Source organism: Anopheles ziemanni, chromosome X (genome assembly GCF_943734765.1).
Source record: "Anopheles ziemanni chromosome X, idAnoZiCoDA_A2_x.2, whole genome shotgun sequence".
NCBI classification, from domain to species: domain Eukaryota; kingdom Metazoa; phylum Arthropoda; class Insecta; order Diptera; family Culicidae; genus Anopheles; species Anopheles ziemanni.
In genome coordinates this window covers 8,464,936-8,602,910 of record NC_080707.1, presented here as the reverse complement: position 1 = coordinate 8,602,910, position 137,975 = coordinate 8,464,936, and the positions used below count along the sequence as shown (strand labels likewise).

The 137,975-nt window shown below is 46.8% G+C and overlaps 15 protein-coding genes and 1 pseudogene across 16 annotated transcripts; 7 read left to right on the top strand and 9 right to left on the bottom strand.

The window, feature by feature from the left end:
- Positions 1-36,885: 36,885 nt before the first annotated feature.
- LOC131291429 (uncharacterized) lies at positions 36,886-48,888 on the top strand. The gene is made up of 8 exons (XM_058320639.1): positions 36,886-37,248; positions 39,392-40,635; positions 41,388-42,216; positions 42,314-43,035; positions 43,733-44,425; positions 44,608-45,239; positions 45,359-46,061; positions 47,600-48,888. Exons 1-8 carry the CDS (start codon positions 36,886-36,888, stop codon positions 48,186-48,188), a joined length of 5,775 nt encoding a protein of 1,924 aa, XP_058176622.1. The 3' UTR covers positions 48,189-48,888.
- Positions 48,889-49,942: 1,054 nt separating this feature from the next.
- Positions 49,943-52,447, top strand: LOC131290978 (large ribosomal subunit protein uL30-like; annotated as a pseudogene).
- A 318-nt stretch (positions 52,448-52,765) lies between these two features.
- On the bottom strand, positions 52,766-54,248 carry LOC131290743 (RNA-binding protein NOB1-like). Its single transcript, XM_058319913.1, has 2 exons — positions 54,107-54,248; positions 52,766-54,036 (listed from the first exon to the last, which is right to left on the bottom strand). Exons 1-2 carry the CDS (start codon positions 54,194-54,196, stop codon positions 52,840-52,842), a joined length of 1,287 nt encoding a protein of 428 aa, XP_058175896.1. The 5' UTR covers positions 54,197-54,248; the 3' UTR covers positions 52,766-52,839.
- A 175-nt stretch (positions 54,249-54,423) lies between these two features.
- LOC131290897 (MICOS complex subunit Mic10-like) lies at positions 54,424-55,010 on the top strand. The gene is made up of 2 exons (XM_058320083.1): positions 54,424-54,631; positions 54,779-55,010. The coding sequence occupies exons 1-2, from the start codon at positions 54,556-54,558 to the stop codon at positions 54,913-54,915; spliced, it is 213 nt and encodes a 70-aa protein (XP_058176066.1). The 5' UTR covers positions 54,424-54,555; the 3' UTR covers positions 54,916-55,010.
- A 251-nt stretch (positions 55,011-55,261) lies between these two features.
- On the bottom strand, positions 55,262-59,857 carry LOC131291449 (dnaJ homolog subfamily C member 16). The gene is made up of 6 exons (XM_058320662.1): positions 59,472-59,857; positions 57,949-59,314; positions 57,634-57,865; positions 57,372-57,546; positions 57,042-57,246; positions 55,262-56,960 (listed from the first exon to the last, which is right to left on the bottom strand). Exons 1-6 carry the CDS (start codon positions 59,717-59,719, stop codon positions 56,727-56,729), a joined length of 2,460 nt encoding a protein of 819 aa, XP_058176645.1. The 5' UTR covers positions 59,720-59,857; the 3' UTR covers positions 55,262-56,726.
- A 501-nt stretch (positions 59,858-60,358) lies between these two features.
- On the top strand, positions 60,359-61,408 carry LOC131290899 (dehydrodolichyl diphosphate synthase complex subunit nus1). The gene is made up of 2 exons (XM_058320085.1): positions 60,359-60,840; positions 60,912-61,408. The coding sequence occupies exons 1-2, from the start codon at positions 60,486-60,488 to the stop codon at positions 61,394-61,396; spliced, it is 840 nt and encodes a 279-aa protein (XP_058176068.1). The 5' UTR covers positions 60,359-60,485; the 3' UTR covers positions 61,397-61,408.
- A 441-nt stretch (positions 61,409-61,849) lies between these two features.
- On the top strand, positions 61,850-62,705 carry LOC131290977 (carbonic anhydrase 6-like). The gene is made up of 2 exons (XM_058320169.1): positions 61,850-61,999; positions 62,067-62,705. Exons 1-2 carry the CDS (start codon positions 61,850-61,852, stop codon positions 62,703-62,705), a joined length of 789 nt encoding a protein of 262 aa, XP_058176152.1.
- Positions 62,706-63,205: 500 nt separating this feature from the next.
- LOC131290975 (protein IWS1 homolog) lies at positions 63,206-64,573 on the bottom strand. The gene is made up of 4 exons (XM_058320168.1): positions 63,893-64,573; positions 63,616-63,827; positions 63,430-63,523; positions 63,206-63,349 (listed from the first exon to the last, which is right to left on the bottom strand). Exons 1-4 carry the CDS (start codon positions 64,571-64,573, stop codon positions 63,206-63,208), a joined length of 1,131 nt encoding a protein of 376 aa, XP_058176151.1.
- A 1,554-nt stretch (positions 64,574-66,127) lies between these two features.
- Positions 66,128-68,956, bottom strand: LOC131290974 (IWS1-like protein). Its single transcript, XM_058320167.1, has 6 exons — positions 68,891-68,956; positions 67,633-68,795; positions 67,015-67,375; positions 66,667-66,956; positions 66,452-66,566; positions 66,128-66,373 (listed from the first exon to the last, which is right to left on the bottom strand). The coding sequence occupies exons 1-6, from the start codon at positions 68,954-68,956 to the stop codon at positions 66,251-66,253; spliced, it is 2,118 nt and encodes a 705-aa protein (XP_058176150.1). The 3' UTR covers positions 66,128-66,250.
- A 1,635-nt stretch (positions 68,957-70,591) lies between these two features.
- Positions 70,592-82,942, top strand: LOC131290722 (RNA-binding protein squid). 2 transcript variants are annotated; one of them, XM_058319888.1, is made up of 7 exons: positions 70,592-70,999; positions 74,550-74,590; positions 75,065-75,339; positions 75,599-75,872; positions 76,071-76,145; positions 81,561-81,638; positions 82,295-82,942. In XM_058319888.1, exons 1-7 carry the CDS (start codon positions 70,830-70,832, stop codon positions 82,372-82,374), a joined length of 993 nt encoding a protein of 330 aa, XP_058175871.1. In that variant the 5' UTR covers positions 70,592-70,829; the 3' UTR covers positions 82,375-82,942. The 2 variants fall into 2 exon arrangements, with proteins under 2 accessions (XP_058175871.1, XP_058175872.1); XM_058319889.1 differs by lacking the exon at positions 81,561-81,638.
- A 2,687-nt stretch (positions 82,943-85,629) lies between these two features.
- On the top strand, positions 85,630-88,486 carry LOC131290721 (ubiquitin carboxyl-terminal hydrolase MINDY-3 homolog). The gene is made up of 5 exons (XM_058319887.1): positions 85,630-85,925; positions 86,143-86,276; positions 86,376-87,039; positions 87,641-87,938; positions 88,017-88,486. Exons 1-5 carry the CDS (start codon positions 85,691-85,693, stop codon positions 88,321-88,323), a joined length of 1,638 nt encoding a protein of 545 aa, XP_058175870.1. The 5' UTR covers positions 85,630-85,690; the 3' UTR covers positions 88,324-88,486.
- A 2,511-nt stretch (positions 88,487-90,997) lies between these two features.
- On the bottom strand, positions 90,998-95,606 carry LOC131290720 (uncharacterized). Its single transcript, XM_058319886.1, has 6 exons — positions 95,310-95,606; positions 95,098-95,249; positions 93,466-94,513; positions 93,239-93,390; positions 92,953-93,169; positions 90,998-92,872 (listed from the first exon to the last, which is right to left on the bottom strand). Exons 1-6 carry the CDS (start codon positions 95,604-95,606, stop codon positions 90,998-91,000), a joined length of 3,741 nt encoding a protein of 1,246 aa, XP_058175869.1.
- Positions 95,607-98,688: 3,082 nt separating this feature from the next.
- LOC131290973 (nuclear transcription factor Y subunit gamma-like) lies at positions 98,689-102,195 on the bottom strand. The gene is made up of 3 exons (XM_058320166.1): positions 100,833-102,195; positions 100,626-100,763; positions 98,689-99,089 (listed from the first exon to the last, which is right to left on the bottom strand). The coding sequence occupies exons 1-3, from the start codon at positions 101,700-101,702 to the stop codon at positions 98,826-98,828; spliced, it is 1,272 nt and encodes a 423-aa protein (XP_058176149.1). The 5' UTR covers positions 101,703-102,195; the 3' UTR covers positions 98,689-98,825.
- A 4,864-nt stretch (positions 102,196-107,059) lies between these two features.
- On the bottom strand, positions 107,060-127,762 carry LOC131290972 (uncharacterized). The gene is made up of 28 exons (XM_058320165.1): positions 127,006-127,762; positions 126,052-126,694; positions 125,917-125,984; positions 125,056-125,845; positions 124,696-125,010; positions 124,294-124,394; positions 124,004-124,225; positions 123,713-123,914; positions 123,157-123,626; positions 121,068-121,221; positions 120,870-120,993; positions 119,575-120,790; positions 119,294-119,496; positions 118,692-119,216; positions 118,285-118,634; positions 118,222-118,226; positions 117,582-117,809; positions 115,845-115,960; positions 115,397-115,630; positions 113,668-114,465; positions 111,962-112,326; positions 111,438-111,781; positions 110,890-111,349; positions 110,259-110,671; positions 110,026-110,102; positions 108,575-108,675; positions 108,259-108,493; positions 107,060-107,251 (listed from the first exon to the last, which is right to left on the bottom strand). The coding sequence occupies exons 1-28, from the start codon at positions 127,760-127,762 to the stop codon at positions 107,060-107,062; spliced, it is 9,708 nt and encodes a 3,235-aa protein (XP_058176148.1).
- Positions 127,763-130,989: 3,227 nt separating this feature from the next.
- On the bottom strand, positions 130,990-132,148 carry LOC131290878 (probable cytosolic iron-sulfur protein assembly protein Ciao1). Its single transcript, XM_058320063.1, has 2 exons — positions 131,831-132,148; positions 130,990-131,753 (listed from the first exon to the last, which is right to left on the bottom strand). The coding sequence occupies exons 1-2, from the start codon at positions 132,102-132,104 to the stop codon at positions 131,002-131,004; spliced, it is 1,026 nt and encodes a 341-aa protein (XP_058176046.1). The 5' UTR covers positions 132,105-132,148; the 3' UTR covers positions 130,990-131,001.
- A 969-nt stretch (positions 132,149-133,117) lies between these two features.
- LOC131290971 (adenosine receptor A2b) lies at positions 133,118-134,457 on the bottom strand. The gene is made up of 3 exons (XM_058320163.1): positions 134,013-134,457; positions 133,729-133,937; positions 133,118-133,651 (listed from the first exon to the last, which is right to left on the bottom strand). Exons 1-3 carry the CDS (start codon positions 134,455-134,457, stop codon positions 133,118-133,120), a joined length of 1,188 nt encoding a protein of 395 aa, XP_058176146.1.
- Positions 134,458-137,975: the final 3,518 nt, after the last annotated feature.

Below are 137,975 nucleotides of genomic sequence, written 5' to 3'. Positions count from 1 at the left end.
ACCTTCCCAACATAGCGCAGGATATATGTTCAGGGGCGATCCTTTGCTCGATCGCTTTCCACACTCACCGTGTGCACCTTCGTTCCCCGCTCCATAACATTAACGTCCTTTTTCGAAGCGCCCGGTAGACGCCTTCCCCTCATGCACCGACTTGAACGGTTTTATTGTGGACCCTTGAGCAGTTCAACCATTTCTTCCCAACATCGACAACAAGAAAAACACCTTCCCTCTACCTGTCCTGGCAGCACAAGCGAATGAAGGATGAAAATCGAAGCATGGACAACTGAGAAATGCAGGTGCTCTGTTGTGTTTTACCTTTTATTCCCTGTTTGTCTGTACACCGATTCTACTCGATTCGATTTCCCCGAAGGTGGGGGAAGGAAAGGAACAGATCCTTCGGAAAGTAACGGAACACTGTGGCACTAACTCTATTCCCCTTAGATCAGTTTTGGTAATGGATTGTTTTTCTAGAAACGGTATGCAATGAATGACGTAAAAAGTTGTTGCGATTTATAGCTGTTTAATGTAACTGCTACTTCCGGTGGTGAAAGGCATACTTGCAAACCATATCCAACCAACCCACGGACGATGGGTGGCACGTTTGATACTCCCCCGGATAAGAAACAAGGCATGTTCTCAATCAACCCTGCAGCTGTGTGCGCGTTAGTGTCACATCTTCACGATCAACCGAGCCTACAACCAGCCATCACCAACAATCAATCCGACCCAAAACAGCTCGGGCCTGGTGGTGCTTTAGAACTTTTCCCCACCGAATCGTGTCCATGTGTGTGTTTGGTATGTAAGCGAAAAAGGAAAAACAGTCTCGGAAGCGCTCGTCCTATGCCGTATTGCGTCGTCGTCATGGTGATGGGAAACCTGTTAGGCATCCAAAACAAACACAGCCACCCACACACAAACACACACCACACACACTCGGTGGAAAAATCGAGGTTCGACGTCGGATCTGGTCCGATTTTTCCTGAGCAGTTTTTCGCTATGTTTTCGTTGCCTTTGTTTTTCGTTCGAAAAGCTTAATTCACCTTTTAACCCCCCATCCCAGCAGAGAGAGAGGCGTCGCACGTTTTCGATTGTGTTTTCCCTTTTTGTTTTGGTGTGTGCCGCGTGTTGACGGAGGAAGAAGTCCCCCAAAATTGTGTCCCTTTTACGGGGAGTGTGTGTGTATCGTGATTAAAGGAAAATAAAATCAGATTCCCGCCCGAAAGTGTGAAAAATTAGGTGCCATTTAGCGGAGTGTTTCGTTTATATCGTACACACACTCACATCTATCGAGAGGGGTGAGGAACGGGGCAGAAACGCCTGCCGTCCGCCGGAATCGAACGAATGGTCGGTACATCCGGGCAGGTGGCGACGGTGGCGGTGGTGGTGTTCGTTGTTGGCGATGTCCTGTCACAAGTATGACAGGTGGATGCACTTCCGGTTGGTCAATTTTTTCACGGCGTGAAAAGTACAGGGTCCAGCACAGTAGGAAGGAAGAAGGGGAACGGCACTAGTGCCTCCCCCATACACCCCTCCATCCCCGTTCCCTTTTTGCAAGGAGTAGAAACACAGATTCGGTGCATTTTCCCCTCGACATTGGGAAAAATAAGCAAGAACAATTCGCCACACATCGCTTACCTCGAAAGAGTGTGTCTTTGTAACTGGTAACGGTCGGAACTTAGGTCGGCGTAAAACGGGCGGGAAAAGCTCTGCTCGGTGAGAGAGCCACGCCAAGAACTGTGGAACGATAGAGACAGCGAGCGAAGCGGAAAACAATTAGAACACCCTCGATCAACAACAACTTCCGCTTCCGTGTTCCCGATCGGTCATCAGTCATGAAAGTGACAGTGTGCTTCGGAGAGGCACGGTTCGTCGTGCCGTGCCCACCGGGCACCACCGTGCTGAAGCTGGAACAGGAGGCCGTCCTTCGCTACAAACGCAAGGTAAGTGTAGCTTCACCCACTCGTTTTATTCAAAAGCTATGTTTCTCACTTTTCCATGCCACTGAAAGAGGGAACAAGGTGTTCCCTCCATCGGCCAGGGTGCGGGTTTTGATTATTACTCCCCAAAATAGACCGGATTTTGTTGCATTCCCCTTTCCTCCACGTACGCAGACCTGGTTACAAATAGATTCGTTAAATGTAAGGAAAGATGAGAAATTGTGCAGCACTGAAGCGGAAAATATAATATTTTGATGCAACATTGCACCGAAGGATCTGCATATAACGTAATATGGAGTGTTGGGTACCCTAAAGAAGCTAAATTAATTAAGAGTAACGTTCGTGGTGTTGCAGAAGATGGTGCATCGACGCACAGCATATCAATCAGCTTCGAGATATGAGGAGCAAACATTGAGGCATATTCTAATAGTAGGATCAAGCATCACTTAACTCGATAGACCCACTTTCTTCTTCCAAGACTAAGGCGGTTGTGATAAACTCTGTCGAGTATGGTTGTCTTGCGATGCCAAGATAAGATGATTGAAATAACAAATTAACAATTGTTTCTCATTTGTCGCAGCCTACAATGTGACAATGAAACTGCCAAACAATACTTTTCAGCAATCCCTTAGCAAAAAGTATACGGATAGTTGATAACAAGCTACTAATTACAGTTCTCCACTAGAGAAAGTTCTTGCAAGAACTGGAAAGTGTAAAGAAACAAAGCGCAAAAGGTAGAAGCGATTATCTAAGACTTTATTTTTATCAACAGTCAACATGCTTTTCGTTCGTCGAGTCAAAATAGCTTCTGCAAATCAATTCGTTAACCTGGTTTTGTTTGTGTTTAGTGTTTATTTGTTGTGTTTGTGAGTTTCATGGCAGATAACACTGTTTAGCTTGTATTTCATGCGGCTAAATAAAGCGGTTTAGTGAGCCAATTTTTCAGTCGGTGGAGTTGGTTTTTGCATCGAATAGCTTACTTTCCGATCAAAATAATGCAATAAGGGCATGCACAACATTGCCCCACGCCTTTCCTACGCAAGGACGAATGGCGTTCCATCGAAATAGCGTTCGCGGTGGAAAACGCGTTTGAGAGACGTTCGAGAAGAGAAAATGAAAAAAAAACACACACCACCATGGTGCGTGAAAGTCCTGGATGTTGGTTGAGGCTTGCTTTCGCTAAAGGAGGGGTGGAAAAAAGGAAATTGAAAAATATAAATTTTCAACGAACCAGCGTCAACGATTGTTGAGCGATTTGTGTTCGCTTTTTCTTCATCCCCGCTTTTGTTTTTTACCCCATTTTGCTTCGATTTCTGCGTGGGAGCATGGGAAAATTGTGTACGGACTTCAACGCACGCTTAAGCTACGAACCGCTCGGGTAATTTTTGTTTTATTGTTTTTTTTTTTACTTTTTATTTTAAAATATTTTCCCTCTCCCTTGCGCTCGGGCCGCTTGGTGTTGGTGTTGTTCCGGTGCAACAACGTTGTTGCAGTTCTTTTTTGTCTGAATCGAAAGCGAATCGAAAGAAAAACCGCGTAAGATTGCGCGAGAGACGGATGAGATTGGAATTGTGAGTTGTGGAAAAGAAGAACGAAACACAACCGGCATGGCGCAGGTTCTCCGCCTCCGAAGGCTGTTTGTTTTCTTCTTCTTCTCTTCTTTAGTTTTCTGTGGCTGTGTTCGTTGGTGCGTTCTTTTCGCGTGCAGCGCATTACAAAATTGCGTTCTGTGTGTGTTTTTTTTAATACACTCTTCTGTTTGCTGCAACCGCCTCGCAACACCGATCGAATAATGATCGGCTTCCGGTCAAGCGTGTGCGTCATCATGATCATCAACATCATCATCATCATCCGGCGACAATATTACGCCGACGGTGGAACAACGCGTCCGTCGCAGGATGACCTGTTGCTATTTTTATTACATCGGTGTGTGTTCGTCGTTCAGGAAAAGGGGGAGAGTTTGTCGAAAACACCTCAGATCGCTTCATCAGCAAACTCAACGACTGGAGGGAGCGGCTTTCCTTCCCAATCCGGTGAAAAGGGACACAATGTTGTCACTCTGAAGCGCCGGGGGAAGCACTGGAACGGGGGTTTGGGGGGAAACCATGCGAGCGGAAATCCTGTCTGAAGATGGTTATTGTGTTGTGCGTTTGGAAACAGGACACGATCTCTCCTCCATTCTATCGCACGCAATTATATCGTTTCGAGGTTTCACTTCCCCCTTTTTTTTGTGTTGTAAACTTTATTTCGATTGCCCTTTTTTCCGTCGTGTTTGTCCCGACGCGAGGAGTTGTTTGCATTTCCGGCATAAGGAAGAAACGCTTCATCCGCGACTGTTGGAATAAACAACACCAATAAAAGATAACAGAATATGAACACAGATTGAGGATTGTTTATAGATGCTCTTCCCTTCGGAAAGCGAGAAAACGCTTCGTTCCCGTTCGTGCCGAAACTGCCTTCCAAGACACTTCCACCTCGATTTTTCCTATCCGTCACCGCATATGTTTGCTCTCCTCCCCAACAACATCACGTTTTGCGATCCATCCGAACAACGGACTGTTTTGACTCATTGCTGGAAAACGTGGTACTTTTTTGGACACCTCGTTTGGGTGGAGGGAGACTGCGATAAGCAGGAAGCTAGGTTATGGAGGAAGCGATGAATATCTTCTTGTTGCGTGAAAGAAGCTCCAAACAGATGCGATGCTAAACGAAAATCTGCATCCGTTTGTTTTTTTCTCCCTTCTTGGGGGGTATTTTCCTTTTCCTAGTTTGCTCTCCAACATGTCTGTGTGAGTGTGTGTGTGGGCACCGGACACCAGGGCATACAAAACGGTCGCACTTGGTCTTTCTATAATTGAAACCGTAGCTGCTGCAGAGGATCCAGGCCAGGAAAAACGGGTTGCTAATGTGCTGGGAAAAAAATGCAAGAATGCACTGGAAATTCGATCGGAGATTCCGCGTTTCGAGCATATTAACGAAAGGCATCAATTTCTTGCGCCTGTTGCACAAAACATACACCACCAGCTACTTTGTTTTAAACCATTTGAAACCATCTCTGGAAGTGTCTCTTGGGTTTGTTTTCCTCTTTCCTCACACTTTGGGAGGGGGAGGGTTGTGAAGAGGGTTAAAAGAATTCTGCAGCAACCGCAGAACTCGGGTTACTGGAGCCCAAACAACAGAGCTCCAAGCAAACGAACGCAAAACTCCTTCTTCCGCTCAAACTAGACGGAGTTTTTAAACTGCACGATGACGTTATTTCTTCTTTTGCGAGATATGATGCGGACTTCATTCCGCATATAGTCAGGTATACAACTCCAAAGAAGATTATTTCCTGCTTAAAAGCATTCTTAAGAACAAGGGGAAGGATCGTTTGGGAGACAACACTGACACATATTGCGCACAATGTCGACGCGCGACTTTGTCTCTTACTTCCCGATATTAGTTCGACACAGGTGGGATCAGTCCAGAGAGGTTTTTCTTTCAATGTTTAACCCTCGCCATGAGCTTACTTACTTACTTACGTGGCGCTCATCATGAACAACTTAATACACAAAACTGAGGCTCTTATATCTTATAACTCTGACTGGATGCGAGCTATTTCCCAATCGTCGGTGCGAATACGGAGGCCAGATGCTCGATAGGAATAGGTTTCTCATAGTCAAGGACTCCCTAGGAGGAAGATTCCAGACATTGATACATTTCGAATTCAAAAGAGACCGAAAATTGGCATCAGACTTTGCTCAGACAGTTCTGTGACGTAAGGTGACACAGTGAAAGCGATGGTATGTTGATGAGACCAAACTTTCTTCCTCTCATCCTTAGTATAACCCAGACATGGCCCTCTGCCGATATGGTATGAATTTCCAATTGCAAAATGTGGTAGATCAGAATGCAATATACTCTGACAAATCACATTTCATCGACTTGAATGAGGTTGTGAACTTTATTCGCAGTACTAGAGGTTCAAAGCTAATTCCAACCCTGTCTATAGTAGCGTCCCACATGTCCAGACCAGCCGGATGTCACAGCATTCTTGCAGACTATGAACTCGAGCTGAACGAGCTCATTTTAGGGTTGAGAGCAAAGGACAGAGTTCTTAAAAGAGTGGTGTTAACCTAATATCTCATCAAGTGACACTTCATTCTATTCTGCAAGGGATTGACGATGGCTGAAGACTTTAATACTGTAGTAGGAAAAAGGCAAAGAGCTTCAGAAGGACAGAATACAACATCTTACGATAGTGTTACGTACGATGTTGAGTAATTTTAACCTAATATAAGTCAGTGCTGTTGTTAGTCAAATTTTAACTTTCTTTTTCGAATTGAAATTTAGAAATTGGTACAAACAGATAACATAAAGTGGTGTTATGTGAAGGTTTTATGTTCGATTGTCACTTTTTTTCAGATGTTCTTTAATTTGTTTTAGCTTCTTTTCGGCATTTACGATCAGATATGCCACTTAGTTTATACCTTTTTTGTTTTGTACCGATTACCAACATTTTGTAACTCAGAAAAATGAAGTGAAAAGGCGGTAAAAAAATACCAACAAATCGTTTATTTCCCTTTTTAGTTGATTGCTAACGCGAAGAAGATGAAGTGTGACGATGAGTTTAACAACTTATGCCTCTTCAACACTTCAACACCTCTTGTATCAAGTTTCGTCAAAATCGACCAAAGAATGTGCCTCTTCAGTAGGTTCTTCAAATTGACCCGAAGGTGCATCCGAAGGGTGCGTGCGTGTGTGTGTGTGTGTCAACTGGTGCATTTCCGAACCAATTTGTAAAGTTCAGCACTTTCGTTTCGGGCTGGTGGGAAAATGGGATGGGATGGCTTCGAAAGGAAAGTGCCCAGGGAAAAGGGGTTTTCCACTTTGGCAGATGGTTTTGCGTGAGCGCCCCACCTCCCCTCTCATCCTCTTCAGCTTGAAGGACCTAATAGTGGAGAAATATTCCCCGCCGTCAATCACTTTGCTCTTTCTTTGCGACTGCAACTCCCAGAATTCGCCCATTATTGGCGCTAATTTTCATTCCACCGGCAGCTTTTCCTCCCGTGCGTGCGTGCGTGCGTGTTGGAGGGAAAAACGTCAACAATTAGCGCCCGCGGCGGCGGCGTTTTTATTTTCCCCGTAAGCCCGCGCGTTCGTGCATCGTTCACGAGAAAACGTTCGCGCAACAAAACACCCAAGTGTGTGTATGTGTGTGCAAAATTTGCAAATCTTCCTTCGGTATGCAGAAATGTGAGAGGCAGCTGAAAAAGGGAACAACAAGACCAAACAGAAAGGAAATGAAGATGCTTTTTACCTCTGCAGTTTTGCAGTTTTCCGTTCTTTCCACCGTAGACTCCAAAGTCAAGGTTTCTGTTAATCCTCTCTCCTCCTCGCTCTCTCTCTTCCAAATCACGCTTGCATGATGCGGTAAAAGGTTACCTTACGTGCCGCTCACTTTCTTCTTCGGGCAACCGATTTTCCGGCGGCAGAGAAAATTGGCACAAAGAATTCATCTTCCAAAGAGGAGGAGGAGGAGGAGGAGGAGGAGGAGAAGGTAGGGGTGTGCAAAAGGGATGGGGGAAAAACTCGTGGGAATTTGCACGCGCGCGCGCGTCAGAGAGATGCGCGCTTTTTCCGCGAAAGGAAGGAAAATCGCTTCACCGCGCGCGCGATCCTCCTCTCGTGGTTGCGCTTTTGCGACCCGTTCGAATTTTCACCCCCTTATATGTGTGTGTGTGTGTGTGTGAGAATGTGCATGTTTTTCTGCGCGCTTGATTGGTGAAGGTGAAGATGCACGCCTTCGTTCGAGTGCCCAGCGAGGAGAAGAAAGGTCAAAGAAAGGCCACCCGCGCGCACGCCCGGGATGCTCATTCGGAAAAACGTAAGAAAACGGGACAGCCCAACGTGCAGGGGTCGACAAACACGCTTTTTACGAGTCGCAACTGTTCATTAATGGTGATATTTAAATCAGCTAGATAGAGTAAACTTATTTACGGAAGCCAAAGAGAGAAAAACAGACATGTTCATCAGTGTCTTAACAGATCAAACGACATAAAAATGAGTTTTTATCTATTGAATGTCTTATTTTATATACACATTTCCGATACGATACGTTGTATTCTACTCAAAATGTATTTTAGGTTATTTTTACTTGTTACTATTTGTTTTATTATTTTACCGAATATAAAACAAATAATGAATGAGTGAGTAGAATTATTATTGCATTTGTTGATTTTAATCTTCAATCTAATCTTCTTTTGTGACTCTTAGTGATTTAAATCTCAATCAAGAATCCGAATCTTAAACAGGAATTTCGAACTAAAACAGGGTTTCGAATTCAATCAGAATCATTGAAAGAGTAAATAAAGAAGAGAGACAATGTGTTAGTATTTTTTTTTTCACAAAGAAAAAGTATAGTAATGAACATCAATTTATAACGCATGAATTTTCCGTCGATGCTCATTTTTTTAGGAATACCTGATAAAGTTTCCAATTTAGGATTGCAATCCTTATTTGGGTTTGATACTTTGTTACAGTTTCAATTATCCGCGGTGACTAATAACTTATTTTTCTCGTATTAAAAAACAAAAGAGAAATTAAAAATTTCGAATCATCGTGATGATTATTCAATCTGGTTCAAATCGCTAAAAGGATTGTTATTCTCATCACTTATTTTGATGTTTTCACTTTGTACAGTAAAGACGTAATCAACGGCTGAAATACCGCTATTTTATAAAAACATAAAAATTGGTTAACAGTTTTCGTTGCAGCTTATGTAAACGTAAAGTTTTAGCAATACAAATTGTTTGAAAATGGATAGGGAAATCAAACTGATGGAAGATTCAAAGTAGGACGCATTGGATATCTTTTGTACCAACCCCTGGAATTGGAATTGCCAACCCCTGGCGAACCCTAGCATCGTTTGCTCTTTCTTTCTTTTCTGTGACCTTTCCAAAGTATTTCATTCGTTCGTTGGACGGGACAGATGGCTAATTGGTGGTCCGTTCGCTCGTTTTCTCAACGACCGAGCGCTCCATCTGTCGTGTGTGTGTGTTTATGTTGTTCTGCTTCTTGTTGTGGTGCTGTTTGCTCTTCCGGTGCCGTTTAAAAACGGGACGCCCGGTGGCGAAGGATTCCGAGGATCGATCCGTTGTAAAAGAGATGCACTTGGGTTGTACAATCCTCCGGATCCGGCAGCAAGCGAAGGCGGCGCCCTCTTCGGCCCGATCACATATTTATGGCCGACGCTTGCCTTCTTCTTCCTGTGGCTCTCTGGAGAAGCTGCGCAGACGAAGGAATAGAATCGTTGGGATGTCCACATCCTTCCACTTTGAATTGTTCCTTTTTGCTCCTCCGAACCTTCTCTGGTTGATTTTTACATGAATCTTGTCCGGTAAGGGTGTGTGTGTCGTCTGCCTGTTTTCGGATGAGGTCAAGAGTCACTTATGCTTAAGAAAATATGTGTGATGTGGTTGTTTTTAGAAGGTACAAATCGTAAATTAAACGATTACGCAGGAAGATAAGTACCATATAAACGAATTTTGTTATTGAAAATTGCCCGTTTAATTTTTAAAACCAACAAGGGAACCAGTTTCCACTAAGGCAACAGTTTTAACGGTAAGGACATGAAGAAATAACGTCGATTGAGCAAAACAATTCCCAAAAAGATCGTATTTGCTGCATGTTGTCATCTTCTTTACAGTCAACTTATTTTGTACACTTTTTGTGATGCGCGTTATAAAAGATCTCAAAGAAAACTTTACAAATAATATGCAATAAAGTGGCCTAACACGAGAATTGATTTCCAAAAGCAGATCCTCTGTCGATGGAGATTTTAATTTATTATATTTTTTTTCGCTCTCTCTTCACTTGCAAAACGCTTTTTTCAATTCTCTCAACGGAATAATGTTCAAATATTCATTTGATACATTTGCGTGATTGATTAAATACTTTTAAAACCTGTAACCCAAACTGTTTAGCATATCAGTATAAATGTGCAACACTGTGTTACTTTATTTTTCAATTCTGAATAATGTAGAGAAAGCTGCATGTTTTAGTTATAGTTTGAAAAAACTCGTTGTTTAAAAATATTTGTAACAAAATTAAATCATATGATATGTCGAGATTGTATTTAAAAAAACATGATCATGTGTATTCGATAGAAAAAAAACAATGCGCTTTTTATTCGATCATTAAGCTATCTACAGTTACTAATTAAATTTGTTGTATCCTTTGTATTGTTAAAGAGAACAGGTCATTCATTAAGACGAAGGTAATTGTTTATTTGTATTTTTTAACTATCTTCCTTGTTGCTGACATGACATTCAACAATTGATCGTAAACATTTAGAGAAACCATAGGAGAAAATGGCGCTATTCAGCTGTCGCGTGCGTGCTTCTGCTACATTCAAACTAAGACTAAACTGTAAGCCAAAGAAGCAAATAGACTAACTATTTTCCAGTGGCTCACAAAGAAAACTAAACAAAAAACCCAAGACATCGTGTAGAAAAATCTCAAATTTCCACCATAGACGAAGGGATCAGCCACCTTTCCTCGGTACTGGTGGAAAACTTCCCCGATCTTGCTGGGGCTCGGTTGGTCACGCACGGGCGGAACGCACACTCCTCCTTCGCTTTGCTCCGGTGTGTCTCAGCAACTTAACGTATTCGTGTGCTGTATCCTTGGCTTGGAACCGCTGGAACACGAGATGAACGAGGGCGCATTTTCATCATACCCGGCGCGCTCGGCAAACGGTCGGTGGTAACGGTCTGATAGCTGCCGCCACCCAGAAACACAGTTGTTCGTTGCGCTTATCAGGCGCTGGCGTGTCCGGATGGAACGCAGGGTTTTTTAAATGTAGGTAACCTCAGTCTAGCCGACAGTCCGGCAACCTCATCGCAATGGATATAGAGATGTCGAACTCAGTGCACATGATAATTTAACTTTTCACTATCGGAAAGAGCATATTCTGCACATTATTCCTTGGTCAGTGGTTCTCAAACCTCATGGACGACACATTTCATAACCAAAGAAATGGGTTCTGACATTATAAATATACTGGTCAAATCGTTATAGCTCCAACAATCCCTTTCCTTTAAAATACACCAAAGTGTCATTAGAATTTGTCATTTATTAGGAAAACGTAATTTTCATACATTTTATTTAAAATGAAACCCAATAGTGTCAAATAAAACGTTTATTTCACAAACCAATTTCCAATGTGCTGCATAAAACATAGACTAAGCGTTAAGTTCAGATTCTTTCCTTCTCCTTCCATTATTCTAAATCTTTTTTTTGCAGAAAAAAGCCATAATTTAATAATAAATATTCAGAAATCTATTAGTTTGCTCCACGAATTTAACAGATTTAGTCTTTCAAAGCAGAGCCAAATGAATAAAGCGTTATTTTTTGTTTCACTTTTATTGTGTTTTTGTAACATTTACACACATTTTTACAAGCTAGTTTTATAAAAAAAATTTTAAGAAAATAAATCAATAACAACAACAAAATGTTTTCTGTGCAAAGTTGTTGCATAGTCTGGTACTTATTTTAAAAATGGAATGGAAGTACTGGAAAAGTTGGGCTGAGAAAGTGGCTTGACATAAGCTTGCGATCTTCGGAGTGTCGAAAGTTTTATTACAAATTTAATAAGTTTGGTTATGTGTTAACCTTTTGCACCAGAGTGACCACTCGAGTAAATAAATAAATGAATCGAAAACTGAACGACAATTTTCACTACAGAACAGAAGCGCTTTTCCCGTTCAGTGAAAGAGTCCTCTTCTTGATCTTTGTTTTGCTTTTACACTCAAGTTTTTTTTCCCAACGATTCAAAGGTGTTTTTTGGGGTGTGAGATGTTTTTTTTTGTTCTTTTCGTGACATTGGGCGTATTTAACGACGAGCTTGAGAATCCCTGGAAACTCTTTTGACACTAGTTCGACAAAGGTCTTTTCAAGCTGAAGGGCGAAGGTGTTCAATTTCTCTAATTGCTAGCCATTTGTTTGTTTGTATGGTGATGGATTCGATTTTGTAGAGATGGTATATATTACTTACTGTAGTGTGCTTGACACGATTTACTTGTTTTCCTACCCCATCATGGATATGTTTGTTGTGTATATCTCTGCGGCGGTGCGAGCATATGCTTCGGAAGTTCAACCGTTTACTCCGAAGCCCACGAGCTCCCACGAGTCGCGTTAACGATTCATTTCCCTTTCTTATCCTCCGTGCTTGCTTCCAAGCACCTGCCTTTCCCCTCGGAGGATCACACATACCGCAACACATCTGGTTCGGGGTGTCTCTCGTATCGCCACGGTCACGACGAGAAGGGGCATTGTTTTTCTATTCCCATTTTATAGCTTTTCCTTTCGTTATGGAAAACTAAACTCGCGGTACGTTTGGTGGTAAGACAAGGAGCTGGGTAGGGTAGGGTGGAAGATTAACGATCTCATCCTGGTCACGCCCGGCTTTGGGTGGGCCGAAACAAAGAAAAAAAAATCGAGCGTGTGTGTGAGGTGAAGGAATTGTCGATCATATTTACAACTCAATCGTGGAACCTGCCTCTGGAGAAGGAAAATTTCGGGTTGGAAAACCCCGTTACAATCGTGCCACCACCAAGGCGGAAGGTAACGAGCACGCACCGAGATCCCGTTTCCGGTGTGATTTTGCTTCGTGTGTTGTGTGTGTGTGTCTCTTTCATTATTCTTCAATTCTGTCGACTTGGAATTGAATCGAACCGCGTCTTCGTCGTCTGGTCCTGGTGCGTGCGCAATGTGTTTTGTTTCCCCCCACCCGGTTGGAAAATTACGTTTCGGCGCCCGTTTTTCACGCCTCTGCCCCCCCCCCCCCCCTTCCCCTCGCTCTTTGGGCTTTTCTTAAACGCTCGATTATCCGTCCCGCGCACGATCATTATCACGCTTTCCTCGCCCCCCACGGTTGACAAGTGGGAGGAAAAAGGGTGGGACCGCTGTTGAACAGTGCTGTCATTTAGTGTGAGTTTTCCTCCCGCCCATCGGCATTTACCCACCCTCCCGGGCGATCGTCTAATTTTTCATTCACCTTTTTTTTTGCTCCTTCTTTGATCTTCCCGCAGGTTTTTCCACATGATAAAGGTGATGAATGTACACACCGCCTCTCCCTCCCCCTTGCCCGTCGCTCGTGAATACTTACTTCATTTTCCCGCCCGTGAAAGGCTCGAAGAAGAAGGGTATTTGTCGCACAGTGTGGTTACAGTGTTTTCTCCCATCCGATCTTCTTTCCGTCGTAAATCGATCCAAACTGCATTCCACCACCCAACGATGTGTGTGTGTGTCCGTATCGGCTTTCGGATTTGCTAGTTGCGTACCATGCCTCGGAGTTTTCCACGTGGGGGTTTCCATTCTACCGAATAAAATCGCGAACCGTATCGTATCGAAGCATTTGGTGCGAAAGAAAGCAGCAATCCGGCGTGGTCTATTAGGTGAGGTTGTGTGTTGTGGCTGTGTGTGGGGGGGACTAACAAAGGATTAACACACACACATGCACACACACTTTGCATCCTGGGCGCAGAATCAGAGGAACATTAAAAGTCGCACTTCGCACATATTTGGCTTCCCTTTCGGTGGAGATTTGTCAGACGCGGGGTGGGAAAAGGTGCTCGGGAGGATCACGGTGGGATAACGCTGAACAAACCGGTGGACGTTTGAATTCACTGCAAATTCGAACAAAATGAGTACAAATCCAGAAGGATTTCTCTCGTATTCCATTAAAAACTACTTTGAAGTTAAGCCAAACTTTTCAATCAAGCCAGCACAATTTACTACAAAAGAGTTCAATATTGCAATTGTGTTCTCTGCCACTTGAAGTATAAATATTTATTCGAATTCGAATCGAAATTAAACATAAAATATAAATCTGACTGTAACAGTTTTATTTTGTTTTATTTCCGAATTGCTTTCTTTTTGTATATTTGCGGGTATTACTATTTAAAAGATTCTTTTTGGGGGAACGAAGGGAAAAAAGTTGACTTGGATTTATAAAAAAAACTCTCCTTGAAGAATTGATATTAATATTCTACTAACCTTACCCTATCTGACTAAAAACAAGCGATAATATGTTCCAAAAACTAAGCCTAACTAAGTATAATAATTAAAATTAAATTCTCAATGGGCAAATGTTTGAATCACTCTTTTCGTTTAAGAAGAAATATAGAGGTTTGACCATTTTTCGTGTTTGATACAAAGCTTATAGATGTGGTTTCCGGAGAACAATATCTTTATTAAAACTAGTTTGCGAGAATTAGTATATCTGGAGGTAAGAATATCGCCGGTTCCGGTCTGGATCCTTGTTTGTAAGCTGACAGTAATTTTTACATTATCGCACATATTTGTTGATATTTGTTATAACTCCTGTATGGGTTTTAGCTAGGAAAACATCTAACTAAGTATGTGCTTAACTTGCTTCAATATTAGGCTGATGTTCTCCGTGTTTTGGAATGCCCTTTAATATTATTTAGTTTTGTTAGAGTGATGCATCAGTTCGGTGGAAAATAATTAAATTAAAATTCGTCAGTTTAGATAATCCTTTACAGTCGGATCGTCAAATAAAACACTACTGTGAATAGCTTTGCTTTACTTTGTTTCTAAACGTCCACCCGGCATTCTTCCACCGTCGAGAAGGTGGAGGAGGAGGAGGTTTTCAACACACACACACACCCACTTTCGGTCCGCGTCTCCTTCGGTTGTGTTCCTTGTGCAAATCGAAGTAAAACTCCTCGGCTAAGGAGGGTGACTAATGAATTTAGCTTCCTCCAAACACCGAGAGAAGGTAAGGAATGCTTAGGGAGGAAGGGCGCACAGTAAAGTTCTCAAGATCATTTGTTTTCGTGCGTGAGTGGGTTTGTTAAATATTCTCGGCGCGGAATCAGAAGGAAGTACAGGCATAAAAAAAGACCTATGGCGCTTTGGAATGTGGTGTGCTTTGTGTGCGCGCGCGCAAGCTTTGCTCTTCGTTTACATACCAGTTCCCTTACCTTTTTTTATTTACCGAAGGCCATTGGATGAGGAGCGGGGGGAGGGGATAGAGTAAACGGGCACTCAGACGTCTTACTTACGTACGAGGAGGTGAGCTCTAAATGTTGGATAAAAAATCCGCGATCCCCATCCAATATATCTCTGTCTTAATGGTCGCTCCTTTCGCTCTCCGTTAGAGTACTCAGATGTTAGCAATCATGTCAGTGTGTGTTTGGTATTTAATTCCACGCTTTCCCGCGAGTTCAGGACCTCGGAAAATCTCACAAAGGTCAAAGCGTTCGCTTTCCTCCGAAATTCTTGCTATTTCTAAAGCTGACGTTTGTGTGGAACATTATATTCCCGGTCCCGAATTGTGGAGAGAGACTATGTCATCGGCAGAAAGCCTGGAATTCAGTCAAGTTTCCGCTTACAACAAAGTTTGAGACGAAGATTGAGAACCAAATCCAATTCTTGGTCTTGCCGATTCAACGCGGGCTGTTACGCTCTACTAAGTCCCTTCCGAAGCGCTGGCTCTGGTTGTGTGTTGACCATGCTCACGGGTTGTAGAGCCCACCTCCTGCTGCTTGGCTCCTAGCACACAGTATACCGGGAGCTGTAAAGTCACCCGACCAAGAAGGTAAGCAGGAACCGGACTCCAGACATAGGCGGGTATGAGAGAAACAGTACGAACAGAGAGGGCTGGTCCAGTGGTCCACAATTGGAACTGGGTTGGAATGTGCGCTTGCTGCTCGCCCACCCACACCCAGAAGTCATCAATTGTTGCTTTGCCAAAGTCTGTCCCAAGTGTGGCTGTGCAGATACCGGTTGGATGAATCGATTCCACTGTACTGTTGCAAACGCCACCGCTTCTACTTCCAAAGTCTGGACGAGGCGCTAGGGCGACACACGGAATGTGCAAAAGTTCAGTGTGAGGCAGAGTAGTCACTGCAAGCGAGGAGTAAATGAAATCACGTAATTTCGTCCCACCCTTTCCCGCCTCGCCCCCTCTCCGGTGCTCAGGCGCGCATGCAAAATCCGCCAAAAGAGCTGATGAAATACAGAGGAGATTTTAGCGTTCGACCAGGCCGACGACGCCTTTGGTCCGGCAGATCGGGAATTGCCTCAGTGGTGGCGGGGTCCACTCGGGTGAAATTTAAAGCCCCGAGACAGTGCCGCTTCCTTACCTCTTTCTCGCTCCCCCACACTCCTGCCGTAGTGGAGGAATGCCGACGCCTGAACTCCCCCTTCCCCAAAGTCTAGGGACCAACGTTTTTTTACTGTTGTTGCCGGCTCCAACCTAGAGCTCGCGCGCGCTTTTTCGTCGTCATCTCGTCATCGTCGACGTTATGCAATGAGTCACGAATATCTTCGCGCAACGATCAGAGCAAAAGGGAACGCAGGAAATGAGAGATCGAGAGAGAGAGAGTATAAGTCCCAGCGTTTTAAATAAAACGCCTTGCGGGCATTTCATGCGGACAGAGCAAGTCTTCTGCCAGCAGACATCAATATCCAACTCAAGGCGAAAAAACATCACAACATGCGCATCGCAACGTGTACCTGGACGTGCTCTGCCTCTCAGGTTAGGTTCTCCAATTTTGGGAAAATCCCTGAAAATCATTCCTGGACGCCTAACGTGTCCAAAAAAGCGGGACTGCCCGGAATTACCATGAGTCACCTTGGTCTGGCGGCTTTAAACCGCCAGGAATAAAAGTCCTAGCCTCTCCGCCCGTCCGCTCCCTACCAAGTTCTCCGCGTGGGAACTTCCCAACTACAGAAAAAGCCCTCTGTTTCAGGTCTTCCAAAAAAAACAAAAAAAAGCGGGACTGAGTTTCGCAACGAACGGTGCCGTTAATCGGCAGCTAAGATCATTTCCTCCCAAAGACATACTGGAAAGCGAGCGTTTCCATAAAAGGGAATATGGGGCAATATACAATGAAAATAAAATACTAAAAATTTTAATAGTTTATTTCTTTTGAGATCTCATACAAACAAAATTAAACATAATCAATACATGAAACAAAAACAAAACGTGAACGTAAAACTAAGTGTTTATGCCCCCTCTAAATCAATTTGGTTACAGTCTAATGAATTTGGGATGAATTGAAGCTTTTTTGGAAGAATTTGGGATAGATGAAGCTTATAAATCCTTGAATGGATCAGATTGAATCTGTTGAAGCACGTAAAAATTCTAATTCAGGGCGCGCTGGTGATGTGTTTTGCCCCAAGCTCCCCTATTGGGAACGGTGCTTGCATGCTGCAGTCATTCGGTTGATGTGGCGGCGGAATGTTGTTGCAAAAAAAACCGAAAAAAGGTCAAAGAGTCAGCGCGCTCAGCGCAACCCCTTTTCGGTTCGCTGTTCGGCATGAGCGTTGCAAAACACCCAGTTCGATCTTATAGACGGTGGCGCGGCGCACGTGACTTTTGAGCAAATTTCTTCCTCCCTGGGGGGGAAGGGAGCTGGTACTTTGCGCTCGAACTGGAGAGCCTCAATCCCCCGCTGTCCTGGGTGTTAGTTTGTTGTTAGCCATATTTTGTTTCTTATTGCATGATATTTTACTCTGGTCAAGTAACGCACAATGCACCAACTCTACGCACCGAGGAGGGAGAGAGAGGGAGAAAAGCCCACTGCTGGTGGATGTTACTGAAGGCAATATTGAAATGCCCTCCCAGTTCCCCCTCTCCCCTTCCACTCGACGGAGTCTAAAGGAAAAACTGGAACCGCCCTTAGGGCAACACAACAGCACTTACCTTCAGCGAGCGCTTTGAACTCCGACGCGACGTCTTGACGTCGGGTTTGCTTCCCTATTCGGGCCTAAGCGACACCAGCACCTTCCCTCCTTCGTGCGGTTAGCGGGGGATTACCGCCTCTTGGTGGTAGCTTTGGAGGCTTTCGTGGAATTGACATTACATTACATTGCTGCCTCTGACTAACTGACCGACCTCTGTGTGCATATTTGAGGTGGTGTTCGTGCTCTGGTTGTGGGTGTATGGATGATCATCTCCCCCCCCTTTCCGGAGACCGTTATGGTGGCTATCATGAGTCACACCCCGAACGGCACCAGACACACGTTGTTTTGGAACGAGTTCTCGAATAACCGTGTCGCCTTCGACTTCGGGGGGAGTTATTATTTGCCCGCAAACGAGATAAGTCCCCCCCGGTCATGTGTGCGTGGGGGGCTGGGGGGTGGGAGATATGACACAGGAGGCAGAAAAGGGAGCTATTGGATCGCGGGACTCTATTACTGCCCAGCTGGCGAGAAAGCTTATCACACAGCGGGGCAATCCGAGTGGTGTCATCGTCGGGTGATAAGCGGCCAACACACATTATACATAGCCCAGTGAGAGTACAACGAGGTAGAGAGTAGGAAAGGGTTTGGCTGAAGGTTGACTAGTGAGGATAAACAATCCACAACAAAGCTCTCTTGCACTGCGCGAGCTCCTTCCATCCTGCATGCGCGGCCAAAATAAACTAACGCCAGGTGACAGTTCGCGCCATTTTACTGTCGCTTGTCACCATTGTTTACCTCCAACCCACCCCATGGTTGGAATAGCAGGTAAAAAACAAGTCCCTAGCGCATCTGTGTTTGCCTCTAACTCATCAGTTATCTGGTTTTGTCTCCCGGTTTCAATGTTCTCGCTACCTAAAGCTTGTGTTACTTAGTATGAATGTCACAAAGAAGATTATTGCTTACATAAGGAAGAATATGATAAAGTGGTCCAAAAAACGAAAATTGATGCTGAATTATTAACAAAGAAAAGTTTGTTTCTAACGGAAATTTGACAAATATACGGTAGCGATTGTAAACCAAACAAAACAATTGACGTTTGACAGGTATGAAAAAAAGTTTATATCCCTGATTTCACCGCTTCTTTGCGGATTGCGGAATGCGCAAACAAAAATGTAAAAATGGGTGGTAAAAATAGCATATGGTATTAGGCACAAGATTGTTTTAAAGCAGAAATGTATGTGTGTTAGTTATTGTAAAAGAGTTATTAGCTAGTGTTACCACAATAATCCTTTTCGCTCTCTTGTTTTCGGCTAGAAACAAAGATGTGTTAGAGACAAAAGCTGATGAGCAATTTAAAACAATGTACTGAAGAGTAATCTATCACATATTTTTGGTGTTTTAAATGTATGGAGTTTTGTGTGCACTGAAAACTCGACCAATACTGAACCGTCGCTTGTGAAACTTTCCACACATTAAGTTTAAGCACTGCTCATGTTGTTAAAGATTAGTTTGATCACTATGTTTTAACAAAATCATCTAAATTTTACAATTTAAACTCGGTTTTATTGGCACAAACAAAAAAAGCATGTAAACAAATGGTAAGGTGTATCCATAGTTTCAACAAGGTTTATACATCACTATTAAAGCTATTAAATTAAAATATATCTCTCAAGTATTAGTTAAAACCATAACTTTTTTCTCAATCCCTTCTTCATCGAGCATCTGCAGGGCGTCAATCTAGTATCACCTACATTCGGGACAAAGTTTAGTGGCATCGATGTGTGATTCGTTCGGATTTTGACGGCTCAATACGCCTCGAAAGATAGCTGCCCCGAGGGGTCTGCTTTCCGGAAGTTGTTCGAGCGTGCGAAAGATCAACGTGAGCACAACACACATACACGGGGAAGATTCTGGCGCCGCTACTGCGTCATTCGCTTATCGTAATCCATCGTCAGCAACGGGAAGACAAACCTCCGAGCCCTCTCTCTCTCTCTCTCTCTGTAGATGGGTTTATGATCGGCTGTAAATTCTACGAGGTACATTTAACAATCCAGCATCAGCAGCAGCCCGGTGCTTCCGTGTTGCAGCATCAACGCCACGGGCTTGTGTAGGCTTTCAGCCAGCGTAAAAATCCCCCCACGAGAAGCTTTTTGCGTGCGTCACAAGTCCGCGTTTTCGTTGTTAACTAGATATAGAATGAGTTACGCAATTTTAGTGAGTGCGATGCAACTTAGGCTCTGACGGAAAGGGCTTCAATTATCACACTGATTTCAAAATTAAATGCGCAGTAACCTTCTTCATAGTATTAAAATCGATTTGTTCTACTTAAAAGTATGTTCTACTCAAAGTAATTTAGAGGCGATAGTGAGTTCCAGAGTGGTTTGATCTCTCGCGCTGAGTTGCTTCTAGAGATCAATTTCATTTCATTCTAGAAACATCCCATCCAGAGTTTGGAAATTCAATTTCCGGTTCATGGATCTGACTGAGTCTTTCCATTGAGTTATTACATTTGATTTTTTCACGATTCGTGATGGATCCTCCTTTTTGTCGCCACGTCTGGAGATTTGTGACTCATCCGCGAATCATATGGATTCATAAAATTTTAGAGATTTATGTTTCGAGATCGACTTAAATGAAACTCGAATTAGTTATGTTTTTAACTCTCTTACTTAAGAGTCATGTTTTTACACTTCTTCTAAAGTTATACCTTGACCTCTTTCGACAAAACTTAATTTGAAACACTTGGAGGAAGTACTTCATGATATTTAATTGTTTTGAGAGGTCTAATTCAATAGTTACAATTATGGCATATTTTGCATGGTTGATATTTCATCATTCCTGTACTGTGTAAACCCTGCTATATAACTTTGGATGCATACTCCTTGAAACTTTTCGCCATAATTGGATTACAGTAGTGGCCAGGCTGCAACATACGGGTTTAGGGTTATTTTTATTGAATCTGATCCTTTTGGATTAGGAACTACGGCTTTTCATAGGAGTTAATTCCTTCAACCTACAAGTAGCTCCCCACTCGATCTGGGCTTTTAACATCCGATTGCCCCAAGGGTTAAAGTTTCTTCTAACGGAAGCAAAGGCCAACGACGCGGTACTCTTCCGCCTCTCACTTACCTTTGCGAGTTATCATTGCCGCCATTTGCCAACTCCATTTTCACTTTCTTTTCCAACGACCGGAAGGGGTTCGTTTGGCGCGCGCCGTTTAGCAGCAACCCACGTTTTTTTTTTTTCGTGGCCGAAGAAAGGTGAACGCCGCACGAGGCTTGTTAGAGGGGTGCGTGCGTCGAATTTTGCGTTGTGTTTGTTAATGGGCCGCCGACGCGTGCAGCTTCATCGCCTCCGTAGGTGTGTGCTGTTGAGGTTGAGGTTAGGTAGACGAGCGCGCGAGCGCGTGGATGGCATTGACATTGAAAAGAAGCCCGCCGTCGAGAGTAGAGCGTTTACACTCTGTTGTATGCTGCACTTGATGGAGCAACCACCACCAACCTCGCAAACCCCTTCTGCGCCGTCTGCGGGTGGAGGGTGCATTTTTGCATTTAATGACCCGGATTGTGTTGTTTTGAGGAGGGTTTTATCGGGTGGACCTACCTGTTGCCGGCTCTATCGCTCCCCCCGCTCGTCAGCTCTCAGGTGTGATTTTCATTCACAATGTTGCCTTCCTCCCCCTCCCCTTACGCCATGTCGTCAGGTCTTTGCTATTTTTCCCACGAAACGGTGTGCCTGTCTTTGTGGACGATGATCACTTTCGTTCGATACGGACGTCGCGTGAAACGGATGATGTCGTCACGCGGTGCGTCGTTGTTGTGACCTCAAATACTGTCGAGGACGACCACCCCGCGATCACCCGAGTGCGCCTGCCGTGTCGTTCTCGGTCGTCGAAGCAACTTGTCGCGACATAAAGTGAGTCAGTTAGGCAAAGCAAAAGCACGAATACTTTGACTTGCAGAGAACGTTGAAACGTGTGTGACGTTCGGTGTGCTCCTCCACATCTTCTTCGAAGATCTAAAGTTTCAGATTTCTGTCTACGTGCTCTCGAAACGGGTGGAATTTGTCACAAATTAGCAAGGGATGCCTCCACGATGACACAAAAGTAATTCATCACAGCTCCCGAAACAGCAAGAACTTCCAAGTGTCAAGTAATAATGAACTCAGATCTTCGATAAGATCTAAAAGAGTAGCTTAAGAACTATTGTATATTTCGCTGGCAAGAAGATTAATTGTCTCATTTCTATTTTGACCCTGTCCGGAATAGAAAGCTTTAGAGCTAGGTGGCGGTAGGTCAGTTATGGACAGACATCTCCAGTATCCTACAGTATTCTGGTATTAGAACCTTACATCTCATGAAAATAGTCCTAGCCCACGCCCCGAATATTCCAGAATACTGAGAATAGACTTTACAAAGTATTCTGGTATTATAACCTTACTGAATCCATTTGTGTTTCCTAGAAAAACAGTGTTAGCTTAGTTTGGATATGAATCGGGCACTCCTCTAATTGTCCAAAATACTGAGAATAGACTTTAAAAATCTAGAACCTCACACGTTGATGTGTCGTTGGAGGTTGTAGGTCGTCCTCTATGGGCGATCTTATCGACAGCTGCAACAGCACTTCACTTACTTTAGTTTACTTCTTAGCTAACTACTTTGAACCGTTGCTTTGCGCGGGTTTCACGGCGAAGATGAGTAAGCCAACCTGCAATAAATGCGTGGCCGTTGTTCTGTGGCAGTGGTCCGTGCACTACACGCAGTTTCTTTAGCAGGCCAAGGTTTTTGCGTGGTGTGTGTGTGTCTATGTGTGCGGTGCGTCTCGCCACTTTGGCGCGCGCAAACACATTCATTTGAGCCTTAGAAAGAAAGAGTGTTGAGGTTTGCAATCGATCATGGGCATACCCAGAATCGGACCACTCTCTAGTTCACGTTGTATGGGAGGACCGGTAAGGTGGGTGACGGTCCATGAGCCGTTCGGAGGACAACAAGTTCCTGATGGCGGTTTTTTAACGACATTTATACGATCAATTTAAATACTGCGGCAAACGGCCGGGGGAAAAGCTGCTCCCAGAGCGGGAAAGACGCTTTAATTTATTTATTTTTATTAGCAAGAGGAGGTGGATTAATAATCCTGCATATGTGTGCGGCCGCTTACGGTCGTTAATATCCGCTGCCGATAGGGTAGATTAAGCAAATGAAGCAATCCTTCAGCGGGGAGAACTAAATAAAAGAAAATAATCACATTACAGCTAGTATCGTAAACAATTTCCTCGTTCGCTTGATCGGGAAACGTCGGTGTGTGTCCTTATTTTACGTACCTCAATTCTCGCGTAAAATTTTTATTGCAATTGAGATTGAGATGTACCTCCATTCCGTGCGGATTAAAAATATCATTTCCGCGACGAGCCCCTTTTTTTTGCCTTCTGCAGCAATGGCTTTGCATGGAATGCGATAAATACGAGCCTTGGAAATAAAAGTTCGATTGGAAGCGGATTATATGGGCTTTGAGTAGCGGTCCGTGCATGTACCCTCTTTTAATTGTCATCCTCAATGGGTCATTTCCCTCCACATTTCCCAAGCGCTTTTGCTGATGTCAGTTCGATAATCTTATAAAATTAATTTATGCCTCATAGGCTCAACATGCACTTATAATAATATGACATAAATTAAACATTCACAAGGTTAGACGACTTCGAATTAAAACCACACCCTTAACCATAGGTAGATGGTGATTTCTTCTTCGAAAAGAAGGTTCATTTGCATCAAACGATCAAACGAAATTTCATCTCGCTTAGAAATGTACGCTCTAACTGCAAAATTGAAAGGTTAACAACAATTACGAACTAACAACAAGCAGTTTCCAAAATAAATAATTTCTCTGCAAAGAAAATACAAGCAAAGCAACATCATTTAAACACATAAAACATCATACAAACACACTTGAATTTCAAGCCTTCGTTCGTAAATCTTAGAATAGATCTTACATTTCATTTTATTTTCTAATTTCCAATTTTCGTGAACAAAAATGAAGAAATGTAGAAGCTTTTGCAGCTTTCTGATTTCCGTAAGCTTTTTGTTGGGAAAAAATCGCACGCAATGTATTTTTGCATGGTGCCAGTATTCACTTTCCCTTTAGCGAATACCGGGCAAAGCATAGACAATAGATTGAAAGCGAGAACCGTTTGAATGAGGATAAAGTAAGATAGGGTAAAGTGGGGCCATATGGATCTGGTGGAATAAAATGCATTACAGCTTGATTTGTCAAGTGAACATGTACGTTAATACACACGACTTTTGTTTACTAATTGGGATGTAAAAGTATAGGTAACGAGAATACAATGTTTGGTCTCTGACACCTTACAAGATTCTTTTGCAAGTGATCTTTTAAGGCATTTATTGTGAAATGTAGCTTTTTGTGAGACGTATTGCACCTGTCATTGTGGAGCAAACCATTTTAAAGTGAAAACAAATACACCATTAATCCGAAATAATTTTACTTATCATTGCAGAGAAATTGATATTCATTTTGTTCTATAAAGAAGGAGAAGATAAATTCGATAATCAAACATTTCCCTCCTCGCCTTGCTCACTCCACACGAGTTGTTGATATTAAAGTTGGGTAATGCAGATCCATGAATATTTCCAAAGGTTCATCAATATTTTTGGATTCGAATCCTCAACAAATCCCCCAAAACAAGTTCGTATAAGTTTTGCCCCAGAAGATGGTTGTAATAGCTGGCTGTTTTCCGTAAACGCAGCTTTAGAAATGCAATTAAATTCACTCTTAACTTGCAAGCCGTTTTCGCAGAACGCCCAAAGTATCGTCAGGAAAGCTTACATAGTTTCTAGCATAATACGAATAAAGTGTTTTATCTGGTAAATGTTATTGTAAAGCTGTAAAATTCACATCGAATGTATTCGACATACTCTATTACTCAATTTTGTTTTAAAGGGCTTAATTCAGGCTAAAAACTTACCGGTACATCTTGCCACATTTTCCCGTAGTTTGTTTAGTTTTTGTTTTTCATTTCAGAATGATCGGGCAGGTGTTTTTTTCTGTTCAGTACCGAACTTTCGGTTTCACAAGTTTTTTCGCGTAGGTTTCTTCTGCTTTTAATTTGTGTTAGGATTTTCAAAAAACTATACACATGAATAATTGAAGTGTTGCATTCGGTGCCTATATAGCCAAGGGGCTATTTAGCCCCAATATTAACTACTCAACCCTACTAAGGTGATCATGAAAACGTAGGCTCCATATCGCCCCACTTTCCCCTAAATAAAAAAATGTGATATTTTGTGTTGCGCAGTGCTTTACGACTCATTGCAAAAAGAGGGACTACACGGTCTCACACTCTAGAAGCAAGCTGAAGTCCTTTCGTCCTTAAATGCAGTCAATATGAGATCTTTAGCATGGTATGGTGCTTTAGGACAGAGGGTACAAGAAAAGGGCCCCCGGTGGAACCATCGTATAGAACACACACACACCACACATATAATACGAAGGCCGGGATGAGGAGAACGATTGGTTGTGGGGGGGATGTTTGCTGCGCGGGACTTGGGCGAGGGGGAAGAAGGGGCAAGCAAGACTCGATCGAGTCAGGAAAAGAAACACGGCGGTCGTGTCTTGGTGCTTTCTCGGTGCTGCTAAGACCTCTTGGATCGCGTCGACGGCCGATCTCCTGAGGTGGTGGGGGAGGGGAGAGGAGGGGGGGAAGGGGGAGGAAGGACGCGGAGGAAAAGAACAAAAAACTGGTTTTACAAGTTTTCGCTCTCGTGTCGCTGCCGCCGCAACCACTACCCCCCCCTTCCCCGCCTACCCCCCATTCCCACCACGACTTCCTGCGATCCTTCCTCCGTCAGTTCTGTACCGGTTCCTCCTCTCCACTTCTACCCACCCCCCCTTCCCCCCTTCCCGCTCATGGGGTGTGTTTTGTTCTCTGTTCACCTGTCGCTTCTTTCTGTGTGTATCTCTGTGTGCGTGGTGTTTGTGTATGTATGTGTTTTCATGCAAGCGGGCGCATCCAAGTGTGCTCCTTCCTCCCCCCCCCCCCCCCTCCTCTCTTTGTCGTCACCGTTACTATTGTGCCTCCCATTTTCCCCTTGAGAGGATCGCCGCAACCGTAAGAAAGCAAAGAAGACGATCGATTCGTTTTCATACACAATGGAAGATGGGATGCATTGCGCCAAAGCCTAGAACAACTCGTTTTGTTTTTTTTTTTTAATTTTTATTTTCCCTTTTCACTATTTTGTCGTTTCTCGTTGTGGTTGTTCGTTGGTTGGTTGGTTGGTGTTGGTAGTGGCGGGGACAAATGCTGAAAGCTCTCTTGTTGGAGTTGTGCTTTGCCGAGGATCCGGCAATTTGATCCTTGATTTTCGTAAATACATCGAAGCCTCGATGATGAAATTCCTTCCCAAAACCTGATCATGTTAGCGCATTTTCCCGTTCCCTCCCCACCATTCCCTCGATGCAAATACACGAACCTTTCTGTAACCAGTGTGTGTGTGTGTGTGTGTCGTGTGTGCTTTTTTTACAATTTTAGACTGCTTGTGTTTTTTTTTCTCCTCGCTGCTGTTGCGTGTTAGTTTTTTGCTCATCCAACATACCCGCGGTTTATGTTGCGTTGTTGTGTACGTACGGGGGAAGGGAGAGGTGCTTGAAAGCACAAACAATCTCCCTCCCCCACCCCCTGTTCCCGCCTCCCCTCAACCCTGTGTGTCGAAGAAACGCGTGTTCCGTTCGGTTGCGTTCGGCATTTTCCCCCTCCACCCTTCCTCCTCTCATCACACCGTTGAGTGTTGGTGTGTGTGTGTGTATGGCAAGGAACATTCGCGCCATCTAGCGGCGGTTTAGATTTAGATCACATTGTACAGTTTATCCGGGCGCCACCTGGTGGCGAGCATGAAAACTGCTTTAGTTCGCATTGGGGAAAAGCTTTCAAAACCGATCGGATTCTTTCTAATTTAAAATAACGGTTTTCAGTTGGAAGGTAGTGGTTTGCAATAATCGTATGGTCGTTTTACGGTAACTTTTTATATTTCTTGCAACGGATTATTGGAATCGATAGCAATAAACTAAAATTCATAAAATAGAAACAACTTTAACGGCTATCCCATAAATAAACGGAAGCGCATAAACCGATTCATTTATTAATCAGGTTTTTCCCGCCAACCGTTCGCAATATCGTATTAAATGCATCCGGGTGGGGAGATGCATTAAAAAATAAAACATAACTAAAATAACACCAAATCCTTCCACCCCATTTTAACGATGATGATGGTAATAAAATACGACAACCTTTGCGACAACTGCATTGCGCTGTAAGGCTGCATTATTTGCATCTGGCCAAAGGCGCCCCCCGCTTTTACGAGCCCAAAGTTGCGTTAGAGAGATGTAGGAGCCGTTTTCTTTACGATTCCACCAAGATCCCCGGTTTTTAATCGGTGGAATAAAGCGAACCGATCGGATTAAATCGGACTCTATAAATCGAGGAAAAATACGTAACCTCCCCAACCCCCATGTTGGGGTTTTTTTACGCTCCGAGAAAACTCAATGGCGAGTAGTTATAGTTCGGTACGGCGTTCTTAATAAATAAACCCGTACACCGTAAATTTGCAATCACGCATGGCGCACTTAAAATAAAATCTAGCGGAGGCATTAAAACATATCACAACCGAACTCTCCCATTTCCAGTCTCTCGGTACGCCGTAAAAAATAAAAACAAGTCTTTAAAAGTACAATCCATTAGTACAGGTATTGGCAATAAATGTAAAGCCAATGACCGACAGTGTTGTGTAGTATTTCATTTATCGCAATTTTATGCGTCCACTCGTTGGATTTTTTTTAATTTTTAATGTGGGCTATCACATCACGAGAAGGTTAGCTGGTACATTATTCGTTTTTTTAATTAAATTGCAAGCTTATTTCTCCATTACACATGTATGGAAGATGGTGTATTATGCAACTTCACCCTCGGGGTGCGTTTCACTGCTTTCCGATAACGGGGTTATAAAAAAAAAGGCCGCCAATAGAATGTGAAAGCATTCGTGCAAATGTTATGACAAAACCCACAAAAAATAACTATCAATATTTTTTTTGTTTTGACGTTACATAAAAAAACTATTTCGTTTTCCATTTTTTGTTTTGTCTTTTCGACCGGTTGCGAACAATCAATCCACCGGAGAAAGCACCACACACTCAGACGCAACAGTGGTGGACGATATATAGATCGCTTCCAAACACCCGAAGATAAATAAAGAATTACGGTGGAACTGCTGCTGCTGCTGCTGCTGCTCGAGTGGAAAAGGAAAAACCGTGACACTCTAGCACGGAGGAAGCCCTATTTGGGCTTTGAGGGTGTGTCCATCAGCCTTCTGCCCATTAATAATGCGCCTCTGCCTCTCAAGATCACCCTGCGAAGCGCAAAGCGTCTAGCTAATCGTCCGTAGCGAATCGATCACTATTTGTTTAGCTGCTCGCGAAGGGAAAATTGCACTTGCCTCTTTCGCCGCTCGAATGCACAGAACCCCCCCCCCCCCCCCCCCCCTCCCCTCTAAAGGGAAACTTTTCTCCTGCCTTCGCTTTGCTTTCTTCCAGCTTGTGTTAACCACGTAAACCTGTGTGTGTGTGTGAAGGAGCAAGAGGCAAGAAAATGAGGGAAAAACTCAATCACCATCACGCGGGGTTGTGTTTCCATCGTAAGGAGAGGGGCGGGAAGGTGGTGGGCGGGCTCGCCCTAATGGTGAAAATTAACGGTCAGTTTATAATAACATCAGCACAGTTCGACCGAATGCTCTCTCGATTAGTTGGAGGAGGAGGTGGGGGGGGGGGGGAGGGGAGTGCACTGTCCACGCCTGGCAAAATGGGAGGGGGAGGGTGGTGGAGGGGAAGGCCAAAATCTGCCGCTGCCTGGTGTATATGGAACCTGATGGATGAACATGCGGGCTGCAATTTGGAACAGGAAAATCTGCGTTCCAAATTGCTATATTTATATATTGCTAGCTCTGGGTGGGGTTTTGGGAGGTGCGGGAGGGACATCGCAGATCGCGTGTGAAACCGTTGATGGTGTGGTCAATCCATCAAAGCAACGAACAAAAAAACAAAAAATTGCCCGAGGAGAGGTGAGCGTGTAAAACACTTCTGGAAAACTTAAACGCTAAAACTAAATGAGTTTCAGTAAAATGTCTAAAACACTCAACCATCACTGCTTGTGGGAGCCTATTTTCCTTTTAAGCAGAAATGTACGCTCGCCCCGCCTCTTTGCACGTGCACGTGCATACCGATAAGCTGGTCGTCCAACAGCGAAAAAATAATCAAATGCCGTTCGTACGTGTGTGCGCAAGAATTTCACCTTCGTGTTTTGCCCCCCGAGGAGGAAAAATGCGCTTTTTTCCACCGCATAGTGTTGTGTTGGTACCCTGTTTCCGGCCCAGCCATATCTTCTCGGTTTCCTCCTGCGGAAGGATGTATGTTTTTCCTTCCTTATGGCGACCTCTCGCGTAAGTGAATCACTTCCAGGGTGGTGATAAGAATGCTTGAAATTTCTATTGCTTTTACCTGCCTGCATTGGAATGTGGAAGGCACATGTTTGCGGAAACCAACGTGCCGACGGGGTTAGTTTTTTCGTTACGTACGCCCGTGTTTTATTTTAAACATGTTTTATTAATTTCTTCAAAATTAAAGTTAATCGTAAAAATTGAGAAAATGTTAGATACAATTTTGATGAACCTTTTTTTTTGGTGGAAAAAATAACGACAAGTTCAAATAGACCGCTCAAACGTTGAAAAATTCGACTTTTTAAACAAAAGACTTACGCGAGTTTGGCAGGCGACGAACCCTTCCTTTTTCGAGCATCGGTTTTCGTTGTGCACTTCCGGGCTCCGAACTCCGAGAGTAGTCTTGTTTTGGAACCTTTTTGCGATTTCCATCGTCTACCCGCTACCCCTGCTCCCCCAACCCGCGAAGAAAGGGTCGGCTTTTGTGTCGACGTGGTTAAACATTTGTCTGGCGACACCATTATGTGTGTGGGTGTGTGTATGTTTTTGTATTTCGGTTGACTTAGGCACACCTATGCTAACTTGTTGGAAGATGCGGGAAGATACGTTCTTTTTCCCGAAACATATTTTTATCACACTTTCTCTTCTCCTGACTTGATTAGAACGTTTCTTATTGTGATCTCAAACTGTCGCTCTCTCCCTCCCTCTCTCTCTCTCTCTGTCTCTCGCTCCCTTTATTACGAAATATTTTCTTTTAAGATTTTGGAAAAAAGGGTAAGATTCTCCTTGCTTTATGTTGCTCTCCGCATTCTTCGGTTTCTCTCCTCTCTTTCGTCTGGTGTGTTTTCATTAACCCATTATCTCTTTTATTTGGAAAGGGTTGTAGGACAAGACGGGGTAGTATGAACCACTCGCTTGAGAAAAATGTTTTTACTTTTTTTAACCACAAATTTCTCAGAGTGTTTTCGATCATACTATTTTATTACAATGATGTATTGCTAAGCCCTTCCCCAAACATGCATCTGTAACCATTAAGGACAAAAACATGCCTCAGTAATGGAACAGGCCATTGGTGTTTCGAACTATCAATTAAAGTTGGTTGATCAAGAGCAATTTAATTTATATTAAAATATCTCCTTTGAGAGTTTGTTGTAGAATTGTGTGTCTTGTTAGTTGGACAACCTCCCTTTTTTAGAAATTTCCCTAAAAAAAACATGCAACTGTTTGGCGAATCTTTTTATTGAACATTGTAAAAATACATTAATCTTAATTCTTTGTTTACATTGCTTTTAAATTTTGCTTATCTTCCAAACTCAGCTTCACCCGTTTCCGAACAAAATTCTGCTATGCCCTATTCAAGCAAGTCATCTTTTATGTTTTGATATAATGACACAAAACTGTACAGGGGATTTTGCTGTACAGGGGATGATATAACATTCAGTTATTGATTCTAAAGGCCATCATGCTTTCAAACAAAGTGTTTCGTCGCATGTTTTTTTTAAATATTCGTTTAGAAGAAACATTGAAGCAATCCCCTCCCCCCCCTTCCTAAAGCAAAAGTAAAAAGATTGTCCATATTTTAAGCAGATGACTTTGATTGCCTGTCATCGTGTATGGAAACAAAATACAAATGATATAACTTCAAACTGGCCAACTAGGTGGAGTTTAAAATATAGAGCGCTCGTAGGGCATTTTGCCCTGTTTCGCCCTACATTACTGTATCACTCTCCCCCTCCCTCTACTATAAACGATTCTCTCAAAGTGACAGAGGGACAACGTGCGAGAGGTTCCGATCTTCTTACTCCGTTCGCGAAACTGCGAGAAGATTTCCGCGCAAAATAAAGAGAGCAACACGTCGTTGTTCGAGGGAGGAGGAGGAGGATGAAGGTCCAAAAAACACAAATTTCGATCCGTATACTGTTTGCTATGTTCACTGACAACTTGTAGTGCTATAAACTATTAAGTAGCTTTATTTTGTTTGGTTGGAAAAAGTTACTTAAAGTCGATTTGTCATGGAAGTTTTCATGGATCATCTTACATGTCATGAATGGAAAGTGCGGTCCGAGAGCGCCACAGGTATTTGAGTCACATTTGAGTTAGCCACTACCATCACCAACCCTCTGTCCTGTCCTTCCTCCTCCTCTTCGCCTTCCTTGAGTAAGGTATTCTCTCCGTCATCAGACGCGATATATGTAATTGTGGGTGATGTCAGGGAGAGCTGGTTTCTCTCACTCTCTCTATCGACTCGACTCCCCCCCCCCCCCCCCCCCCCTCCAGAAGCCCCTCCATTTCTCACCTTCCTCTGTGCGAGCAGCTTAAGCCTCTGCCATGTTGGGAGTTGGTTCCGCTCAGCGGCCACCAGTTGCTCATCAGCCGTCGTGGCAATGGGACGTTGATCGGGATTTTCCTCCATCGGGCCTCAAACTAACGCGAGTGAACGTGTGCGCGCGCGCGTGTATGTGTTGTTGGTCGGGTGGGAAAATCACACCACCCCCCAATTTCCGTCCGGAGTTCAAGGGTTGGCCTTTTTCGATTTTGATTTTCATGGCCACCGGAAAGAAAAAGCCTTACGAGAGCCCCCAAAGACATTCGTTTGCATCGTGTTTTGTCTGTGTGTGTGTGTGTGTGTGTGCTGACAGTAGTTTGTAGGAAACATTTTCGGAAGTCGCGCACGAGGGTGTGGAACATACAAAGTCGGAAAAATCGTTCCAAAACGACGGCTGGAAAGCGTCACGTAGTTGCACAGAGAGTCAACCAACCTCCCCCCAGATGCACCCACTCAACCTCCCAACCACCACCACCCATCGCAACCGGGTGGGCAGCGCAGAAACTTTCCAAAGTCAAAGCACTTGTGGCAAAAGTGCATCAACACCAACGCCAACCTCGGGTTATCAACACCTACCTCGCGGATTGAAAGGGAGGGGGAGGGAAATATACCACAGGGAGGAGGCTCATCATTAAACTTTAAGAAATGAACGATTGCCTCCAGATTCAAGGGTGTTTTTTTTTTTGGCGAACCACGAACATTTATGATTGTTTAGAGATTCATCATTAATGTTTTGAAGTTTAGCGGATTCATGAAGCAATGAACAAAGGGTTCATGAGATTCCTTATGATCAAATCAAATCAAACGCCCTTCGGAGTTTTGACCCCTTTGGTTAGTGTGAGAAATCGGCTTGGGAGGAGGAACCGGAGGAGGCTGGATGGCTTTTCACTCGCCTTTTTTCCAAAATGCTGCTGCCAGCACGGCACACGACCTCGCCTCTCGGGAATTTGGTGCACAGCTTTCGCAACCAACACAACACAACCCAAACCCTCCGGTGACTCCCCTCTTCACCTGTGTGTTTTCCCGATTTTCACCCTTTCACCACCCTCTCCAAAAACAGCCAACTATTAGCTGTTGTTTGTGTGGCTCTTTTCTATTGTTTACACAACTTCGAGAAGACGGGGGAGAGTTTTCCGATACGGTTTTCTTTGCCCTTTTCGCGGACCCACTGGCCCCTGGCTACGGTGTGTAATGTGTGTGTGTGCGTGTGTCCCAGGCCAGAGGTCGACACGTTTCAGGTCGATCTCCTTCGAACCTGGGCCCCCGAAAATTGTATCATCTCATGGTTAAATCGTGAGCCAACTAAGGAAAGAAAACCATCCCCTCCATTCTCCTTTCGTGGGGGAGGTGAGGGAAAACTTTGGAAAACTTCTCCTCCTGTTTTTTTCGTTTGTTTTTGACTAACCTTCGCATCAATATAAACGGTTTATAAGAATTTCCAGCGATATATGAAAGTTTCCGCAAAGGATTTTTTAGTGTTTGCGAACGCGAAAAGCAGACTTTCCACGTTTATGCAGGTGGAAAAAGAGGAAGTGTTCCGCTCGAGGCCTAGGAGAGGGGACCGCGAAATTGTGTGCGATTGCCACGAACACCACCACCACCACCACCATCGCTGTGCGAACAACAATCAAAAAGCCACCAACAGCAACCACACCAGCAACAACAACAACAACAACAGACACACACACACACGCACGTACACGAACACAGGTCCGTTCGTCCATCAACCTCTCCGTGGGTCAGTGCAACGTCATGTGATTCCGTGAAGCAAAACAATAAATAAATGAGCCTAAACACACACACACATCCTTCAGATTTCTACTCACACTTCACGACATTGTGTAGGGTCTCAAAAGCACCCTCCTCCACCCTCCAACCCAGCATCGGAGCTTCGTGGGAAAAGGTGTGTTATCCCCATCGTGATTACCCTCTTTCTGCAGATGCCGAACCGAAGAGCTGCATTTTACCTTTTCCTGCGCTTTCGAGATGCGATTAATCGCGGGGAGGGAGAGGGGGGGGGGGATAGGTGGTATGCAAGCAAGATTCCCCCCCCCACCCCCCCCCCCCCCCCCCTTTCTGCTGCAGCTCTCTGTTTCTGTCGTTCCACGTGAGGTTTTAAAACACCACCATCGCCGCCATCAGGCAGATGAATGCAAATCATTCATGTGTCAATCACATCTGTGCGGAACGATAGATACACTCCCCCTTCAAGTACCACCCCTCCACCCCTTTAGTTTCGCGAAGTTTTCCACCCCATGGTTTGCCCCACTCAAAGAGAGAGAGAGAGAGAAGGAGAAAAAGAGCCCTCTTCGATGGATGGAATGCTGTGTCTGGGCGAAGAATGATGATGGAGCAATTCTATCGGAGCTGCGCAATAATGGCCCCTCCTGTGTGTCTTGCTGTACGGTTTGTTTACGCAGAAAAGCGAAAAAGAAAAAAGGTCTTCCAACCCAACACACAACACCGCGTTGGAGGGCGCAGCAGTGGTGTGCCCTTATTTTAAAATTCACCGTTCACCAGACGCGACGGACCGCAAAGTCCAGCAAAAACAGCCTCTTATCTGGTCGGGAGGATCTTGATCTAGAGGCTTCAGCTCGCCGGTCGATCGCTTCACCTAAATTCGAAGAACCTCTCAGAGACATTCTTGCGCTCATATCCAATTTGTTTTCGTTTCGTGGAAGCGACGATATCTCCATTCTGCTAATCAATGTTTTACTGTCGATACTGACTATTGATGTAAGGTTTAGACAACAGAATTCAATGCACAGTCCTCTAGTATAAGAGATTAGATTCCGCGGCCTTATGATTCAAAAATGTTCCAAAATCTTTGGGCAAGGCCCATGCCTCCATAGCATCAAGTGTGAGTTCACAAAGTTCCAAAATCTTTGGGCAAGGTCCATGCCTCCATAGCATCAAGTGTGAGTTCACAAAGTTCCAAAATCTTTGGGCAAGGTCCATGCCTCCATAGCATCAAGCGTGAGTTCACAACCCACAATGTGCAGATTAGTTTCTAGAAGACTTGGCGAAGCTGAATACGAATTCTTGAGATCAGTCCATGCCTGAGAATGGGAGTTCTGGTACTACTTACAAAGTCCATTTCGAACCTCTCCTATCTAGTCCAGTTTCAAAAATTCCAAAGTTGGTTAACAGCTTCTAAGCAATCTATTTATGTCGATACTGACTGTTGATACTAGTGTTGGGCAGTTTCAATCCCATGAATAATGGATCTTTGCTCGAAAACATGGTCGCCAAGTGGAGTACGAATTCTTCGGAAAAGTCCCCTGTCTAGGAGGGGGTTAAGTTCTGTTCTGGTTTAAGTTCTGTTACTACTTGCGTATGCGTAGTCCATTGTTTTTAGTCTAATTATTTCGACCTGGGGTAGGCGTCGATACTGAAGTTCCGATTTCATCTGCCTCAAATGCTTGCCGACCTTACGTGTGCGTCTAACATCTTTTTGGTATTTGGATCATACATTTTCGAGCTTTTGGATCACTTGGGTAAACCTGGGTACTGACGGATGAGTCTGTATGCCTCAGGTACGCCTTCAAATGTTCAAACAACGTAATGGCTAGGAAGTTAGGTCGCACATATTCTGTTTGCCAAAATCCTGGTTATTTAAGATCTCGCGGTCTTAAATTGAGATAGACTAGATTTCTAACTAGTTGACTGTTTTCAAAACTTATACCCCTTGCTTGGCTCCATACACCGACCCTAGTCCTAGTGAAGGCTCAGCAAACAGCTTGCCATGGAAAAACCTTCGCTCGCTGAGTCAATTACCGCCGGCAAGCCGATTCGTTGCTGTTCTTTCCCCCTTTTCCGAAAGGGGAGGTGTACTGCACTTGTTTTATTTTTGCTGCGTCTGGTGCGACACACTCCATTCTATGTATATTCAGAGGGTTGGGCAGGTTTTGTGTGTATAATGAGCTCAACGAATCAATACCGATATGAGCTGCAGTCTCCCGCTCGTAGTTCTCGTACAGCCTATTTGCGTGTATAGCTATGCAATGTAGAACTAACACGTACACTGTTGGAAAAAAGGGGTGATAGAACACTACACCCCACTGCAGACCAACCACACACCTTGACTTCCACAGTGGATGCTCCATTCTAGGGTGTGTACTCTCCTCGACACACCTGATCGATCCAGTTCCGGTGCACGTGCGGTATCTATTGGTCGACTGAAGGCAACAGTCCGCGACCCCACTGGGGGCAATTGGTGGGAGTGTGAGCTTCTCTGTGGACAAGCACCAGGCTGAATGGCTGGGAAAAGTAGAAAAGAGATTGTGTGGCTTTCCGCCATTGGTTGCCGAATTCTCAGCCACAAATTCCTGCTTGGCCACAGGAAAGAGAATGTAATGTGATCGTCAACACACACCCCAGACGGGTCGACACTGGCCTGGACCGAGTGTTTTCACCTTAAACCGATTCCACTCTGCAACAACGGCGATAGAGCGCAATTCGCAACAGTGGTCCGCGTTCCGTTTGAAAATTCGTTTCATAACGGAGTGAAGAAAACCCCTCGCTGTCGAGAGTCGAGAGTCCACCGCCGCATGATAATTAGCAATTTTTTCCCTACCTCACCCACCCCCTCTTATGGTTCGCGTTTTTCATATGCCCTTCGGGTTTTCCTTCAGCCCCATCGAACCGGGGGATATCCGATCCGGTTGCAAACTCCTCGTTTGAAGGTAAAACAAGCCAAAACAAAAACCCCCGATCGCAGGCGAGCTCTTGCGAGATATCTTCCCGTTTAGCAGAAGAGAAGACCCTCTGCCGCGAATGTATGTCGCGCGGGGTGCGGAATGATGATTCTGCATGATATCCGGCTCCATCCGGCAGAAAATAGAGGGCAGCAGGAGGGATATTCCGTTCTGTTTCACACACTTTCCGCGGTTGGTGGTTGGTGCCCTCGTTTTTTTTTTTTTCGCGTCGAGGAAAGCGAACCTCGAAGTAGGTGCGAGCAAACGGGGAAGGAGGTGTATGTATAGACTCACTCGTCAGCAATAATATGTAAGTGAAGCGAAAGACTTTTGGGGCCTCGTCGACAAAGCCAAAGAAGAGAACCGTGTGTTGCCTTTACAGCGTGCTTTATGTCTTATGTTTGCTTAATGTTGCCACAGGGGAAAGGCCCTTGTAAAGTAGTGTACGATCGATAGTATATCCCAGTGTCGTGTGTGTTTGTGTGTGTGTGCGCTTTTAGTCTTCGTTTAACACACGGGGTTGTGGCTAGTGAACAACGAAAAGCGAAAAGAAATTGCTCCTCTACCGTGTGTTCGAGTTCAGTACAGTGAAATGGCCAGCGTGCGATGACTCGCCAGCCAAACACCCAGCCGGTGCGCGAATATGTGCGATAGAAAGCGGATAGATCTGCAAACGCGTGCTGGTTTCCGTGGGCGCTCGCTAAGCACACCCGGTGGCGTCTCACCGTCGTCATGAAGAAGAAGGGCACGAACATGTTCGAGCTGCCACCGAAGTGCCCGGCGCTGGCGGACAAGATCACCGGCATATTCGGCTGGCGGCACACCTATCAGGTGCACCAGCGGCAGAAGGGCATCGCGCACGGCAACCAATACCTGTACAAGAGCTACTCGCTCAACCTGCCACGGAGGGGGGCCGGTGGCGGCGCCTCGATGGCTTCGTCCACCGGCAGTCTGACGGCCGGCGGAAGCGCATCGTCGTCGTCGTCGACGTCCGCCCGCGAGCGGCTGTACCACCATCATCACCCTCACCATCTGCACCAGGTTGCAGGAAGCAGTTGCTGCGCCACCGAACCCGGCACGCCGAACTGTGAAGTAGTAAGCGCCTCGCCGTTGTTTACCCTTAGATACTCGTTAGGTATTAGCGTTTGAACTTCGACCTGAAGCGGTGGTGAAGCGAGCAGAAGCGTACCGTAGTGTCGAAATGGTCATGGGTACGAATCCACCCGCAGCATTTTCAGATTAAGAGCGAAGTGAATAGTTGACTCTTTAGCGGTGAGAGTAGAGCTACTAAGAGAGATATAAAAGATGAGAATCTATCAACTCTCTGGTACTTATGACGTAGATCCGGTAGAGTCAGCTGACTCCGAATGGCGAGAGAAAGGAGGCAATGAATATTATTCCCTCTCTACAACTTCCGCTATCCTGAGGTTTGTTTTCAATAACATCAAATCTCGGCTTGTGCAACACACCACAATTGGAAAGCCGACAAACAATCTCCGCAGTAGAACAATTTTGCTTTACGGCTCTTAAGCGCTGGCAATAAAACGAGAAGAGATACTTGTTGGAGTAGTTGTTTGCTCATGTCCGTCGCCGTACCCTCTCTCACAATGTCGTGACTCATATCTTATCAGTCGGTATCGTGTGTCCGCGATTGTCTCCGCTATTTGCCTCACACCAACAACTTCCTCTGTTGTTCTTTTTTCAACAAAACAACAACAAAAAGAGAGTGGTAATCAGCCAAACACAGAGAAGGTAACCAAAACTTCCCCCCCTTCCCTCTGCTCGTGCGTACCAAGGAAGCCGGTAGAGTGTTAAGCTGATTACGTACTCCCTTACCCTCCGTCCTGAATCTCATCGCTCGATCAGAGGAAGGAGTAATTCACGACGCTGCAATCACGGTCTCGATTGCGCTTCCGATAAGCGGCTCTGCGTATATCCGACACCCCTAAGGTGGGGACTTTCGTTTGACGTCTCGTGTGAAGTGGAGTGTTCTTCTTTGTGTTAGCCCTGGCCGTTGTTAGCACCCAAGTGGTGCTGTGTGGCGATAATTGCTCGTGTCGCAAACTTCTGGACCTTGGCGTTGAGCGTATCGTCGGATAGGCACGCCAGTTTCGTAGCACCCCGACCTGAGGCCCGGAGGTTTGTTGTTGTTCTGTTTTTACTGTGGGACTTCGCTGAGTTCAGGGCACGTTTGGCACTTTTTGTACGCTCAAACCCCCCGTTTCACACCCGGTGTCCTCTTCAGGCAACCGAAACGAATCCTGCATGCGGTGATAATGCACGCACGCACCAGCTAACGCTGTACGCAACCTTGAGCTATAACTTGTACTTGAGTAGCTTAAGCTGGAGGAAAAAAAGGCTTTGCACACTCAATTGCAACAATTTCGATTCGCCTCACTTTGGTTCAGGTGCACCGAAACGTGACGTTTGCGTTACAGGAATCAGAGGATTGTTATTATTTATTTTTTATGAAATAAAAGAAGTATATACGCGAGGATCGAGAGCTCGATTGCGGACTGTCTAAGGCTGTGAGGCTTTCTAACAGACATTAACTATCGATCCGGGATTTCTATCCCAAATCCAAAGCAAACACTTGGGTGTTTACATTTTGTTAGGTTTATTGGAGTTATTAAATTCATCTCATGAATATTTCTTGACACTTGTTGTCTATTTTGTATCGAGCAAACTTTCATTCGAATTCATCAGTTTTAGCACCATTCCAAAGAGAACTTCGAATAACTAATATGAAGAGTAATCAGCGACTCTCCCCTTCGGTTCGAGGCTTAAAAATTCGATATGATATAATACTAATAAAGTTTTAAGTTGTGTAGTCCTCAATGGTACTAAAATACTCCGTTGGGATGTCCACTGAATTGTGCAATCCGGTGAAGGAGTCTTATCTCTCCTCGTAACGACGAAATCTTTAAAAGATTTCCTTTAATTTGGCATAACTACATTTCCTTCAACAGTTTCGGGCTTTAGTTAACCTAATTTATCCTTCTCCTCTGTAAGAACTTACGTGCTTATGTTATTTACGAGTTAGGAAGTTACAGGAGTTAGTTATAGTTGCATCTGTGACGTCCACTATAATCTCGTGTCGCATATATTATATTAGTACTTCAGAACGTCGGATCATGGTCTCTTCTGCCTTACGCATCGGGACCCTTCAACCTTCATCCACAAATTGGAAGAGATCTTTGTTTATTTATCGCTTGCATCCCTTTTTGTACCGTTCCAGAATCCCGACTCGTGGGTCGTGGTGCACCATTTGCAGTCACAGTCGGGCATCCTTGACCCGGAGGATCACATCAGCGACGTGGCGGACGACCGGGAGGAGATCATTGCCAGCTACGAGGACGCGGGTGTCGGACCGGATCCGGGCGTGCAGCAGGGCGGCGGCGACGGTGCGAGCGGCAGCTCGGTCGGCACCGGCAGCCCGGACATCTTTCAGGTCGGCGGCCCAAAGGGCGCGCCGGGCGTGGTCGGTGTAGGAGGAGGCGCAGGGGGTGGCAGCGCTGGAGAGCCTCCGCCGGACGACGATGTCGGGGTGGCGATGGCAGCCGCGGATGGAGGTGACCCGTCGGCGACGGTGGTGGCGGCGGCGGCGGCCGCAGGAGGGACGGTAATGGTGACCACTAGTGGCGGGGGAAGTGCCAACGGCGGAGAAGGTTCGTCCTGCATCGAGGTGTCGGCGAACGAGCCGGGCCCGCTCGGGCTGGGGCTGCAGGTGCGCCGTGGCAGCGAGCCGTCGCTGCATCAGATCGGCGTGACGGACCAGCGCAGCCCGCTGTACAACGTCAACCCGAACGGGCACCACCAGGAGACGAGCAAGCGCTGGTCAGCGGCTCCCGTGTGCCGCAGCGACAGCGATCCACCGCCCGACAAGCAAAACGGCGGAGCAGGAGGAGCCATTGGCGGTGGTTCGTCGGCGGCTGGCTATCACAACCACCTGCACCATCACCACCATCACCTGCTCTCGCCGGAGTGGAACGTCCCCGAGGAGGACTCGCAACTGCAGCTGCAGCAACAACAGCAGCCACAGCATGGCCAGCAACCGCAACAACAACAGCAGCAGCAGCAGCAGCAGCAGCACGACAGCCTATTGCCGCAAGCCTTCAACCGATCCGGCCGGCTGTCGATGCAGTTTCTCGGTGCCGAGGCCACCTCCGGCTACCGGTGGATGGACGCGGCAGAGAAGGCGGCCGCCGCCGCCTTGCACAACCAGTCGTCGCCGGCCGTCTACCAGCCCTACATGCAGTACGTGCAGCAGCAGCAGCAGAACCAGCAGCTCAACCACTCGTTCCACCATTCCGGTGTGCGAGGGGTCGATGGCGGTGGCCGTGGGAGCGGCCGGGGCATCGCGGGCCTCAACCACACTGGCAGCAGCTTCAGCTCCAAGTCGCTGCCACGTGAATCGACGCGCAAGGAACCCCTCGGCCAGGCCAAAGCGTCCGTGTACGACTCACTGCGGGAGAAAGATAGGTACGGCATAGGTGTCAGTGTCAACAACATGTACAGAATTTTCTACGAAGATGATAAATCGTCGGCTCAATCGAACATTTTGCACTGACTTGTAAGAATAGAAAGGAAAGTTGTTCCATCTTACACGAGCGAAAACAGCTCTAGCAATTCATTTCAACTTTCTTTGAGCGTTTTTGAGGTGTTATTCTTTAAGAAGTAAACACTTCATTTAAGACTTGCTTACCTCGGTGAAGAATTGATTTAGCGAAATCATTCCGATCCGCACGTTGAAGGTAAACACGTCTACTCTATCCTAGGGACGTTCTACGTTTGAACGAAAAACTACAAATTGGACATGACGAGGAATTACACGATTAATTAAACTTCCACAAGAGCCCGAAGCGTGTTTTTGACGTTCTCTGTCTTGCAATTATTTATTTGTTAAAATACATACACCTCCATGGGCATTATATTAAAATTAAACACAAGTTCCGCAACCCTCACGTCGTTAGCGGATACAATATGAGTCACTGTGGAAGTTCGTCTTAGACAAAACATACATGTTGAAAAAAAATAGACATAATGTAACGCGATCCGTGGCTGTTTAGACTGAACTCTTTCGATTGACTGTATTTATCCACAATCAATACCATCGACCGTTGAAGATTAAAATAACAACGGTATAACAAACCGAGCCGAAATGCACTAGGCTCAGTTACGTACTTCTTAATTCGTTGCATGCTAATTTGTTTTGTTCATCTTTTTCGCTTCAGTGAAATGCTGCTGGTAGTGAACGAAACCGGTGGCCCGCTGGGACTCACGGCCATTCCGGACAAGGACCGGGGTGGGCTGCTGGTGCAGAGCGTCGAACCGGGCAGCCGGGCGGAGCGGGGCCGGCTGCGCCGGGGCGATCGCATACTCGAGATCAACAACATCAAGCTCGTCGGACTCTCGGAAAGTTCCGTGCAGGAACATCTTAAGAAGAGCCTCGCATCGACCGAGCTAAGACTGAGGGTGGTACGCGGTGGCAGCGGCCCCAAGGGAAGCACCAAGGCTGGCGGAGGACCGGAGCAGCAGCAGCAGCAACAGCAGCAGTTTGCCGCCGCTGGTCGGCTAGTGACGGGTGGCAGCGGATCGCGCTACCGGCGGGACAACCGCGTCGGCCAGATGATGATCGAGGCGGAGGAGAAGCCGACGTCGGCGGCAAAGGTTGCGACGGTGTCGCCGACACGCAAGATGCCGGGCGGACCGTCGACCGCCAGCAGCCTGCAGGTGGCGAACACGCGCAAGCTCGGCAAGCGCATCGAAATCACACTCACCAAGGGCGACCACGGGCTCGGCTTCTCGGTGACGACGCGCGACAATCCGGCCGGCGGCCACTGTCCAATCTACATCAAGAACATCCTGCCGAAGGGCGCGGCCGTGGAGGACGGCCGACTGAAGCCGGGCGACCGGCTGCTGGAGGTCGAAGGCATCCCGATGACGGGCAAGTCGCAGACGGAGGTCGTCTCGATACTGCGCGGTACGCCGCACGGTGCCACGCTGAAGATCGTCGTCTCCCGCCAGCAGGAGCTGGCCGAAAACGTGAAGGAGCGCGAAATCGTGAGTCGGAGCAACAAGCATAACTTTACTCGAAAAGAGGAAATCAACCTAGAGCAGCATGTCTTATCACTCATTTCATTTCTCCTCTTCCCCGTAGGGCTTTGGCGTCGAAAGTGAACCAAAGAACACAACAGTGCCGAAACCGCCGCCTCCGGTAATGCCCAAATCATCGCTCAAGCAATCGAACAGCAGCAACAGCCTCGCCGGTGGCCATCACCATATGCAAGCGGACGATGAAAATGGCACCCGTGGTGGCGTCAGCGGTAGTCGCTCGATGGGAAAGCTGTCCTCCATTTCCTCGCCGAAAACGCCGACGGTGCAGAAGAAGCCACTGGCGTCGATCCTGAAGTCGGCCTCCACCAATCAGGTCGCGGACCTGCTGCTGCTGCAGGACCCACCCGTCAACGGAACGGACGGAGGTAGTGGTGTTGGTGGTGGTAGCATGACGTACACCAACGGAACCGGAGGAGGAGGAGGCGCTGGTTCACTGTCAGGTGCGGCCTGGAAGAACCGCGAGATACTGACGCTGCACATTCCGGTGCACGACACGGAAAAGGCAGGGCTGGGCGTCAGCGTCAAGGGCAAGACGGGCTCGGGCAACAGCAGCAGCAGCGGGGGCAGTAGCAGCAACGCCAGCCGCACCGACGGGGATCTCGGGATTTTCGTGAAGAGCGTGCTGCATGGGGGAGCCGCTAGTCGTGACGGCCGGCTCAAGATGAACGATCAGCTGCTGAGCGTCAATGGCGTGTCGTTGCTCGGCCAGTCAAACGCGGAAGCGATGGAAACGCTCCGCCGAGCGATGCTGCAGCAATCCGGTAGGTTTTGTTCCGTTAGCCAAGAAAATCCATAGTCATTAGTTTGCTTTAGCTTGTGCAAGTTCCTGTCAATGGCTTTGGGTTTTGACCGATTGTCTCGGCATTCAGCGTGCCGAAATTATGTGTAATTCTTTATAAAGTAACAAACTTTTCGATCTGAGTTCTTCCGAAATCATTCGTTTAATAATGATGTCAAGTCAATTTGAGATATTTGACTTATAAACAATCTTGTTTCAACTAGTTTCTGCGACAGATTTGGAATGAGCGTTTAATGAAGCAAAATTTACAGAAACTCGTAAACTCTCTTTTAAATCTAATGTCAATCAAAATGGTTTGTTATCATATTCATGGATTATGTAACTATTTGATTATTATCTAACTATTTGAAGTTTAAATTGCTTGATTGAAAAATTCTATTACTTCATACATTAGATTGAACATAGAATCATTGTGCCAATCAGAATATATCTGTTTTTACCGTAAATCTCTCACCTGTTTCACCAATCTTGAACATACCTTCGGCTTAAGTGTGTTTTGAAGAAACATTATAATGTTTTGCCATTGAATTTTACTGAATTACAAAAAAGGGCAAAACGGTGTGTGCACACCACAATCAATGCTAGCGATGGTAGTAGACCGAGTCTTCAATCGTTTACCGAGTCGTTTAATCAAAACTTATGTCTACTTATTTTAGGCGGAAGCTATCCCGGTAAAATCATTCTCACTGTGGCGCGGCGCATCGGACGACCGGTAAGCACCGGTGAGCTGCTTGAAACCATGGATCCACGGCCGACGGCTTCCTCCTCCACCGCTGCCACGACAACAAACCCGGAAAACGACGGTGGTAGTGGTGGTGGTAACCCTGTTAGCTCTGGCACGACTGTCATCTACCTCAGTGCCGACAAGCAGCAGCAACAGCAACCACACCGTCCGCAAGATAACGGCGAGCCGAAGCTGCAGCAAAGCAAACGCTACAGCAACCCGGTACTCGATCGGTTGACCGGAGGCAATGGCACGGGAGGCAACAACTCTGCGGGCGGCATGATGATGTCCGGCAGCAACGAGGCACTCTCGTCCGGCGGTGGTCATTACGCGCAGATCGGTAACAGCAATAGCAGCAGCACCAACAGCATCGCGAACACTCATCATCTCCAGCAGCAACAGCATCATCATGGACACAACCAAAGAGCGTCGGCACTGCGGACGACCGGCGGCGGTGGTGGCGGTTCCCGCGGGCCATCGTCAGCGGTCCAGCAGACGCCGCCAACGCATGGACTGCGCAACGAGAGCTACTACATGGCCACCGGCGAGCACTGGAATACGACCTCTTCGGCCACCAGCCTGAACGGTAGCAATGCGGTGCTGATCGAGGAGGATCCCGAACCGACCTCACCGTAAGTATGGGTGATAAACTTACGTGCACTTCGTTGATTGAGGATCTTTTTTTAACGTTTAATTTCAAACATGATGACACATTAGAAAACACATAAACTATTAAACTGTTGGGAAAGCATAACTTGAAAAATGTTCATTTAAATTCCATTCCGTTCTTCTCTTGTTCATTTCATTCATTTAGTACCTTCCACCTGGCACGTCCGGCGGACGTCGGGGGTGTGGCGATGGGCAATGGTGCCACCTCGACTCCGAACGGGGCGGACACGACGTACGCCAGCCAGCTGTCACTCGAGACCAACCCACCGCCGTCGGATGCGTTCAGCCGGGATGCGATCGGGCGCCGCTCGATGTCGGAAAAGCACCACGCAGCGATGGACGCGCGCGAAACCGGCACCTACCAGCGCAACAAAAAGCTGCGCGAAGAGCGCGAACGAGACAGCAAGCTCCTGCTGCTCGGCGGCAACGGCACCAGTATGACCGCGTCCGGCGGCTCGATGGAGTCGATCAGCCACCAGATGGCGCGAATCGACAGCTTGCGCCATGGTGGACGTGGGGGTGGTGGTGCCGGCAGACAGCAGCCAACGGCCGCCCTCGCCGCTCATCTGCTGCGCGACGAGGCGCAGGACCAGCTGGGCGACCTCGGGCCATCGCTGGGCATGAAGAAATCGTCCAGCCTCGAGTCGCTGCAGACGATGGTGCAGGAGATCCAGATGGCGGACGAGCCGCGCGGGCCGAATGCGCTGCGCACGCCGCGCGGTCGTGGGCGGGACGAGATACTGCGGGCTCTAGTCGAGCAGCCACCCGAAGCAACACGTAAGCAATTCATTTTCCCTCTTAACTGCTGTAGCTTTTCGTGTAAAACATTCTTTAGAAGAAAGCTATCTATCTAGATGTAAAGTTTACAAATTTAAATTTGTTTCTCTTAATTTCAGAAGCCAAAAAACACTGGCTGCTAGAAGATGCGCCCCCTTCTGCGGCGGGTGGACGAGGGGCAGAAACGGCCGGTGGCGCGTCCGGTACCGAGCTGCCGGACGGTGGTTTCGTGTCCCGCAACAGTCCCTTCCAGTCGTCGTTGAACGATGGCAAAGGAGCGAAGCTGCGCGTGAAGAAGAGCGGTGGCCTGCTGCGCGGCATCGGCCACATGTTCCGCTTCGGTAAGCACCGCAAGGACGGAATAGCGTCGATGGAGACTGCCATTACTTCGCGCAGCATGATGCCATGTCCGCCGGAGCCGGTCGGTGGCGGCGGGCCATCACCACACAGCAGCAACGCGTGGGCCTGGGTTGCTGAAACGAGTGGCAACAGCAGCAATGGAGGAGGAGGAGGAGTTGGCGGTGGTAGTCAGAAGTACGGTGGCACATCGGCGTCCACCAAGACCGCAGCCTCGAGCGGCAACAGCAACAACAACAACTCGACATCCGCTGCGTCGCGATACATCGTGTTCGAGCAAAACTCCGTCGAACGGTCCGCATCGTCCGGGGTCGTGTACGGTCACCAGCAGCCGCCTCACTACCAACCACCTCCTCCGCCACCCGGCGCAGGTTCCAGCGGACCCACGTCCATTCACCACACGGACGTGTTCAACCATCGCTACTCACACTACGTCAACTACGAGGAGCTGCAGCAGCAAATCAGGTAGGACGGACAGGACAGGAGGGTGGGAGCAGGCGTAGAAAACACGGTGTGCTAGCTTTCCCGAAGCTACCGGCTCATCGGAAGCATTTAACAAAGCCTCCAACTTCTGGTGATGTACATACAAAGAATAAGGCACATTGACAAACATGGTCGTATGGCAGAATCGACTGCCGGGTTTTGTGGTTATCGGGTTTTCCTTTGATTTTGTTTTATCCATCATCATTTTATTACGTTTTTACTTCCACGCTTTCCACCGCCAAAAACGACACGCTACGATTCTCTCACACAGCTTTCACATAAACAAAATATTAGCTTCTCTCAACTTCTAAATCCAGCGTACGAAGGTTAGGATCGAGGGGGTAACTTTTCCTACGTAGTGTGGTGTGTTGCCTTTTTTCCCATGCTGGTCCGGGTTTTGTATTTATCGTACTCGATAGTGGAGAGATAGTGTCGCATGATGTCCCATTGTGTGAGTATGGCTTCAGCGTTACGTTATAGTTCATGGTATGATTTTGCTTGCAAGAAGCCGTCGTCTCTTAGCCAATAACAAAACGTCCCTGCTTTTTTCCCTCAAATATTTAAATAATCATAAATAGTTTACGCTGCAGATTGTCAAATATAACAACACTTAACACATTCACACATTTTTCCTACAAGCTGGAAGCAAACGAAAGTGTAATTAAATGCTTGTTTTTTTTAGCGTAATCGTTGTCCTATTGATGTTGTGTTGCCCTTTAACGCTTTAAAGGAAAATAAGTATACTGTTTTAACGTACCTGAAATGCTTATGGATTGGATTAGTGATATGTACCGTATATTTTACGCGCATAATCGGACACCACCTTTGGATAAGAATATGGTTTTCGGTTTTACTAAACCATTTTAATATTTACTGTTCAGATGCTTTTACACTATTTATTAGCTTTATAAATATGTGTTGAATCTCGTATTCTTAACTAGTTGCACAATAGATATGTTCGCTATTGTTGAACCCATCAGTACTCCATTCTTCAATTAATGATAACATTAAATAAATGTATTATACACAACCAGTTTCAGAATATGTCAAATCTAACTCTGCTATTTTTGGCAATTTTGTCGTGCCTCATTTGTTGCTGAATATAAATAAAATTTAATGTTTGTTCATTAATCATACTCACTTAAACACACACACAATCCCCTTACGAACAAACAACTACTGATGGGAAAATAGAATTCGGTACAAAAAACTTCTTTTAATTCATATGTCCGTGTACGAACGCTATTCTTTCACTTTGAAGCAATAATTATTGATTAAAAATGTATTTTTATACACCCGAAAATACAGTCTATTTTTATATTTTAACAGATAATTAACTTATTTAATGTAATAAATTTAAGCAACTGAATTGTTAATGAAACCAAGTAGGAAAACTAATAGTGTAATGTTACTCTAGAGCTACCCTAGGCCCCGATGTCGTATTACTACATTATGAAAGGATTGCTATGTTTGTGCTATAAATTCTAATGCGCTGTTCTTTTTCTTCCCTGTGACTGCAGTCGACGACATCATCACTACCATTCGCAACGTTCGGCCCGCAACACGCCGCCGGTTGGAGACATCGGTCTGCTGGGCAGCGGGTCCGTGAGCCAGCAACACCAGCCACCATCGCACCACCATCACAGCATCGCACTGCACAACCCGAGCCACTCGCAGCAACAGCAGCAGCAGCAGCAGAAGTATAAGAGCGCCCGGCCAACCTCATGCTACTACGATAATGCTGGCGGTGGCTACGAAACGATCTCCTCCATCGGTCCACCGCTCTCCGGCGGGGGCAGCATTTCTTCCACGCACCGCAAAACATCGGGCAGCGGCGGTGGCGCCGCTAGCAACAACAACAACAACAACTCGAGCGCCACCAGCCAGCACACGCTGCTGACCGTCTCGTCGTCGTCCGCCAACAGCAACGGCAACAGCGTGCTGCCGGAGGACATCAATGGGAGTGTCTCGAACAACAACTGGCATCAGCCGCATCATCATCTCGGTGCGAACGGTGGTGCCAGCATCTCGACCGGCTCCGGATCGATGCGCAATACCCGCGGTCCGTTCGTGACGCAGGTGAAAATCCAGAATCAAATGTACCAGTAGGGAAGCAACCAGAATTGGATTGGATCCAGAAGAGGGCCAAGATGAGGCATATACATTGCCTACCTATAACACAGCCGACCACGTTGTTGGGATGAAAAAGAGATGTCCTCGTACCATCTCGCTCATGTAGCTTTTTAACTCATTCCACTCATATAACGATATATAATGCCTATATAAAACGATCTGCTACTGATCTACTTATTTGGAACAGGAAGGACCAACCCTATCCACTTTGGCCAAGCCAATTTGAAAGGCGAACTACGGAGAAGGGGAGTGTTTGCGGAGTAGCAAAAGTCATAAGTATCATGTTATCACGCCAGAGACAGCTTCGCACAGGAACACCATTATCTACCATTAGCTACTCCATTGCCTGATCTCGCGCTTTTCTCATGGGCATCGAGAGTTCTTTTGGTGTAGAAATTAAATTGATCAACCCTCTTCATGCAAACCATGTGTGTGTGTTCCACATGGATTAGTGCATCTGTCACCTACCCATTGCCCCTTCCTTTGCCCCTGTATAATTTCCTCTGATGTTACCTTTTGAACTACGATGAGACATATGTTTTAATTTAACGATAGCGCACGGCGGGGTGTAAAAACATTTATATCAAACACACACACGGGCGGTGCTGCGTTTTGCACAAACAATAACGTTCGTATGGTCGCCTGTATGCTGCTACCATGCGTTATTCCGTGCTGTGCTATTTACATTTTACTCCTTACTTATTGGAAATATTGTGAATTCACTCATTGCCCCTTCAATGTGCCCCCGGTGCTGGTTTTTTTTTTCTGGCGCCGATTATTTATGGCAAGGTCGAAACTGTTACGATACGGAATGGAAACGATTACTAACTAAACGATACTATGTCAACCAACGTTCGTTATGTTTTCTGTACTCTTTGCCACGGATTGTGGTATGTGATGCTGTCTCGCACGAGCCAAACGCCCCCCCACAGTCGGACAGTATGAGCCACCGGAAAATAATCTCTCGTACGAATATGCTGCTAGTAAATAGGAATCCACGCGCTGAAATGTATTATATTATTAATTACACGTGTAATAAAACATGCATCGTCATCTGTTCGATATTTAAAGGAAGTGCATAATGCGAAGCAGCCAAACAAGCATGCTGCGAAAAAAAGGTAGCTACTAATTAGTGTCACGGTTGAAGCATAATTGCGCCAATCGATCGAATTATTCCATATGAACTGTATAAGCCCCCACATGCGACCCAGAGAGATAGAGAGTAAACATGGAACCACGTAATAAAACATAGATAGAAATCGTTTGATTGTGGCGTAAACATGTAAATATATTGAAAATTAGCGAAACCTTGTTACAGTACACTATGATTTTGTGTTGTTGTTTTTTTTTGTAAAAAGTCCCGGAAAAAAGAGTTTAAAACAGCTAATTACACGAGCTGGTGACTATGGTGATTCGGTCAGAAACGGAAAATTGCTCGATTCATTTCAAATAGAGTAGAGCGACAATAGAGTTGTTGGGTATTGCAATATCTGAATTACATCAACCCGGGGTATCACAGAAAAATTAAAAAAAGACCCTTTTCTCGGTGGCTTGATTCATGTCCATCAAAGAGTTATGTTTTAAAATAAAATCTCTTTCAGGTCATGTGGGTCGTATGTAAACCGCAGTCACAGAACTCACAAAGCGGGGGTGACAGCATGTCAACAGTACATGTGTCCTGTGCAGGCCAGTACAGTTTTCGCCGGCTCAAATTCTACATACGGGGAAACATGGAACAGTATCGCATTCCGAACAAGCTTCCCTCCGAGGACGTTAACATTCTCGCACAGCGCAAGGGTCGGCTGAAGCTGGCAGCGCAGCATACGCGGCCAGTACCACGGACCCCGGTGTACAAAAACTTGTATGCAATCACTGAACGCCATACATTAGAATTACTGAACGCCATATGCTTGAATTACTGAACGCCAAGCAATAGGAGTCTTTTTGATATATGGCGTTCAGTAATTCGAAAAATGAGAGGAAAGAACTCACTCTCCTTCTTTTATGGGTTACCCCTCCTCGTTTCTCCCTTCCCACATTTTTCCCCATACCCTCCGGGTCTACCAATGCCCACGAGGGAAATGTCATCCGAAAATGTAAACAACAACTATTTTATTTACCTTTAGGTTATGTTACCGTTTTATTAATTTAATTTCTCTTTTTACACTTCACTGGCACTACTCCTAGGTCTACTTCTGGCAAAACCTGCAAAAGAAGAAAGACTATATCACTTATTATGTACAATTATGCACAATATAAAGATGGAATACTTATCTTCTTTCCATTGCCAGCATCAAGTGGAAGAGCGTTGACAATACTGAAGCACGATCGATTTTCATCTGCTTTACATGTTTAAATGAAAGCAAACACTTTATTAACCAATCTTATCTATTAACGAGCTTGGTTAGATTGAAAACACAACTATTTTTCACACTTATATTTTTACTGCACACGACGCACTCCAAGTGCTGCTGGCAGCTATCAACACTGAACTAGAGTTGGAACGTTGGAGCTGGATCGTATGTATTCATTTGCTCCATATAAGAAATTTTTCATTCCAACCGTAAATTAAGTTTTATTGGCTCCTCATATTGCATTATGAAGATTCATTGTGCTTAAAGATTGACCCACTCGTTGGTAAGTGGCAAATGACTGGCATGCAGACAATTTGACGAAAGCTGTTCGCTCCGGAGCAATCATTTACCGGTAACAAATTGTTTGAAAGCTTGTAATTACATAAGCTGTGAAATCATATAGCCACCTGAATACCAGCTCCTTGCTCACACGGGACAGGTAGACTAGCATTAACCACTTGCCAATTTCAGGCTTTACTGCGTACTTGCCTGAGCAATCAAGTTATCTTTTCGACGCACGAGTCAACTATAAAAAGCAGTATTTGATCGAGCAGCGAATATAATTCTAATATTCGTTTTGTCCGTGACTTAATCAGTAGCATAAAATAATGAATAAATGAATAAAGATTATGGTGTTATAATACCATTTTTTTTTATCTACGAAAGGACTCGCTCCTTTGCTGGATCGGATGCGAAGATGTCGTTCTTTTCTGGAGCTATCCCATCACTACACTGATTTGTCTTTAGACAGCAGGAATGCTGACGGCTACTATGGAAAAATACGATGGTCAAAAATAAATCTAATTGGTGAGCAAAAAACGTGTTTGCGAAGAAATAAACCATAAAAAAATATGTTTGATTGGATACTATTTATTTGTAAGTGCGTCCGGTTGTATATATTAATCAATCGCACTAAAAATCGGCTGTAACATTGTAGAAAAATATCCGGAATAAAACTTTGACCAGATGTAAATCAAACCTTCCTACTGTGGCAAATGTAGTTAGGTTTCGAGGAGAGTGAGAGATATTTGAACCATGGACCCCATAGGGGGTGAAGCAGGAAGGCGGTGGGTGAAGTGTAGCTAGCGGTTGTGTGCAATCAGCAGTTTTTAGGGTAGGGTGGGTAAAACAGTCAGTGAAACGGGTGGAAATTGTGTGCAAGCACTCATTTTGTACCGCGGGGGAAGCAAAGACATCACAGCTTCGCGAAAATCGACAGTGGTCGTGGAAACTTTCTTCTTTCACTTTCACTATGCGAGTCGGGGTATATCCTCCTACGTTAAGTCGAACGTTTGTTCCCTTACTCGTATTCAGAGGCATACCGACTCTGTCACGAGCTCCTATGCAGAGGCTCGTGCTGTAGGACCGACTGTGACAGCCATATGTCCAGGTCGTGGAAACGCATCAAACGTAACTTCCTCAAAACGGGCTTGCGGCTGAACAATACCATAGGAGGGTCGGCTGATCTTAATCTTCCGGCACCGTGGTTCCCGCATCTGCAACAATCCCGTAGACAGAGCGCTGCATCGGCTCAATGTAGGGTTTTTAAAGAGCGCTTCGTTGCAGTGCCTTACGCCGGAAGTGCACACTCTGCTGAAACTGGTCGAACCGTACGTGATCTGGGACTACCCGATTGGTGGTCCGGGAACTGATCTACAAGTACAAACCGGTGCCGGAGCTGGGGGCAAGAAAGTGGTTCCACTGGCGACGAACAAGATAGTGGAGCAAATCTTCGGCTACTGCGGCATCATCTGCGTGGACAATCTGTTACACGAGATCATGACGATAGGGGAGGGCTTCCACTTCGTGCATCGGCACTTCCGGAGCTTCAAGCTGCGCAATCCGAAGGACATCGTCCCCACTTCACCTTCCCGGGGTTAGTTGTTCATCCACCGTCAATTGTCGCGTTTCGTTTTTGGGGTTGTAATAATAAATTATCAATACAAAACATTCTATTAAATGTGTTAGCCGTCGGCTTTTCTGTTGTGTTTATTTGTAGAAGATCAATGTAGCAAAGAAGTGGGTAGTTTTGTACGAAAACATACTTTAAATGCTATAAAATATACACAATCATTATGATCCCCTCTTCCGCAATCGAAGGAAACACCGAGAGCACTGTAGAAAACCAATCAACATCCGCTGCCCCTCTCCCTTCTCGGCTTTGTGGAGGGCTTTGAACTTAATAATGCACAATTCAAAGGAAATACACAATCAAGGAATCACACTAAGAGTGTGTGTTTTTAAATTGCAAAGTAAACACCACGCAGAAGCGATCACTTTTTGTAGCCGCGCCGTTTGTTGTCGTATTCGAAATTTCTCATCCGCTGCTTGAGGTTGGTGGAACCGCGCAGCACCGCCGAGCGTGAGTCTACGTCGCGCATCACGAACGGTGAATACCCGGCGGTATAGTCTTCTGCCAGCGCGTTCGTCTTGCTGCGTGCTTTGGCCGAGATACGCTGCTGCGGCAGCGGCTGGTCCTCATACAGCAGCGGATTGGTGGCGTACTTGCCGCCATCGAACTTGGCCACCGGCCGATTCTTGTACTTTGCCGTCAGCGGACGGCGGCTGTTGATGTGTATGACCTGCTGGCCGTTCGCGTCCAGGCTGACGGCGACCTTCTTCAACGTCTGGTTGCCGCAACGCGGGCAGAACACCTTCGTGGCGTCCGGTGTCGTCTTGAAGCACGCGTAGCAGCGCAGAATGTAGGTGCGCGTCTGGGTGATGACACGGCCGTCCATCGTTGCCAGCTGTAACCCGAGCTGTTTCAGCACGTTCTGTATGGCGTAGTCGGTCGTTATACAGGCAACAGACGACGGCACCTCCTCCAGGTAGTTCATACCGTAGCCACGCTTTACCTGCGCGATGTTGGCTGGCGTTACCCAGCCTTCGTCGTCATCGTCGACGTTGTCATCGCCATCATAGTCCTCTTCATCAGATGAATCCCCTCCGAGTTCCTCTCCGTGTTCCTCCTCTTCATGCTCATCTCCATGCTCCTCTCCATTTTCCTCGTGGTGACCATCGCTTTTGGGAACCTTTACAGCAGAAACATAATCGGCAGCGCTATCATCGTGTCGCGGTTCCTCAACTTGTGACTCTTCGTTGTCGGGTTGGTCCGGGTCCGCCGCCTGCTTCGGTTTGTAGAATCCCGCAATGTCTGCGGTGCCCAGCTCGTCAGGCGATTCGTTCGGGTTGGTCAACGTGACAGCCGGCTTTGGTTCCGTTCGCAGATGTCCCTCCCCGACGTATCTCGCCTCGAGCTCGTACGTCAGCGCGATCACTTCCAGATCGACGAGCGAAAGCGACGCAAAGTCTCCGGTTTTCTTCGCGAACGCGATAACTTTCGCCAGCGCGTCCGGATCGGGCAGCAGCACCTTTAGGTTGTAGGGTAGCACCGCCAGTGCCTTCATCTGCCTGTCATGCTTGATTTCTCGTATCACGCCTCGTACGGTGTAGCAGTTTTCGGCGATGTTCTGCAACAACAGGATGAACGACATGCGCTTTCGTAAAGGAATCGTGCCGACATGGTGGACATTTACGTACCTGCAGCTGGACATTCTTGATGAAAACCGATGTGTCCACAACCAAATGCTCAAACTTTGTTCTCTTCCCGGATTCGGTTATTTCGCCCATCTTGGATCTTTTTACGCTTTGCGCTCCCCACTGTTTATCATCGAAACCATGTGCGCTGCTGGCAAGCGAATTAAACGTACTTTGACAGCCCTGCTACGAAGTGACAGTAGCTGGTAATACAAAGCTCCTGCCTACCGTATACCCAAGGTGTATATATCTATATTTATACACCTTGCCATATACCCTGTTTTGTGACGGGAGGCCATTGTCAAACCCGGTGTATGACTGCAGAGCCGTTCGCCAGTTGTTGACATTTCCATCGATCTGTTTTGTTATGTGAATAGGCGATTTGTGTCGCCTCTTTTTCCGAAACCAACTCCACAAGGCACACGAGCAGCTAGGCTGTGCGTACACTAAAAATGGCTCAAACATTCGCTGAGGATCAGTACGGCCGCAAAATCGACCGATGCCTGACCGACACCCTGCTCAAGTTTGGTAAGTTTCCGCGACCGGGAGACGCTGGTGCCGATGACACCCAGCATGGATGGTTTTTTCAATCTCATTTTTGCAGCAAAATTATATAAGTTCCAGCATTGCAGCAAGTGGTTGATTTCAGCTAACATTTGTACGGTTTGTTTGCAGGTGGCGGTCTGGCCCTAGGAGGTGTTTTCTCACTGCTGTTCTTCAAACGTCGCGCTTGGCCTATCATCATGGGTTCCGGATTCGGCATCGGGGTTGCCTACAATAATTGCGAACGCTCGTTAAACGCGTCCAAGTAGACAGACAGGCAACCAAGTCACTGCCTCGAAACTGAGTTTGTGCGAAATATGGCTTAGAAGGCGAACAATAAACATCTTTATCCGTCATAAAACTTAAAAAAATCTCCTAGGAGTACTATAATATAATAGTGTCCGAATCGGAAAAAATGATTCTATCACCAGGAGCGCACGGCAAAACTTCAATTATTGATTTATTTGTAAGCCTGGTTCATATAAATGCAATCCTTTAACGACTTACGGTACTTGCTAACGAAAATTTCGCAATACACTTTCAGTGATCGTTTTGCGTTAGGGCAAGAAAAGAAACATTGTTTGTTAAGTATTGAAATACGTTTCATTCGCTAAGTTTAATTCTTTTATTTTGCGTTTCTTTGTGTTCTGTGTATTTGGTTTCGTGGTATTTATGCTAGTGATCTGAATAATTTACTAGATTTTTCCCCGCTCATCCCCCTCCGGTCTTCTACTTTTGCCATGTATGTTTGGCTAGCTTTTTGGGGGATTTTATGTCGCAAATTTGTTTTAATCGTTTTAAAGACATTCAAATCGTCCCGCAACAGCTTTTTGCAGGAGTTTACGCGCCTCCCAGCTTAGTTGGAAAATTAAATTTAAATTAACTATACAAAATGAGGAAGATGGGTAAAGGTTTTTTTCTTGTTTGTAGTTGTTTGGTTTATGAAATAGGATTACTTCTAAATCTATATATTTACGAAGCGTATTGGTTTTAAAAATGCGTGAAACAACTAATAGGACAAAGGTATTGCACTTATGTCGCGTTGCTCGTATCAAGTTGTGTTCAATTTCCGGCCGGAGAGTGGTTTTGGTTCTAAAGCAGAAGAGAAAAGATTAGATCATGTTACCAACAAGCCTTCTCAATATCGTCCTCTGTTTCGATCTCATCTTCGATCAAGCTGATTTCGTTTCCGCCTACAAACTGTACGTGTGGTGTAAAAAACTCCCAAGCTTACGGCTGCAAACTAGCGTTTCTTACTGGTTAATGGATTGAATTATCTTCTAAGGTATAATCCACAAGCGTAGAGAGAAAGCCCCGAACATGCAAGTGGGTTCACAAAGTTGCCTTCTGTAAGTCGTTAACTTTCAGCGTTAAATGCGTCTTTCGTTTGGTCTTTTTCTGCATGGCATAGCACACCCTCCACTAGCTGCTATCGGTGAAACATTTGTTTTACCCTACCCAGTCGTCTAATCATGATCCCTCCCGGCAGAGTAGGTGTTGTTCCACCTGTTGCCATACTGTTTCCTTAATTGTTTGGTGTGGGCATGTAGGCATCGATTTCAATCTAGATCGTAGTCTTAAACGTTGTGTGATTCACCTACTTTGGTTGTGTTTGCTCCGTTGTTTTTAGAATACCAGCCGGCCGACAGTAATGCTGCTGATAATGCTGTTGTTTTTGCCGAACCGAACCTGTGACCGACCACAGTGACGCTTTCTGGCTGTACGATTGCATGTTTTGTTTTTAGCACTCAGGGTCCGTTTTGCGTTTTGCGAACCGCTCTTTCCGAGACCCTTCGAGGCTTCATCGTTCTGTTTCTGTTCTGTATTCACCAAACGAAGTCGATTGTTATTACTAAACATGACTAGAAATGTTTGACGAAATTGACGAGCGCCTTTTCATCATTTAACGTAACTAAATCTGCACTGGCAGTGGACACCAATCGCCACCCTTCCCCGCTCTGATCTAAGAAAAGGAGCGCTCATACCGATAATGGGTAAAAGGTAGCAGGATGAAGGTGATATACATAATTCTATAGAATTTAACGGGCATTGGAGAGCATTGGCATTAGCATCGACCCACTCATTTGGAGGTGAAGTCTGGCCAGTAGTTGATGTAATACCGGTGTGTAGTTCCCTCAAACAGACGGTCGAGCCAGTTCGGCAGTCCGTCGAGCAGGTTCTCCTCCAACAGGATCTTTGGCTCGGAGATGTCCGACATCGACGTCTCGGAGTCGGAGCTGTCCATGCCGAGGAATGCGCCCGCCTCTGGATCGGAAGGCATCGAGCTGAGATGGCGCGTCATTTTGATCATGCGCTGGGAAAGGAAAAACAAACCAAATTTACAATCACGTTAGTCACCGTATTAACAGTCGCACGAGCACACTCCTTCTTCTACCTTAGCTCCCCGATTGGACTCTGGATGCTTCGCGTGGTACATGCAGAAGTACTTCCGATGCCCGTTCAGTGCAATTACCGTGCCGATGCAGTTGCGCGGATTGATTTTCATCTCGCGCGACTCGGACAGGGACAGGCGCAACAACTCCGCGTACCAGCCGATGCCTTTCTCGATCAGCATGTGTGCAAACATGAGTGTTTTGTTTCTACATGGGATGTACAAGATTTGATATCATTAATAACTAATGTAAAAAGCGGACGGCATAAAAACGGTGTACGACCACTTAATCATGAAAATATTTGGATTTGAATATCTGATTTGGAAACATACTTTCTGTACGGCCACACAGCCTTATGGAAGGCGGGTATCAGCTTTTGCCGTGATTGCATATCGGTGAGCAGCACGATCGTGCGACAGCCGGGCTTCAGCAACCGCACCAGACCGTTATACTTTTCGGCCCGCAGTTCGTGCAATCGCAGCTCCGGCACGTAGTTGGTGGATTTACCTAGAATTGCCCGTGGCATGAAAGAGCAATGAAACAAACAAATTACAGGTTGGTGCTTATCGTGAAACAACTTGCCGTTTAACCTACCGTTTGCACTGTCAACGTTTTTACTTTGCTTCAGCTGTATATCTTCCTCCTCGAGGCGTAACAGATAGGACATCAGGTAGCCAACGATCAAGATGAACGCTATCGTGCCGATCACAGAGATGGCCGGCAGAATGTGCTCCTGTCCGAGATTGTCCGTCATGTATTCCACGGCCAGCAGGACGCGGTTCAGGATACGCACCATCAAACTTTGGGCGTGCTCATCCAGCAGATCCTGTAGCAGGAAAGGAAATGTAAAGCGCCAGCGTTACGATAAGTAGCATATTAATAAAAAAAGAATAGGAAAAAAGATGTTACCTTCACTTCCGTTTCGTAGCTAAGCGCTTCGGATGAGCGCAACAGCCGCTGGATAGTGCCGTCAATCTTCTGCTTTGTGTTGTTAAAGTACTGATCCTGTGTTTCGTTTTCGGCCGCCTTGTCCATCTGCAGCACAACCTCGCGAACCCACTCGTAGCGGATATGCTTGGTATCACGCCGCCAGAAGATGACCAGCTGCAGCAGCGTTTCGGGCGCCTGCTCGTGCTTGGACAGGGCACCGATGAAGTCATTCTGCTTCTCCTTGTAGATGTAGGCGAAACGTACCCGCTCCCGACTGAACAGCGATTCCAGCGCGATCTTCCGCATCAGCTGGCGCGGTCCATCGTGCATGCTCGTGTTCTCCGTCACCAGCACCACGCACAGACGCTTGCGGGGTCGGTTCCATTCGGCGGGGCACACGCTCTCGAGCATCTCCTGGGACGACAGTCGCGGCAGCACGAGATACTGGTTCAACGAGATGATGTTGTTGAGCGTGGTAGTCGGAATATCCGACATGGTGATCGTGGCGATCGGATGGGCGGGAAACTCGTTGAAGATCAGCAGCGTGTCGAGGGTGGCGTGCGCCTTGTAGGTCGTCTGGATGTGCTTGGTATTCTTGGCGTTCAGCTGCACGAAACCGAACGCCACGCGGTCGCGGAAGTAGAACGCCGTGATCAGATACCGCAGTCTCGGCTGGGCCCGCGGCTCCAGGATTAGCGCACGTACGCGATTGTCCGCCCAGCCACCGAGGAACGCGTCGAGCGTATCGTCCGTGACCGGTGCGAGCAGCTTATAGGGGAGCTTTTGGCGGATGAAGTCGACCACGTGCTGCGCATTGAACACACTCTCCTTGTATACGTAGCTGTGGCCGTCCAGCACCATGATGACGCACGGCAGCGAGTGAACGCCAACCTTGCGCACCAGCTGCTCCTCGTGCCCGGCGTTGACGGTGGCAAACACGACGCCGTACGGTTCCAGCGTGTCGATCAGCTTCTTGAAGGAGTTGGCCGCCTTCATGCAGGCGAAGCACCAGTCGGCGTAGAACATCAGTATCTGCGGCGTCTGACGGCTCTTGGGCACGATGTTCGTCTCGTAATACTTGGACGTGATGGACAGCCGGTGGTACAGGCTGATATCCTGATCGTGAAAGTTGAAGTTATGCGCGCCGTAGAAATGCTCGAACGGATCCTGAAAGCGTCCGTAGTTGCTGTAGTCCGGTCGGTCGCGGTTCAACACGGCGTCCTCGTTCGTTATGCCGAACTGGTCGTATGCCAGCCGGCGGTCCGAGTCCGACAGCAGCTCGTACGCCTGCTTGATTTCCACAAACCGCGTTTCCGCCTCCGGATGCTTCGATTTGTCCGGGTGCCTGTGGAGAATCAATCAATGAAAGACCATTCGAAATCTTCACCAGTGCAGTGTTTCGGCCGTCTTCTCCTGGTTTCCGATGCACCGCTACGCAGGGAAACACAGGCGCATCGCTCCCGATGGACCCGATCGATCGATCGGCAGCGGGCTTTCCTTACCATTCCTTCGCTAACTGCTTGTACGCGCGGCGAATCTCCTGCAGTGTGGCCCGCTTCTGCACGCCCAAGATACTGTACGGATCCTTCGAGGCACTTTGTACGGAGCAAATTACCGTCAGCAGTATTGCAAAACAAACCCAGTACGCGAGTAGCGCAGGTTGCTCCTGGTGGCTCCTCCTCGTCATTGTTTTTCTACCCGAGCTTTTCTCGAACGAGCTGCTGCTGGTACGCCCGGAAACCGACCCCATCCCGTCGCTATGACTGCAAACTGGCCGACCTTTGTCGTTCTACACCAGGTCACATTTAACCTTTCGCTAAAAAATACGTTACTTTGTACGGTCGAACTTCTTCGGGGCAAAAAACAAAAGCTACACAGCGCGCTTTGAAATTTTTCCTTCACTCCTTGCTGCGCTCGCACCAACCTGACAGAAATAAACCTTTTCTCGGTTGCATGTGAATGACAGCTCCGAGCTTGAAAACAGGAAAAAGCAATAGAAAAAAATACGCACACACACAAATATTAGACATTCCCATACCCGTTATAGCATTTTCTGTAGCACTTGTGATATAAAAACCTTACAAATGTAAAATAACATTGTACAATACATATTAATATTTGCGCATAAAGAGTTTGTTAAAATAAGCCTTATCCAAAATGTAAACACGGTTGCTCCGCTTTTAGTATTCTTTTATAAAACACCGCACTTTCCAATGAAATTGTTGGGAGTTATTGAAGAACAGTTATTGAAAACACAACACATTACCAAAAATTGGAGTAAGGTTGTTTGCATCATTGGAAAAGCGTACGGACCTTACTGTAACAGCAGTTTTTGTGTGTTTATTAAATTTGACATCCATTGCAGAGTAGTGACGTCGGTTTCCAACATTTGTTCGTTGACACGTGCAGAAAAACAAGTCCGAGGCCCGCTTTCGTCCCAGCTGTGTCATGTGTGTTTTTGTAAAAAGGTGTAGCTACCAGTGGCAAGTTCAGGGAGCTTTTCGTATGTTTTTAGGATGAACCCGCTCGAGTGGGACGAACCGGTCCCAGCAAACGTACTGGTCAGTGCATTGTGGTCCCTGCTCCATACACTCTACTCATGGATCGAGTATTTGTCGCTCATGGTGCGATGGTGTCACAAAGTAATGCTGCAGTGGTCGCTGGGCGGGTGGTTGGTGACGGCGAGGGAAAAGCATCGCCTGAAACAATCGCAGTTGGCCATTAAATTGCAGCTGCAGAACGTGGATAAGGTTCCAAAGCACCTGGTGGTTGTGTTAGGGCCGGAGGAGCCAAATTATACGATGCTGTCGAATTATATTCTCTGGGCTTACGCAGCCAACATCGAGTACGTTAGTTTTTACGATCATAACGGTAAGCAGAGCCGGTTCGTGCCCTAGCCACTATCGTGTATCGCATTGCATCGTATCTTTCTATCATTCCAGGACTAGTCAAACGTAACCACGAGCAGATTATGCGCTACGTGTGGGACGTCCGGCTGGACGATACCAGCGACAAGCTGGAATGGTCACGACAACAAGCGGTACCCTCGAGTGTGGAATGTTTCGAGGCATGGCCACGCAGCGGCCGGAGGACGGTGGTTGCATTCTTCTCTCCGGAAGACGGCAAGCCGGGACTGGTGAACCTCAGCCGATCGATTGGCGTGTCTGTGCGTAAGCGAGACCTTGCGCTGTCGGAGGTGAACATTGACTATCTCGACCGACAACTGCAGGCGGCCCACAACCACATTCCCGACCCGGACCTGGCCATCTACTTCGGCAACATTTGCTCCACGTACGGGCTGCTGCCGTGGCAAATTCGTTTGACCGAGTTTCTACCGCTCGAAAGGCGGTTAAGGGATAGCAACGAGCAGCATTTCGTGAACTGCCTGCTGAAGTACGGAAAATGTGAACAGCGTATCGGGACGTAGTGCAGCACTGAATCGAATAAAATTTGACTATTTTTTCTAGATGTAACGGCGGTATGCCCGAATTCGTTTATTCAAAGGAACGGAAGCAAGATCAAGCCGAAAAACTTGCGAATACGTTTCGTATCTTTATAATACCGTTTTTTTTTTAAATAGTTTTAAAAGAAATTCTAACAACTGCACCTTCAGCGAAGCTAATTGCGATTTGAAATAGTTTGTTACTACTATTTAATCAAGAATCTAGCAGCTGTCTCATCGATCTCATACATTTGCAAATTAATTATTATTGCAGCGATGCATCTATTTTGCATGCATGAGTCTCCCCATGCGTTTATCAACGGTTCCAATCGATACATGTTATTGATTTACCATACTTTCGCTTCGGACAGTCGGATAGTTTAGGTCCTTGTCTTAGTTTACCGTTGATGGCCAAACAGTTTGGTTGAAAAGTAAGCCATGGTGCCCAACGCCGTCCAGAGTCCCGTTTGCCTGTCGAAAAGTTTGGCACGGATGGTGGATGATGCCGTTCCATTGCGGTTCGCTGGTTATTTCCACGACCTTCGCGGTGGCAAAGCAAAACTGACCAATGATGGCCAGACGGTGGTGGTAGGACTTTCCGACACACCACTGACGAGTCGGGTAATTGTTTCATAATTATTTTATATCCATCCAGCTCACGCTCGACCGGCAACCCGCGCTGCAGCCATGCATCGCCGGGGGTCCACTGAAGGGCGTGTACTTGTTTGAACAGCTACATTTCCACTGGGGGCCCAACGATAGCCATGGCAGCGAGCACCTGATCGAGGGGGTTGCACACGCCATGGAAATACATCTCGTGCACTACAACGCCAAGTACGGCTCGTTCCGCAAAGCGATGGACCGAAGCGATGGGCTCGCGGTGGTGGCATTTCTTGTGCACGCGCGGGGCATCGTGGACTGTGAGGACTTTCGGCGAATCACCCGCGAGCTGCCGCACATTGTGATCCCCGGCAGTACCAGACACGCCGCGGGCGATTGTATGCGCTGGCTGACGGCTCAGGACTTGGACAGACACTACTTTTCGTACCGGGGCACCATGACAACCGCACCGTTCTTTGCTAGCGTCACCTGGATCGTATACGCTGCACCGGTTTACGTTTCGCACAATCAAACGGCTGCTTTCAGAAAGCTCCGTACCTTCGCCGGCCACTGTGCGACCGAACCGACATCGGCTACCAAGCGGATCGAGAGTAACTTTCGACCGGTGCAACTGTCGAAACCCGCTGTAACGTTTGCTAGAAACACACGCCGGCGAATGCGAGCTAAGCTTTGAACGTAAAATCGAGCAGCATAGTCACAAGGAAACGGAAAAACTACAAAATTAGACGGCCAGCATTGGGCCAAAATTATGTTTTATTAATCGGGATTCAATGGCACATAGAAATTAAGGAGTTCAAGGAAAACAAATTCATAGTCGGCTTTTAGCTGAAGATAGAGCTGCAGTAGCTAGAGAAAAATAAAAGCCACTTGGAACGAGATCTGATTCATCCACCGGAGACATATGCAATGAAAAAAATTAATACATTGATAAAACTAAAGGCATCTGACCCAACACTAGCGTTAAATAATTGTTGATTTGTAATTCGAATTAATATAGATGAAGGAACTAAAACCCTATGTTTGTTTAACAAAAAACTATGACGAAGGAACATAATTCATATTTGTAATTCACAACCGTTTCAAATGCGCTTTGTCCATAGGACGGTAAAATATATGGCACACGCGATGGAATTCACGTGAAGAAATCGTCATACGATAAAATGGAGAGTGCATTTAGAGCATTTTGGTGTTTCCGCGGATGGAAAGATTTCCTGGGGAAAGGGGTTTGTTCTGCTGTTTGATATTCACTAAATTTTTATAGATCCGCTCACGGCTGCTCAACGGTCGCCTTTTCTTTATCTTAGAGAACTTAAGTACCTGCGAAAACGTTTACCAAGGGAAAATACCGTCGTGATAGAAAACCATTTCTAATTAGAAAGTGGCACATGCTAACTTACGATACTGTTATCCGCATCAATGTTTGGTGCTGGTTGCACGATGTATTCTTTGTAGAAAGGCTTGCGAACCTTTTTAGCGGGACCACTTGCACCCCTTAAAGAAAATGTGAAAAATTAATTTGAATGTGTCAATTCAAACCCGATTGTTTTTAAAATGGTATCTTGAGCTAGAACAGCTTCACTTACCGGTTGCCCTCGACAAACGGAAAGTTTTCTTCATGCGCCGACGTGCTTGACTTGGGCGTACTTTCCTTCAAGCTGGTGCTTAGATTCCAAGCGGCGATGAGCCGGTCAGCCCGGGCACGATTCGCATTCGATTCCTTCGGATGCTGATGCAAGCACATTACAGCTTGCCCGATCCCGGACTTTTCTACTAATTCTTTATCCATCGCCGGAAACTGGGGAATCAGAAAAAAAAATTAGTTAACGACATGTACGAAAAGACACAATTCAAAAAACGAACATCATTCAACAAGTTCAAGATATTTTCCCGAATCTGCAGGCACGGAAGTAGCATTTTGCGCAGCGGAGTCAACCAATCGGTCAGCACGTTTAGGACACTGTGCTCTAGGAACGCCAGCTGCAAATCCTTCTTGGTTAACAGCGACATCGAGTGTCGAAGGATGGCAAGCTTCTTTGTGGCTGGTTTGCATTCCACATCCAACTGCCGGTCCTCCTCCGCAGCGTCCTGCATCTTTTGCAGCAATTCCACAACCACATTTTCTTTGTCGTTGACTAAATCCATGTCGGTGCACTGCGCCGTTATGCTACTTTCTTGCGCACTCATTTGATGTCGAACTTGAAGGATGGCAAGCTCCTTTGATGCTGGTTTGCATTCCGTATTTAACTGCCGGTCCTCCTCCGCAGCATCCTGCATCTTTTGCTGCAATTCCACAACCACATTTTCTTTGTCGTTGACTAAATCCATGTCGGTGCACTGCGCCGTTATGCTAGTTTCTTGCGCACTCATTTGATGTCGAACTTGAAGGATGGCAAGCTCCTTTGCGGCTGGTTTGCATTCCGTATTTAACTGCCGGTTCTCCTCCGCAGCATCCAGCATGATTTGCTGCATTGTTTTTTCTTTGTCGTTAATCAAATCCATGTCCATGCACTGCGCCGTTTTGCTACCTTCCTGCGCGCTCATTTGAAGTCGTTTCGGAGATGCACTACTCCGCTGAAACACGTATAAAAGACTGCTCACAATAGCGGCAGCCTCAACGCCTGCTCGTAAACGCCTACTATGATTTACGAAAACTGTAAATTTGAATCGTTGCAAATGAAATGTCAGATTCGAAGCACAGTTGCGCAAATAGTACATGGGACACAGACACAAAAAATTATTAAGCTTTGCCCGAATTTGAAAGAATAGTTTAGAATTGATAACATTGATTTGTGTTATTTAAATCTTTGTTGTGTTTTGTTTGTATTTTGTTCTTAAAAGTATTTGTAAAATCAAAACCTATATAACGGTCACCAAGCGGCGAAGTGATCATTGATGATTGAAAGCCATTCACGCCGAATGATGTGATGACTGGCCAAGTGTATCCATTTTAAATTTCTAGCTGCCTAGCGGGTTGGTGGCCCGATGTAGCATGGTAGTCCTTTTTCTAAAGGGATAATGTACCACACACTTGCGTATGATTCCGTTTTCATTTCCCTTTTGTTCTTTATAGCCAGGACATGTTTGAACGTGCACTGCTCACTCAACGTCGATGATTTACGGATACATATTCCAAAATCTTTCATGTTTCTTTTTTTTTTGGATTTGGTTTGACCAGAAGGGTTTATTCATGATGAGATAAATTTAAAATTAAAGAAAATCGAAGGAAAAACATTCACTTGAGATATCCGATCCAACATTATGGATTGACTTTCTGGTTGCTATGCGAATGGAGATGCTAAATTACAACTTGCGAACGTCGATGGCTACTGTGTTTTTTACATTGATTTTCTGCAATACTACAGCGAATGAGGAAACTATATTTGTTACATGGGTTGTTATAAAGTTATGACATTTAACAAAACAAGAACAAATTTCGAAAACACATTGTGTCGGCATTGTAACCGAAAATAAAACATTTGAATTGTAGCACAAAATAATTAGTTCTCTGTGCCGCTTCGCACGTACCTTCTCTTTATTGCATTAAATATACTTTATAAATTAAAATGATACATTTCACTCAATAGCTGAAGACGAAATTCATTAATGCCTCTATTTTTGCTTAGGATAAGCACAACTAGCATTAAATTTTTAACAAGAAATCAAACGACGTGCCCGGAGGAAAACGAAAAAATACAAGTCTAGGAGTTTGTTCGGGAAAGTATCTTGCCCAATATTATGTATTCATCATCGGTGTAAAGATGAACTTAGAATTAAACTAGCTAGAAGAAAAAAAAAATGAGTGACAGCATTTGGCCAAATTTTATGCATTCAGTCGGTACGTGAATATGCATGTAGAATTGAAGTAAATAAAAAAATCTCATCTGAAGCATGTGGCGTAACATTTTGTATTGAAAATTATTGAGTCATCTGATCGAGTATTATGTGTAAATAATAAATTTCCAGTTGAAATAAAAATCAAAGAATCCGAAGGAAAAAAAACATTGTGACAATAGGTTAAAATTGAAGTAAGAATTAACGTAGGTGAAGGAAAGAAGTGGTGAACCGACATGACTAAACATATCGTACAGAGTGTGTTTTTTTTTTTTTTGTAATTATCGACTGTTGCAAATGCGATTATATAATATGTACGAAGAATATTTGCAACACGCGATGCAACTCAAGCGATGAAAAGTTATAGAATAAAAAGGAGGATTGCGCTTAGAGTGCCATTTTGCGCCCTTCGATAGAAATTTCCACAGCGCGACGGCTTGAGTTCAGTCTCTTCTTGTCGATAAATTTCTTCAGGTGCTTTTCGTAACGGTTCAACTTCTTCTTCGTTACCTGTGAAATGTTTAACAAGAGAAAAATACGTCATGATAGAAAATAATTTCCAATTAGAAGGTGGCACATGCTACTTACAATACTCATATCCGTATCAATGTTTGATTTCGGTCGTACGATGTACTCTTTGTCGGAAGGCATGGGCACACGGGCCCGCTGCACCCAGCCCTTTTCACCTGGACGAATTGCACCCCTGAAAGAAAACATTGAAAATTGAATTCGAATGTGTAAATTCAACAACGAAACTTTTTCCGCTGTCAAATGAGATCTTGAACTTGAACAGTTTCATTTACTTTTCGTCCTCGGCGAAGGGTAACCCTTTGTGGTTGTTGTGCGAAGAAGTGGTTGGCTCGGGGGAGTGCTTGCGCTTCCGAGGCATCTGCAGCAAGTCGCGCTGTTGCCGCTCTTCGCGCGTCATCGCCTTGAAGTCGGTGCTGAGATTAAAGATCGGGCGTGCCCACTCGGAGATCAGCCGACCAGCTCGATCACGGTTTGCTTTCGTTTCGTTTGGATGTTTGTACAAGTACATGACAGCCTTGCCGATACCCGACTGCTTCAAGTACGATTTATCTATCGCCGGAAACTGGAGAACGAAAAAATAGGTGAAGGTTTTACACCAAAAGAGAATTCGAAAAACCTACATCAGCCAACAACTTCAGAATATTCTCCCGAATCTGCAAGCATGGGAGTGCTTTGTTGGGTAGTGGGGCCAACCAATCGGTCAGCACGTTTAGCACATTGTGCTCTAGGAACGCTAGCTGCAAATCCTTTTTGATTAGTTGCGACATCACGTGTTTAAGGATGGCAATCTTCTTTGTGGCTGGTTTGCATTCCGTATTTAACTGTCGGTCCTCCTCCGCAGCGTGCTGCATCTTTTGCAGTAACTGCGCGATTAAATCGTCGTTGTCGTTGATCAAATCGATATCGTTGCGCTTCCGGCGGCGCGATTTTTCTTCCTTTTTGCGCGCTAACATGATGTCGAAGTCGGACATGAATTGGCCGCTGCGGAAAATTTGATATAACACATTTCAATTATTATTATTATCACTAGCAGAATATCAAAACCTTTCATTCATTATTCTTTTCATATAGATGTTGGATGAACACATCCAAATATGCAGGCTGGGATACGTTACATGACTTGCTCATTTGCACATAACAATTGCAGCAAAACTTCGCCGCAGCAACCCATTTGTTTCCAATGACAATGGCTAACAAAAATGGCAGAGAACAGAAAATAAGCAACACCGTAAACTTACCCTTCATTACCGTCCTCCTTAATACCGTCATCATCAGAATCAGTGATTTTGTTGTTCGTGCCAGATTCCTTCTCATCAATCTGCGGTACCGTTTGGTCATCTTGTGCCAGCTCTCCCTCCTCGCCATCGCCTTGATTGTCAGGTTCGTCATCGGAATCAACGATTTTCTTCGGTTTTGCATGTTTGCTAGTGCTCGGGCCGGCTCCATCCTCTGGACCACTCTCTTCCCCAGCTGCCATCGAAGGGGACTTGCTACGGCTGCGGCTGCGGCTTCGACTGCGTGAAACCGACACGGACCGACTCTGGCGGCTGCCACTGCGGCTCTTGCTACGACTGCGGCTACGACTTGGGCTTCGACTTTTCGACTTGGAGGACGACCGCGAGCGAGAAGTCGAGGCCGAGCCGGAACGCGAACGCGACCGAGATCGGGATCCACGCGATCCGGACGGTGAGCGTGATCGCGACCCAGATCGGGATCGGGATCGAGAACGGGAACGGGAGCCCGACCGGGAACGAGACCGGGACCGGGATCGCGATCGGGAACGCGACCGGGAACGCGACCGGGAACGAGATCGGGAGCCTGACCGGGACCGGGAGCGCGAGTGGGAGCGTGACCGAGAACGCGAACGTGATCCGGATTGCGAGCGAGACCGCGAACGGCTTCCGCTGCGATTTGAATTGCGGGATCCGGAGCGGCTGCGACTCTGATTGGAAGATGCTGATCGACGACTTTGACGCGAAGCACTGCGACTTTTTCGCGAGCCAGTTTCACTGGCGGCAACGGATGCTGCCGAACCGCTGCGACTTCTAACGCGACTGACCGCTTCACGGCTGCGCTGTGATGTATTGCTACTGGCTCGTGACGCACTACGGCGACTAGCAGGTGATTTGCTATTGCTACGGCTACGGCCAGGCTCGGAGTGCAAAGTTACCTGCGGGGCATTTCCGTCCCCGACCGAATGTGATATTTCTGCTAATTCTGGAGCTGCTGGTGGTGCTGCTGCTGTTGTTGCTGCTACTGCTAGTAAGTCAACAGCGGTAGCAGCATCATTTTCATTATTTACGGTGTATACTGTTGAATCTGGCATATCTCCTTCGCCATTTGCATTCTCTACTTTCGGCTCGTTCTCCATCGCGTTGTGTGCGACCACGCCCGTGGGTTCCTGGAGGATAATGACGAAAAGGAACAAGAAAAAAGTCCAACCCAAGAAACCATGTTTAATCTGGGTGCCATGGAAAGTTCCAATATTAACCTTACCGAAGTGGATCCGTTTACTAACTGTTCATCGGATGTTGTACTGTCGCAAATGGCATCCTCTTCCATGGTACTGCTGTAGAAAAAATCATTCAAAACACATTCAAATAGTCATCGAGCTACAAATTTGGTAAGAATTCAACCAATAACAATCGAAAGCCTCCATATTGCTTATTGTAAATTATTGCCCGACTTCATGTACGCCAAACTTTCCTTAGGAAATGCAAAAAATATCTTACCAATCGCTGAATTCAACCTATACCCAGACCAATCACTGCAAAACGAAAATGGTTGTGGATCGGATGCCCCAAAACTAACCTTTATTAGGAACTGCGTTTTTTCCACAAAGTGACTAAACCAAACTGAAGGACGAAGAAATTGCAAAGCAGCTACCGCTGGTTCGTAGTAGGCGTTTGTGATAGAATATAACAAACTTGACATGTGGCAGTGTTGCCATATCGAACAAAATTTCCAGATTGATATTTAGAAATTATAGCAAGTCACCGACAATTTTTATTTTTATTTAATTTTTAATAAAACTTATGCTTATTAAATACAGTTGGTCCCCGCAGTACGCGAATGTTTGGGACCGAACGCAATAGCGTATATCGAATTTTCGCATATTGCGGATTTCCTCTGCCATATCGTTTATACCTCATATTGAAGAGTTGACACTGAGAGGGAAGCTCTTATTTAACATATCTTTTATCCAAATCACTAGTAAGTGTTCCATTTCTTACATTGCATAATTATATCTCTGTTAAATAGTGCATTTTAAAAACTGCATTCTACCAAAACAAAGTAAAATTGACTAGTCAGAACTCAAGCAACGCTATGAGCTGTCAGTTTTAAAAAATCGCGTATTGCGAATTCGCGTATATCGAGAATCGCGTACTGCGGGGACCAACTGTATTACATGGTTTGTGGTAGAACATTTCATAAATCTGATTCCAGATTCATTAACAGATGACTTATCTGTTAGTCTGTGAAATTGCTTCATAATCTTGAATAATAATAATAATAATAATAATGAATTCATGAACTGTTTTTGGAGCAATTTGGAGTTCAAATAAGTTTTCGGTGAAGCGTAATAATCGAAGTTCTACTTTATATTTTAAAAACTTATGACTAGAGCTTTAAAAATCTTTGCCCGCTTCTCCAACACGAAAAGTGAATGATGTTGAATAAATGAATCAATCGATTTACAGAATTTCTGTTGTTCCATGATCACTTAAAAAAAAATCCCGAAGAATGAAATAGTTTCGACATCGATTTGATGGTAATAATCGTGAATTATACGGATTCTTAAAATATTACCGCAGGTCTACACGGCGCTGCGACTTTCCTGCGACCGGGGTTTCTGCGACCACGGAAGTGTCAAAGTAATCAAAAAATAGCCTAGGTCGGCCATCTGGTATGTCAAAAGTGTCGCAGAAACTCCCGGTCGCAGGATTGTCGCAGCGCCGTGTGGACCTGCGGTTAGCTAATCAAACCGAAGTGCTGCCAACTAGAAAAGCAGCACTGGTGCTATAAAATGTGACAGATTTGACAGCAAGAACGCGTTTTGTCATTTGCTAGCTTGAGTCACGAAATGGTAGTGAAAATTTGCTACCCAAGCGGATACAGAAGGATTACGTAAGCTGGATAGCTTTGGTTGATGTATGTGTGTTCACTGCGGCTTCTCGACTTGCTACGTTCACGAGCGGCGTTCTTTCACTTCCTGACCATTCGTGAAGAAGGTTGAATTTCAGTCTCGCTGAACGTCCATTTTGTTGGAACAAAGGTGAACAATTTTCGGATAATTGAAGTACAATTTACATTGTAAAGTGTAGTTTAAAGTTGTACCTTACTTGACTCAGTGCTAACGAACAAAACCAGTGCTTGTTTATTGCGCTTCGTTTCGTGTTAAGTCCGTTCAAAGTAAAGACAGATAAAATCCAAAATGGCAGACATGCAAGATACGGAGATGAACGGAGGTGCCACCCAAGAAACCCAAGAAAATGGAAACAATCAGCCTCAAACGGATCAACCGAATACCAACAGCAGCAGTGAACCGACGAATTCTAACGGTGGTTCCACCGAAACCAATCACACCGTGCGGGATGACGATAGGTAAGTGTTCCGCTTTCTTTTTCACGTGATGAAGCCCGACCAATTTGTGGGGTTAGAAAAAGCATGTGTTAGCATTTTGTCCGGGTAGCGGTTTTCGTCAAATTCGCTAGCGTAAAAATAAGTTAAAGGTTCAATTCCAATTCAATGATTCGTTTATCGCGTGGTTTACTTGTGCCGTGCCGCTCGTAATGTTTAGATAACGATATTCGATATTTATCTTCATTCTATTTTTTTGAAGCACAAGTCACCGACGTTCTGCAACATCATAACCTATGCGCTCAAAATGGCGGGTATTAAAATTTCCAAAGTAGGCAAGGGAAGACTGAAATTGTTCGGTCAGTCGTTTCCAAAACGAAGTTTTTATGAAATTTGGTAACAAGAATCGATTTTTATTGTAGAGCAAGAGAAGATAATCTCAGCATTATCCAGTGTTTTAAGCTAATTGCCTTCATGTTTATGAGAGTTGCTAATTGAACTAGCCTTTCATGGTGCATATACTGCAATCATCGGTTTGTGGATCTATCGTAAACAAGCGCGTTAGAGTTACATGCCTTTGCTGTACTTTCAGTTGTAACGAATGATGAGGCGAAGCATTCGATCGATGCAGATAACATTTTAAGAGTAAACGCTGAATCCGGATCGCCCATTTCCTTAAAATAACGCTGCTACATCAACCCTCTGTCAAGTGTGAAACGCGATCCAAATGTCTTCCTTCGGTTCCATGTTGTCAAATAGCAGTAATGATGGTGCTCATCACCAATGCATCCACGACGAGAGGAAACAGCAATCGCATCGAATCTTCAATCCAGCTGTTGCAAACAAAATTTATTATCTTTCCCAGTCTTACTTGTTACTGATTTTGCTCATAAATATCATTCCCAATATTACAATCGATTCGAGCTATTGTTTTACCTATAGCAGTGCACGCACTTTTTTCTTATTTCATTAATACGGCTCAATTATTCTCGAACATTTCGTTATCGAGAAAAATATACTTTTTCGCTTTACTTTGCCTACACATGTGGTTTCTCTTTTTTTTATGTCGCGTGGGGCTGGTGTGACGAACATGATGATAACCCATTTACCAGTTCTGCTTATGAAAGCTATGATTAGAACATAAATAAAATCTAAGCACAATAATCTTCTGACGTTTCGTTCGCCGCCCCCGTTGCTAAATAGATTCCACGTACAGTAGGGTGTATCTTTGAGTATCGTTAAATTTTCTTACCTTTGATATCGATCTAAATATTGGTAAATAGACATTTTGCTATTGCTGAATTGACGCACCAGTAAGACGTCCTTATAAAGGCTCCTTCCGAAGTTTGGGCACATTCGATTCTATCGTTTGAGGTTATCTCTTTGTGCCCATCTTAAGTGATTTTTGATGCCGCACGCCGTTAAGAAAACTTTTGCTGTTCTACGATTCTGTGCGGCGGATTGAAAAAAGTGTTGTAGCCAAAATCGACCCGGCACATGTCAGGGAAACATAACCTCAACCAGGTTGGTTCCGAGGTCTGAAAAATTAATTCAAATTTAACTGTTCGAGTTTTATCAATTCGGAATGAATGCTCTCTTAAAAATACAGTCTTCTAAAAATTTGATTTGAAACATATTGAAATTTGCTCCACTAGCAAAATACCCGTTCCATTCATAGCGAGGCATGGTTATTGGTGTTTTTTTTTACTCCAACCTTACATTAAATTTACAATAATTGTGTTTCTGTGAGAGAATTAAGTGTTGTTCCGGCTAGATCATAATCGAAGTGTTCTATTAACAGTTATTGCCCTTAATTGCGGTCACATATCCCGGTTCTTGTTCCTTCTCATCTAGATTTACCTAGTGGCTGTGTGCGAACTTACAGCATTTTCCTCCATATAATTCCAAGATGGGGCTGTGAAGAACGGTAATATGTTACCTTGCCATAAGTGGTGTGTTGTTGCCATTATAGAGTGCGACTTGTTAGCAGAAATATGGTGCTTGTTACTTGCCGCAGTCTTGGAATTGTACGGTAGAAAATGCTGTAAAAGAATTCGTCAAAATTGCGGAAAACTGTCGTCCATGCGTTGAGCGTTTACATCAACAGCCGCAAAGTTTTTCTTTGAAAGTAGGAAGCAAAAAATGTACAACCCAAAACAAATGAACATGAAAAAACACTTTCCTGTTCTTAGAGCGAACGACTAACACTGTTCCTCTCCGACAGGTGATTGAGCAAGTGAGCAAAAAGCCTGAACTCTGAGGACACCTGAGGGAGAAAGAGAGAAAGAGTATGTTGGGGAGTCTGCACCAGGATGTGCACGTGAAGAGATGGTATTTATGCTAACATAAATGAGATAAGAACAATACAATAATCATAAAACTCCTCCCAACCGTGATCAGCGTCTTAAAAAAAACATACAAATCGAAAAGCCCACAAAATGGCAAACCCGTTTAATTTTATTATAACGTCCTACTTTTATTTTGTTTTCGAATGTTGAACACATTCCTTCTTCAGTCATCTTAAATATCAAATAAATATACCAAAGAATAAAATTTACCTCTTGCGGATACACACATGTCACAACCACAGCTCATATGCACAATTTGCATACATCAAAATTCCTCGCACTTTAAAATTTGCGCCTAATGATAAATAAAAGTAAAATTCTCACTTCCTTTCTCAATTCATTGGTTTCGCCTAGATGAAAACTTCAATATGCGCTTGCGCGCGGCGCTCCCTCACAAAACATTACGCTATATTCAAACATACAAACACGCACATACACATCCTCTACAAAAACACATCTTCCTTTTTTTTATAAGTTGAGCATATTTTGATTTATGTTTGATATCCTGACTTCTCATCCCCCCCACCTTTCGTCCATAAAGCAAATTGTATAAAGAAGAAACGAGAATCGCCTATGATGTATCGTATATCAAAACAATATCATGTTGTTCCATTCCATTGTCTGTCACTGTTCATGTGCAAAATTGAAATTTAGCAAACTTCCAAAACGCATTTGTCTGTTGAACTTGATATATTGCATTGAAATTTGCCTCATTTTCGTTGTTGAATGTAATCAAAGTTTACCTACAAGCCAGCGTTACCTGTACTGTACAAATTAATCTACTGCTGCTGAAAGAGGTCCCTATGAACCTAAAGGCTTAACCAGATCACTCACGCGAATGTGTTGTTTGCCTTCCTTGCTGCGGATTCGTAATCGATTAAAGATAACTTAAATGCAACTGTACCAAACGAATATCCTCTAGCCTTCAACGCTTAGCTGTTCCAAATATACAAATATTTATATACTTATGCGTACTTGTATTTATTCTTAAGACAGTTGATGATGAAATTTGAAAATTGTTGTCAATTATGGGAAATGTAACAATAAAATCTAAGTTCAAAAGGTTCACGCAGTTTTATTACACCCGCCAAAAGGTTCTCATTACTATTCTTACTATTGATCTATTTTAGATTCCTTATTGATAAATTTAAGTTAAATTTCCATTTCTATGCAATTATACCAAAGATTAAATGTTCTAATTCGTAAATTTTCATCCACTTTTCCAGAAAATTATTCGTTGGTGGACTTAGTTGGGAAACAACAGACAGTAATATACATTTTTCTTTTTTAAATTCAATATTTTCTTAAAGTATACCAAAGTATTCGTATATTACATTTATCTAAATAACGCTGTTACCACATCCTGTTTCGTTTGATCCGATCCGATTACCGTAATACTGCCATTGTATCAAATCAATTAACGTTTCTCGCTATCCCGTTACTAACACCACCAGAATCACCTACCACCACCACACCCCTAGTCCTTCTGTCGGTCCTTGTTTGTTTCCTTCCTCCTCCATCCTTCCCGCCGATTCCTTTTATCATCCCGTTTATTAGATATCCGTCTCGACCGATTATCGAGCTAACTTCCTTCAACTTTTCATCTTCATCACCCCTTCATTCATTTATCGTTCCGATCAAACTCAAGAACGCATGTTGTGGAAGGCGACACACGAGAACACGACTAATTGTGTTTTTTTTCGTTGTTTTACCCACCCGTCGTTGTTTCTGTCCATCGCAGAGGAACTGAAGGAACACTTTAGCCAGTATGGGGATATCGAAAGTATCAATGTCAAGACTGACCCGAACACAGGGCGCTCGCGTGGATTCGCCTTTATCGTGTACAAAAGTGCCGAGTCCATCGAGAAGGTGTGCGCGGTCAGCGACCACACGATCAACAACAAGAAGGTGGACCCTAAGAAGGCCAAGGCTCGCCATGGCAAGATCTTCGTTGGCGGTTTGACGTCGGAGATCAGCGATGAGGAGATCAAGACGTTCTTCGGCCAATTCGGAAATGTAAGCAACTTTTGTTTTCTGTTTTGCTGTTCTCTATTGTGCACGCGGCGTATGGGCGGATGAACAAATTATGATGATAACCCTTTTTTACCAGTTCTGCTTATGAAGGCCGTGATTAGAACATAAATCAAATCTAAGCACAAATATCCACTGATGATTTGTACGCCGCCGCAAAGTGCAAAGTGATCAGCATCCCTTTCTCGTATCATCCACTGTTGCAATGCTTAACCGTTCAATTTCCTTCATTCCCTTCACGCAGATTGTAGAGGTCGAGATGCCATTCGACAAGCAGAAGAATCAGCGCAAAGGATTCTGTTTTATAACCTTCGACTCGGAGCAGGTGGTGACCGAACTGCTGAAGACTCCCAAGCAGACGATCTCTGGCAAGGAGGTGGATGTTAAGAAAGCCACACCGAAGCCGGACAACATGGGCCCGATGGGGCCGATGGGTGGCCGAATGAATATGCGTGGTGGTCCTGGACTCCCCCGCGGAGGTATGCGTGGTGGACGTGGTGGACCTGGTGGACCGAAAGGTAAGCGTGCGAATGCCACACTTCTTCACCGACGTAAAGCTTTCAATTTAAATATTGTGTAATATCAGGAAGGATCCTGTGTTGTGTCTTGAAGGTGGCGTAGAATAGTAAATCGTTTATAATTGTGTTCTTTTGTTTTTTTTCCCCTTGTTCTTCCGGTGCTGCGTTCGCGGTTGGGCACACTTTATACTATTTTAGGCGGCTATGGACAGGGCTGGGGAGGACAAGGATACGGCGGCTACGGATATGGACAAGGCTACGGCGGAGGATACGGTGATTATGGTTACGATTACTATGGAAAGTGGTATGGAGGAGGAGGAGGTTACGGTAATGGCGGTTTCGATTTTTCCGGACACAGCGCCGGTAAATACAACAACCGTGCGCAACCAAAGAAACATCAGTAGAAAATCGATGCACGCGCGCGCGCCCATCGGTAGTACATTGTGTAAAATTTCCCTCTATAGCATTCGTCTTCTCTAGAAATTTATCTTAGCTACCCACTTTGTTCCCCAAATAGCGTTAATAAGCACACACTTCATCTGCAAAATTGCGGTCTACGGGCCATTTTTTGTTTTATGTTTTTCAATGTTTAATGTCTGTGTGTGTGTTTGTTTTTTAGGTTTGACATTTCAATCACGTCAAACGGCAAAACACCTACTTGTTGGTATGTGCGAGAGAAGTTTGCGGTCGTGCAAACCTGCCATGGTGGGGACTTGGTTTTTCAATCAAACCAGTTTTCTATCAAGAGTGAAGTTGATTGTGGCGAAGACATATCCGCTATCGTCGGGGAGTTTATTTCTGTTTAATTCTCTGCTTTGAGAACTAATGACGCCTATGTCATAAGTGTATAGAATATCATATTTTCATAAAACAGCTAAAAGAAGCAATATAACGCATGTGTGGCTAAAGGGTACGATAAACTAAACGAAGCGTGATCGTGAATTGCCTTTTCGCTTATCGATGATACATCGATATTTGGTATAAGCGAAATCTGTGCTTTATTTATATTTTGCATCATTTGTGGCCGATGGTTTTTTTGAAACCAAAATTTGGTTACAATTTAAGCATTTTTCGAAGCTGCGGCCAATATTTTGTTGTTTATTGTCTGTTCATACGAAAAATTCGCTAAATAACCACAGAATTTCAATTAACACGAATGAACTGAACTACTTTAGGTTTCTTTTGTTAACGATTTTAACCCGGGATTTACAGCTAAAATTGTTTTGGATAGATTGAGTAGTTCACGATTTTTTTCTCGGCGTAACGACTGCTTGCCCTTTAAGGGTTTACTAGATTTGTCCCTTTTTGTCTACGTGGATAGTCTGTCCTTTCGTACAGAGGGGAGGATCCGATTTCGGTTGGGATTCGCGATACCCTCGGGGAATTTACGATTATACTAACGATTACGCTTCGTTTACCGTACTTTTAATGCTGTTGTTATTCCTTGTTGGACGGTAGCAGTGCTGATCGATAAAGTAACAGATTTTGTTGCTCAATAACGGCACCTACTCTGTTGCTATTTTTAAACTTTCAGTTTACTCTATGATGATAAGAAGTTTGTCGTTTGAATGACATGCTTATGATTACGTTTGCCTTATGACGTTTATCTTTTGCTGCTATATTTTTCATTATACACATGCATACCCCGATAAAGTTGCATGTTTTAGAGGATGGCAAGTAAATGGTAGCAAACAGGAGCTTTTTCATAGGATATATGGTACGGATGTTACTTTATAACATGCAAGTTAAATGTTGTGCTAAATAATGTTGAAACTTATCGATTGGCACATTGGTTTGATCACCTACCATTTTGTAATATTTTACACTTACGCTTTTTGTCATTTTTGCTTCAGTACACTTCCTTCTCACTTTTCCACGTCTTTCAACATTTTGGTGCCTCGTGCGCTCATCGTCCGTACAGAAGTGGACTTTGAGCATTTTTTTTATGTAAAGTAGAAACTGTTAGGCTTTTTGTTGTATAAAGCAGGTGAACTTGTAGAAGTCGGAATTTGGACACACACACATACACAACACACAACACACACATACACAAACACACTGCTGGCATGCGAAACTGGGTAGACTACTGTACTAAACTACTGTACTGTTTAGATGCTATATTCTGCCGCCGGTTGTTGCATTTACCGATTTCAGTTTTCTCTGCAATATATCGTTTAAAATGTTGTCAATCCAAGCTATTATGAGAACCGCATAGAAGGACAAGCAAAAAAGTAAACGATGTGTACTGTTATCGGTTCGGTTTGATCGTGAACCGTATTTCGTTTCGTGCTTCAAGTGTATTGGATTGGATTGTGTGGTTGTTCAATTCAGATGCTTAAAGTAGTATTTATGTTAGCTGCGGAAGATTGCATAGATAGTATGGAGCTGATAGGAAAATAGCGCATGAAAAGAATCGAGCGGAACAATAAGCGTCAGGAGCAAGATCCCAAGAGAGGAACGGACGAGAGAGACAGTACTGCAAAAAAAAAAAATTTACGCGAATACGCCAAGGTCAGCACAGAATCATTCTCTCACACAAACACACACACACAAACACACATACGAAAACATACTCATTGAAATTATTTTTTAATTAACGAAAGCAAATTTTTTTTTAGATGATGCGCTTGTTGATACGTGGGAGGCAAATAAATTGCATCTCATCTAGTTTCTGCTTTTCAATCCAATCCTACGTGATTAGGAACTGTAGTATTGACTCTTTACCCTACGAGAGTGGAGTGGGTAGTGCAGTTTAAAGTTGTATCCCTTTTTGAGCAAGAAATAGTTAAAGCTTATGCGCGCTGCAGTACGTACAGTGTATGGATGGTGGGATAGAATCGTGTGAACTATGTTGGCAGCTGTAGTGCTAACAGACGAATTAAAAGGACGGAGATGAGAAATACCTCCTGTTCCGTTGACGACGGCAAATGGCTTATGGTATATACGCTCATCCGACGAAATCAATCAATATCTAGTATTTTGATTATTGGATGCGACTGATAATAATTGTGATAATAGATTATATCAGAGCTAGATCATGTTGTTATGCCGGGGGATGGTTTCGTTAGTGTGTCACCACAAGGAGAGTGCAAAGCGAGATGGGGAGGGGAGAAGGAGATATGCGTTTGTCTTAAGATGTTGTGCGAACACATGCGTGCTTGGTGCGGTGTGATACTCACTGTAGACATCTTTTCTGTATAGTATATGATATATACATTTATACATAAGTATAATTTTTATATTATATTTAACAAAGATGCAAAAGATGTATACAATCACAATCGTGTCCTACCAAAACAACACCGATAGGTTGCAATTGCATCTCCCACACAGGTTCTGTAAGGGCATTAGACTTGTACTAACTCTGAATGTCGAGTGTTTATTGCCGTTGCACACTCACTCATTCCCGAGCCGTTAGAATGCAATATGGTTGCAAGGAGTGGTCTTCCAATGATGATGGTGTGCTGTTTCGGTAGCGTTCCGATCTCAGCCATCGTTTCCGTTTCGTTTTGTTTTTTTTTTATAACACCTCGCAATCGTCGTGGGTGTTTTTGTTTAAAGTTCGTAGTAAAGTTTAGTTTGTCATCGAGTTTGAATGCCTTTTTAAATTTTTAAAGTAACAAGATTGTAAGCAATTGAAATTTTTCTATTTCATTTTTGGTATCTCTAATTTCCATGCAGATATTTATAAAAGATTGGTGACACCTTGGCAAAAACGAAAACAATTTATTTTGGTTTTTAATATAATACAATGCAAATTTATTTTGCTTTGTTGAAAAGACGGTGACATATTGGCAACAACAAAATTCATTGAGAGAATCCACTATTGCAAATGAGACGAAATTATTTCAATCATTTTTTACATATAACAATTGAACGCACCTAAACTAATCGGCAATGTATTACTAGCACAGCCTGTAATACCATATCTTCCCATGTTGTTATTTCATTGCTGACGCCCAAGTTAAAGATTCTTGAACACATCTATTCACTGCCCACTTTAATTACGTCTTGCGCTTATTATGTTTGTATGTTTGATTCTGAGAAGGGCAGGTTTTAGTCACATCAGCGTTTTCTTCCACCTTTCCTTTCGGGCGAGTGCATCGCGTTTGTTCTCAACTTTGTTCAATTTGCACTCAATAATATATACATATATATATATATTGCTGTTTGTTTGTGGCGAGTGCTTTCCAATTAATTTTATTAGTTTAACTTTTTCTTATCATTATCAAGCATTTGAGCTATATTCCGTATTCTTTTGCACTCAGGAAATTGTCAAAAAACCACAACAACTAAAAATGTGAGAAGTGAAAGCGAAAGAGAAAAAGCAAACAAATTACGCTATTACAGCAAAAATAACAAAGGGAAAATAAGGTAGATGATAACAGAAATACATTGTGGACACAATCATTTGTCTTTGTATTTTTTGTACATACAGTTTAAGAACGATGAAACCGTGAATTTAAATAAAATAATTATATCATCAAAAAATTTATATAACCACGCTATTCAGCTGTATATCTTTCTCGACAATGTGTTTCTAAGGTATCTCGGTCTTATTTTTTCGCCCTTTGTGTCCCTCACACTTGCTTGCAAGTAGAAGGAAGGAGAGGGGGGGACTACGCTGACAATGACAAAGAAAATCTGCTTCTTCTCGCTGATCCGGTACACAGTTAGGGAAAATCATTTACTAAGTAGGAGGAGAGAATAGGAAAAGTTTTTATACAGCCTAGAGAAACAACAAAAGGAGAAATTCGTATCTTAGAGCGCAATAGTTGCAAATCATACGACTTCAATAGCTTGTTTATGTTGGTTTTATCTTATCCTACATATTTGTCGCATGCAGTTTTCATTGCAACTGTTAAGAATTCGTTTTCACCTTTTCAAGCTTGAAGTAATTTTTTGTGTAGATGAGCTAGTTTCATTTTTGTACGGTTTACAATATTTTCTAATAGTTTCGTAGACCTTTTACCTTTAAGTACTGCTGCAGTTAGTGTATCGCAAGAATTTAATTTTCTCTGTGGTTTTCTTCTTAATTATGCACTTGGTAAGCCTCAATTTGGCAGTTTGTTCAGCTACTCTTTTTTCCATCCAAAGGCTTTTAAGGTTTCTTTACCCTCTTACTTCCTAGAGTTAATGCGTTAGCGTTTAGTTGTCACGATTAGTTGGTACTGCGACGAAGAGAAGAACTGGAAAACGATTGTAGGGTGCTAAAGCACTTCAATCGTGTTCCCCCCTGCTGCGTACACTGTGTATCCGAAAATCGAACTGCCAGAATAAGTATGTTTGCGCGTGACTTACCCACCGCGCCAACTTATCTGTAGCCTCCTACCGTCCAGCGTGCCCGTCTGCATCACACATCGTATCGTTGCTGTGGAGTTGTGGGAGAATCATTATCGAGATAGTATCGGTCGCGTCCACTAGCGAAGTGCAAAAACAGACCAGTAGGCTCTTAAAAGGACTGCGTAATGCATTTATCAGCTGCCACTACTGGGGATCGTTGATGATTCGTTCCGCTACTACTCTGCCCGGCATCGGTGGTGTGTGGTGTGCCCTGTTTGTTGTGCCCCTGTTTTGTTTAAAACGAACCAATCTAGCGTATAGACCAACTCCCCGCCCTCTCCCTTCCCTTTGCTGTGCTATGTGTGTGCCCCTCTTTTATAACTTATCTGTGTATTTCCGTTTTAGATGACTACGGTTACGGAGGTTACGATGGTGGCTACATGAATGGAGGCCGTCCGGGAGGTCCTCGCGGAGGGGGCAAAGGTAGCTTTTTTTCTAATTGATGGATTGTTTGTTTTTTCCTTCTGGTTTTCTGGTACTTTTTAAATCCTAACTGCTCATCATCGGCCCGATTTCCGATCGCATTCGTGTTGTTGAGCCATTTCCCATTAAAATCACTCTTAGAACACACGCTTTTATCTCTCCCATTGGTTTTTGCGTAAGTCAACAGTTTAGTAACGAACCTGAGAGTCGATTATGCTGAAGATTTCTTACAAAATAAACAATGGGCAACTCTAGAGTTGAAATAGAAAATGAGGTTTCTTTGTCGTTCTGTCGTGGTCTGGTCTCCACGTGACGGTTCCGATGAATTGCCACCGTGTGCGTGCTGCGTTTTTGTGTTAGTGCGCATGGGTGTGCGGATGCAGAATAGCATAAGCTTTTTCTGTGGATCGCCAGCTGGAAATTTGTGGTCGATCCGGAATGTAAACTTTTTCCTCACTCTGGTGTATAGTTGGTAGTAATTTTATCTTAACCTATACCATGTGTTGAAAGAAGATTTGTTTTGCTTTTTTTTTTGTGAACATTCGAAGGGGGGTACCATTACATCTTACCCCTAAGCCCACTCCCACCTATTACAATGTCTTCCATTCTACGCCACATTTTAAAACATTCTTTCAACTCTATTTGTGTTCTCGCAGGCGGAGCTGGTGCGTTTGGTGGCGGCAAGCAGCGCGGCGGCGGTGGTGGCGGTCGTCAGCCCCGCCATGCGCCATACTAAGTAACTCGTCATACAGATCGGTGTTGTACGTACAAAACTACAAAGCCCACACATGAGCAGAAACTGCACGTACTCATTTCACTTCAGTTTACTGTAATTTTTTTAATACAACAACATCAGAGAGACAGCGAAAGAGAACTTGGAAATTGGAGAATTGAGGAAACTATAGATAGGTAAACAGAAACAACTAGGTGCAGTTCAAGAACACGATGGAGCCGCCCACTCTATTGTTCAAGCTTTCATTACATTCTACTTTGCTAACGCGCTAGGGAGCTGCATTTCATGGAATTTATGCTTTTTCAGTTCAAGTATTGCGCGCTCAGAAATTATATACAGACATCGAGGCCACAGTAGTAAATAGCCGAAGAAATGCCGGGCTGCGCTTCTAGGCTAACGAGATACACACTCACGACTCATTACTAAGTTTTTATTTTGCACGTTACAAATGTGCATATGAACTTGACTGCTCATTTTCAGCTTTTTCAACTAACCAACGTTTGCGAAATAAACCTTTTAATTTTTTTTTTTCCTTGTTAGTTTGTCTAGCTCTGGGCGCGTCTCTAGTGTTTGTTTTAGGACTATACAACAGATTCAAAAAGAGTGGATTGTTCGCAACCAAATACAAAAATTAACATGTTAAGCGCTAAGTTAGTTCCCGTATGCTGGCGTCAATTCGCTCAGACTAGCGGTGAAAAATGAGCGTAGCGCGTAAAGAATTAGTAAGGACTTCAAAACGGAAAGGTCAAGCAAGGAATTTGTTTGGGCATTGACAATACGGTTCCATCCGTAACACTATTAATAAAAAGGAGCATTGTTTGCATCTAAGAGATATATCTCTTCTTTGGCGTAGCGATCGTCTTCGGTCAAGCCTACCCATTTCAAGGCTTACTACACTTTTTTTTCCTTTGCGTACGTTAATTATCAGCCGCCACGTACAGAGGAGGGTCCAGTTTCCGTTGGGATTTGGACTCACTGCGCCAAGGGAGTGTTTCTGCACTCGCGGTGCGACTTTCTAAACAGCGTTAACCCACACGGCTGTCACAGACCATTTAACAGGAGATATATAAGCAATACTAAAAAAAGAACCATAAGAAAGGGTTTAAAGAACGAGTTATTACCCGGTGTCCAGAAAAATGTGTAGACTTATTTTAGGGCTCCTTCTATATCTTCTGTTTGTTCTCAGGAACTGATAGTGTTGCACATAACTTTCAAACCGAACATACTAGGATAAGCTAGATTAGGAAACCTGTGACAGTGTTGTAGGATGAATGGCAGCATACTCTTTATCAAGAAACAGCTAGAGAGGTAATCTTGCCACGCTTGATTTCTTGTGCAAAGAAAGAGAAAGAGAAGTAGTAGTGAACCTAGCAATCGGTTAACTTTGTAAAATATTGCGTATCTTATATAATATTACTCGAGTTGGGTGTAAGGCCCCACTCACACATCTCCCTTACGAAAACCAATCCACTCCCAAACATATCCACCTAACACTTCCTTCATCATCCCTTTCCCATTCATCCACCATAAACCCGTCCTTCTAACTAATTAAGATTAATTGAGCGAACTTCGGCCGCCAAAAGTCCAAGCGTTCATTTCCGTTTCATTCCGTTCGTTTTTCGCTCCTAAATTAATACCCCATAGTCAGTCGTATAGACCATAATGCAGCAGGAAGGAACACAAATGAACGGCTGGACGCCCGCGGTGCGGTTGGAGGACACATTGTAGACGGTGTGTGGTTCTCGAGAGGATTGAATTTTACGACATCTAGAGGAAAGGATGCCAGTGGGCGACCGGGTGTAGGTAGGTGTAAAAATCAACACCCATAAGTGCACCTTTGCCAACAAAGCAAAACAAAGGTTAATTTTTTTCGTCTACCTTACTTTCATTCCTATTTGTAGGTTTTTTTTTATTAGAAATATTCTGGGAATATAATTTTTGAAATCAAGAATTATATGTATAATGTGATGTACATTCTCCCTTAGGCACATTTAGAGCGGGGAGAAATATACAAGTTCTTTGTATTTTTGAGATTTTCCTGGACTTAAACAATAAATGGATAAACTACAGAAACTGTGTGAAGATGCAGAGTTAATGCTAAATTTCAAATATTTAATTGGTACTAGACGCGGTACGGTTGATGGTTTTCCGTTCAGTAGGATTTTGAAAGAAAGTTTTTGAAGATTAACTTCCACCTTCTCTCAACGCTTCTCTTGGGCTGGTATCATCACCGGGGTATCTCTCATGAGTGAACTATAAATCGATTCGTATTCAATACGTTAGCATTTTTCGGTTTGGTAAGAGGTATTTTAAGCTTAACGAACAAAATGCTTCTGGAAAGGAATATGCTTTTTTAAATTTTCCCAATATGACAGCGACGCATGTCATACGATGTTAATTTTTCACATTTTGTCAGCGATACCCGTCATCGACGCCATTGCCATTGGGATCATGTAACCAGTGCTTAAATGTTTAAAAAAATTTTTTTTTTAAATCTTGCCATATTCGTATCTTGCGCAATTTATACTGGATAAATTAATCTTAACCTGTGGATGTTTCTTTTCTCATGACACTGCTAAAATGTATATAACAGTACTTTTGGTTTCGACTACCATGATTCAACCATTCGTGGTACAAGAATTGAATCAAATATTTTTTGGATGAGCAAAGACATACGTCCTAGCGCTGCGTTGGATCGCTCAATCCGAGCCCGTGTAAACACCCGTGTAAACAAACTAATTTCACTCGGAAATACAAGCGTTTCCATAGAGGAGTGAGATCAGTCAGAAATAAAGGCAACCAAGTAGCCGTAGCTTTTGCCATATTGCACGAAGGGGGTACGATATAGTAAGGGTGTTTGGTTCCGTTGCAAGTCGTGTATTGGATGCTGGCGAGTACACTTTTGGCACAATTGTATTCGCTTTCGAAAAAAGCAACACAGCTGCTGCTGCAGCAGCTGCAGTTTTCGTGCGAACACACGTATCACAGTGTGCGGTGAGTGTAGGTGTCCATAGTTGACGTTTTTTTTTGTCTGTAGATGGTGAGTAAGTGCATCTTTTCCGTGTCCATTGCTTGGTGCATCTCGTCGAACTTGCATCAGCAATGTCCGTTGTCTGCTGAGCGCAGCAAAAGCGTTTTTCCTGTGTGCGTTCCGTTGTGTAACGAGCGTAGTAAAATAGCGCACTCTGGCGCGGCATCCAAGTGAGTCAGTGGCAAATCTTCACAAGGTCTCCATAGCGACCAGGCGACGAGGGAAAGAAAGATCGTAGAAAACCCATCAGTCCCACACAATCAGTCTCGCCAATCAACTGCATAGCGAATGGGGGAGCACCTGGCATCGCAGAGTATGGTCGTGCCGCCAACGACAGGAATAGAACAGACTGCTGGTCCCGGTTCGTCCGGTATGACAGGCGACAACAGTGCAGGCAGCAGCAGCAGCGGCAGCAACAGCAGCACCAGTGGAGCTGGAGGCAACAGAATGGTGTCGAAAGAGTTTTTCACCCTCCTCTGGGGCAGCAAGATCAAGCAGGATGTCTTTCGCCGATGGTTGCAAGGTACGGAAATATACGTGCTTAATCGTTGAATATTTTGGTTTCCTTTTTGCGAAACAAGACTTTGGCAGCAGAAATATGTGTGACACATTGCCGTATCGCCGCAGCTCGGGGAACGAGGTGACGCGGAAGTGGCGATTGAAAGAACATCCTTTTGCTGCGTTCTGCTGTGAAGCTGACCGACTTTCCTTTGCAATAATCGTTTGTTTCCTTCTGGCAGGATTTTCCTTCAGCGAACATGAACCATCCGCTCTGGTGCAGCGCGACGGTGGACCTTGTTGTGTAATAGCTCCGGTTCAGGCGTACCTGCTGAAGATCTTGCTCATGGAGACTCCGGGGCACACTTTGGGCGATGTAAGTCCCCCTTAACCTCTCTTCAGTGTTCACTCACCCGGCCAAAGCCACTCGAGCTTTCATTGACTAGGGTGTTTTGATTGCATTCACCTTTTGCAGCTCACCGCGGATAAATGCAAAACGCTTCTTATACAAGCTGTGTGCCAGATTTTGACGAAGTGCAAAACGGATGCCTACCGTATAGTAACCCTGGAGAGTGCCAGCGCCGCCAGCGCAAGTAGCAGTAGCAGCAGCAGTTCCAAAGAACACACCACATCCGAGGTGGCTGGCGAGAACCAATCTGCTGACGCCATTGCTAGCAACGCTGGCCTAGGGCAGGATGTGGCGAACGCTGAATGCGTCGGGTACGATGTACCCGATGCGGCCATGGTAAGACCGGCGGAGGAGGCAGCGGCGGCAAGTAGTTCTAGTAGTTCCGGCGCTGGCGGTGGCGGCGGTGCCGGTCGCTCCCACGACTGCCGCCTGACCCCGGAAGAGTTTCATTGTCGCATCGGGTTCCGAGAGTTTAACTCGGTTGACGATGTGCAGCAGTTCTACATGCAGAACTTCCATATACTCACCGACGAGTGCGGCGTACTACTCCTGTTGTACACCGTGCTCCAGACCAAAGGACTAGAGGCGATCCTGTCGGAAATGTCCGATCCATCTGAGTCGCTCATACACGACACCTACGGGTGCGGCAGCCAGGCATTGATCAATCTCATGCTGACCGGGCGTGCGGTACCGCACGTTTGGGATAACGAACAAGACGTTGGTGGAATGAGTAAGTTTTCTTTTCATTTAAGTTCAACATTTCATGCTACGGTTGGTCTAGCATTAAAAACAAACTACACTAACCCTTCAACATGATGAACAGCTTGATGATAAGCTCCTGAAGAGGTATCTAGGCATATATAGTTAACTGTTCTCGTTTGGTACTAGGATAAGGATATCTAGACCGTTATTTTGAATCTCGGAGGCATCGGATATATGAAACAAGCATTTGAAATCGTTCACATGCATTTTTCCGCTTCTTTCTAATAGTTTATTATTCCTTTTAAACTCTCGGTGTAGTTTACGGTGCAAAACATAGGAAAAATTTCTCAATATGGTCACAAACCGATAAGTCATATTCCAATTTTTTCCATTATAACATTATTTTAAAAATATTTAAAGAACTTAGAAACGATGGAAATACGATGACAGAAATGAACACATATTTTGCACGGGACTATAAAAAATGATTTAAATTTAAGTAAAAAAAAAGATAGAATCAACATTTGAAAACATATCGTTGAAACCAAACTGTACGGATATCGAATGCTGCTGAATGACTTCTACTAACTTCCTCCATATGTTTACTCTATTTTTGGGTTTTCAAACAGAGCTGAAAGGCATCAACCAGCAGTCGGATATAGGCTTCATCACGGTGATGGAGCAGCTGCAGTACTGCACCGTCGGTTTCTTTTACAAAAATCCAAAGAATCCCGTCTGGGTGATGGGCTCCGACACGCATCTGACCGTGCTGTTCAGTAACGAGAAGCGTCTGGTGTCGCCGGAGACGCCCAGCGAGGTGGCCAGGCGCGTATTTCGGCAGTTCGATGCCGATGGCAGCAACTTCATTCCTAGCCCGATGCTGCAGGACGTCCTGTGTGCGCTAGATTTAGTCAGCGAGCCCGAGTAGTAAGTAGCCGTAGCCGCCCGGCATCATTCGCGGCACCTGTTCTAATTGCTTTGCCGGCTGCCTTTCGTTATCCTCAGTGTCGATCTCATGCGGAGCCGGCTCGACCCGGAGAACCTAGGCATCATACTGCTGAACGCATTCATGAACGAGTTCTTCCCGAACGAGAAGAAATCCACCCCGGATACGTTCGACCTGCTGCACTACAACGGCATTCCGCACTCGAACCTGCACAACCGGGTCCTATACAATAGAGGGCACGCGGTGCTGCTCGAGAGCGACATGCGGATGTACAACTCCTCCGATCCGATGCTCACCTGCCTGCAGACCAAGTGGCACAACATCGAGGTCAACTGGAACGGCGACCGCACGCCGTCGCTAAATTGATCCCGATCCCGGTGCGTCCCGGTTGGGCGTTGGTGCCTGTTTGGCACACTTACACTCCCTTCAATTTCATTCACACACTCTTGTTTTTCACCTTCGAACGCCGTTAAGTCCATGACCCGCAAACAGATATCGCATCGCAAAGACCTAGGCTGAGACAATTGGAACTCGCAATCCTTTCCGTTCCGAGAAATGACGTTCCTGACATTTCTTAGTGGAAACATTGACCACCATGGATTGGAAAACCCCAAGGCAAGACGTTGATCTTACTTAGACGATAGTATACCAGGCGTGTATGTAATCTACTTAAAAAGGGTTGAGAAAGCGGACATCCTACGAGCTGCTTTGTTCCGATAGATCGCATTGTAAATTTCTTTCTTATGGTTAAATTTAAGTCCTTACCTTTGTTGATGTTTGTGCAGAGATGGGTCTAGAGCCACGGCCAGTGACACAATTTGCCAAGAGTTTCCTTAATCAGAGTATTAATCTTTGCGGACAGGGTGACATTTGGTTTCTTTTTCATTATATCTTAATCGAAATTATCGTAACATGTCGGGCTGTCAATGCCTGTTGAAATGCCACACAACAAAGATCCGTGTTCCAGCATTTAGGTTTTTCGACATTGAAGAAACGCGAGATTCAGTTTGAAGATCAATTATTCGCGAAAATTGATTTGCAGCGCAAAGAATCTGCTTTAAAAAAAAGGCGCCTGAGATGAATTTGATGTGATGCTGTGAGATATGAGGCGACTGTAATGTGGTAGGGCATAGCTTCAAACAAAAGTCAAATGCAAAGAGGAAAAACATCAGGCAGGTTTTGGCAGTAAAATGTCTCGACCATGTGAGGGAAAGCACACAGAGTTGCGTCAACAATTTTACTATCGCGGATGTAGAACTGAAGGATGAAAATCCAATGCAGGCTGCTTTAGGTCACTGAAAACAGATTTAGGCAGAGATGACGCAGATGGAGCAGCTTTACGGGATTACAAATTTAAATTTTTCAAATAAATATCAATGCGAAACGACGCTTTTCAAGTAACACATTGCCATTCAGAACAAATGTACCTAAGCCGATTGTGACTAGCGTGCTGGGCGCATTTGTGTTTTCGCCAAACTGGGTTTGAAAAACATCGAAATCGCTAACTGCGTACTTTTCGTGGTTTTTAGTACATTTTCGTCAAGTCAATGTGTTACTTAAAAACTGTTTCCCCTTTTCGAAACGGGTTTGCTCCCACAGAGGGCCGAAAGGGACACGTGGAAGGTGAAAGGTGAGAGTAGCCACACTTCGAACCCCCTCTTTCCTCTCCCTCCACGCCCTCCCCCGTTGTAATGTTTCTTAAAAGAAAAGAACATTCCGACGATCCTGGTGTCCAGCCGAATTTATACATGTTCGCCTTCCGAGAGGTCGATAATAACCTGCTCCGACAGCAACTGCATGTGAGCGCGCGTGTATGTGTGTATGTGTGTGTGTGTTTGTGATTGTGTGTATGAATGTGTGCGGAATCCTTTGAAAAGCTTAATCAAAACCAACAATGAACGACAAATGGAAGTCCACAAAGAGCCTTTAAACATAAAATATGAAATCCCCATCTTCTGAAGTCTGTTGAAAATAAATTATAACTGTAATTATAGAACTAGTTTGCGGATGTTTTAATTGCTTTTTTTACAGGATGGTCGATTGTTACGGGATGATGGAATTTATTACCATTTCGTTCAGTTTAAGTTGCTTAACTTACAGCTCACTTCGGGCTTCACTTCAGCTCTCTGTTTTCTCTGCTGTATAATTCTAAAACGCAAAATCTGTACTAAATCTGCTTTATAAAGGGCTTCTATTAAGCTTCGGAAAATTAAGCGTTTTACAAGTAAATGCACTGGCTTGAGAAATTATAGGTTCTTTATTTATACTAAGTGTTCGTGAGATTTTAGATGAGATAGTTGGACAAGTGTTTGTGCGATTTGTGAAAAAATCTTGATAAAGCTAATTGACGTAAATTTTATTGGTTGGTTAATTCATATATCGGGTGATTTTCTTTGCACATCAATCGACGATTGAAGGTTTCAATTCTGGAATAACACACGTTTTATGCTTCGACGTGCCAGATAAGCAATAGGTGAATTTGCCTAGTCTCCTTGCTGCTCACTCAATCGATTCGCGATCATCACCTTGATTTCCGGCACAAGTAAGGCGTAACATCGCCAGGATCCCTCGCTTTGGAACTTTTCAACTTTTCCTACAGGTTTACTTTATAGTTGGGAGAGTGCTGTAACATTTCTAGTCGAGATACAATCCCCCGCGATACCCAGGAGCGTCAATTCGATTCATTTACCGTCGAATAGCGTCGGTTTGGGGCAATGGCCTGCGGTGAATGAAAGCCTCCAATGTTAGCGTTGGTAAAGTGTGGCAGACGAGTAGAACAGTCTTGCGTTCCCACTACTACATTTCCACGGGACTGCCATTTGTTCAGATACTTTTTTCCCACATACGGTGTATTAGCTTCCGTTCAACTTTGCTGTTCCATTCGCTGGTAAAATTTAAAGTGAACGGGACATTAGGTCGACAGAAAAACGTTTTAAAGGAAAGCTTACACTACTGTGCTTCTGGTGGAAATGGTCAAAAGAGGCAACGATTGAGGTGAAGGCCCCTAAAAAGGCACCGAGAAGCCTCCGAAGGTCGTGTCCTACTCTTCGGTCGTGTCCTGATCGAGCAGCCGGTTGATGTTCATGATGTTCTTGGTGCTCCACGGTTCGAGCGGATCCGGCGGCGAGCCCGTGCCGGTTTCGCCTCTCGCCCCACCGTGACGCACCGCGGCGCTCGATCCACCGGCACCTCCGCCACCACCGCCCAGTATCGGTGCCGACTTCATGCGCTTGTCCGGCTTGCCGCCGCCGCTGCCGCCCCCGATGCTCTCGTTGGAGTTGTCGGGAGATATTTTGTTGTGCTTGCCGCGCCCGTGCGCCGGCTTCCGCGCCTTGCCGTGCTTGCCGCTGCTTTCGCTCGAGTTGACGTCCCGCTCGCGGACGGAGGACGCACGGCTGCGCTGGTGAAACTGCTCCATGCGCCGGTGCAGCTCCTCCACCGTGACGGCGTCGTTGTCCGGTTCGTCCCGTTGGAGGGCGGCGTCGCCAGCGGCTGTGCCATCGCCCGTCTCGCATGTGTGCGCGGACGGATGCGCTTGCTGGTGGTGGTGCAAGCCGTCGTCGGTGTAGGGCAGCATGCTCGGCATCAGATCCGCCGGCCCGCCGAGCGTACCCTTGTCCTCCCAGGCGATCATGAACAGCGGGTGCTGGTCGGTTTTGCGCTTGCGTGACGTGCTGCGGGAGACGGCCGACTTTGCCCGCCGGATGAGCGATATCTTGCCGAGGACCGGTTTCTCGCCCGCCTCGCTGTCCGTGTCCTCGAGCGCCTCGAGCGTCTTGAGGAACTCGCGCTCCCGGACCGGGTCGACGATGTCCTTCGGGTTCTGGAAGAGTGTCAGCTGGCCCTGTAGCTGGTTCGGCTGTTGCTGCTGCTGTTGCTGTTGTTGCTGCTGCAGCTGCTGCTGTTGCATTGGCTGAGCCGGTCCTTGCTGCTGGAGCGGGTACTGACTCTGGCCGGGTGGACGCTGCATCGACGAAATGTCAATCTCGTGCACATGATCCAGCGTCGACGCGTCGATGGCGAGCGTTTTGACGTTCTGCGCGTAGTTTTCGTCCACCGAGGTGGACTCGGAGATCATCACCAGCTCGCGCAGTGGATCGCGGTAGTCGGCCTTCGTCTCCGCCCCGAGACCCATGGCCGCTGGTGCGCTGGCTGTCGAGTGGCGTCTCGGTGGTGCGCCACCGGTTCCCGTCGCAGCCGGCGCGATCGGTGCGGAACGGGGTGCCGACGCTGCTCCGGCGTGCGGTGCAAACATCGCCGTAGACGTAGCCGTTGGAGGAACGGTGGGAGCGGGCCGACTCCCAGGGGTGGTGGTGGGAGCGACTGGCGCCATCGGGACGACCACCGTCTCCGTGCTCACCATGACGATGTCCTGCGTGAACGACATCACGTCGATGGCGGCCGTGATGGCGAACGGATCGCTCAGGTCATCCTCGCCCGGTCGCTTCTTCTTCGCGATCTTCGCCGGCGACGTGATGGACGAGCGGCCCCACATGATGCGCCGCAGCTCCTCGCCCGTCATGTCACGCTTCTTCAGCTCGTTGAGGGTGACGCGCAGCACGCTCTTCCAGTTGCTGACTGCGCCCTTCCGCTGGCGGGCGCGCGTCTTGCTCTTGCTCTTGATCACCATGACGCCGCGCGTCTCGTACCGCGGATCGTCCGACGGTCCGAGCCCGATCGAGTACTCCTCCAGGTAGCGCTTCGCATCGTCCTGCGTCACCGCCCGCTCGAGATTGACGACGATCTTGGCCCACTGCTTCATGCCCTCCTTTTCCGCCTGCTCGATCACGTACGCGTACGTGTTGCCCATCATGGCGATCAACATGTTGAGCAGCAGAATCGGCACGAAGATCATGAAGATGACGAACACCGTCTTGGCCAGGTTCGGGTACGTGGTGAGGTTGAGATCGGCGTACTGGAAGACCCGACGAAAGGGAACGCATCATTACCAAAGACCCCAACATCCCAATGCCCATCGTTCCCATTCGTACGTACGTCGTAGTCGCCCAGTGTGGTCTGGAACAGTGCCATCCAGGTGCCGAAGTAGCTGCCAAAGGGGGAGTCCTCCGCGTTCGGGTGGCCCTTGTAGAGAAAGAAGAACGCCTGCGAGAACCCGAACAGCACGATCATGTAGATGATGCCGAAGGTAAACATGTCGCCGGTGATCATGGAGAAAATCATCGTCACGAAAGGTCCCGTCAGTCCGATCGCACTGCAACGATGTAGAGGGAGAGAGAGATAGAAAGTAAACTTCAGCCATCCCGGTCCCGGATCTTCATACCCGGCGAAAAACATCAGCAGAAACCAACTCCCGGGGACGGCGAACAGCAGAATCGCTTCCTCCGTTTCGGTGTCGCCCATGATGCGCAGCGGAATGCAGGCCAGGATCAGGATGTTGGAGATGAGAAATATAGCCTTCGCCGGCGCTTGGCCCTGGGGATTGGAGAACGTGCAAAAACAATAACGACATCACGGATCACAGGGACCGAAGGGTGGCACCGAGCTTACCAGCGACTTTAGGAAGGAGAAGAATCCCTGATTCTTGATCTCGTCGCCCTGCTGCAGCACGACGTAGCTCAGCACACCCATCACGGTGGCCACCTCGAACCCGTACCGCACCCAGGTGCTCAAATCGATCGGATCTGCGTCGCCACCATCACCACCGCGGTCCTCCTCCTCACCGCTGTTTCCACCGCTGTCGCCGTCCGCGCCGGCGTCATCGGAGCCGCCGTCATCGTCGTCGAAGATGCGCACCGGCCGCAGGTACACCGAGCACGACAGGCAAAACAGGTGAATGGCGAGGATGAGCAGGCGCTTCAGGAACTGGTTGCGCGCGAACGTCTTCCACTTCTCGTCCAGCAGCCGCTCGACGATACCGCCGTCGAGCATGTTCAGGTGCTCCTCCTTCGTGCCGTTCAGGATGATGAACAGCGCCGAGTTCCAGTTGGTGCTGCCGTCCGGCATCAGTGTGTCGAGCGCGTTCAGCGGGTAGCCGGAGCAGGTGATGTTACTGTAGCGCCAGAACTCACGCGCCGACAGCTCCAACATCTCGCGGAACACCTCGTCCCGGCCCAGCCGGCAAGCGAGCGTCAGCGGTGTCAGGCCGGCCGCGTTCACGATGCCGTTCTTGCACGGCAGCTTCGGATGGCGCAGCGCGTACCCGAACATGTCCAGCTTGTCGCACACCACCACCATGTGCAGGATCATGTTGCCGAAGCTGTCCTGCGCGTTCGGATCGGCACCGCACTCCAGCAGCAGGTTGTACACGGACTCGTTGGCGCAGCAGGCGGCCCAGGCCAGCGGGTACTCGCCAAGGTACGCCAGCCCCTCGTAGTCGGTGGTCTTGACCGGGCGCAGGCCCTGCTGGTCGCGCGGCAGAAAGAAGCGACCCGTCGCGCGCTGCGACACGTCCGCACCGGCGTCGATGAGGTCGCCAACCAGCTCGTTGTTGCTGTACGCAATCGCTAGGTGCAACGCGCTAGCGCCCAGGTACTCCTCGCCTTCCATCACGTCGATCGCTTGCTCGGGGAAAACTCGCAGCAAGATTCGGGCAAGCCTTCAACAGAGTTTGGAGAAGAAGACGTCGCTATAACAACACTTACTTAGAGCGAAAAGCTGCCGCTTTCTAAACGCTTGTCTACGCCATCCTTGCATCTTCGTGAAGGCCTACCACACCTCTGAGAGGTGTCTTTGGCCGTGCCATACGGTTGGTACCGCATAGACACCAAAGCTTTATGAGTCTTGTCAGGGTCAGGTGAGTGTCAGGTTTGGACAAACTCTATGAACCGGACACGGTTCTGAGTACAGAGAGTGCCAGTTTTGTGCCCTGAGAATTTCTAGACTGGGTTGACTACCAGATAGGTAACGATAAGCGAAAGGACGTCTTCAAAATCGGGTTATTACCCGTCTCTACGTTACATAAGTTAACGAGCTATATAGGAGGGCCTTCTACCGAAAACGTCATTACCATCAGCGTTTACCATGGAGCTGGATGGGCTTCTCGAAGATAGTTCCCGAATTGTTTTTGAGCACCAACGAGATTTCGAATGGCCTTAGGACTAGACATATCTTCCCCCTGACTATCCGATGTAGCATGGGGTTAGAGCAGGACCATTCTTCAACAGGGCGCTTTGTACCTACTTGGTGTGCACCTTCGTGTCGCAAATGATCAGCACGTGCAGCAGGCTTTCCCCCAGCAGACCGCGGTACTGCATCTGCCAGCATGCCTTATGGTCGACCCATTTGCTGAGCGGATCGTGCGGCGACAGCGACGCCTCGATGGGAATGATCACCTAGGGAAGCGAGTCAATCAACATTAGCGGTAGTTGTATGACGCTGGATCCCGTACTCACCTCATGGTTGTCCATGTACTTCCAGCGCAGATACTCGGCTCGGTTGATGATTTGCCCGCGGCCCTTGTTGTACATAAACACGCCGAACTGCTCGCGGATCAGCTGCTCCACCGCCTTCTGGCCGCCGATCTGGAACGCGTCGATCAGGTCACCGCCGCGCTTGTAGTTCGCCATCTTGTACAGCAGACACTGGTTGGAGGCGGACGCCGACTGCGAGATGACCTGGTCCAGTATCGCACCGCCTTGCGGTATCTTCCGCTTCTTGCGGCACAGCCGCAACGGATCGAGATGGACCATCGTGGGGCCACCGCTCTTGCTTCCTGGATGCTGATGCTGGATAGGCTTGGATCGAACGGGTGTAGCCAAACAAACGTCCCTCTATCGAACGCCGTCCACCGACATCTACTGCCCGAACAGGCAAACGATGCCAACGTTTGCATCCGCATAGCGAAGGAAAATATCGATCAAACACATCCTCCTTCTCCGGGGGAGCTAAATAAGGTTTGTTGACGCCGCAACCAGCACAGCGCGATGGCAACACGGGGAGGGCCGTCACGACTCAGGCCCAAAGCTCCTCTTCCCGAGCGTGCGAACGGAATTGCTTCCTATATTCAAGGACGCTTTCTTGTATCGATCGATTCAGTTGCACTCAATGCCCTTCCGAGGCACATCTCATATGCAGATAAAGTTAACACATACAACCCGTTCTGATATGACCCCGATCCACAAGTTCACCTTAATATGGGTGAATGTATATACCGTGTCAAACGTTAAGGTAAAATAGTTTGGCATCTTTCTTTTGAAAAGTTTTGTTCCACAAAGATGTTGTAGGCGACAAGGCTTTGCTGTCTCCAGAGATTAAATTGCCAAAAACCACCATTTGGACTTACTTGTTTAACATGAGCTTGCCATCCCTTATGCATGTTTCCAGTAGTGTCATGACGTTTTTTTTACTATCAAAAGTAATAAATTCTATAAAGTATTCTGTTATTTTTCCCAACTCTGTTCCTTATAGGGAATATTAATTGATTTACATTCGGTTAAAACAATTCCCCAACTATCGGAATCTTGTTGTTCATTATGGCCTCCAAATCCTAAGCCGAGGTTATTGTCAATAGAGAATGATTTATATAAAGAGCGAGTAGCAAACATTGAACTTTTCGGTGGCAAAAGTCTTGGAATACATCAACATGGCAATATCATGAACCCCGTGGTTTAATCAAGCTTAACACACGGATAATTCATAAGGATCACGAAACACGGTGGGAAACATAGCTGATGCTTCTTTCTTTAATAATTAAGGACATTAATGACGTTTTTGTCATCCAAAAATTATTTGACGGGTTGGACTCCTAAAAATGATTGGCAACATTGGCAGCAAGTAGTTCGTACAAAACAATTTTTATTTCACTAATGGTGTTGTTAGAATGTACAAGTACCCAGCGTAGCTCTCGGTGTGTTTTACTTCGATAAAGAAAAATGCACATAGAAAAAACGCATTCACACAGTTAATCTCTCAACCAAACGCATTTTTAACTGTACATATGTTTGACGGTGTTACGATCCCGAGTCGGACATCAATTCCCTTTTGCAAACAGAGCTCGGTATGGCTCAATCTTAGAAAATAAAATACCACTAAAAGTGTGTCAAGGTAATTCAGGTAGTAACTAAATACTTGGGGCATTTGTAGTTTTGGGCGACTCGGTGGTCACCTTTTGGTTTGTTTGCGCGAAGGGGGTTGCAGGCAGGAAATTTTCTCGCGTCGAGATTCGACCATCGCGCTCCCCAAGCCGGAAGCTCCGGGAGTTTTCGAAAACACACCGGAAAACTTTACTCAACACTTTACTGTTGTCTGTTCGTTTCGACTAAGGTTTGGTCAGTGCCACGCGGTTTGAAGTATTTGCCAACTGAACGGTGCACCGTTTTTGCCACGGGCTTTAGTACTAGTATATATATGTACACGATAACATGTCTAAAGATAAAACACTTTACGAACCCATCATCTTTACGAACCCATCATTCGGGTGAACTTTTGTTTAAACAACAATGAAGGATTTTGTTTGAATTCAAAACTGATTCGATTCGAATTTCTGAATAAATGCTCACCATTACACTCAAAGCTCCAGGCAACTAATAACTTATTTGACATGTTTCAAATCAAAAAGAATTACCCTAAGCTTTTCCTTTTTGTTTTAAAGTTCATTCAAGTCCCCAAAATATAGTTATAATACCAACTGTACACAAATTTAGCCAATACTGACGACACTTGACCGCGTTCTGGAAACGTTGAGGAAAGGTTCTGAAATTCGAATGTTGCGGTGTCGATTTGTCAAGAATTTTGGATTCAATCGTGGATGCTTCTTAACAGTAGAATCCGAACAACGGTCATTTCAACCGTAACGCAACGCAACGACTGAATGTTAGAAAAGATGATGATTTAGATGTCATTTTGACCGCTCTTTTCAACATGCTTTAACTTTGGAGCTATTTTTGAAAATTTTTCCTCCTGTAAACGGCTACATTTTTATATATTTGTTGTGACTATCTTTTTGCGTTTTTTTTTAAATTTTCTATGCATTCCGCTAGTTCGGTGTAAAGCGAAAAAGATGGAAATTGAGTTTTTTGTTTTAAACTGTACGATATAAACCCAGAAAAAAGTGTGCACAGAAAAGTTCATTCATTAAGCAACATTTAAAAAATAAAATCATATTTGTAGGATTGTAATGAAATGAAATGAAATAAAAAGGATTGTAATTTACACCATAAATTGACCTCGAAGAACAAAAGTAACGTCCATCTCCATAGTAACGCATCCCGCATCGACACGATTGCGAATGAATAATGGAGCAAAGCCTATGGAAAATTTAAAAATCCACAACGAGGTCATTGTGGATTTTTATTTAACTAATTTAATTTAATTATTTTTTTTATGTTGCTTAATGCGATCTGCGTTCTAGCACACACGTTTTTTGGAATTTACACTTTACATTTCGAAAAGCATAAAGGTTAAAAAGGAGTCGATCTTTGTTTTTGCTTTTCACCGTACCGTTTTAGTCTACAAATATACTAAAAAGCTGTAGCTGTTTAAGGATAAGAAAAAGCATAAAAAATTAGAAGTTATAGCGTCCAACAAAGAGCGGTCAAAAATATCGCTAAAAAAACATTCAGCATTCCAAACAAACAAGATTTCAAAGCAATAGGGATGTTTAAAGAACCCTACGGTGCTAAAACGGGTGTTTTCGATAGTTGATAAAATGTCTAAATTAATTCATATGATTCCCTCAAGACTTCACACATGCTGTGCCAGCGTAACCCTAATGTTCCGAAATCTGTGTGTGTGTGTGTTCTACTCTATATAATACCTCCTCGCAAAGGTACTTGCCTATCTCACACTCCCTAGTCCAGTCGAGGAAAGGGCCTCAAAAAAAAGAAGATATTTACATTTTAAAACGCTCGGCACGGCCGTTTCAGTTATACTAGCGCTTCGCAGTTTGGCGTGTTCAACAACGGACGCGCTCAGTCCCGTTGCTGCTGTACAGATTGTGTTTGTTGCTGTTGTTGTTGCTGCTGCTGCTGCTGCTGCTGCTGTTGTTGCTGCTGCTGTAGCTGATGCAGTTGACTCGCGCTAAGAAAGACGCCGGCCGGCGTGGTGTGAATGATGGTGGGACCCGCTCCCATCGGGGCTGCCTGGATGAAAAACGGCTGAGCCGAACCGCCGGCCGTCCCCGCCGCCCCTCCCGCCGCCCGCAGAAAGTTCAGTGGGCTTTGTGGAATCGAAATCTGTTGGCAAGAAGAAGAAAAAAGTCATCGATGAGTTCAATGCATTTCATCTGACGGTTCGGCCGTTTACTCCGAACTGTCCAAATATTACATATTAAACAACTAGCGGTTTTGTTAGTTATTTTTTGGTTTTCGAGACAATAAATCACACACACACATGACACATGAGCTTCAAATAAATTGAGTAAAATGTGAATGTACGTTTTGACTCGTTTTTGGAGAGTCAACAGTGATTGGAAACAAGGGCGGATCATAGGGTCCTATCCTTTCTATTGGGCCATTGTTTTTTTTTATTTCAATCTTGAAATTATTTTATTATTTCGCAAAAAGGGTTGCTTGTTTTATTAAATGCGTGATGAGGTTTTGGTTTTTAAAATATGAGATTGATTAAGTATAACGGACATGGATTGGCAAAAGTAATGTCCTGTTCATTTATTTTTATTAACTATAGTTATTTTGCTTCCCATTATTTCTCCTTTTTCTTTTTCAAACATTTCACGATTCTCAATTTTAAATCACCTTAAAAAATATTAAATCTTAAAAAAAGTAACAAAATAAATTACTTGGCAATTTGGTTCGTAGAAAATACAAAGATAAATATTATCGCTTTATTCCAATCAAGTAATGTAGAAAATAAATCAAGGCCCTTACATGATTTTAACTTTCTTGTTCAGAGTACGACTCAATAATGAAGCAAAAGGCAAAATAGTTTGCCTTCATTCGCACACACATTTACTAATCTCGGCAGGAAGGTTTATCGGTAAATATTTCCGTATGTAAATTTATAAGATTTAATAAGAAGAATCAAAAGATGAATCATAAATTAGTCCAAATTGCATGTCTTAATTGTACAAATAAGCCCTTTTTCAAATGCCTCTTTTAAGGGCTTGCAAAAGTCGACAATTGGTACAAGACCATGAGTAAAAAATATCAGTTGTTTGCCAGCAGTTACTGGACGTATCAAGGGTTAGCCATTTAATATCAACCTTTTTTTATTAAATAAAAATGCACTACAACTATTTTTCAAGTTTTCATAAATTTTCTTCTTCTAAAATCACACCCTTGGGAGCTGTAATGCCTTGTAACGTTTTGGATAACATAACGATATCATTGTGCATATAATTAGCATTTTGAAGGCTCTCAAAACACTTTTTTTCGTCGTAAAGAATTGCTTTTAAATAAAAATGACAGGCTTGAAAAAATCGTCGCAAGTTGAAAATATCCTAAAACATTTTGAAAGTATAGAATCTTTACTTTAGCTTAGTTGGTCGTGAGTGGCCAGAGCTATAGTAAATATAACTACTATGATCGATGCAGATAAAAGCCTTCTCAATGTTCAAAATAGCAAACATTAAGCAGGGTTTATTCATTGAAAACAAAAGTAATCAATAATTTCTAAGCCATTTTAGAAACTTTAGATCGTTTGCTAAAAACCAAAGATTTGTCCCGGGATAATTGTGCCCCATTTGCCTTACTTTCTAGTCCTGGGCCAATCATGGGGTTTAAATGAGGAGAATTGTGCGCAATGCTGCTTACCGGAATTTGTGTGATTTCGCCAGATTGTGTGAGGACGTGTTGGAACAACTGCACGGGCATCGGATTGCCGCTCGCTCCGGTGGCGACCGAATTCGAGAAGATGATGTTGTTCGGCGCCGAGCCGCCTTGTATCGTGCCCTGTGGAGAGGGGGTGACGGGAATGTGAAACGTGCTTGCCGGGCGTGCGCTCGGTTGTTCGATTCTTACCGGACCGGTTGGTGATTGCGCGCTGGTCGCTTGAGACTCGTTGTTGCTGGCACCCGGTGGAGGTTCCGTAGCGTTGGTCGTCGGAGTGGCGAGTTCCAAGACTGCAGCACCACCACCACCGCCACCGCCGTTCACCGCCACCGGTGTGGCCGTGGTGAGCTTCGTACCCGTCGTCGCTTGCTGCAGCGCCTGGTGATGCGTTTGCGCCAGCTGCAGGTAGTACTGCACTTCACTCTCGCCCGCCCCACTGGCCGTGCTGCCCGGTGTCGCCGGGCCGCCGCTGGTGACCGCCTTCACCTCGTACTCCTTCTTGTACACCTTGATCTCCTCGCGCGGCACGATGTCGATGAGAAAGTCGAACTGGTCGTACTTGGTGATGGCCATCGCGATGTCGCTCCGCTGCAGCGTGCGCCGCTTGTTGTGCTCGGTATGCAGCCAGGCCCGGAGCGTCAGCTCGTGGATGAATATTTCGATCGCTTTGGCGAAGAGCAGCGGCGCATCCGACGAGATCATCTTCACGTCCTCGTCCAGCTTCATGATTTTCTTGATGCGCGCCAGCGGCAGCACCTGGTTGCCCGGCTCGACGTGCGTGATCTCCTGCATCTCGCTCATCACGGCGGGCCAGAACATCTGGATGCATCGCTGCGACTCGCTGAGGCGCTCCTTGCCCCCCGAACCGAACTCCACGCCGCCACTCGTCGCTGCTGCTGCTGCTGCTGCTGTTGCCGTTGCTCCGTTCGAGCCAGATGATGACGTCAGCATCGGGGTGGTCGTGCGCGATCCCGTGACCGTCGGCGTACCAGCCGTTCCGGCCGTCGCGCCCGAGCCCGGGTTCGAGTGCGTCTCCATTGCCTTCAATATCGATACCATGGGCTGCGGCCGGTTCCCTATGTATCACCGTATCATAAGCACATCCTGCTCAGCCAGTGCAGGGGTTCGCAGGCAGTCGCCCTATGTACGGTCGCTTCCCTTTTACGGGCCAGCAGCTCATTGGGGCTCAAATGCATCCACAGCTGGAGCAGCTGGAGCTGGAGTGGGGTAGCAATCTCACTCTCTTTCTCCCTCCCTCCCTCTCCCTCTCTCTCTCTGTCTTATGCTCTCGTTCCCTCTTCTTGCCCAAGTTTTCACCTTCTTATTGTGTCGTTTTCTTCTTCTTCTTTCTCTTAGTTTGTTTCGGTTTCGCTTTTGCTTGACAGGTTTCCTGCAGTAACACCAACAACGCAAGCTCGCCACAGGAAGAAGCCGGAGCAATCTTCGCCCGGATTCGCTACTATTCTTATCCAATCGGTTGTCTATCCGCTCCGCGAATAGGAAACGGGACCGACTGACGTTTGGTGCGCCCTACCGTACGTGCGTTCGTGCGTGTGTGTGTGCGCGCTCGCGCCAACAGGCAGGATTGGTGGAGCAGGGTTGCACTGCACTTGCTGCTGCTGCTGCTTTGGGGGAGCTTTTGCTCCAAACGCAAGGCAAGAGGCGCCAAACCTTCGGCCAGATGTTGATTGGTCTGCTTGATTGATTGGTTTCCGCTGACTGAGGTTGAGGTTGCACTATTTTTTCACACACTCGCACAACAACAGCAACAACGCGCACCGAATGTCACTAGGCACAAAGAGGCACGCTCGCCTCGAAGCAAAACGGTTCGACGGTAGACGACGGAGGAAACGGCTAACAACAATAATAACACACGCTATCGCAACGGGACGGCGAGGTATCGGGGTTGTGCGAATGTTGCAGGTAGCACAGTTTCCACCATCATCAGCGACACCATTGGCATCCCGCTGACGCTGCTAATAACACCACCCGTGCACTGCTATTGGGTATAAACACGGCGCGGTAAAAATTGCGTCGGCTTCAAAAAGCTTCACCGCCACTACCAGCATCGCCAACCGCCGGCCGAATGGCACATTTTCACTGTTTACAACCAGCTCGGCCAATGGGACACCGGAATTAGTGCCAATAGAAACCGTAGCTCGTAATGATTGGCCGACCAGCAACCACCAATTGATTTTGACGACCAACCAGCTTCAGCTGGCCCTGCTGGCGTCAGGGTCCGGTGGGCGCGTTTACCACCGCCGGTTGTGGTGCTCACTACCTGCGTCCGCAGCCCTTCGCGCACCGTAACGCTCGGGTACAAGGGCGCAACGGGTGTTTTTCGATGGCAATAAATGTTTTTATGATCCTGTAATTTTATCGCCGTCGTGCCGCGGCCAGTACCGAGAGAGAACGACGTTGCTGCGAACTCAACTCTTCGAGCGGTACACTGTGAACGCACACGCTGCAGGTAGCTTCACGATCTGTCGTCCATGCGCGGGCGCACCTAGGTTTGAAGTAGCGTTTACAAAATCTTTTCGCAACACCATAAAACTAAATTTGCCAACAATGGTGAGTCGAGAATATAACAATTCGCACGATGATGAAGCCCTTTCTTTTAGCAATACAGTACGGCGAATCTTGTCTCATGAACAAATCTTAAATTGGAATCAAAACACGCACACGCACGAACATGAGCTTTATTTTAACCCTTATGTCTAGAGAGAAAAACAGATGCTGGTGGTAAAAAAATTTCAACGAATAGGTTTTAATATTTGAACTCTTGGTTTAATTAGTGCATATTACTTTGATCGTTGAAAATAAAAAAAAACAGAATGCAACATAGCTAGAAAATAATAAAACGATTATACCTTTAAATAAATATATTTCCTCTAGGTCTCTCTTTTTACGCCGATTTTGTCTGAGGCCTAATTTCCACTATATTGTTCTTGTGTTAATTGAGATATTAGAAATAAGCAAGTTTTCATCAACTACCGAAGTATGTTATCAAACGAATACCGCAAAGCATTGGATTCCAAATTCGTTCATATTTGTTGTGGAGACGAAAACATCTTTATTGAGGATTTTCATGTGAGGCATAAAACCTAAGTTTCTCAAGCATAATGCTAATGGAACTATAAATTAACTCAAGGCCGATAGGAAACGTAAACACAATAAAAGAAATGAAAACACGTGCCGGAGTCGAGGAGAACATTTCAATGGATTTGCGTTCGAAATGCTTTTATGTTTTTTTTTTTGTTTTTATTATAGATAGATTTCTAAGAACATATATATGGTCATAATTAACAGCTTTTTTTGTCTCTGCCTGTCGTTAAGTTCACATTATTCATTGCCACGAACTTACTTAGAAAAGTGCACATATTGGTAATCTTTAAGTTAGTAAACAATTAGCCTTAAAGTAAGTAGTTGCGGTGGAATTGTAATAAGATTTTTTTTAACAGTTAATGTTTTATTGTATTTCATTCGCGGACGGGGGCCGTCGGCGTCCCATTTTGTTGCTACCACACCATCCCCAATATGCTGGGAATGATATCGGCTTTTTGGTTTTACTTAGTCTATGATGATTTGCTTTTTTTTTATATTTAACCTTTAAAACATCTATACCAGCTTTATGAAATACATTGCTTGTAAAATGATTTTCTCTTTAGTATCGTGAACCCCGATACGCGTCTTCACCGTTTCCCGTTGTTCATAGTTGCTTTTGCTTTATTGCTATTAGTTTGGAAAACGAACAGTTATAGATGGCAGAGTGCTATATAAAAATAGTATTTCACTTTCCTTTTTTTCCATTTTAGAGTTTTAAGTAGCAAAACAAAATGAAAATGAAAAAAAAAAACGGAGAGGGAATAAATAAATATTCCGGAAAGGGAGAAACGGATTGCGAATCGGTTAAACTCGGTCCCCTCGGAAGGAGGTAAATGCGCGACGTTACTTTCAAATCGATCGATGCGGTAGGATTGCGTTGTTACATTTCAAACCAACGATTGACAAGGGTGAGAACACATCAAAACGAGTCAAACGAGGGATCGGAAACAGAAGAAAAAAACAAATCTGAAACATACACGGGTACAATCAATAACGTTCTACCCTTCGTTTTTTGTTTTGGTTTACCTACGCCGCGGTACATTTCTTATCACAGAAGGCATGTTTTTGTTTTCCTACTTTTTTGGGCTTTATTATGATTAATACATCTCCTTGTTTTGGTCCTAGTTAAATCTCTGTAGACGTAGGTGCAGTAGTAGATCGTATAGTCTCGCTTTATCGTAGGCTTGAAAATCGTCAAACAAACCACATACCACCTAACGGAATCATTAGTTATGCTACTATACTAGCGGTGTCGACAACCTAGGGGCGTACAAGTGCAAAGAAATAAAAGAGTATCGAGGTTTTATTTCCGAGTGTGTGCAGGAAAGCGTGTATGCATGACTGCGTGTCTTTGTTTAGTGTGCATGGGCGTGTGCACTAGTATGTTTGTGTACGAGGGTGTGTGTGTGTGGAAGGCAAATATGGAATTGGGATTTGTTGATCTCGCTGAACCCGTATCCTTCAGTTTCCCAATAGGCTTAAAGCTACATCTGTGTGTATGATTCCTTTTTTTTTTTTTTGGTTGCAGTTCTTGATTTTGTAACTCCAAACCCAAACGGTGTGCCGATTCCTGCGTGACTGTGTGTAATGCCGCCCCGTTTTTTTTTCTTTTTTTTTAGTTCGTTCGCAAAATGATGGCAAAGAATCAACACGCATTCGAAGAAATATACAATATCTACGTGGTAACGATACAATGGGAGCTATACGAACGATTGAGACCTTAAAGTACATTAAAATAGCATCCTTGCGTGGTGTGTTTGCGTATGTCCGTGTGTGTTTGTGTGTGAATGTTTCCCTTCTCGGGGGGTTTTGATTTCTTTCCCCCAACTTTTGTTTCGATTTAACTACTGTGATCAAGCAACATTGACCATAATGAGCATGTGCGTGTATGGATTATTTATGAAATCTTGTACTTGTACATAAGTGTCGAGAAAAGTGTTGCATCTTTTGTTTTTGCGTTTTGAATTTTTTTTTCTTGCATCACCTTCTTCCTCCTCTTCATTTTTATTTTCCTAGTTGCTAACCTCGCGAACTGCGAACAATGACGAGCGATTGGTGTGTGTGTGTGTGGGGGTGTGTGTTTGTGTGGAGGAGGAAGTAGTTCAATGTAGGGTTAGGTTTTTTTTGTTTTGCGTAACGCACGTCGTGATCCGTCGCACACGCCGTGATACCGTCGTTATCCCACACACAACAAAATAATCATACTCTACGCGAGGGATTTCTCTTTACATATCTTGCTCTTTTACATTTTTTTTTTGGTTATGTTTCACTTATGTTAGAAAATCAGTCTCTGCTCGGGTGATGTATCAATTGTCCACATTGTTATCCTTTACTATATATATATTTTTTATATACGTATGTATCTGTGTATGTGTGTGTGTATGTGTGGGAGTACGTGGTGTACAAGTGGTACGTAGATGGGCGTGTGTATGGTTATATCTATGCTGATCGTAAGGATGACCGTTTAAAAAAGTGTAGAGTGCTCGTGAGAGTGAAATTGCTACTTTTTCGATTCTAACGTTATTTATATGTTTGTTTGTTTGTTTGTTTGTTTGTTTGTTGGTTTGTTTTTCTTTTCATCATCGTTTTTGCTTGTAATAATAATACTTTACATCTTCACAACATACGCAATATGCAACTCGGTAAAAACGATTAGATCAACTGAACACATATAAACATTTGCAAACTTTTTTTTTTGCCATTAGTTAGCGCGCATTTCAATTCGATAGATGTTTATTTAAACGGGGGAGGGACCGTACAATCCTAGTATAGTACCGATTAAAAAGGTTGGGGGAAAAAATCCGAGCTATAATGCACTCGGTTCGGGGTTTGTTTTGCTTTGTTTTTATGTTTATTTTGTTGCCGTTGATGGTTGTTTTTTTTTTTACTCCGGCACGAATCCTCCACTTTCACTGTTCTCTTGTATATTTGCGTGTAGTGTACTAAGGGTATTGCCATTGCGTTGTCCCGTACGGGTGTTCTACCAGGACGCACTGTGCGTGGAGGGGTTATTTGAGTATTTCTGCTTCGCTCCGGATACGTTACGGTTAATGAGCACCTAAGTCGCTCCTTCGGAATGACACGTTGTGGATTTGATGATCTAAATGTTCTAACAATCTTACTCGCAGCTTAGCGAATGCTCCATTCCGTGTGGGTGTGTGTGTGTGTGTGTGTGTGTGTTCTTTTTGTTAGCAACATTAATACACGTCCCGAGCTTTGCCACCGTCGGAGTCGAAAGGGGGTGGGTGCCGGAAAATGGACGCAATCTGGAGGGAAGCGGAGGAGGCACCGGATTTGTCGGGTTTGCCGCTTCAGTCGCTGTTCACCTCCCCGCCGAGCAGCTTGCACTCCGCTTCGGCCGCCCAAGGCTTCGTCCCGTAGCAATCGTGGCTGAGCACGCGCCGCTGGCGTGAGATTTTCCCGTGCTGCCGTGAGTTGGCTCCCAAAGCGGCCGTGTTCGAATCGCACGGCGGAAGTAGTCGCTGGTGCTGCTGCTGTTGTTGCTGCAAACAGCGAGATGGGGGAGAGGAGAGGAGGAAGAGCACAAGCTGGTTAGTGATGAAGACCAGAGTCAGGTGGTCAAACAACTCGATAAGTACGATAAAATAAATTTGTCCCCTTTCCTCCAAGTTCTTGGTCACTCTTTTACAAAGTACTAGGCGCCTCCATTGTGCGCTTATTTTTGAGTCTTCTTTGAGTGTCGTCTAAACGGACGAAAACTATGCGATTGACAACATATTGGTCGCAACATTAGCATCGAAATGCAATCCGGTGGTGGGAAACTACGTATCGTTACTGAAACTTGACAAGCCGTGCTTGTTCAGCATCCATAGCCACCAGGCGCCTCCATCACCTACTGCCTAACACCTTGTCGTCCGGGCGATTCGAAATGTTGACATCGTTCTGCTGCCGCACATTTTGTTCTGTCACTTCACGTGCTGTAGCCTGTTTTTTCATGTTGACTGTGTTTTTTTACAATGTCTATAGAGTTTTCATCATTCCAACACGGTGTGATAAGCTTATTTGATTGATTGATTCATAAAATATGTTTCTTCATTTCTTTGTCAAGTGTCGATAAGACAATGACAAGAAAACGGGAAGATCAGAGTGTAAGAGAAAGCAAGACAGTCTCTTAAAGCCTTTTCCCATCAGGTGTAAATTGGTTCCTGAATAAAGAACACCAAATTTTCAACACGAAAATCATTTTCAACCGAACGAACTTTGTTGCCAACGAATTAAAGTATCTCGATAATAAATTGCAATAAAGGAATGATCACTTTTTAATTATGAAGTTAAACACTTCGAAAAGCTGGTGATGTGCTCTTTTCAGTGCTCAAACGTTGAGCTACTTTACTCAGGTTAGGTCAGGTGAGAGAGAATCACGTACCGCAGCAATGTTTTGGTAGGTGAGCTAGCGGAGCTATTCGAGCGAGTGAGTTCGCTGAGCTACCTCTTTAAGTGAGCTAACTTTCCACCCGCGCCAGAACTAGATCGTTTCAACTGTTCTTACCTTACTGAGTGTGGTGGCAAAGTACGTGCTCTTGCTATCCTCATCGCCCTCCTCCGATTCGTCTTCCTCGTCGATCTGCGACTGCTTGAACTTGATCAGCGGCGAGGAGGACATCTTCGGAGATTCCTTGACGCCGCCACCAGCACTCCCGCTAACACCCTGCGATTCCTCCTCGGGTTGCGGCGCCGATGGTTGCTCCTTCTTGTGGATGGATCGTTCGAGCCGGCGCAAGAACCTGATGGCGAAACGGACGGGGCCCGGTGTAAGAGGGCGGCTCGAGATCGCTGTTGGCGGTGAACAGGCGTCAACCCCTTACCTGATCTGATTGCCTATCGCCTTCAGCCGTCGAATTTTGTGCGACGGCTTTCGTACCTCCTCCGGGACGGGCGCCTTCGGTAGTATCTGGCTAGATATTTCCTGCTTGCGTGCAACGAGAGCAGATTAAAAGAACGGAAAGGTACCGTTAAATCTCGATCTGCGAACGCACACAACCACCGACGTTTGGCAATGGGTGGCCATTAGATAATTTATGCTATGTACGTATGATTTAGACAGGTTTCGCAAACAGTGGACAAATGCTGTAGTAACTAGAAGGCACTACCATTACGCGCAAAATGAACGCTACTCTCACGTACGGCAGGAGCTCCGCATGAACTATACAAAATTGGTAAATTACGCCAGACATATTAACACACACACAAAAAAAAAGGATTTATGCTGCTCTACTGCGTCGTAGTGGGTGCGAACGGGGAAAAAAAGGGAAGGAAGACAAAAAAAAAAAACGGAAACAAATGAAAACCCAAACAGGACAACGAAACAAACGAGTCAATATTGAAGCGACCAGCGTTGCCAGTAACCGTTCGCAACAAGATGCAGGCACTGTAAAGATTAGTTTTTTTTGTTTCTTTTCGACTATTGAAACCATACCAGAGACTACGGTAGTAAAACGGAAATGTTCTATATACACGAAAGTAATGCGATTCGGTTAACGCAAACGGAAGATATCGTACGATACACGAAGAAAGTATAATCGAAAGCGTTAGAGTTATAAACCATACAGAGAAAACGAAGGCTGTCATATGTAACTAGGTTGAAACAAAATGTCACTAGCGAATAAGAGTGGCAACTCGCAACCAACACATCCACGTAAGAACAAGGTATTTTGTACAGGTAACAAATGTATACTCTAGATGAACAGAGATGGCAGCTGCATGAATGGTGGTATGAAAGGTGTGATGCTTGATGCCGTGGGCGACTGTTAACATTAACTACGCAATTATCGTTTCTTGTTTGTTTGTTTGTTAGTTTGCTTCTGTTTGCTTCGTTCAACTATGCTATTCTCCTCGGTCTGTCCGTGTCTGTCCCTTGTGCTAGGCTCGTTCTAATGCATCGGGAAAAAGTGGGAACAAAAGAGGTACGTCGCAGCCTTGGGTGGTCCCGCCGAGCGTTTTCTGAAATGGTAGTCAACGTTTTTCAGACGACGTTGTTGACCTCTGGAGGATACGTGCAATAGCACCAACTACTAGCACTCTGGCTCGTACTGCAAGCGCGACTGAGCTGTTTGACCTAGAGGTGGGCAATACTGTGAATAACCCGATTCGCTGGAAGACTAGCCAGACACACTCATACACATACACACACACACACACACACGCACACACGCGGTGCTACGCTGGCATGTGAGTGCTTTACGCTGACGGAGTTGGAGGTAAATTACGGTTCTCTGCCCCGGTTGCTACATTTGGCGCTTGACATCGCTCTACCTACCTCACCTGTATCGTCACCATAGTCGCACACATCTGCTGATACTTTCGAGGTCGACAGATGTGCCACTCCGCACGGATCTGCAATGAGAAAGAGATAAAAGGGAAAGAGAGAGGGAGGGAGAGAGACAGAGAGAGAGAGAGAATAAAGTGCAGTCAGCGCAGGATGGCCAAATGGGCGGGAAGGCACACGGTTGTGCACGGGAGTTGGGGGAGGGGGGTGTCGCCTCAGCTCACCTCGGCCGGAATAGTGGTGGATACCTTTGATCGCTCGCGTTGCATTCTCGCGCATGGACGTCAACGACTCGGTGGAGGACGAGCTGCTGGCCAGCGGTTGCCGGTGGACACGACGCTTGGGGCTTTTGCGCGCCGTCGGTGCGGTGCTGGGGAACTTGGCCGCCCCGGGCAGCTCCAGCAGCGGCGACGTTGCCTTGGAGGGCGATTGCAGCGAGACGGTCGAGCGGGCGACACGCCGTTCCTTCCTGCGTCCGGCGCTCTTGCGGTGCGAGCTGGTGCCGACACCACCGCCAGCACCCTTGCCGTCCGAGGAGGGAAAGTCGTACAGGCCGTCGGAGTCGGTGAACGGCAGGTGCTGGTCCTTTTTGCCATAGAACATGGACGAGAAGCGCTCCAGGCTGGCGTTGCGCTCACTGCATGAGGGAGAAAGAAGATGGCGTGTGGATTGTTAGAAATTCTACGCTTTTGCACAGAGGTGATGCGTGCCAAGAGCGAAGCACAGCAAAGCACTCTCAGAGAGTGAGAGAGAGAGCGAGTAGCGAACGGAAGAGAGGAGAGAGCGACTCTTCTCTAAGAGCCAGCTCATGTGCTAGCTGCTCGCTCGAGCCGCACACCACTCTAGTCGCCGTACCTCAGCGGACTGTCCGAGCGTGACGAAACGGGTGACAGCTTGTCGCACCCTGCGTCGGATTGGATGACGATGGAGGGTAGCTGCAGCTGGGACATGGCGAGATTCTCCTGGCTGAGGATGTCCTGCCCGCTCTGGATGAGCTCCTTGCCGAGGTAGAGCTCGAGCTCCTTGGCGCTGCGTATTTCGCCCTCCTCGATCTTCTCGTCCAGATGGTCGGTGCCGATCCCCTCGTCGTTCGACTCGAGCAGCGGCTCGTCGGACAGCGTCTCCGAGTCGGAGCGCAGCCGGAAGGAGTGATGATGGTGGCCGAAGCCGGTCGCGGGCCCGGCGGTGGTACCGCCGCCACCCCCGCCACCGGTGGCGCCACTGTCGGCCGATTTTTTCCTCACATTCGAGGATGATTGTCGTCGGTTGTTGATGAGCGAGTGAAAGCCCGAGTAGCCGGGGCCGCCAGCCGGACCTTGGGGGGGGGGGGGATGGGGAATGGGTAACCGATCAGGCGTCGATGTCGTCGATGTTAGTGGACCGAGAGGTGGGACTCTGCTTACCTGACCCCGGTTCGTCGGACTCGTGCGGAAAGAGCGGGTTACTGGAGCCGCACCGACTCGGACCGGGACTCGCCATGCTGGAGTAGCCGGACGAGCTGAGGTTGCTCTCGGACGGAGCGCGATCGCCGCGGATGCACATCGAGAACGGGCTCAGGTAGCACATGCCGGCCGCCCCGCCGCTACCCGGTGGCCCGAGCCCCGCCTGCTTCGGGTGGCCCATCGGATGGGCCGGCGAGGGTATGTCGGCGTCCGACACCACCTCGTTGCTGTTGGAGGTGATCGTTATCATCGGCGGATCGAAGGGCAGATCGAGCGAGGTCGGCTTCTCCCACTGCTTGAGGAATCTATCCCGCGAAGCGTAAGCAGGCGCCGGGGGCGGCAAGAGGGAAAAGTCGTGAACGGAAGAAGAAGATTCATTTTGACCGACCGCTGTGCATGGGAGGTTGGATGAATTTTGATAGCTCGCTATGGCTGCGTGAGGTCGCTCGTCGTGCGCGAATAGCCCTCCGACAGAACCGGCTCACCTTTTCTGGTGGTACTGTTGCTTGCCGCTGCCGGCGTCCGTCCCGTACGGCGACGGCAGGCCGGTATCGAACGGGTGCTGGTTCGCCCGCTGCGGCGGCGGCGACCCGGGCGGAAAGATCACCACCATCGTGCGCTCGCGAGTCGGACTCGGCTGCTGGATGATCAGCTCCGGTATGATCAGATCGCGCGGCCGCTCCGGGCTGCGGTGCTCCGGCGTCGGCGGATGGATGTCGATCGAGACGGTCGGACCGGTCGGCGCACCGTCGACCGTGGTGTCGCTCTGCGACGACGACGAGTAGTCGCACCGACCGGCGTCGTCCGGCGGCGACGGTGGCCTTATTTCGATCGACAGCTGGTGGGGCTTCTGCGTTAGAATGAGGGTTAGGATCAATGCTAGTAGTGTGTTGACGTTTGCTTTACGGGAGCGTGGTACGAGGTGATTCGGTTAGGAGTTGGGCGGGGACAGCTCAAACGGACCGGGCAAGAAGTGTCGGATCTCGATAAGTATGGAGGTGTTGAGAGGAATTTCGATAGACGATTAGACAGTTAGATAAACAGATATTGCAGTCAAGTTTAAAATCATCCTATTCGGGGTTGGGGAATCAAAGAGCATAGGGGCAGGGGGGGGGCAGTGCACCGAACTCGACACGGATGTAGCCAACCAACGGAAGGCTCAATTTCCGTCTCAGTCCAGAAGAGTCGGTATAGAGTATGCGTTCGGAGTATGATGCGATCGGCTCCCAAACACAACCCAACTCACTAGACCGCACTGAGTATATTTGAAGGGCGTGGTAGAAGATGAAGTGCAAACTGAGTCAGAGTGAGTGAGTAAGTCAATTCATTGCACTGAGTGGCACTCACCAAGATGATTTATTCTGGCACTTGACTCAGTAAGAACAATTTTGCCAACTCCGAATGATTTTACGCAGTGAGAATAATTCTATTCAGTGAGAATGAGTTGGCAGAATGCAGAATGATTTAAATCACTCGCAGGGAGTCATGCTGAGTGTGCCAAATCTTTTGAGATTTGTTTGCGATATTACATATATCTTTAGAAGAAGGTACGATGAAACTATTTCACGAGTTGTTAAATTCTTATACCGTTATTAGACTTTCTCTTCTTCTTCTTTTGATCGTTCTAAACGACACTCACTTCGTACGGTTACAGCGTCTGGTCCAAAATTTGGTCGCGCAATTCACGTTTGCGCTTCATCCACCACGGACAAGTGGCATATCACTTAGCACGGACTACTGAGTTGGACGTAGGTAGCTCTTTGAAACGAGTGCAACTCATGCTCCGCCCTCACATCACTACCGGTGCACACTATGCTGGCTAGCGGCCGTAAAACAGGTCGCTTTCTACTAGGCAAGGGACCGCTAGGTTGGAAACAAACAAAGTATGAAATCAAACTTGCACATAGCTTGCAAACCTGATACTAGTAAGGTTCGGTAGCGTTAGACCGGGAAGAACTAAATCCAAGAGGGGAGTGTACTGGTGTAAGATATAGTAGAAGTGCTAGAGAAGTAGTAGCACAAGAAGTAGTAGTGTGATTAGAAATAGAGTAGAAAGAGCGAGCGGGGTTAAAGGTACAGCTATAAAAGAAGAAGAAGCAAATAAAAAAGAAAGAAGAGCAAACAGAAAAAAAAGGAAAAGCCAGAACTCGCCGGAAGTAAACCAGTGTTGGGGCGGCTGTTGCACACTTACGTGGTACTCGTCAAAGCTAGCGTTGAACGTGACGGACATGGACTCGTCGTGCAGGGCCTGCGGCGAGCGGATGGACCGCTGCGGGCGCGGCATGATCGGGGTCAGCGCCGGCGACGGAATCGGCGTCGGCATTTCGCGGATCGGCGACAGACACTTGTTGTTGATGCCATTGCTCGGAATCTCGAGCAGTATGGTCGGCGGATGGAGCTGGCCGGAGCCGCCCGATGAGCTACCGCTGCTGCCGCCGCCGCCGCCACCGCCACCACCACCACCACCACCACTGCCGCCCCCACCGCCGGCCATGGCCGTCGGGGTAGACTTGTGGGCGCTGAGCGCATCCAGCACCGGCACCTCGATCGTGCTCTGCCGGTAGAAGACGGGCGAGTCGGACGCACCGCCGCCGCTCGAGTAGCTGACGGGCGTGTTTTGGTTGGAAGAGGTGGACGAGTCGTCGTCGCCCGGCACGTCGTCCTGCGGGCTGGAGGCGGTCGGCGTGGACGACGGCGAGATGACGATCGACGAGGGCAGCGTGTTGAGCGCGCTGCTGGAAGCGGCGAAGTTCTTGAACATCGCCAGGATGGAGTCGGCGCTGGACACCTTCGGGCGCTGCCGCCGCGCGCTGCTGCGCAGCCCGAAGTCGTGCAGGGCCAGCTCGGAGCTGGACAGCGAGTCGCTGCCCTGGTTCGACGACGTGCTGTGCGGCGACCGGATTTCGTTTGTGCACGGTGACGGCGGCACGGAGTTGGCGCGTGCCGGCACCTCGTTCGGAAGACTTAGCGCACTAGAATGCTTCGCTCCCTGCCGGCAGCGACGGGCGTGGGCGTGGGCGTGAGAAATAAACAGGCTTTCAGTGGATAGCATGGCTGCGCGCCTTGCTGGTGTAGGTGCCGCGGCGGCCATTTTTTTTTTTTTTCTTTTTGTAGGATTTGGCTATTTGCTTTGCTATAGTTAGGGGATGCACACATACACATACACGCACACACACACACACACACACACACACACACACACACACACACAAGCGCATACGATCGAGCTGGGGCGCGTGGACCACACCACGAAACACTACCCAATGCATTTTGGGGAATATAGGCACGAACGGCTCTAGAGCTCTAATCATCGTTGGCAGGTATAGGAACAACCACGACATCAGGAGCACGGCAAGACACACAGGAAAGTGCAACAATGATTCACCACACCACATTCCCGCACATACGCGCGCACACATACACACATACACACGCACACATAACCAATGCTTGTTTTTTTTTTGTATTAGCTATCAATATAGGTACGTATAAATCTCTATGCCGGCATAGACATACATATATACACCGACGTGTATATACACACACACACACACACACACACATTTGAGCAGATTTTCCATATGCTGAATAATAATTGGTAGTACATGTTAACGTCTCGATTGAAACCAATAGATGGATGTCGACGTAATAGAGGATGTGTAGAGTTATGGTAGGTAGGTAGGTAGTTAGGTACGTACGTAGATTACAGAATAAAGCCTAATTTTTACGCTCAACAGCTTGACGTTTGAAGCGGATGATGTACAAAACATAGTTCAAATGTTCAAACTTCGAAAGCAACCAAATGAAAACGTTTCAACCAAAACATGGGAACAGTAATACACGCAGTAGACTATTGAACAGAGTGGTGTGGTATTATCGGTACTGCTCGAGGGGTGAGCTGGTTGCGTGCAGCTACTCACATTTGCCAGGTCTTCCGAGCCGGAGCTCATCTCGGCGGACACCTTACTTAGCAGCCGGGCGAAGGTGACCTTCTTCTCCAGCTTCGGATCGGAGATCTGCCGCACCATCGACGTGACCGACAGCGAGTTCTCCGAGAACGTCGTCTCCTTGAGGCCGGCGGCCTCGGCATCGGCGTAGCTCTGCGCCTTCAGCCGCGTCTCGGACAGCTGTATCAGCTCGCCAAGGCTTACTTGCTACGGTACGGCCCAAAGAAAAGAAGAAGAGAAAGACAAAGGGAGAAAGGAAGGGACGAGAAAACAAAACAGAGAGAGAGAGAGAGACACGTGATGAATCGAATCGGGGCAACGCTCGGTGGATAAAAATTGCGGCTCGAAGTCGACATTCGATAGTCGGCGCGACATTCGACATTCGCGAGAAAAACCAAAACGTTGGCATTCCGAAACTGACTTTGGTGGCTGCGTTCTGGGCGGGCGATACCAGCTGCTGCAGGATCTGCTTCTTCTCGTTGACGTTCTTCTTCGTCGGCGTGGAATTGTTTCGCTTCTTCCGCGGTGACGGAGTGCCTGCAATGGCGCACGCACGGGAGAAGTGGGGGGAAAGGGCGGAGAAAATAAAAGAAACGGTCAGTGCATCAGGGTCCAAGGAAGCTTAGTAGCTTAGTTTTTTGCAAATTTGTATCGACTGTGTGAAGAAGGGAGTAACGGAACAAACTACTGAGAGGTTACTGGCGACTCATGCGTTTGTGGTATGTAGTTGATACAGCTTAAAGTTGCAAAACTACCGGAGGTTGAGAATAAGAAACAATGGAAGAGGACCGTTTCATACAATCACTAGAGAAGGAAAAACAAAACCAGTGAAACTTTACGTTATTAGAACCAGTTCCAATTGATGTAGGAGGAAAAGCGGTACGGCCTTCTAGCAAGCTCTTACGCGAAGGTTCAGCGCGCCATTTCGGCAAGGACCGGCCTGGTCACCATTGCGGCCCCATTGGAAAGGTAACATTTTGTATGAAATTTGGATTCAGCCGATTGGACAACAACAGTGTCGAGCGCTTGCGTGATGGCTTGCGTGTACGCCTACCGACATCTACTGCTGAAACATTCATTCGTGTACAAGCGAAGATACAACCGGGTCCCGTTTTATGTCTAACGTGGAGCAGGTGCGCCAACACAGTGCTTGCCGCTATCACATCAATCTCTACAACGCAAGCTCTCGATAAGGTTCAATTGGATCGCTTTTGCGGTCGGAGGAAGTTGACCAATTCAATAACTGAGCAGATAGAAGGGCCTACAGGTACAGTAAAAGGCACTACGGTGCGAAATGCGTTACGTGGCACCCATTTTAAACTGGGCTTTGTTTGGCAAGCGCACTTCTCTATGGTACAGAACAATACAGCAGTGCAAGGGGCGAACATATAGGGGAAACCGTTCCAATTAGAAAAGGATAATAGTACTCAGCCAGCATCTGTTGACTGTTGAACAGTTTGGCCACAGAGTGTACGTGTGCCATTTTGTCTCTGCACTTGGAAGCGGAAGACCTTAAACAAGTACTACCAATCGGACGTTCTGCAACAGCTGTCTGATAGGATCGTATTCTGGTGTTTAGGCTTTAGGCATTTTGAGCAAGGGGTACACATTGGAACACTTTCCGCTATATCCAGTCTATCGCATATTGGTATTCCTTGTTAAGGGTCCCCAAGGCATACACGGTAGAGGAAGGAATTACTTGGTTTTGCTGAAAAGGGAGCAAGGGGAATACTGTGTAGCAAATACTGGTGACATCGGTCTATCACTGTTTCAGAATTACGTTGCGTGTTGGTGAAGAAAATTTTGTAAAACGATTCCACCGAAATCAAAGAAAAACTGTACAGCGTTAGAGATGAAAGACAGACAGACAGACAGATAGAGAAAGAGAGATAAATATATATATTCATATGTATATTTATATGTATATAAAGGGATGGCGAGATAGGTGAAAAGTGATACAGTGAAACAGAGCGTAAAGCGGAACGAAATGAGCAAGATTCAAAACTGTGAGCAAGGCACTAACAGACACAGCTCGAAAGGTTAGAGATATAGTTTAGCTGTTTTTGGTAGTAGTTTATCACAAGGGTAGGTAGTTTGGTTTTTTTTGTTTGGTGCTATGTTTCGATTTAGTAATTTATCATATGTTTGTCTGTCTTACGTCGAGGAGGGGGCCGTAAGAGATCATCTAAAGAAAATGTTCTAGCGGTAGCCCCTCCAACTTGCTGTGGGCTGCTGAGACTCAATATGGATGGTTTTCTTATACCCAATCGTCCAAAGATCGTCCGGTGCGAGGCGGGCGTGGTGGCATTCGACGAGGGCACGGTTCCGGCGGAAGCTTGCAACTGCTCCCGCAAGGCCGTGTTTAGATGGTGCGGTGGGAACGTGCCTGTGGGGAGAATAAGGGTATCGAGGTTATCCCGGGTGTTGGTGTCAACGACGCTTGAGTATAGGCAAATCAACGACCGTAAGCAACGATCCTTTGGTGACCTTCCTCTCTCTCTCTCTCTCTCTGTCGCTAACGAGATACGCAATTTTCGTGGTGTTAGCAACGCTTTAAATCCCTAACGCCAGTTGTCAGCTTTAGATCAGCTGGTTGATCGCCGGGATTGCACGATCGATGACCCCTGAGGTCGATGGTCGAATGTACTGATAGAGCACAAACAAAGAGATTACAGTGTAGGTTCGCTCGAACAAGCGTTCCTACTAATTCCTTTGAGAACTCGTTAGGACGAAGCCGAACTAGGATGTTGGATTTGTCAAACAATGTCATTTGTTTGGACGTGCAAACGTTTTGAAACGCTTGCTGAGTGAGAGAGAGAGAGAGAGAGAACGAGTGAAAGAGCGCGAGAAAGAGTTAGAGCTACTTAGAGGTAGTACTTCGGTTGATCTGTGTCTCGTCGGCGAGCAGCTTCTCGATCTTCTCCGGGAAGTGGCGCTTGGCACACCAGACCAGCCCGATGACGGCGAGCACGACGAACACCGTGATCAGTCCGAGCCAGAACGGTTCCTGCAGCATCCGCTCCGACAGTGGCTTGTACGGGATGTGCATCATGCGCTTTTCGCAGCGCGGCCCTTCCCACCAGGCGTGGCAGCGGCAGAAGAAGCCACCGTTCTTCTCGAAGCACTCGCCCCGGCTCTCGCAAGGATTGTCGGCGCACGGCTTCTGCCGCTGGTCGCACCGCTGCCCGACGAAGCCCGGCTGGCAGTTGCACTGTCAAGTGAAGATTTACGTTAGAGCGACGCCCCCCGGCTAGCCTGCTCTACCTACCTTGAAGCTGTTGGGCGTGAGCTCGCACTTGCCGAAAAAGCAGGGCTCCAGCTCGCAGATGTTCAGGCCACAGAAGCGCCCGGTGAAGTGGCCGTAGCACTGGCAGAGGCCCCGCTTGTGGCTGGTGATGCACTTGCCGCCGTACTGGCACGGGTTGGGCTTGCAGCTCTCGACCCACTCGTCGGCGTTCGAGATCAGCTTCATCTTGTAGCCGGCGTCCTCCTGCAGGCGCACGGTGGCGTTCAGCCGGATGCCGGTGCCGTTGACGTTGCGCTGCCGGATGTGGATGGTGTTCAGGTAGGAGGTGATGTAGATCGGGGCCGGTTTCGTCAGAGCCGGGTGGCTGCTGCCGCCCGCTTCGCGCAACGCTGCCGCACCGTGACCCAACGGATGGTAGTGTCCGTCCGCGTTCTCCGCCCGTCCACCATCTTCCAGGTCGTCCGGAGAGCTTCCGGCCTTTCCCGCTGCGTGATGCTCACACAAGTGCCACAGCGTACCATTGCTGTCGGTATAGTTGTCATAGATCTACGGCGGCGAAACCAGAGCCCCATGTTAGTCCGTACGGTCTTGACCACCTCACCGCAGGCTTCAGTTATTCTCACCTCAATGAATCCGGTCTGATGGCAACCATGCTGGCTGAAGCCGACTCCGTACAACTCCAACAGGATTACCTCACCAAGAGGCGCGATCAGATGCTGCGTGTAGTCGATCCCGTACGGCATTGTTTGCGGATAGTTGAGCGAGTACAGCATGCCGGTCGTCTTGTTCGACAGCATTAAATACCGCTGCTCGTTTACATGGGCCACTAGGTGTGGAATGAACAACAAATCGACGATGAAATAGCTCCGAGCTGAAACCTCTATTTGCGACTACAATAACTTACGTGTCTTGAAGACCGCTTGAAATCCTTTGCCCCGTGGCATTGCGCCCGTTTTCAACCGTACCACCAGCCGCTCGCCGTTGCTCACGAACACACCGTCGTTGACATGCGACTCGTCCGCGAACGGCTCGAACGGACCGTCGGCGATGTCGACCTGCAGGGTCGCTTCGTGCGCCAGATCGGTGACCAAAAACTCCAGCCAGACGCGGCGCCCGTACGGAGCCTGTATGACGTAGGTGCAGTCGAGGTTGTTCAGCAGAAAGTACGGATAGTTCGGGCTGCGTATCGAACCCTCCTTGGAGGTGATCGTCTGCAGCGGGCAGCCGGAAATGTCGACCGTGCTCCAGGTGGCCGAAAAGCCCGCTCCGCTGATGGAAAAGTCCGAGTGGAAGCGCACGATCGCCTCGTTGCCCGTCGAGATGAAGTTGAACCGTGCCATGTTGACGTCGTGCGAACCGCACCAGCGAACATACGGCAGAAACGACGGGTGCAGCTCGTTGTGGTTCACGTTCGAGCTTGCCAGCAGCGTCGGTGCCATACCGTTCGCCTTCTCCCGCGTCGCACCGTCCGGATCGCTGATACCGTACTCCGCTCCGGAGCTGCTGACGTACCGGATCCTCCGTCGGGGTCCACGGATCTGACGCCCGGTCGAGATGGGCGTCTCCGTTGGCCGTGCGTTGCTCGTCGAAGGAAACGTCTCGAAGTTGGTCTGCTTCTTGTTCACTGGCGTCGCGCCACTGCTACCATTCGCAGCTCCGTGGTACACCTCCGCCACCGGCGCCACGCCGCTCGCTTCGTTCCCCCCAAAGAACGCCGCCGGTGAGCTGGGTACAATCGGGTAGTTCTGAATGCTGATATAGTCGTACAGACACTCATCCTGGTGCTCGAGGTCAAGATTCTGAAACTGAATGATGATGCGGTTGTGCTCCGGGGCGACGATCCGTATCCAGAAGTCCGTCTGCGCTGGGTAGGGGTTCGGATAGCCGGGAGAGAGGATGTGGCCTTCGGTGCCGGTAAGCGTTTGGTTCTTCACCATCGTTTCGTCCAGCTTGGGACGCGGCTTCTTGCAAACGTAGCCGCCAATCATCGAGCACTTCTGGGCCGTCCAGTGCAACCCGGAGGAGATCATCGGCGTCGGTGAGACCTTCCACTGGAGACCCAGGCAGGACGACAGCTTGAGCGTGTCGGACGGCTCTGGCCGTTGCCCGGGAAGCCAGCCCTATCAGTGCGCGAAATAACCATAACACAGTTCGTTTTAAGGGACCGATCCTCCTCCGAAAGCGCCATCGGCGACTTACCTCAAATAACAGCTTCACACCATCTACCCACTCCAGGTTCCCGTTGGTGGTGATTTCTCCTCCAACCCAATACAGTGACCGGGGCGTGTAGTCGATGCTGTTGCGAATGTTCGAGGTGATGAACCTAGAGAACGCGAGAAAAGTGAGGTACCACCTCAATGAGTTGTGTATTGGAGTTGGGGTAGGTTGCCCACTCACCGCTGCTCGTCGGTTGTCGATATGGAAGCCAGCTGGGCACCGATGCCGCGACAAATCTGCTGGGCGGTGGTCCAGTCCACGTCCGGGTACGAGATGATCAGGTAGCAGGAGTTGTTGTACGCCTTGAAGCGCTCATCGTGACACTCCGACGTGACTGGTAGGAGGGTCGGCATTGTGGCAGGCAAGTAAATTCGACAAAAAACACACACACACTATCATCGGCATCGTAGCGAACGCAATTTGGCGCACGGTCAACAATGGTCTGTTACGGAAGCAGTTTGTAGTTTTCTTTTTAGTGTTATGATCTTGTAATCGATGGGATGGAACAATGATCGAATGGCTGTGTGTGTATGTGTGTGTTGACATAGTAAATGAAGTAACTCGAAGCATTTCCAAACACTACTACAGGAAACGGAACGTGTAAGGCAAGGTCGCAAACAGAAGAAAATGGCGCTGAGTTATGGCAACAGCAAAGGTATTTGTTTGATTTTGTGTTGGTTTTGTTTTTGCAATGCATTAAATTCGGTACGCTTAGTCGACATGCAGTAATTATCGCTCTTAGTAGCCATTCCTTGTGCGCTTCAGCAGTGAACACGAAATAAACGAGACAAATCAAGAGCAGTAGATTATAGGTAGTACATCGGTTTGAAAGGGTAACAACGGGAGCAATACACATTAGCAGCATGTTTATACACAAAAAAGTATTTGTTTAAGATCACCTCTGCATCTTATCGAGAACTTAACTCCCGCTGATCAGACGCATCCTACAGCATCCTACATCATACACGAACAGACAGATAATCTTTTACAAATCGCTGCTAAAGTAAGGTGTGAAGGAAACAATGTAAAACCTGCTTCAGGAAGGAACCGCTAACAGCACTAGCACAACGAAATGAAACTCGTCTTCGTTCGCATGCGCAACCCATAAACTAAGAAAAAGAAAAACAAAACGGGGAAGGGGGTCCACAAGAGTTTCAGCTTTTTGGTGGTGTCCTTCAGATGGAAATCTCATTTGTTTTGTTGTTGCTTGTTTGTTTGTTTGTTTGTTTGTTTGTTCGTTCGTTCGTATGTTTGCTTGTTCGTATTATCGGAAAATGTGTTACGACGGAACTGCATTGACGCGTTCCGCAATCCCCTACTGTGTGTCGTCTTCCTTTGTTGCATCTTAAGCGAGGTTCGGTCGCCGCGGATGGTTATGCTTGCGAGACGCGTTTGGTTGTCGGCTTAATCGGGAATCACAGAGCAAAGTTGCGCAAACTAATGAAAATAAGGCAAGCAATCGTAAGAGATATAAGGTATATATATATATATATTGGCTGATGTAATGAACTGATATCAATTTAATTCAGGTAACTAGAGAGCTGAGGTAGTTTTCAGGCAGAGAACTTTGATTGTTTGTTTTGGTTTTTGGTTTGTTTGGTTGAACAGATTGCACTTACCATGTGCCCACGGCCTTCCTATGCATTTGAATATAGGTATTTATATGTATGTATCGTACTATACTTTTGTATATTGTATACGCTTTTGCAGCGCTTACTTCATGGTAGAAAGTTGGGGGGAGGTTCTCAGAAACATATAATGCCTTATCCCTAGCTAGACTAACTGAAACGCGCTTTCTTCTTCGGCCCTATACTGTCCAGTAGATGGCCCTAATATATGGTCCCGCTATTCGCAAAAGCGACAGTGTGTGTGTGGAGGGTTAGGCAGACAGAGAGAGAGAGAGAGAAACACAGAGAGAGCGAGGGAGATAGAGATATAGACAGAGAGATAGTTAAGTGGAGAAAGGATAACATTCTTCTGCTAGGTGCCTTTGCCGCTAAATTCAATCAAAATGGAACTAAGTTGACCTACATAGTACAGTACGCATTAGTGGTTGAGTAGAGAGAACGAGTTTTTGCTTTGCTTCGTACAAATCATACAGTAACGTAGGATGCAGCGGTTGGAGGTGGACTGTCGAGAAGTAACGTAGAGTATTTACTATCGCATGAAGAGAACAGAAGGTTGGTAGGATTTCGGAGCGGGCATAAACATCTTCCGAGAAATGTAACAGTGGTCCCTAGCCCTGGTCGTTCCGGATTCGTAAACTTACCGTTTTCCATCGAGATTTTGGCCTTATAGCCACCGTAGCTGTTGGAGTAGTCGGACACGAAGCGGAGCCCGAGCGTTGGACCGCTGGTCACATAGCGGAGCAGCTTCAGCTTGGTGCTCCAGTCGCCGCAGATTTTCCGCGGAACACTGCCCAGGCTCAGCTCGGGTAGCGGTAGGCTGCTGGTGTAGCGCGAATCGTTCGGCTGCAGCACGATGCTCGGTACGTTGAAGTTGATGTCGCTGCGACGGTCCGGGTGGCTCGCAGCATCACCATTGCTGCCACTTCCGGCGGTAGGGAGGGCCGTGGTTCCACCTTGCTTGGAGTTTTTCCGCCGATGCTGCACGCTGTTTCGGCCGCTGTGGCGTGAGTTGCGAAACCGAAACTGCACCGTGTTGGAGCTGGACACCTTTGGCGACACGTACGGGCCGTCACCGTCGGGCTCTACCAGTTGCAAGTAGTCATAATAGCATCTGCAATCATGAAAAGCGTTACGGTAAGCTGGACCATGCAATAGGGGTTTCGGTGTGCTGCGAGTCTAGCAGTTTCAGGTACGTACAGAGGTTCATTCTCCAGCACCATCTCCTCGAAGTCCAGCACTACCCTGTAGCCGGGCGGGGCCAGAATGAGGGTGTAACAGTCGACACTGTCCGGGTACATCTGAGGGAATCCAGGGCTCCAGATGGTGGTCTTCGACCGTTCGGAGCTCAGCGATACCGTCACGTTGCATTCCGCCTCGTTCCACAGGCGTTCCGGTAGCTCTGTGAGTTACCAATTTAGGAACCAAAGTTCAGAACATCGAAAGTTTCGCCCAAGTTTAGCCAACGTCACCAACAACGCACGAGCTTACCTTCATCCATCATTCGCTCGCAGATGAAATAGTTCCGTGCGTCACAGTTGCGGTCGTTCCACATGTAGGACATCGTCAGCGGGCTCATGGTGGGAGTGGTTTGTCCGCTGCTGGACGCGATCTGAAAGTGGCGACGAATCTCGACGCAATCCTGCCCGCTCAGCCCATCATCGTTTGGCTGGCGGTTGTAATGCTCCTGGTGTACCCATCCTTGAAACCAATCTGACAACGGGACGGAAGGGCCCATTAACCGAGGAATAAACCCCACGCAGCTCTTACAGAGTACTCACTTGTGTAGGAAAATGAAAACTTGTCGTTCCACCTAAAGTCGCCCTCCACTACCAAATCGGACGCTCCGATCCAGTAGGCATTGTCATCCTTGTAGCCCGGGCTGGAGACATGGGTGAAAAGAGCGGGATTGAGTTTGTTATATCGAGAAACTAGTACTCAGGGATAACTCAGGGATAACTTAGGAATCATGCATAATCTTCTGATAAGATGCCATCGTAGCAGTCTTCAATGGTGGTGGGTTGTAATTCTTGACATCAACGAAGCTGTGGACATTCGCAACAGTCTTGCACAGTCTGGGATTCATGCAATTTTGAGCAGTTCCCCTCAAAAGAATCACGACGGAGACAATCACCGTAAATCTCAACTTTATCAATCTGCCTATGTCTAAGGAGTTCACGCACCTATTGAACAGCAGCTGATCGATGAGCTGCTGGTCTTCGCTGGACCGTATGGATACAAGGTGACCACCGAGTTGGTTGCATTCCAGCTCCGCCTCTTGCCACGGAAGTCGCCGCTCGATGGAAGAGATACAGAACTGTGCGGTTGCTATCCAACCAAAGGCACAACGTGAAGTAATGGGTTCGATCGGGTGCGCCCTGTACTCGAACAGAAGAGATGGAGACGACGGCCCGCTGCCAAGCTGTTCGACTGAAGGAGCTGTAGATGTGGGCGAAGATGAGGATGACGATGACGATGACGATGAAGCTGAGTCCGCTCTCCAACTGCCACCACGGTTAATGTCGGCAGGGGTGTCCCATGGCGTCGTCCCAAGCAGGGGCAATTTGGTCACTTTAATGACTAGATTGTTGCTACTCGACAGAAGCGAGTAGCGGGCGGGTTTTGTGCTGCCGTTGATGCAGGACGTCCAGCGTCGGAGACTGTCCTCGTACAGCTCGATCAGCATGCCACCGGTGGAGGAGCAGCGTACCGGTTCTGCCAGCTGCTGTCCCGCGAGCACGGTCTCGAGTGCGATAAGCTCGATGGGTTCGTACCGGGCACCGGAGCCCGAACCGTTGTGTGCTGCCTCCAGCTGCCAGTCGTTCGTCCACAGCTGCAGGGCGATCCGGTAGCCGTACGGTACGTGTATCTTGAAGTAGCAATCTAGCGACGACCGGCTCGGCCCCAGCCGCACCGTGCCGTTCTGATCCTGGAGCGTCATGTTGTAGCAAAAGTCTACGAGTCTATACTGAAGGCTGAACAGTGGCTGGTTGTGCAGGTGCAGTGTTGTATTGCGGTGTGGTTGAAAGTGAAATGCGCGCTCGCTGGCCGGTAGCTCCTCCAGCTTGCCGCACAGTGATATGATTTGATGGGCGTTGTTGCTTGACGTTGTTCGCTCGTCGACGCCGCGCTGACTCGGGTCCGGTACGAACCGAAGGAAGCCCCCGGCACGGCATGGGGTGTTCAGCCGCGTCAATTGCACCAGCAGACCGGGCAGCTCTTCCGGCTGGTCCGCCCGCTGGGACGGGAACGTGACGCTGCAGTCCTGGAAGCCGCTCGGTAGCTGGTGCGATGCGATCGTACCTTGGCCATGCTTCAGAAATAAACTACATTCTATCGAAAGGGAGAAAGACAAGCTGTTAGTACTTCAACCTGTAACGCCTCCGTTACCCTCATCCACCAACCTTCTAAAAGCACCATTGTGTAGATCAATTCGTAAACCACATAGCTAGTCATTGTACGATATAGTATTCTGCAGATGGGAAGACAAAAACAAACCATTGGGAAACCAGAACTTTCCACGCAGCTGTCGAGCTTACCTAAAATAAAGGGTTCTGCTCTGCCGCTGCTGAACCTCCTCGTTGGAACTACTTCTGTTAAACGTGTCACCAAAGCCGACCGTGCTCTGGTAAGCGCTTGTCTTCGGCGGCACGGACCACCTGATAGTCGAGCGCTCATCGAACATAAACTCCTCCTGCCACACATTCCCGGGGCATGCGCGTGCCCTAGCGGCCGAAGTTCGCCGCCGGGAGTCGTCTACCTCGTCGAACTCGATCGAGTTTTGCTCCTCCTCGTCCTCCTCGGTGTCGCGCTCTCGGTTGCTGCGGAGCGACGGTTCGTAGTAGGCCGGAAAGGGCTCACCGAACACAACCCGCTGACCCACCGCCTCCGGTACCGGTTGCTGTTGGTGTCGCTGTTGCTGCCGCGTGGCGAACGTATGATGCAACCAGTCCTTCTCCATATCGTCGATCCAGGTGTTGCGCGGTATGCTGCCTGTGTCGGTCGGTGGCTGCTGGTAGCCGCCGGTGTTTATTTGTCGGCTAGCGAACTCGCTGTAGTCCGTCGCAAACTTTCCGAACGGTAGTGCGTCCGGAGGTGTAGAACCGTGCTGCGGGAACTCCCCGATCAGTGACTCGATGTAGAAGTCACGAATTTCTGTACTCGGCGATCGTCTTACTTCCACTGCGAAGAGGGAGAGAGCAAGAACAAAGAAGAGTAGCTGTGAGTATATCGATTGCGGAACATAGGAGTATCGAAGCGACATAGAATCTTAGCTAGTTCCGACAGGATCTCACAGAGCTCTATCGGTGCTGCCAAGCGGTCATGAAGTCTTGCGTAAGAGATCCACGAGCGCGATACTAGCTTGCATTATTGTGTGAGGTTATGAGATCTGAGAATGTAATGGATAAAGCAGGTCTCTAAAGGTCCTCATATACACTAGCTCGCTAGCCTAGACCCACGCTCTATCTTAATTCTTCATCTAGTAAACCTACCTTTGTAGTCAATTCCTGGTACAATCCCGGTGTAAGTTTCAAGCGCATCGTGGCTCACGTCGATGTAGAAGTTGGAGTCCTCCTCCTCAGGGCTGCGCCTCACCGGGACCACGTGCTCGGACGATTTCAGGTACTCGAGAATGGCGGAATCGCACGGATTGCGTTGCTGCAGCTCCGCTGCCATCTTCGAACCGATTCCATGGCCTTGCGCTGCCGGGTGCGAGTAGAACGAGAAGCGGCTCTCGTCACTGTCTACCAGTGTCTTGTCCCGCGATCCGGCCGGCTCGCCATCTGCTTCATCCTCTTCTTCTTCTTCTTCCTCTCCTTCTCGATCCCGGCCAAGGTCATCTTCCTCTTCCACCTCCTCTTCTTCCACCTCTTCCACCTCCTCCACGCCTCGACTAGCTCGCTCGATCTCTTCTACGTTGTCCACCTCGTCCTCTTCCTCGGTGTCGGTGGTGCGCTGATGCGCGTACCCCCCAAGCTGCCCTCTCGGCATCAGCAGGCTCCCCAGGCTCAGCGGGTTCGGCTTCGACTCAGCTGGCTCCGTACTATCCTTCGGCAAGACCAGCAGCGGTCGGAGCCTCTCCTCAGCCGGTCCGTCCTCGTGGACCGAGTCGGCGAGCAGTGGTGTGCCGAGCCCGGTACCGCCCGGGCTGGACATTTCCGACAGCATGGCCGCACCGGCCAGCGTGCAGTCGCGCACGGTCACCAGCACGACGGCGGCGGCCACCACCAATAGGCCCACACTCTTCATGTTGCCCGCGAACTACTCTATCACTCTATTGGCACTACCAGTTACACCACCGTTGCACATACTTCCCGCTCTCTGCTACACGACTCCGGGTAGCGACACGGACACGTATATGCGAGGGGGCGGTTCGGGATGGAGGGTGGAGTTGGGAATGGAACACGGATAAACCGAAACCGAGAAAAAGCTCTACGATACGCGCCGCAAGGAACCGATGGAGATGGTGTTGACAACGACGATGTTGATGATGATGATGACTGTGATGATGTTGAGCGAACTAAGGAACGGAAAAGAACACACTACAGCTTGATCTCGCCTGGCGGGTCACATGCAGGTCGCTGCTAGACTTGATGGCTAGTTAAACACACTGTTTCTGTTTCTCCCTCTCTCTTATCTCTCTTTCTCTCTTTCGCTTTCTCTCTCTCTCTCTCTCTTTCTATCACTCGTGCTCTATATTTCACTGCTGGCAGGACGTCGGGTGCACTTCAGTGCCGGGCTCTGCAAGAAGGAACATAGAGCACTTCATGTGTGTGTTTCTCGTTTTTGGCTGCATCTGCAAAAACTTTACACAGCCCAACCCGCCACCCAAGTGTAAACGCGGGCTGCCGTTCGGCCATTAAAGGGTTTTGCTTGAAGGTAGCCCGGGAAAATAAACACAGCTATAGGCAACAAAGGCAGCGAAGGTTCCAAGACCCAAGCACTGTTTGCCCCTTTGGCATGTCCTTTAAAGTACATCACGGCGAGGATGAGGGATGGGGCTGAAGGGGGGGTGGTTTACAGTCTACTTAGAGGTTTTATGTCGTCGGTCTTTTACTAGCCACCAGGAAGCCCGGTTCTTCCCGCACATTCTGCTTCAGGGCGCACGTTTGCACTCTATCGATTTTATCACACACGGAACCAGCACCAAGGGCTCATATTGTAATGAGTGCTACTGTTACAGTTTTTGTCGAATAGCTGAGTGTTGCTGCATTATATCATAGGCAGAGGTACTGCCACGCTTGGGAGCAGACGATGGGGGTGAAGGGGGATGGTTGCATGGAGTTGGAAAAACGGAACGGAATGGTCGATGATCCATTCGCCTTTCGGGTACGTAACAACACGACTATAAACACCGAAACACACCGTGCTGCTGTGCTTCTCCTTTAATCAATAGACGTCGAACACCGTTCGCCCCGTTGTACAGAGTGGTTCCTGCCACAGTGACTCTGTTTAACGCTGTGCCTCTTCCGGTCGTGCGCTTTGCATTACGGTTACACACACGCACGTAAGCACGCACGCACGCACGCACGCACGCACGCACTCACTGGGTACAACAGAAAAAAAAGCGGACCTCAATGATTAATACACAGAAGCAATTACATGTGAGGCAAAAATTACAAAGTAACTACCATGGACATGCGTTACCCCCAACCTTCGCTTCAGGTCCGTGGCGTTACGACGTCCTCGGGATGTCGAATTAAAATTGCATCGCACGAGAATGTTCGCACAAAGGAAGCGGTTGAATGTGTGTTTGGGGCTCGCCGTGCGCTTGTCACGCTTTCTCCGTGTCGCCACGGGCAGCCTTGTTTTGCAATCCGTGCGCTTTCGCCAAGCGTGCGAAATATTTACGAAAACCACAACCCGAAATCCCGTTCGTCTCGCATTTGTGTGTGCGCGCGCGCCCGTGTGTGTGTGTGTAGGGGTTTTGGGAGCACCACGGGAGGGGTTGGAAATCAACACCATTAGCCACTAAACACACTGCACTTGGAGTAGCATCCGCTTTCGGTGCTACTTAGTCTGTCCCACTACGAGCCAGCTCGAAACTAGAGGATTGAGGTTTGCTTCCGATCCTGGCGTATCGGCACACATGTAGGTATCTATCGACATACACAACCGTCCTTCCGTGTTATCTGTCATATCTCCAATGAAGCTGTTCTGTTTGAAAATCGATAGTCAATTAACATGCCCCCCCCCCGGTTTCCCCTATTCGGGCGGGATAAAATTTCGCTGAGTAGCACTAAGCTAGTGCAGTGCTCCGTAAAACTTTCGCTCTTTCCCCTTTCTCTCTCTCTCTCTCTCTCTCTCTCTCTCTCACGGTTGTAAAAGAAGTTACATTTTCTTCTATTTTCTTCGCCTTCGCCGTTCGACTTCGACTACACTCCGCGCCTTCCACAACTTCCGCTCGTGGTCCCCTGTTTTCACACTGGCGTGCCTCTAGGATGCTCGGTCGCATCCGTTGGAACCATTTTCCTGCGCCCTTCCTGAAGGGTATCGGGACATCGTCACTGCACGGCGGATACTCTCAGACTGCGGGAGATCCGCGCGTGTTGGTCCAGCCAGGAGTGGTCGTGATATCCTTGCGAACGGGGCGAACGGGCCGCACATGATAACTTGCGAGCGAGCGAGCGACGCACACGTCAAATGTCAAGTGCTTATAATTTACGTAACGTTCGAGCGCGAGATGGCACGCGAGAGACTCCCTCCGGCTGGAGGGAAATGGCACGCCACGCCAATACCGATGCAAGCGTGCGTACAGCAGATCACGGGCGAAAAGGGAATGGAAAACCCCGTTTTGGGAAAAACGGAGCTCCTGCCCAGGAGTACAGCATACCGCTCGTTTCCAGGGCCATTCTAAGTGTTCGTACCCGAACGGGGACGGGAAACTGCGTTGGGAAATGCAAATGCACGCGTGCTCTCATTTCGACTCGTGAATTCAACAGTTACGAAACACATCGGTAACGTACTTTTCAATTCTAATTGATGTTTTGACAACGTATCTTTTTCAAACATCCGTTGATACCAACCAAGCTAACTATTGTTTCCTTCTTACTAACTACTCACATTAGGGGTTGTTGAATATTTGGTTTATTTAACAACTTGGTACCGTTTAACAATTGCAAAGATATTCATAAAAACATTCCTATTGGTCAAGTGTTTCAGGCAGTATTCAGACTGTTTTCTTTCGCTCTTTTATATCTACCTAGACTAACTTTGCAACTGAAATAAACTGATAACATAACTGTTTATTAGAGTACTATGATTATATTAGAAAAATCAAGCTAGATAATGAAAAACACAAATATGTTGAATCCACAACCAGGCAAAAAAGGCTAGTCTCATTTCCAGTGGTGCTGCACGAATGTCGAGCCTTTTTAAATGCTCTTACCTCATTTATTAATGAATTCACCTGTATCCGTTGGCTACTGCATGGGTAGAAGCTCAACCCCCTTATCTACCCTTCCCTCCCGCTCGAAATGTATCAGCACCTAATCACTTTCATCCCACTGCCACAGTTTAATTTCGCCATCGTCGCTGGCCGACAGCAGCATGCCGGGGCAGACCGGGTTCCAAACCACCTTGTTCGCATCCTGTGTGTGACCGGCGGTCGTCGCGAGCAGCTCGAAGGTGGGCTCGTTCGGGTTCGAGTCGGCCGCCTCCTTGAATATTCGCACCAGATTGTCGGCGCAGGCCGTCGCGAGCAGCCCGGTCTGCTTGCACCAATCGATGTCGTATATGCTGCGCGTGTGGAAACCGGCCAGCGTGCAAACACACTTCCACACCGGCTGGTTGTCGGGGCAGGGTATGCCGAGCGCGTTATCCGGCTCGTACAGCTGCCATATCTTGGCCGTTCGATCCTCGCTGCCGGATGCTAGCCGCTTGCCGGACGCGTCGAACGATATGCTCCACACGGTCGAGCTGTGCGATTCGAGCAGCGCGCACGGACCCCACTCGTTGTCCATCGTGTCTTGTTTGTAGAGGCGGATCGAGTTGTCGTAGCTGGCGGACGCTAGGATGTCCTCGTGCGGATGCCAGCATACCTTTTTCACGTCCTGTGTGTGCACATTCAGCACCGCCACGCACTCGAACTCGTCCTCCTGGTCGTCGTGATGGTGTATTTCCCAAATCCACACCGACTTGTCGCGACTGCAAGTGGCTAGCAGATTCCCCGACCGGGACCAGGTTACACTTTTCACCTCGTTGTCGTGCCCCTCCAGCGTAGCGTTGCATTCAAATTCACCTGAAACGAACCAACCGACCGTGGGAGTTAGCGCCTGACCGGCTCTCCTTACCAGAAAACATCTGCAACATCCTTACCGGATTTCTTATCCCAGATTGCCACCGTGGTGTCGAAGCTGGCCGACGCCAGATACTGGCCACAGTACGACCAGCTGACGTCCCGGATCGTTCGAGAATGACCATCGGCTAGCACCGTCTGCGCGGTCCACCGTTCGCCGTCCGCCTTCGTCCAGATGCGTATCGTTTTGTCCTCGCCGCACGAGGCAAAGATTTTACCGCCCGGATGCCAGGCCGCACTCCACACGCGCCCAGCATGCCCAGTCAGTGATTGCAGAAACACCAGCTTGCCCATTGCTGTGGAAAAACACAAACGGCCTACGGATGGTTGCTTTGCTGCATTCGATGCAGCCTCTTTGTTTGCGATTTCGTTTGACATGTAAACAATGTGACCATGTTTGACAGCTCGCAGTGTGGAAGCGGTGCGAACGTCAACATCGTATATAATGAACTTGGCGGCAATTTCGTTTTGAAACTGGTATAAAACTGACACCACGTGGGTAGGACGGCTAGCATTCGAAAGCGTTGTTCTATTTTGTACCGGTGCTAGTCTACAAATAAAAAAAAACATGACAATGCAGCACAATAAGAAAATGTAAGTGAGGCGTTTGTTGCCCAATAGTTTATTTCCTGTCACCAACTAATCTTGCAGGGTGGCATTTCAGGCAGAAATATGGCCTGCATACATGAATCTTGTTATCAACGTTCTTTGCAAGTTGATTCATTGATATTCCGAAGGGAGTACGTGTTCTCGATGTTCTGTTGATGAAGGATACTCGGAAATGTTGGTGGTAGGAGGGTAAAAACTATGAAAGAGTGTAACTACGCAAAATAGTGTATGCATTTTGGTTTGCTTAAGATAATTTTAATTTACTTTTGTTCCATATTTAAGGCACAGACCGGTGTATGGTCTCGTAGACATAAGGTTTGAAGAGAATATCGGTATTTTTCCAAATCAAAACAGTATAGTACATGTTACTCAAAATATAGTAGTAGTTTATTTATTTGGCAAACACTGCTCTCAGCAATAGGAAGGTTCGTTACATCTCAATTTACTCTACTTGTTGCATGTATATGACGATATGTATTAAAGTTTTAGAAAAAAGCTCTCGTACGTCCTGTGCGGCAAAGCGGTAGTAAAGTTACTGGTGAACATTGACTGATGCTCAGATTTCATCACATAATCTTCTGTCTGCTACAGATTCGAAAGCGGTTCGCGTCCAGAGGTAGGTGTACAGTGGTTACGGCACGATTAGAAAGCGTTCATTGGGGCACGCTCAAAGCACCCGCGCAAAGCGTGTGGTTGTGTTACTTGACATGGTACACCTGCAGGTGTTGCGGCTGCTGCTGTTGGTGCGCTAGCGCCGATATGCAGTTCACGCAATCAGGCTGCTGCTGCAGAGTGCTGTCCGCCGGCGCTAGACCAAACATGGCCAGGATCAGGCGCTTCAGCGCCGCACGGAAATCTTTCAGATGGTACGCGTACAGCAGCGGGTTGATCGCCGAGTTCAGGTGCGACAGGGTGATGACGAACAGCATCACCGGGGCGTGGATGTGGCACTGCGGGCAGAAGGCGACGATGCAGTTGATCGTGTGCAGCGGCAGCCAGCAGATCATGAAGAACAGCACGATAATGGACAGGTTCTGGGTGGCCTTCACCTCCCGGTTCTGGGCAGCTCGCAGCATCCGCAGCATGGGTTGCCCATTGCAGTTATCCTTCTTCTTGCTTCTGGTCGTGGATCCGGAATGTAGGTCCGACGGGCTCTTGCTCACTTCCAGACTAGCCCGCGGGCTTGCGGAGAAGCGACTATCGACCGAGTTCACCGAAAGAATCTGCTGACGCTGTAGAGAACAACAAGGGAGCGTGAGTGTGCGAAATGGCCCTGATGCCCCGAACCAAGACTTGCGACCTGCCTTACCTGCCGGACAATCACGCGGTAGATGTGGATGTAGAACGCCAGCAGCAACACCGCCGGTATGATGATAGTGACAAGGTACAGAAAGACGAGATAGTCGTAGTTCATCACCTTGACGAAGAGGCACGCGTCCTCGTCCGGATTCTCGTGCCAACCGAAGAGGGGAAGGAACCCGATAACTGATCCTACAAGCCAGCACACGCTGATGATATCTAGGGATAGACAAGGTTGCAGTATTTGCCCATGTAGCAGAAGCCTCGGAGTCGGTAGTCGCTAGAGTCACTTACAGAGCGTCGTTTTGGTGCGCATGTTGCGGGAGTAGGCTAGAGGGTGCAGTATCGCCCAGTAGCGGTCGATCGAGACGGCCACCAGGCAGAAGATGGAGATGGTACACAGCACCACCAGCAGCGATATGGTGAACAGGCAGGCGTGCAGATTCCGAGGTAGCCCGATCGAGGCCAGCACGGCGAACGGGATGCCGAGGGTGCCGACCAGCAGGTCTGCAGAGGCGAGCGACACGATATAGAAGTTGGTACGGCGTCGGAGCCGTCGCTCGCGCTTGAACGCTACGATCACGAGCACGTTACCGAAGATGGCCATCAGTGCCACCAGGCTCTCCAGCATCGCGTACGGTACATTGAGCCCGACCTCGACCACCGGGGCGGCAACGGTTGGCAGGCACGACCCGTTGCTACTCCAGCCGTCCGTTTCGTTCGACATGAGCTGGCTCATAGCATTTTCCGGTAACTGGCGGTGTGGTTTACGACGACGACGACGACGACTGCGAGTTGATAGTTGCTCACCTTAGCGCTCATGACTACTGCTCTAGAGGGCGCGCGTGCGAACTACACTTGTCCTTAGTTTAAATTTCAACCGTCTTCAGAGGTGCCCGGGGGCTTGAAATGGCGCCTAACACCGGACGTTTTTATTGCACATCAGGCATCCCGACCTACGGTGCCGAATATGGGAGATAGTCTATTATTTTAATAAGCTCACCTACACGATATCTTTATTGATAAGCGATATCGCTACGCAAACGGGAAGGGTGTCCTAGCACCTGCCGCCGCTCCTCAGCTTGGGAAAGCGCGACCTACACGCATAAGGTTAGGTATAGGCCGGATAGACACACTCCCTGGTCCGCTATCATCCACACGCGCACAACCGTCGCTTCGAAGCGTCCACCAAACCACCGAACCGAACTGTAGCTCCCTGGCCCTCCAGATACGCTCCTGCCTGTATTTTGGGGGGAGATTTGGATATGGAGATTTCGGGGCCCAGCACACCTGTGCGTTCTGTCGCCTGCCCGAGACAATCCGCGAATGCGCATACGCTCCGGAAAATCGCTCGCTTTTGAGGCGAACGCTTCTGCCAGCGACGTCCGCAGAACGGTGATTATGTGTGTTTACCGACGACCGGAATGAGGTAAGTAACTTCCTGCTGGCGAGTGCTTTATCATGGTGAAGTAATTAAGGAAAACACCGCGGCACTGGACGTGGCCGCCGGACCTCCCTTCGGAAAGGTGTTAGGCGCATTATTTACAATTGATCCATTAAGGGAAATTCCCAACTCGCTAATCGCTCGCGGCGAAAGGGACCTTTCGTCCTTCACCGCGTAGCGTGCCCCCATCCAGAGACCGTGACAGCCCGCTTGCCCCGTGAGGTTGTATGGAGGGTGGGGGAGGGGGTTGCCAGTCAGCCGAAGATGAATACATTTTCCGAATGGTGTTTATTTCCCCCAATGGAGGAAAATTGACATCGCGCATGTCTTCGCCTCCCTCGGCACGGTCCTTGCGTTTTTCACAAGGGATCGCCTATAACCACACTGCCTGCGTGGTTATGGAGGGTATGGTAGGTGCAACGTCGCGAAATACGTCTCCACGTATACTCTCGGCGGACCATTCTCTCCCTCTCTCTCTCTCTGTCTCTCGCTTTCCCTTGGCTTCAACCTCACCGAGCTCTTGGTCTCTCTGGATTTGGCCATTAAAAACGCGCAACGTCCAAGTTCGAAGGTGACAGGCTGAAGACATTGGCCGCACCATAACCTCACCATCCTGCCGACGCGGTGTACTCCGCTAGGACTACGACTCCCAGAAGTAGTACATCGATTGCGAGTTGGAAAACGTCCGTTCTTCGGCGCACTTTCCCGCTCCCAACCATCTCATTTTCTCGCAGGTTTTCTCACACTCTCTCTCTCTGGCCCCTCAGCTACCCTCTGTTTCTTCCCCATTCATTGACAGGGTGGGGGAACAGGAAGGTCGCACTGTAATGGCCCCTTAAACTGTTGCCAGTTTATTACGGGTAACGGTTCGAAGGATAGCGCTTCGGCATCCTTTGTCGGTGCTCGCACTGCCTGCCTGACATTCTGTAAACCCCGGTGGAGCAACAAGGAGCATCGTCAGCGAATAGGACAAAGCTAAGCGACCCCAAATGGAAAGAAAATAACATGCCATTTGAAGTCACTCGTGGGCTGGGGGAGCAGGGTGGGGAACCCCGGTTGGTGGTGTTGGTCCTTTCTCAGAACAGTAGTGGTGGTGGTTCGGCGCTACAACTATAGGCTAACCCGACAGGCTCGCTGGCTGTTGGGCAAAGTAGTAGGCAAACCTAATACTAGCGTGCTCTGGTGGGATGTGAGGCGAACCACTGCTGCTCGCGCAACGTCGGTGAAGTCCTGCTCGGGGTTGCGTCGCCTGTGCGTCCGCAGCAGAAGCAGTATGTAACCCTGTAGTCAACTTCTGCGTTGTAAAAACAAGAAACGCACTCGGTAGCCCCGAAACGGAAGTGGTCCGCCATTAAATCCACCTCAAGAGTACCCGTTCGATGTGCAGTTCGGACTACAACGATTGGAATCGAAATGTGATGTGGAGTGCGGAGTGAAACTAGTGCAAAAATCGAAATCCTGCCTCAGCACCATATACGTGCACGTCTGGCTACATGTTTTTGTGAGTGTATGTGGGTGTGTGTGTGTGCACGCGCGCGCATGTATGTATGAGCAATTGTTAGTGTCGCGCTGTTCGCAGGTCCAGAGGCGTTACTGCGTGCACGGTTGAAGCTGTGGTTGAGGGTTGAAAAATCCTTACGCTACGGAAATCGGTAACGCTACCCGATCCTAGTCCTAGAGATACAACCGGATTTAATTACTTGTATGCACGTTTGACCAATCGCCAAGTAAATGAGATGTGACGTTCAGCAGAAACATGCCAGTGTTTGTGTGTATGTGTGTGTGTGTATTCATTTAGTGGACATTGAGAGTTATAGATCCTGAAACTAGTATCATTTTCGGCCGCAGCCAACGAACCGTTTCCAGTCTCTGGTAGTAAGAACCTCACGTCGTGTACAAATTTACTCCCAGTGCGTGTGTGCGTGTTCGGTTGTGATGGACGGAAAATAACTAGATAGAAGTGTTCATCCAGAGTGTTTCCGTGCCGTGGCAGATCCGTACGAATTTCCGTGCAAGGCACACACAACACACAATCAAACGCAGACGCATATCATTTTTTCTCCTGCACAATCAATAAGTAAAAGCATCGCCATCGTCGTCGGCTCTCGAGCTGCGTCGCGATCCAGAGTAATCGGGAGCGAGTAGTGGATCCCGCCAGGCCAGGACACCAACATCCTGCAAAGTCCTCCTCGGTGCAACCGCGCACCCGATACCCCTCGTCCGATTAGATAAACGTCCAGAGACGGGACCGTAACCGTCGCAGCATCCGAAAACTTCCGCTCGGCCGAGGGCGTGAGGATAGCAGCAGCAAAATCGTGCAGCCAAAAACGCGAACAATATCTTGCTGTGTGTCGCGGGGGAGAATCGTAAGTAACGCTGAGTGAACGGTTCGATATGCGGACACATGCACGCTGGATACATTTGTGTGGTTTCCCTTTTTCGAAGAACCTCGAAGCGTACCTTTAAGAGTGCGCAATATCCCGTGGAAAGAAGTCGGTTCCATACGTAGAAGCATATTGTTGCCCAGACGGTTCGCTCTGCTGCCAATTTGCCATTCATTTTGGCCGTAAATTGATACGGTGTAACGTTTCTACGTGTAACCTCTCGATAGTTGCACTAAAAACAAGTAAATAAGTATGCAACATAAATATCTCAACTACACGTCGAAATTCGGGATGTATTTAAAGATTGATGTAGAATATGTCCTGCTGACTATTGCAAACAAATGGAGTAACAAAATCATGTCGAATTTGTGAACGGCATATACGGCAGTCAACGTTTTGGCAAACAAATTTCCTTTGACGCTCGCAGAA

Coding starts and splice junctions, on each gene's coding strand:
- LOC131291429 (XM_058320639.1), top strand. CDS start 36,886: ATGAAGAAGAAGGGCACGAACATGTTCGAGCTGCCACCGAAGTGCCCG. Junction 44,426..44,607: donor GATCCCGAACCGACCTCACC/GTAAGTATGGGT, acceptor TCATTCATTTAG/TACCTTCCACCTGGCACGTC. Junction 45,240..45,358: donor GCAGCCACCCGAAGCAACAC/GTAAGCAATTCA, acceptor TCTTAATTTCAG/AAGCCAAAAAACACTGGCTG.
- LOC131290743 (XM_058319913.1), bottom strand. CDS start 54,196: ATGGGCGAAATAACCGAATCCGGGAAGAGAACAAAGTTTGAGCATTTG. Junction 54,037..54,106: donor TCAAGAATGTCCAGCTGCAG/GTACGTAAATGT, acceptor CTGTTGTTGCAG/AACATCGCCGAAAACTGCTA.
- LOC131290897 (XM_058320083.1), top strand. CDS start 54,556: ATGGCTCAAACATTCGCTGAGGATCAGTACGGCCGCAAAATCGACCGA. Junction 54,632..54,778: donor CGACACCCTGCTCAAGTTTG/GTAAGTTTCCGC, acceptor GTTTGTTTGCAG/GTGGCGGTCTGGCCCTAGGA.
- LOC131291449 (XM_058320662.1), bottom strand. CDS start 59,719: ATGGGGTCGGTTTCCGGGCGTACCAGCAGCAGCTCGTTCGAGAAAAGC. Junction 59,315..59,471: donor AAGCAGTTAGCGAAGGAATG/GTAAGGAAAGCC, acceptor GATTCTCCACAG/GCACCCGGACAAATCGAAGC. Junction 57,866..57,948: donor GCTACGAAACGGAAGTGAAG/GTAACATCTTTT, acceptor TTCCTGCTACAG/GATCTGCTGGATGAGCACGC.
- LOC131290899 (XM_058320085.1), top strand. CDS start 60,486: ATGAACCCGCTCGAGTGGGACGAACCGGTCCCAGCAAACGTACTGGTC. Junction 60,841..60,911: donor TAGTTTTTACGATCATAACG/GTAAGCAGAGCC, acceptor CTATCATTCCAG/GACTAGTCAAACGTAACCAC.
- LOC131290977 (XM_058320169.1), top strand. CDS start 61,850: ATGGTGCCCAACGCCGTCCAGAGTCCCGTTTGCCTGTCGAAAAGTTTG. Junction 62,000..62,066: donor ATGATGGCCAGACGGTGGTG/GTAGGACTTTCC, acceptor ATATCCATCCAG/CTCACGCTCGACCGGCAACC.
- LOC131290975 (XM_058320168.1), bottom strand. CDS start 64,573: ATGAGCGCGCAGGAAGGTAGCAAAACGGCGCAGTGCATGGACATGGAT. Junction 63,524..63,615: donor CCGTTTGTCGAGGGCAACCG/GTAAGTGAAGCT, acceptor ATTTTCTTTAAG/GGGTGCAAGTGGTCCCGCTA. Junction 63,350..63,429: donor TTGATGCGGATAACAGTATC/GTAAGTTAGCAT, acceptor ACGTTTTCGCAG/GTACTTAAGTTCTCTAAGAT.
- LOC131290974 (XM_058320167.1), bottom strand. CDS start 68,956: ATGGAAGAGGATGCCATTTGCGACAGTACAACATCCGATGAACAGTTA. Junction 68,796..68,890: donor TAGTAAACGGATCCACTTCG/GTAAGGTTAATA, acceptor ATTATCCTCCAG/GAACCCACGGGCGTGGTCGC. Junction 67,376..67,632: donor AAGGAGGACGGTAATGAAGG/GTAAGTTTACGG, acceptor AATTTTCCGCAG/CGGCCAATTCATGTCCGACT.
- LOC131290722 (XM_058319888.1), top strand. CDS start 70,830: ATGGCAGACATGCAAGATACGGAGATGAACGGAGGTGCCACCCAAGAA. Junction 71,000..74,549: donor ACCGTGCGGGATGACGATAG/GTAAGTGTTCCG, acceptor CCACTTTTCCAG/AAAATTATTCGTTGGTGGAC. Junction 74,591..75,064: donor TAGTTGGGAAACAACAGACA/GTAATATACATT, acceptor TGTCCATCGCAG/AGGAACTGAAGGAACACTTT.
- LOC131290721 (XM_058319887.1), top strand. CDS start 85,691: ATGGGGGAGCACCTGGCATCGCAGAGTATGGTCGTGCCGCCAACGACA. Junction 85,926..86,142: donor CTTTCGCCGATGGTTGCAAG/GTACGGAAATAT, acceptor TCCTTCTGGCAG/GATTTTCCTTCAGCGAACAT. Junction 87,939..88,016: donor TTAGTCAGCGAGCCCGAGTA/GTAAGTAGCCGT, acceptor CGTTATCCTCAG/TGTCGATCTCATGCGGAGCC.
- LOC131290720 (XM_058319886.1), bottom strand. CDS start 95,606: ATGGTCCATCTCGATCCGTTGCGGCTGTGCCGCAAGAAGCGGAAGATA. Junction 93,391..93,465: donor TCTCCTTCCTAAAGTCGCTG/GTAAGCTCGGTG, acceptor TCCAATCCCCAG/GGCCAAGCGCCGGCGAAGGC. Junction 92,873..92,952: donor CCACACTGGGCGACTACGAC/GTACGTACGAAT, acceptor CGGGTCTTCCAG/TACGCCGATCTCAACCTCAC.
- LOC131290973 (XM_058320166.1), bottom strand. CDS start 101,702: ATGGTATCGATATTGAAGGCAATGGAGACGCACTCGAACCCGGGCTCG. Junction 100,764..100,832: donor CGCAATCACCAACCGGTCCG/GTAAGAATCGAA, acceptor CCCTCTCCACAG/GGCACGATACAAGGCGGCTC. Junction 99,090..100,625: donor GCGAAATCACACAAATTCCG/GTAAGCAGCATT, acceptor TCTTGCCAACAG/ATTTCGATTCCACAAAGCCC.
- LOC131290972 (XM_058320165.1), bottom strand. CDS start 127,762: ATGAAGAGTGTGGGCCTATTGGTGGTGGCCGCCGCCGTCGTGCTGGTG. Junction 125,011..125,055: donor TTGCCCCTGCTTGGGACGAC/GCCATGGGACAC, acceptor TGGCAGTTGGAG/AGCGGACTCAGCTTCATCGT. Junction 108,676..110,025: donor ATGGTGACGATACAGGTGAG/GTAGGTAGAGCG, acceptor GCACGCAAGCAG/GAAATATCTAGCCAGATACT.
- LOC131290878 (XM_058320063.1), bottom strand. CDS start 132,104: ATGGGCAAGCTGGTGTTTCTGCAATCACTGACTGGGCATGCTGGGCGC. Junction 131,754..131,830: donor AATCTGGGATAAGAAATCCG/GTAAGGATGTTG, acceptor GGTTCGTTTCAG/GTGAATTTGAATGCAACGCT.
- LOC131290971 (XM_058320163.1), bottom strand. CDS start 134,457: ATGAGCCAGCTCATGTCGAACGAAACGGACGGCTGGAGTAGCAACGGG. Junction 133,938..134,012: donor GCGCACCAAAACGACGCTCT/GTAAGTGACTCT, acceptor GTCTATCCCTAG/ATATCATCAGCGTGTGCTGG. Junction 133,652..133,728: donor ACCGCGTGATTGTCCGGCAG/GTAAGGCAGGTC, acceptor TGTTCTCTACAG/CGTCAGCAGATTCTTTCGGT.